Genomic DNA, 144,179 nt, shown 5'->3' with positions numbered 1-144,179 from the left:
TTATTCCTTGCTCCATTTTCCAGTGTCTTTTTTTTCCTAGCCATAAAAATGGTTAAATTCAATCATTTGGATTGAATATGTACCCTGAAGCTTGGGTGGTAGAAAGTCTTATGATAGCAAAAGGCAGGATAAGAATCATTTATTTTGAACTGGGAAAAGTTTGAACCAAATGACAGTGAGGTGAGAAAAGTTTACAAAATGTGATCCAGCCAGACTCGTAAATCTTAAATGCTACCAAAAATTTGCTCAATGCTATTCCAAAATCCTTAGTCAAATGAGAACATTTCTAAGAGAATTTAAAAGTTCATGTTTTGTTATGGATCAGTAATACTCATATTAGTGTCCCCAGTCTTTCTTCCTCTTTGACATCCAGACTAGGTTCAAATTTGCCTCTTTTGTTTCTTATCCTTCCCCCCACCCCACTCCCACCTGGAAGTTTTCTATCATTGCTATACTATGTCTTTTATCTTCTTTTTAAATGGAGGGGAACATAACTTTGAGAAAATAAGGAAAAGAAAATAAAACTACAGTAGAGTAGCAAGAAAAAAAAAGGAGCAATAGAAAGACAAGAAGTACACGGTCTAGGGTTAGTTAGGGATTTTTGGAGTGGGGGAAGGAAGTCCTGAAGAAAGTGGCACCAGGAACAAAGGAGATAAATGCAAAAAGAATGTGATTTTTAAATGAGGGCTATATAGCCCCTTCACTGTTTGAGAAATATGTGCAAAGAACTATTTATTTTTCCAACTTATGTTTTAATTACTGAACTATTTTGTTTCAACCAAAGTACTTTGAGTCTGAACTATATGAGTCCTGATTTCAATAGAACTGAATGTTTATTTTCTTTCCCCAGATGTTCCATATGGAATATATGGCCTCACTCGGGCAACATACTATTGTAAACTAAAACTGAGAGACTTGCGAATAGGTCTCTAAAAAGAGAATGGGACAACTGGTAATAGTTTTATGTACTGGACAACTTAATTATTGACACTTAAGAAGTGTAGAATCCTTGCTAACTTAAAGTATGGCATTAGAGAGCATATTCAGTGGTCAAAATATTTATGATTGATTTAACAAAATGTATAAACACTATGTATTATGCATTCCTAGAAGAGGTGAATGGAAAGAGAACTAATAGGAGGTATATGTTATTCTATCTACTTGTAAGGCCACCATATGCAAACAAAAGTTAATTTAAATAGCCAAATATGGCATAAAAATTTTATATATATTTATGATTATGTTCTTTAGTGTGTCTGTGGTCTATTGATTTTTTAAATTTATTGAAGTATAGTTAATTTACAATGTTGTGTTAATTTCTGCTGTACAACAAAGTGACTCAGTTATATATAGATACACTCTTTTTCATATTCTTCTCCATTATGGTTTGTCTCAGGATATTGAATATAGTTCCCTGTGCTATAGAGTAGGACCTTGTTGTTTATCCATCCTATATATAATAGTTTATCTCTGCTAATCTCAAACTCCCAATCCTTCCCTCCCTAACCCATCTCCCCCTTGGCAACCACAATTCTGTTCTCTAAATCTGTGAATCTGTTTCTGTTTCATAGATATGTTCATTTGTGTCATATTTTAGATTCTGTATATAAAGGATATCATATGGTATTTGTCTTTTTCTGATTTACTTCACTTAGTATGATAATCTCTATGTCCATCCATGTTGCTGCAAATGGCATTATTTCATTGTTTTTGATAGCTGAGTAATATTCCATTGTATATATGTGGCACATCTTCTTTATCTATTCATCTGTCGATGGACATTTAGGTTGTTTCCGTGCCTTGGCTATTGTAAATAGTGCTGCTATGAATATAGGGATGCATGTATCTTTTCAAACTATAGTTTTGTCTGGGCATATGCCCAGAAGTCAGATTGCTGGATCATGGTAACTTTATTTTTAGTTTTTTTGAGAAACCTCCATATGGTTTTTCACAGTGGCTGCACCAACTTACATTCCCACCAACAGTGTCAGAGGGTTCCATTTTCTCCACAACCTCTCCAGCATTTGTTATTTGTAGACTTTTTAATGATGGCTATTCTGACCTGTGTGAGGTGGTACTTCATCGTAGTTTTGATTTGCCTTTATCAAATAATTAGCAATGCTGAGAATGTTTTCATGTGCCTATTGGCCATCCGTATGTCTTCTTTGGAGAAATGTCTGTTTAGGTCTTCTGCCCATGTTTTGATTGTGTTTTTTTTTGTTGTTGTTTGTTTTTGTTGTTGTTGAGCTATTTGTATATTTTGGAAATTAAGCCATTGTCATAAATAGCTATTATTATGTCGAGATATGTTCCCTGTATACACACTTTCATAAGGGTTTTTATCATGAATGTTGAATTTTATCAAATGCTTTTTCTGCATTTATTGAGATGATCATGTGGTTTTTGTCCTTTCTTTTTTTGATGTGGTGTATCACATTGATTGATTTGAGTATGCTGAACCATCCTTGTGACCCTGGGATGAATCCAAAGGTATATGACCTCTTTTATGTGTTGTTGGATTCAGTTTGCTAATATTTTGTTGAGGATTTTGTGTTTGCATTCATCAAAGATATTGGCCTGTAACTTTTTTTTTTTTTTTTTTGGTAGCATCTTTGTCTGGTTTTGGTATAAGGGTGATGGTGGCTTCAGAGAATGTTTTTGGGAGTGTTCCTTACACTTCAGTCTTTTGGAAGAATTTGAGAAGGAGTGGTATAAGTTCTTTGTATGTTTGGTAGAATACCCAGCCATCTGGCCCTGGACTTTTGTTTGTAGGGAGGGTTTTTTTGTTGTTGTTGTTTTTGTTTGTTTGTTCGGGGTTTTTTTTAGAGATTCTATTTCATTTCTAGTGATTGGTCTGTTCAAGTTACCTGCTTCTTGATTCAGTTTTGGTGGGCTGTATGTTTCTAGAAAGTTGTCCATTTCCTCTAGATTGTCAAATTTGTTGGCATATAATTGTTCATAGTATTCTCTTATGGTTTTTTGTATTTCTGCTGTATCACTTGTGATTTCCCCTCTTGCATTTCTTAATTTGTTTATTTCTGTCTTCTCTCTTTTCTTCTTGGTGTGCCTGGCCAGAGGTTTTCAATTTTGTTTGCCCTTTCAAAGAACCAACTCTTGGTTATATTGATTTTTTTCTACTGATTTTTTAAACTCTATTTTATTTATTTCCTCTCTTATCTTTATTGTCTCATCCTTTGTGCTGACTTTAGATTTTGTTTGTTCTTCTTTTTCTAATTCTTTTAGGTGGTGGGTTAGGTTGTTTGAGATTTTTCTTGTTTCTGAAAGAAGACCTGTATCACTCTGTATTGGGTTGGCCAAAAAGTTCATTTGGTTAGTGAATACATTGTTCAATAAAGGTCATCTTGAAAATGAAAAATGTGTCTTTTGTTTTTACTTAAAAGCAAATGAACTTTTTGGCCGACCCAGTGCTTCTCTCTGAGAACTGTTGTTGCTGCATCCAATAGATTTTGTATGGTTGTGCTTTCACTGTCATTTGCCTCAAGGTATTTTGAAATTTCTTTTTTGATTTCATAGTTTACCCATTTGTTTTTTTAGTAGCATGTTGTTTAATCTCCATATAATTGTTTTTTTCTCATTGTTTTTTCTGTGGCTGATTTCTAGTTTCATGCTGTGTGGACAGAAAAGATACTTGAAATAATTTCTATACTATTAAATTTGTTGAGGCTTGTTCTGTGCCATAGTATGAGGTCAATCCTAGAGAATTCTTCATGTACACTTGAAAAGAATGTGCATTCTGCTCTTTTGGACCTAATGTCTTGAAAATATCAATTAAGTCTAACTATTCTGTTGTATCATTTAGGATCTCTGTTGCCTTATTGATTTTCTGTCTCATAGATCTGTCCATTGATGTGAGTGGGATGTTAAAGTCTCTGCTATTATTGTATTCCTGTTAATTTCTCCCTTTATGTCTGTTAGTATTTGTTTTATATATTTGGGCGCTCCTATATTGGGTGCGTATTTGTTGATAAGTGTAATATCCTCTCCTTGTATTAATCCTTTTACCATTATATAGTGTCCTTCTTTATCTTTCTTTATAGCCTTTGTTTTAAAGTCTATTTTGTCTGATATGAGTATTGCAATCTCTGCTTTCTTGTTATTTCCCATTTGCATGAAATATCTTTTCTCATCCTCTCACTTTCATTCTATGTATGTCCTTTGCCTTAAAGAGGGCTCTTGTAGGAAGCATATTGTAAACTCTTGTTTTTTTATCCAATCTACCACTCTGTGCCTTTTGATTGGAGAATTTAGTTCATTGACATTTAAGGTAATTATCGATAGACACATAGTTATTGTCGTTTTAAACCTTGTTTTCTGGTTGATTTTATATTTCTTCTTTGTCCCTTTCTTTTTCTTTTTTCTTCTGCTTTGTGGTTTGATTATTTTCTTTTGTATTATGCTATGTTCTCTTCTTTTTGGTTTTTGTTAATCTGTTGTATGTTTTTGATTTGTGGTTGCCCTGTTTTTCAAATATGTTAACCCCTTCCTATCTCTACTTGCTTTAGACTGGTAGTCAAATAGGCTAAAACACATTCTAGAAAAAAATTTACATTTTCTTACTCTCCTCCCCACATTTTATGATTTTGATGTCTTCTTTTGCATCTTCATGTTCATCTTTTTGTTGTTCATTGTGGTTATCATAGTTTTCACAGAAATTATTGTATTTTTTTTCATCTATGTCCTAGCTTATTTAAGTGGTTTACTTTCCAACTGTGATTTTCTCTTTCCTATAGATTCTTAATTTTTTCTATTTAGAGAAGTCCTTTCAATATTTCTTTTAGGATAGGTTTAGTATTACTGTATTCTTCTAGCTTTTGATTGTCTGAGAAATTCTTTATCTCTCCTTCTATTCTAAATGATAATCTTGTTAGGTAGAGTATCCTAGGTTGCAGATTTCTCCCTTTCAGGACTTTTAATATATCTAGCTAGTCCCTTCTGGCCTGCAACGTTTCTGTAGAGAAATCAGCTGATAGCCTTATGGGAGTTTCCTTGTAATTAATTCTATGTTTTTCTCTTGTTGCCTTTAGAATACTCTCTTTATCTTTAACTTTTGCCATTTTAATTATAATATGTCTTGGTGTAGGTCTGTTTGGGTTTATCTTGTTTGGGACCCTCTGTGCTTCCTGTATCTGGATATCTGTTTCCTTATTTAGATTTGGGAATTTTTCAGCCATAATTTGTTTAAATACATTTTCAATCTCCTTTTTTCTCTTTCTGAGATCCCTATTATGTGTAGATTGGCAAGCTTTATATTATCCCTTTGATCTCTTATAATGCTTTCTTTTTTTTTTTTTTTATTTGGGTTTCTGTCTGCTGTTCTAACTGGGAGATTTTCCATTATTTTATCTTCCAGATCACTTTTTCATTCTTCTGCATTATTCATTCTGCTATTCATAGCCTTTAGTTCACCTTTCATCTCTTCAAATGAATTCTCTAATTTTTCTTGACTCCTTCTTATAGTTTATAGTTCCTTTTTACATTAATCTGCATTTCTGTCAATAGCCTTTTTTAATTCCTTCAGCATTTTCCTTATCTCCTTTTTGAACTCAGTGTCTACGAGAGTGAAGCAGTCTGTTTCATTGTTTGTTCTTTCAGGGGAATTCTCTCAATCTTTTAATTGGGAGTGGTTCTTCTGCTTCTTCATTTTACTTATATTTCTCTTGCTCTATGAGTTTAAGAGAAACAATTTTCTACCATGGTCTTGGAGGGCTATTTTTATGTGGGAATATCCCTGGATAGTCTGCATGGGTTTAATATTTTTTGGTGTGAGGGCTGTTTTTAGTATGGATGCCTGTGACATTTTTCCTCAGTGTATGCTGGCCATTATCCCCTTGATATGAGGTGTGACTGATGTTGTGGTGATCACAGCCTGCACTGGATATTGAGTGGGTCCTCCTCTTTGTTTTGTGGTTGTTACTGCCATGTCAGGGACAGGTTCTTCTCCTTAGGTGTTGGAGTAGAAACCCCCAGATCTGTTTCTGAACTGCATTTCTGAGCTGTGGTGCATGGTAGACAGGATTGGAGCACTCCCACTGGGAGAGGAGCCACTGAGATTCCTCCACCAGAGTTGTTCACTGGTGAGTGTGCTCTGTTGTGTCACCTTTTACCTACTGTGTGGGCTTACAGAGCACACTGTTGTTGGCACTGCCTTTGGCCCTCCTCAACCATGGTTTATGCCAGCAATTGACCCCGATGTCTCTCAGGTGTTGTTTTCACAAGGCCACCAGTGCAGATCCACTTAAGTCAGGTCTGAGGACGACAGTAGTCATGCACGTGGACCCTCTGTGGGAGCTATGGAGGCAGCTCAGACCCTGGCCTGGCCCAACCCCCATGTGTACATGCCCATGAAACCCACAGTTGCTAAGGTCAGACTATCTCAGCCACATGAGCACCTGTTGTCCATTCAGATGTTCTGCAGGCACCAAATTTACAAAGCTGATGGTGAAGGTGTAAATCCACAGTTCACACAGCCACAGGGGGAGATTTCAGCTTTGCTTCCTAAGTCATACGGCCCCTGGGGTGATTTCAGCCCCACCTCTGCATGTGGGCAACCCACTGGCATCTGCTCCCAGGATCCGCTGAGGTGGCAGCCAGAGTGTGTGAGCCTTCCCAGGCAGAAGCCTCCCCTGGAGCCCACAGATGCAGGGGCCATCACATGGAGAAAGAGGCTGCAATGGTAGCCCCACCTTTCCCTTCACATACCACTTTAACAATGTCACTTCCCTTCTATGGCAGCCCAGGCTTCTTCCAAAAACACTCTTGGTTATGACACCTCACACTCCAGTCACTTCTGACTGTCTCCATGCAGTCAGCAACAGTCTTCTCTCCTGGTCTGTCCTCTAAACACTGTGTTCCAGCACCCAGATCCCACCCATACCAGAGGACATATGTTTCAGGTTGGGGTGCACATGACGGTGGCACAGATTATCTGTGTAGGTCTTTCTCTATCCTGCCTGCCACAAACCAGTTTTTGCACTCTCCTCTCAGCCTCTGAAGCACCTTTTATGACCCAGCTTATCTCCCTGCCATTGAGGGGGCTTCTCAGGGTGTGGAAACCCCTCCTGTCCTTCAGCTCCCTCCCAGGGGCACAGGTCCAATCTCACTTCCTCTATTTTTTTTTCTTGTTGTCCTACCCGGTTACATAGAGATCTTTCCTGTCCTTTCAGGTGTATGATGTCTTCTGATAGTGTTCATGATGTGTTCTGTGAGAATTGTTGCATTTGCAGATGTATTTTTTGTGCGTGTGTGTGTGTGTTAGTTTCTGCTTTATAACAAAGTGAATCATCTATACATAAACATATAACCCCATATCTCTTCCCTCTTGCATCTCCCTCCCTCCCACCCTCTCTATCCCAAAACTCTAGGTGGTCACAAAGCACCGAGCTGATCTCCCTGTGCTATGCGGCTGCTTCCCACTAGCTATCTATTTTACATTTGGTAGTGTATATATGTCCATGCCACTCTCTCACTTTGTCCCAGCTTACCCTTCTCCCTCCCCATATCCTCAAGTCCATTCTCTAGTAGGTCTGCATCTTTATTCCCATCTTGTCCCTAGGTTCTTCATGATCTTTTTTTTTTTTTTAGATTCCATATATATGTGTTAGCATACAGTATTTGTTTTTCTCTTTCTAACTTACTTCACTCTGTATGACAGACTCTAGGTCCATCCACCTCACTACAAATAATTCAATTTCGTTTCCTTTTATGGCTGAGTAATATTCCATTGTATATATGTGCCACATCTTCTTTATCCATTCATCTGTCGATGGACACTTAGGTTGCTTCCTTGTCCTGGTTATTGTAAATAGAGCTGAAATGAACATTGTGGGAAAAGACAACCCTCGGAATGGGAGAAAATATTTGCAAATGAAACAACTGACAAAGGATTAATCTCCAAAATTTACAAGCAGCTCATGCAGTTCAATATCAAATAAACAAAAAACCCACTCCAAAAATGGGAAGAAGACCTAAATAGAGATTTCTCCAAAGAAGATATATAGATTGCCAACAAACACATGAAAGAATGCTCAACATCATTAATCATTAGAGAAATGCAAATCAAAACTACAATGAGATATCATCTCATACCAGTCAGAATGGCCATCATCAAAAAATCTACAGACAATAAATGCTGGAGAGGGTGTGGAGAAAAAGGAACCCTCTTGCACTGTTGGTGGGAACATAAAGTGATACAGCCACTATGGAGAACAGTATGGAGGTTCCTTACAAAACTAAAAATAGAACTACCATATGACCCAGCAATCCCCCTACTGGGCATATACCCTGAGAAAACTGTAATTCAAAAAGAGTCATGCAGATGTATTCTTGATGTATTTGTGGGAAGAGATGAGTTTCATTCCTACTACTCTTCCATCTTGATTGGACCCCATTGGTCTCTTGATTTTTAAACAATAATAAAGTATTAAAAATTAAAAGTCATGTTTAGTTTGACCTCTAGATATATATGAATCATGCATGCTAAAGCTTTCACTTCATAGTCAGGGATGTTGTTTTGTCTACCTTTGTATCCCCAATGCATATTTCCATGCCTGACATTGAAAATATTTGGGAAGATATTTGGTTTATAAGTGAATGGATTAGTAAATAAATGCTACCTCACTATATTTTTCTAAATAAAGTTCATGGTAGTATCTGAGTAGATTTATAAGTGGCCCTTATTCAGATTACAACCTCTTGTACACAGACAGCCTAAAGAGCTGTGTGGCAGTGAAATAAATACTTGTCTATTTGGTGTTGTTGCAAGATTTTAGAAGTTATCTTGTCCAACAATATTTGCTCAGATGCTATATGTCTGATGCTTGAAATTATGTCTATGTTGCAACAAATGTAATTCTCTAAATTGCCTTTGGTAACTCACATGGGGATCCTAGGAAATGAGGTGTCAGGGATTTGAACATCCTCACCCGTTTGGCTATAGGGAGCCATACCTGTATGGGATTTCTCATAGGACCAATCATTTGCTCTGGATGAAGGAGCTTCAATATTCCCCAGGCCCAAAGGTCTCCTGAATTTGAAACATTGGCATTACTATAAAGTTCTTGCAAAAAACTGATATCTGATGTCCAAATAGCCAGTTTTTTTCTTTTCTTCATTGACAAAGTTGCCTTAACACTTGTTCCATGAGAAGAGAGAGCTCCATAGAAACAGAGTTTATCCCCTTCCTGAGACAATTAACCCACAGTGTGAACAACAGAATACTCTGGTTCTAGAATTTATCTCCCCAGCTATACTGGGATACAAGGAATGATTTGTCTTTTCTTTTTGTTAATGCTGGCTTTATAATTGTTCCCATCAAACTTGTTCTCTAAACTATATCTTGTGACATTGTGAACTATGTCCCAATGTTTCAAGTACTTTTGCAAGATAGATGGTGACATCAAACCCTCTTTCATGACAAAGTCATCTCTTAGATGTAAGTGTTGCCATTGTGCTTTTCACTGGACAGGACTGACCGGGGGTGGGGGCATAGTTAGAGAGTTACCTTTTAAAATAAAACTCTCTGGAAGAAGTTACTTTACTCTGATCGAATCTTTCAAATCACTATTTTCTTCCAGGAGAGGACAAGTCAGTCCACATGAGGATACTCAGAAAGTGCTATATGATCACTGTTATCTAATTGGGTCTTTAGAATAAAACTGAATGATGGGTAGCCCCCAATTCAGAGGAGTTAAATAAATTGATCAATGCCATTAAGTTAGGATTTGAATCTATCTGACTCTGACTTTGACCTTTCTACTTCCTGGTAATGGGCAGCACTTAAGGTTCTACAGACAATCATTATACAAATAATCATAATTGGTTTCTGAAAGGTCAAGGGTATTTTCCCCATAAGAACAAGATTTGTCTTTTCTCTTTATTGGGATAAGCAATGGAACATATGGTAGGTGCCCATTAACATATGTAAAGTCTTTAAATACATATATAAAATTATGGATGAAATTGCAGGCATATACTACTTTAACTCTAGTGAAAATGTCAGTGATTTAAAAATTGTTTTGTTTTGTTTTGCTTTTTAGATATTGATCATGGAGGTAATTTGGTACCGCAGCTAGAATGCATCCTCTGAATTATAAAGATGGCTTCAAGTTCTGTCTCAAACCCTTACCAGTTAGGTCCCTTTCAGCAAGTTTTTAAATTTCTGATGCTCACTTTCCTAATAATGTTACTGTCTTTATGGTGTTTGCATTACTTTTGCCAGGTTGGACCATTGTGTATCAAACTTCAATGTGCACAGACATTCATCTGGGGGGGTCTTGTTAAAATGCAGATTCTGAGTCAGGACGTCTTGGAAAGGAGCTTGAGATTTTCCATTTTTAACATATTTTAGCTGACACTGATGTTGCCAGATTTGGGACCACATTCTCTAGCAAGGAGTAGGGTCTCATCCTCAGTAATATTGACATTTTGGTGCAGATAATTTTTTGTATGGACTGTTTTCCTGTGCACTGCAGGATGACTAGTAGCATCCCTGGCATAGTTCTTAACACATAATAGAAATCAGATGTGGGAATTCCCTGGTGATCCAGTAGTTAGGACTCCACACTTTCACTGCCAAGTGTGCAGGTTCAATCCCTGGTCGGGGAGCCAAGATCCCACAAGCCGCCTGGTACGGCCAAAGGAAAAAAAAAAAAAAAAAAGTCAGATGAGTATTTGTTCATTTCTTTTCACATATTCTGTATGATATGGTAGTGGTCAAGAAGTTTAGATGGATGGTCATCTCTAGGATGATAGTATCCTCTAGAACAGGAGTCAGAAAACTACCATTCAGATCAAATCTAGACTACCACAAAGTTTTGTAAATAAAGTTGTATTGGAACACATCCACAGCCATTAGTTTACGAATTTTCTATAGGTGCTTTTGCACTAAAACAACAGAGTCGAGTACTTCCAGCAGAATCTGTGCAGCCCACAAAATCTAAAATATTTATTACCTGGTTTTTAACAGAGAAACATTTGCCAAGTCCTTTTCTTGATCTATGAAAATCCTGGACTTTTAACTCTTCTAAGCTGTAGAAGCAGAGTTTCATAGCAGTCCTCTGGATATAATTCAATATATTCTAAGTCAGGAACATTTCCTTTGGGTTGGTCTCACAGAAAGTGGTTAGATTCTTTCCATTTTTCAATGAGCCGTTGGCTTCCACAACACAAGTGTTATGCAAACCTTTCAGAAACAGTGGAAAAAAGAACACATCCCAGGTGCCAGAGAGCATTAGATAGGTTTCCTTTAAAACAATAATTTTCCAAGCACAGACAATTTACATGCCTAATTACAATTGACAAGAGTCAGTCACAGGAGAAAAATGTATCTCCTATGGCTGCCAAATTTACTTAACCTAGTATGTTTGTGCTAGTGACTGGTAATTTGCATTTGTTCAAAGTCTTATAAGAGCCTGACTATTTTTAAAAACAGACTCAGAAAATTTTGAGTGGAACGCACATAAGCAGAATTTTTTCTGAGTAGAGATGAAGAATGCTTTGTTTATAACGTAAAGTTTATAATTATATGGAATTATATAGGTAAGCTGCACTTGGTTGCCACTTATAGAAGGAAAATGCCATGTGTAGCTTAAAGTACAGTTTCATCCTAGTGTGACTGATCATCACAGGTGAGTTTTACTATAACTGTTTCACACACTCTCATGCTTACTTTGAAGTAATAGCATGTATTATAATAGGCTATATCAAGGTTTCTCAAGCTCAGCACTATTTGGACCAGATAATTCTTAGTTGTGGAGTCTGTACTGTGCAATGTAGAATGCTTGGCAACATCACTGACCTTTACGCGTTACGTGCCAGTTTTAATCCTCTCCCCAGTTGTGGCAATTAAAACTATCTCTAGACACTGTCAGATATTCCCTGGGGGTCAAAATCACTCCTGGTTGAGAATTACTAGGCTGTATTATGCCTCAAGAAAAAATAACTCCACAATCTCAATGGCTTAATACCCCAAATGTTTATATCTTGCTCACATAATTTCTACTCGGTAACTTTCCAGGGCACTTGTACTCTATGCTGTGGCTCAGTATTCTGAGCTACTTTGATTTTATGGTACTTCCAATCAACACATGCTTCCTAGATCATCATGGAAAATAAAGGGAGAGTGTAAAATTGAACACAAGCTCTTAAATATTTATGACCAGAAGTGACATTTTTCACTTCTGTTCACATTTCATTGATCAGAGCAATTCGCATGGCCATATCTACCTTTAAGTGGGTGAGAAGTAAGATCTCCCCCCAAGAAGATTAATGAACATACTGTCGTCTAGCACAAGTATTATCTGTTAAACTCCACCTTCTTCAATGAACCATGCTACCATAAAGAACTATAGTACTGTCAATGGTGGAGAGGCAGGATAGTATGAGATTGTGTATTCTGGAACAAAAATATTTGGCACTGAACTCCAGATTTATAGCTGTCAGTGTAGACACAATGTGTCTAATACTCACTGTTCCTGAGTTTCCTCATCTGTAAAATAAGAGATAAAAAAAGTATCTAACTCACAGGGAGCTACAAGAGTGAAATGTGTTAGCATTTTTAAAGCCCTTAGAAAAGTTTCTAAAACATAATAAGCACTTTTAAATGTGTTTAAATAAAAAGAAATAGTATACAGAGAGAATAAGTGTATACATTTTTTATAAAGAGGGTGAAAACAGTACAAAAAGTGATGTGTATTCAGAGGAATTTATAGACTCTTAATATGACAACTCCACAAATAAAAATGTCCAGAAAGGCATGTTTCCAGTATAACTTGGAGCTGCTTACCAAGTTCAGGAAAAAAAATCAATAAATGTTGAAAACTGTTTGAAAGTATATTTTTAAAGTTTAACCTAGACAAAATGAGATAGCAATATACTTGCTGTCTGTTCATCAAAGTCCTGTTACAACTGTTAAATATTAACTATAGATGAAAATATGTCTTTCCTTGTTTATTATTAGAACTTTACTATAATATTTCCCTTAAAAAAGTACTCAATACTAGTTAAAATATCCACCCATTTAAAGTATCATGAAAATACTAATACCTAATTGTTTAGTCTATAGTAGTGTTTGTTCAGCATTTCCTTTCATGAAAACTCATTAATGTTCTATTCAGATAACATCACCCCTCACTATCATTTACCACTGGGGTAAGGTTGCAGGGTCAGCACGACTGATACAAAATAACTGAGTTACAACACACTTTTTTTTTCTCTTTTGGCTGTTGGATTTCTTTTAGAAGACATTTAAGGAATTGTTTTCATTCTGACTCTATAAAAATGAATGTTCTTCCATTTGCACTGTATTTGTGACTTGGTTTCCTAAATTTCTCAGATTCACCTGCTTTACAACTTTTAGAGCATTAAACATACTTAGACACTGGCTTCCATCTTATTTATAATTTTATCTGTATGTCACCCCTTCAGCAGAATTCTGATATAGTCTTTCTGATCTTGGCTTCTTTTGTCCCTCTTTGATTGTTATAACCACATAAAGCTTCAGATGGACAAATTTCCTATTTGCACCCAACTTCCAAGTATCTTATTGGTCTGCTTGAGATCAGAAGAGAGGATTCAGAAAGATTAAAAAATTTATCTCATTAGGTCATATATTTAAAGTGTCATAACCATGTGATGAGATTGTTAAAAATGTATGTTCCTAAGGTTCACCTCAGACCTGGTGAATCAGAATCTCTGGGTATGAATCATTGGAAATCCATACTGTTAAGAAACTCTCCAGCTGATTTATACACATACCACATCACTGTAACCAGATTCCTTTAAGAATCTATCTTATAATAGGATTCTACTATATATCTAAAATTCATTTATAGAAAAAATTAAAATGAGCAAAATGAATTATATGAAATATTTGTCATCAAGTATATAAAATCATTTTCATATTCGCTTTACAAAAATTACATACATATGTCTTTAACAATAAGTCAAAGTGTAGGTCATGATTTGACCTGCTCAATTATTTTACTAGGTTTAGAAATATTATCAGTAGAAAAATACCAGATTAATATACTTAGAGAAAAGGATAGCAAAAATGTGTCTCTGATTGTATGCATGGAGTTTTTAGTATGTATTCCCTTCTCTGTGGCTTTATCTTCAAAAATATTTTGAAAGCATTTCTAAATAATAGATTATAGGCTCTTGGAGAGCAAAGGCAGTGCTTCCTTTCATTTCTAAAATGTCCTACTGTGATGAAATGTCCTGAATACTCTTTAAACATTAGTGATAATAAACTATTCTAAACAGTTCTACTCCAGACCATTGTTAACAGAATTTCCTCTTGAAATGATCATCTATAATCTATTTATACACTAGGATAATTGACAAGGAAAAAAAGAGCTCTAATGTCAAACTCTGTATTTTAAGATGTGACTGAGTCTCACTTCTCTTTTAATAGTTAAGGTGCCTGGTTTTGATATAGTTATCAAGATGAATGCTTTAGAGTAAGGATAATCAATAGTTGCAAGTTCAGATTAATAAAGTACATTTTTTCAAAGGTATAACTTTATAACCTTTCCCTATATTACAACATTTTCCACAGTCAACTTTCCTTTATGTCAGCATAACAATCACAGCCCATAAGGAGAAGGGGCAACATTGTTAGAAGTACAAAAACAAGACTCTAAATGAAACTCCTCACAAATTGAAGACATATATCCTTGGCCATCTCATATTTTTTTCTTTTTTTATTTTATTTTATTTTTTTAAACATCTTTATTGGAGTATAATTGCTTTACAATGGTGTGTTAGTTTATGCTTTATAACAAAGTGAATCAGTTATACATATACATGTATCCCCATATCTCTCCCTCTTGCATCACCCTCCCTCCCACTCTCCCTATCCCACACCTCTAGGTGGTCACACAGCACCGAGCTGATCTCCCTGTGCTATGTGGCTGCTTCCCACTAGCTTTCTATTTTACATTTGGTAGTGTATATATGTTCATGCCAATCTCTCACTTTGTCCCAGCTTACCCTTCCCCCTCACCATATACTCAAGTCCATTCTCTAGTAGATCTGTGTCTTTATTCCTGTCTTTCCCCTAGGTTCTTCATGACCTTTTTTTTTTTCTCAGATTCCATATAAATGTGTTAGCATACTGTATTTGTTTTTCTCTTTCTGACTTATTTCACTCTGTATGACAGACTCTAGGACCATCCACCTCACTACAAATAACTCAATTTCATTTCTTTTTATGGTTGAGAAATACGTCATTGTATATATGTGCCACGTCTTCTTTATCCATTCCTCCAATGATGGACACTTAGGTTGCTTCCATGTCCTGGCTATTGTAAATAGAGCTGCAATGAACATTTTGGTACATGACTCTTTTTGAATTATGTTCTTCTCAGGGTATATGCCCAGTAGTGGGATCGCTGGGTCGTATGGTAGTTCTAATTTTAGTAGTTTAAGGAACCTCCATACTGTTCTCCAGGGTCGCTGTATAAATTTACATTCCCACCAACAGGGCAAGAGGGTTCCTTTTTCTCCACACCCTCTCCAGCATTTATTGTTCGTAGATTTTTTTGATGATGTCCATTCTGACCAGTATGAGATGATATCTCATTGTAGTTTTGATTTGCATTTCTCTAATGGTTAATCATGTTGAGCATTCTTTCATGTGTTTGTTGGCAATCTGTATATCTTCTTTTGAGAAATGGCAATTTAGGTCTTCTGCCCATTTTTGGATTGGGTTGTTTGATTTTTTGATATTGAGCTACATGAGCTGCATGTAAATTTTGGAGATTAATCCTTTGTCAGTTGCTTCATTTGCAAATATTTTCTCCCATTCTGAGGGTTGTCTTTTCATCTTATGGTTTCCTTTGCTGTGCAAAAGCTTTTAAGTTTCATTAGGTCCCATTTGTTTATTTTTGTTTTTATTTCCATTTCTTTAGGAGGTGGATCAAAAAGGATCTTTCTGGGATTTATGTCATAGAGTGTTCTGCCTATGTTTTCCTCTAAGAGTTTAACAGTGTCTGACCTTATAATTAGGTCTTTAATCCATGTTGAGTTTATTTGTGTGTATGGTGTTAGGGAGTGTTCTAATTTCATTCTTTTACATGTAGCTCTCCAGTTTTGCTGGCACTACTTATTTAAGAGGCTCTCTTTTCTCCACAGTATATTCTTGCCTCCTTTATCAAAGATAAGGTGACCATATGTGCAAGGATTTATCTCTGGGCTTTCTATCCTGTTCCATTGATCTATATTTCTGTTTTTGTGCAAGTACCATACTGTCTTGATTACTGTAGCTTTGTAGTATAGTCTGAAGTCCATGAGCCTGATTCCTCCAGCTCCATTTTTTTTTCTCAAGATTGCTTTGGCTAGTCGGGGTCTTTTGTGTTTCCATGCAAATTGTGAAATTTTTTGTTCTAGTTCTGTGAAAAATACCAGTGGTAGTTTGATAGGGATTGCATTGAATCTGTAGATTGCCTTGGGTAGTAGAGTCATTTTCACAATGTTGATTCTTCCAATCTAAAAACATGGTATATCTCTCCATCTATTTGAATCACCTTTAATTTCTTTCATCAGTGTCATAATTTTCTACATACAGGTCTTTTGTCTCCTTCGGTAGGTTTATTCCTAGGTATTTTATTCTTTTTGTTGCAATGGTAAATGGGAGTGTTTTCTTAGATTCAATTTCAGATTTTTCATCATTAATGTATAGGAATTCAAGAGATTTCTGTGCATTAATTTTGTATCCTGCTACTTTACCAAATTCATTGATTAGCTCTAGGGGTTTTCTGGTAGCATCTTTAGGATTCTCTATGTATAGTATCATGTCATCTGCAAACAGTGACAGCTTTACTTCTTCTTTTCCGATTTGGATTCCTTTTATTTCTTTTTCTTCTCTGATTGCTATGGCTAGAACTTCCAAAACTAGGTTGAATAATAGTGGTGAGAGTGGGCAACCTTGTCTTTTTCCTCATCTTTGTGGAAATGGTTTCAGTTTTTCAGCATTGAGGACGATGTTGGCTGTTGGTTTGTCATACATGGCCTTTATTATATTGAGGTAAGTTCCCTCTATGCCTAGTTTCTGGAGGGTTTTTATCATAAATGGGTGTTGAATTTTGTGAAAAGCTTTATCTGCATCTATTGAGATGCTCACATGGGTTTTCTCCTTCAATCTGATAATATGGTGTATCACATTGATCGATTTGCATATAGTGAAGAATGCTTGGATTCTTGGGATAAACCCCACTTGATTATGGTGTATGATCATTTAAATTTGCTGTTGGATTCTGTTTGCCAATAGTTTGCTGAGGATTTTGCATCTATGTTCATCAGTGATATTGGTCTGTAGTTTTATTTCTTTGTGACATCTTTGTCTGGTTTTGGTATCAGGGTGATGGTGGCCTCATACAATAAGTTTGGGAGTGTTCCTCCTTCTGCTATATTTTGGAAGAGTGAGAAGGATAGGTGTTAGCTCTTCCCTAAATGTTTGATAAAATTTGCCTGTGAAGCCATCTGGCTCTGAGCTTTTGTTTGTTGGAAGATTTTTAATCACAGTTTCAATTTAAGTGCTTGTGATTTGTCTGTTCATATTTTCTATTTCTTCCTGGTTTAGTCTTGGAAGGCTGTGCGTTTCTAAGAATTTGTCCATTTCTTCCAAGTTGTCCATTATATTGGCATAGAGTTGCTTGTAGTAATCTCTCATGACCCTTCGTATTTCTGCAGTGTGTCATTAGTTCTCCTTTTTCATTTCTAATTCTATTAATTTGAGTCTTCTCCCTTTTTCTCTTGATGAGTCTGGCTAATGGTTTATCAATTTTGTTTATCTTCTCAAAGAACCAGCTTTTAGCTTTATTGATCTTTGTTCTAGCTTCCTCCATTTCTTTTTCATTTATTTCTGATCTGAGCTTCACGATTTCTTTCTTTCTGCTAACTTTGGGATTTTTTTTTCTTCTTCTTTCTCTAATTACTTTAGGTGTAAGGTTAGGTTGTTTATTTCAATGTTTCTTCTCTCTTAAGGTAGGATTCTATTGTTATAAACTTCTATCGTAGAACTGCTTTTGCTGCACCCCATAGGTATTGGGTCATCTTGTTTTCATTGTCATTTGTTTCTAGGTATTTTTTGATTTCCTCTTTGATTTCTTCAGTGATCTCTTGGTTATTAAGTAGTGTATTGTTTAGCCTCCATGTGTTTCTATATTTTACAGATTTTTTTTCCTGTAATTGATATCTAGTCTCATAGCATTGTGGTTGTAAAAGATACTTGATATGATTTCAAATTTTTTAAAAATTTACCAAGGATTGATTTGTGACCCAAGGTATGATCTATCCTGAAGAATGTTCTATAAGCACTTGAGAAGAAAGTGTATTCTGTTGTTTTTGGATGGAATGTCCTATAAATATTAATTAAGTCCATCTTTTTTAATGTATTATTTAAAGCTTGTGTTTCCTTATTTATTTTCATTTTAGATGATCTGTCCCTTGGTGAAAGTGGGGTGTCAAAGTCCCCTAAGATGTTTTTGTTACTGTCAATTTCCCCTTTTATGGCTGTTAGTATTTGTCTTATGTACTGAGGAGCTCCTATGTTGGGTGCATAAATATTTACAATTGTTATATCTCCTTCTTGGATTGATCTCTTGATGATTATGTAGTGTCCTTCTTTGTCTCTTTTAATAGTTTTTGTTTTAAACTTTATTTGCTCCAATATGAGAATTGGTACTCCAGCTTTCTTTTGATTTCCATTTGCATGGAATATATTCTTCCACCCCCTCACTTTCAGTCTGCATGTGGCCCTAGGTCTGAAGTGGGTCTCTTGTAGACAGCATATATACAGTCTTGTTTTTGTATCCATTCAGCTAGTCTATGCCTTTTGGTTGGAGCATTTAATCCCTTTACATTTAAGGTAATTATCGATATGTAGGTTCCTATTACCATTTTCTTAATTGTTTTGGGTTTGTTATTGTAGGTCTTTTCCTTCTGTTGTGGTTCCTGCCCAGAGAAGTTCCTTTAGCATTTGTGATAAGGCTGGTTTGGTGGTGCTGAATTCTCTTAGATTTTGCTTGTCTGTAAATATTTTAATTTCTCCATCAAATCTGAATGAGATCCTTGCTGGGTAGAGTAATCTTGGTTGTAGGTTTTTCCCTTTCATCACTTTAATATGTCCTTCCACTCCCTTCTGGCTTGGAGTGTTTCTGCTGAAATATCAGCTGTTAACCTTATTGGGATTCACTTGTATGTTATTTTTTGTTTTTCCCTTGCTGCTTTTAATATATTTTCTTTCTATTTAATTTTTGATAGTTTGATTAATATATGGCTTGGTGTGTTTCTCCTTGGATATATCCTGTATGGGACTCTCTGTGCTTCCTGGACATGATTAACTATTTCCTTTCCCATTTTAGGGAAGTTTTCAATTATAATCTCTTCAAATATTTTCTCAGTCCTTTTCTTTTTCTCTTCTGCTTCTGGGACCCCTATAATTCGAAAGTTGTTGTGTTTAATGTTGTCCCAGATGTTTCTGAGACTGTCCTCAATTCTTTTCTTTTTTTTTTTTTTCTTTATTCTGTTCTGCAGTAGTTATTTCCACTATTTTATCTTCCAGGTCACTTATCTGTTCTTCTGCCTCAGTTATTCTGCTATTGATCCCTTCTAGAGAATTTTTATTTCATTTATTGTGTTGTTCATCACTGTTTGTTTGCTCTTTAGTACTTCTAGGTCCTTGTTAAACGTTTCTTGTATTTTCTCCCTTCTATTTCCAAGTTTATGGATCATCTTTATTATCATTATTCTGAATTCCTTTTCAGGTAGACTGCCTATTTCCTCTTCATTTGTTTGGTCTGGTGGGTTTTTACCTTGCTCCTTCATCTGCTGTGTGTTTCTCTGTCTTCTCATTTTGCTTAACTTGCTGTGTTTGGGGTCTCCTTTTTGCAGGCTGTAGGTTCGTAGTTCCCATTGTTTTTGGTGTCTGCCCCCAGTGGCTAAGGTTGGTTCAGTGGGTTGTGTAGGCTTTCTGGTGGAGGGGTCTAGTGCCTGTGTTCCGGTGCATGAGGCTGGATCTTGTCTATCTGCTGGGCAGGTTTGCTTCTAGTGGTGTGTAGTGAGGCGTCTGTGGCCTTATTATGATTTTAGGCAGCCTCCCTGCTAATGGGTGGGGTTATGTTCCTGTCTTGCTAGTAGTTTGGCATAGGGTGTCCAGCACTGGAGCTTGTTGGTCATTGAATGGAAATGGGTTTTGGTGTTGAGATGGAGATCTCTGGGAGATATTTGCCATTTGATATTACATGGAGCTGGGAAGTCTCTTGTGGAGCAGTGTCCTGAACTTGGCTCTCCCACCTCAGAGGTACAGCCCTGACGCCTGGCTGGAGCACCAAGAGCCTCTCATCCACACTGCTCAGAATAAAAGAGAGGAAGGAAAGAAAGAAAGAAAGACGAAAATAAAATAAAATAAAGTTATTAAAATAAAAAATTATTTAAAAAATATGTAAAAGTAATAAAACAAAAAAGAAAGAAAGAAAGAAGAGAGCAACCAAACCAGAAAACAAATACACCAATGATAACAGGCACTAAAAACTATACTAAAAAAAAAAAAGAAAAAACAGACAGACAGAATCCTAGGACAAAGGGTAAAAGCAAAGCTATACAGACAAAATCACACACAGAAGCATACACATACACACTCAGAAATAAAGAAACAGAGAAAAAAATAGATATATTGTTGCTCCCAAAGTCCACCTCCTCAATTTGGGATGATTCATTGCCTATTCAGGTATTCCACAGATATAGGGTACATCAGGTTGATTGTGGAGATTTAATCCACTGCTCCTGAGGCTGCTGGGAGAGATTTCCCTTTCTCTTCTTTGTTCCCACAGCTCCTGGGGTTCAGCTTTAGATTTGACCCCACCCCTGCATGTAGGTCGCCTGAGGGCATCTGTTCTTCGCTCAGACAGGACGGGGTTAAAGGAGCAGTTGATTCTGGGGTTCTGGCTCACTGAGGCCAGGTGGAAGGAGGGGTACAGAGTTCAGGGCGAGCCTGCAGTGGCGGCGGCCAGCTTGACATTGCACCAGCCTGAGGCGCACCAGTGTTCTCCCGGGGAAGTTGTCCCTGGATCATGGGACCCGGGTAGTGGCACACTGCACAGGCTTCCGGGAGGGGATGTGTGGATAGTGACCTGTGCTTGCACCCAGCTTTCTTGGTGGCTGCAGCAGCAAACTTAGCATCTCATGCCTGTCTCTGGGGTCCGTGCTGATAGCCGTGGCTCGCACCCATCTCTGGATCTCATTTAAGTGGCACTCTTAATCCCCTCTCCTCACGCACCAGGAACCAAATAGGTAAGAAAATGTCTCTTGACTCTTTGGCAGCTCCAGACTCTTTCCCGGACTCCCTCCCCACTAGCTGTGGTGTACTAGCCCCCTTCAGGCTGTGTTCATGCAGCCAACCCCAGTCCTCTCCCTGGGATCTGAACTCCAAAGCCCAAGCCTCAGCTCCCAGCCCCCATTCACCATGGCGGGTGAGCAGACAAGCCTCTCGGTGTGGGGAGTGTTGGTCAGCACTGATCCTCTGTGTGGAAATCTCTCCACCTTGCCCTCCACGCCCCTGTTGCTGTGCTCTCCTCCGTGGCTCCAAAGCTTCCCCCCTTGGCCACCCCCAGTCTCTGCCCATGAAGGGGCTTCCTAGTGTGTGGAAATCTTTCCTCCTTCACAGCTCCATCCCACTGGTGCAGGTCCCATCCCTACTCTTTGTCTCTGTTTTTTCTTTTTTCTTTTGCTCTACCCAGGTAAGTGGGGAGTTTCTTGCCTTTTGAGAAGTCTGAGGTCTTCTGCCAGTGTTCAGTAGGTGTTCTGTAGGAGTTGTTCCACATGTAAATGTATTTGTGATGTATTTGTGGGGAGGAAGGTGATCTCCATGTCTTACTCTTCTGCCGTCTTGAATCTTCTCCCGGCCATCTCATTTAAATTTTATCTTCTTAAGAATTCTGTACTGGGGAGGAGCTTCAAGATGGTGGAAGAGCAAGACGTGGAGATCACCTTCCTCCCCACAAATACATCAGAAATACATCTACATGTGGAACAACCCCTACTCAACACATACTGAATGCTGGCAGAACTCAGACGTCCCAAAAGGCAAGAAACTCCCCACGTACCTGGGTAGGGCAAAAGAAAAAACAGAGACAAAAGAATAGGGATGAGACCTGCACCAGTGGGAGGGAGCTGTGGAGGAGGAAAGGTTTCCACACACTAGGAAGCCCCTTCATGGGAGGAGACTGCAGGTGGTGGAGAGGGGAAGCTTCGGAGCCACGGAGGAGAGCACAGCAACAGGGGCGAGGAGGGCAAAGTGGAGACATTTCCACACAGAGGATCAGTGCCAACCAGCACTCACCAGCCCGAGAGGCTTGTCTGCTCACCTGCTGGGGATGGTGGGGGCTGGGAGATGAGGCTAGGGCTTTGGAGGTCAGATCCCAGGGAGAGGACTGGGGTTGGCTGTGTGAACACAGCCTGAAGGGGGCTAGTGTGCCACAGCTAGCCAGGAGTGTGTCTGGGAAAAAGTCTGGAGCTGCCGAAGAGGCAAGAGACTTTTTCTTGCCTCTTTGTTTTGTGGTGTGTGAGGAGAGGTGATTAAGAGAGCTGCCTAAATGAGCTCCAGAAATGAGCATGAGTCACAGCTATCAGGGCGGACCCCAGAGACGGGCATGAGATGCTAAGGCTGCTGCTGCAGCCGCCAAGAAGCCTGTGTGCAAGCACAGGTCAGTATCCACACTTCCTCTCCTGGGAGCCTGTGCAGCCAGCCATTGCCAGGGTCATGTGATCCAGGGACAATCTCCCCAGGAGAATACATGGCGCGCCTCAGGCTGTTGCAACTTCATGCCAGCATCTGCCTCCTGCAGCCTTGTCCTGCCCCACATTCCATACCTCTCCCTCTTCCCGCCCTGAGTGAGACAGAGCCCCCTAATCAGCTGCTACTTTAACCCCATCCTGTCTGAGTGGGGAACAGACGCCCTCAGGTGACCTACACGAAAAGGCAGCGCCAAATCCAAAGCTGAACCACAGGAGCTGTGCGAACAGAGAAGAGAATGGGAAATCTCTCCCAGCAGCCTGAGGAACAGTGGATTAGATCTCCACGATCAACTTGATGTACCCTGCATCTGTGGAATACCTGAATAGGCAATGAATCATCCGAAATTGAGGAGGTGGACTTTGGGAACAAAGATATATATATTTTTTTCCTTTTTCACTTTTTTGACTCTGTATGTGTATGATTCTGTGTTTGATTTTGTCTGTATAGCTTTACTTTTACCATTTGTCCTAGGGCTCTGTCTGCCTATTTTTTTTTTTTTCATAAAGGTTTTAGCGTTTGTTATCATTGGTGGATGTGTCTTTTGTTTTGGTTGCTCTCTTCTTTCTTTTTTGCTTTTGATTACTTTTTAAATTTTTTAAATTTTTAATAATTATTTTTTATTTCAATAACTTTATTCTATTTTATTTTATTATTTTTTCTTTCTTTATTTTTTTCTCCCTTTTATTCTGAGCCATGTGTATGACAGGGTCTTGGTGCTATGGCCGGGTATCAGGCCTGTGTCTCTGAAGTGGGAGAGCCAAGTTCAGGACATTGGTCCACAAAAGACCTCCCAACTCCATGTAATATAACATGGCAAAAATCTCCCATAGATCTCCATCTCAACGTCAAGGCCAAACTCCATTCAATGACCAGAAAGCTACAGTGCCGGACACTCTATGCCTAACAACTAGCAAGGCAGGAGCACAACCCTACCCAGTAGCAGAGAGGTTGCCTAAAATCATAATAAGGTCACAGACACCCCAAAACACACCACCAGATGCAGACCTGCCCACCAGAAAGAGAAGATCCAGCCTCATCCACCAGAACACAGGCCCTAGTCCCCTCCACCAGGAAGCCTACAAAACCCACTGAGACAGCCTTAGCTACTGGGGGCAGACACCAAAAACAATGGGAACTACAAACCTGCAGCTTGCGAAGAGGAGACCCCAAACACAGTAAGTTAAGCAAAATGAGAAGACAGAGAAACACACAGCAGATAAAGGAACAAGATAAAACTCCACCAGACTAAACAAATGAAGAGGAAATAGGCAGTCTACCTGAAAAAGAATTCAGAATAATGATAGTAAAGATGGTTCAAAATCTTGGAAATAGAAGGGAGAAAATGCAAGAAACGTTTATCAAGGACTTAGAAGAACTAAAGAACACGCAAACAATGATGAACAACAAAATAAATGAAATTAAAAATTCTCTAGAAGGAATCAAAAGCGGAATACCTGAGGCAGAAGAACAGTTAAGTGACCTAGAAGATAAAATACTGGAAATAACTACTTCAGAGCATAATAAAAAAAAAAGAATGAAAAGAATTGAGAACAGTTGCAGAGACCTCTGGGACAACATTAAACACACCAACATTCGAATTATAGGGGTCCCAGAAGCAGAAGAGAAAAATAAAGAGACTGAGAAAATATTTGAAGAGATTATAGTTGAAACCTCCCTAATATGGTAAAGGAAATAGTTAATCATGTCCAGGAAGCACAGAGAGTCCCATACAGGATATATCCAAGGAGAAACACTCCAAGGCACATATTAATCAACTATCAAAAATTAAATACAAAGAAAAAATATTAAAAGCAGCAAGGGAAAAACAACAAATAACATACAAGGGAATCCCCAATAAGTTAACAGCTGATCTTTCAGCAGAAACTCTGCAAACCAGAAGTGAGTGGCAGGACATATTTAAACTTATGAAAGGGAAAATCCTACAACCAAGATTACTCTACCCAGCAAGGATCTCATTCAGATTTGATGGAGAAATTAAAACCTTTACAGACAAGCAAAATCTAAGAGAATTCAGCACCACCATACCAGCTTTACAACAAATGCTAAAGGAGCTTCTCAGTCAGGAAACACAAGAGAAGGAAAAGATCTACAATAATAAACACAAAACAATTTAAAAAATGGTAATAGGAACATACATAGTGATAATTACCTTAAATGTAAATGGATTAATTGCTCCAACGAAAAGACATAGAATGGCTGAATGGATACAAAAACAAGATCTGTATATATGCTGTCTGCAAGAGACCCACTTCAGACCTAAGGACACATACAGACTGAAAGTGAGGGGATGGAAAAAGATATTCCATGCAAATGGAAATCAAAAGAGAGCTGGAGTAACATTTCTCATATCACATAAAACAGACTTTAAAACAAAGATTATTACAAGAGACAAAGAAGGACAATACATAATGATCAAGGGATCAATCCAAAAAAATATAACAATTGTAAATATTTATGCACCCAACATAGGAGCACCACAATGTATAAGGCAAATACCAACAGCCATTAAAGGGGAAATTGACAGTAACACAATCATTGTAAGGGAATTTAACACCCCACTTTTACCAGTGGACAGATCATCCAAAATGAAAATAAATAAGGAAACACAAGCTTTAAATAATACATTAAACAAGATGGACTTAATTGATATTTATAGGACATTCCATCCAAAAGCAGCAGAATACACTTTCTTCTCAAGTGCTCATGGAACATTCTCCAGGATAGATCATATCTTGGGTCACAAACCAAGCCTTGGTAAATTTAAGAAAATTGAAATTGTATCAAGTATCTTTTCAAACCACAACACTATGAGACTAGATATCAATGACAGGAAAAAAATCTGTAAAATATACAAACACATGGATGCTAAAAAATACACTACTTAATAACCAACAGATAACTGAAGAAATCAGAAAGGAAATCACAAAATACCTAGGAACAAATAACAATGAAAACACCATGACCCAAAACCTATGGGATACAGCAAAAGCAGTTCTAAGAAGGAAGTTTATAGCAATACAATCCTACCTTCATAAACAAGAAACATCTCAAATAAACTACCTAATCTTACAAATAAAGCAAATAGAGAAAAAAGAACAAAAAACCCAAAAGTTAGCAGAAGAAAATAAATCATAAAGATTAGATCAGAAATCAATAAAGAGGAAATGAAGGAAACAATAGCAAAGATCAATAAAACTAAAAGCTTGTTCTTTAAGAAGATAAACAAAATTGATAAACCATTAGCCATACTCATCAAGAAAAAAAGAGAGAGGACTCAAATCAATAGATTTCAAAATGAAAAAGGAGAACTAACAACTGACACTGCAGAAATACAAAGGATCATGAGAGATTACTACAAGCAACTATATGTGAAATAAATGGACAACTTGGAAGTAATGCACAAATTCTTAGAAAAGCACAACCTTCCAAGACTGCACCAGAAAGAAATAGAAAATAAAAAGACACCAATCAAGCACTGAAATGGAAACTGTGATTAAAAATCTTCCAGCAAACAAAAGCCCAGAGCCAGATGGCTTCACAGGCAAATTCTATCAAACATTTAGGGAAGAGCTAACACCTATCCTTCTCAAACTCTTCCAAAGTATAGCAGAGGGAGGAACACTCCAAACCCATTCTATGAGACCACCATCACTCTGATACCAAAACCAGACAAAGATGTCACAAAGAAATAAAACTACAGGGCAATATCACTGATGAACATAGATGCCAAAATCCTCAACAAAACACTAGCAAACAGAATCCAACAGCACATTAAAAGGATCATACACCCTGAACTAGTTGGTTTTATCCCAGGAATGCAAGGATTCTTCAATATACGCAAATCAATCAATGTGATACACCATATTACAAAATAGAAGAATAAAACCCATATGATCATCTCAATAGATGCAGAAAAAGCTTTTGACAAAATTCAACACCCATTTATGACAAAACCTCTCCAGAAAGTAGGCATAGAGGGAACTTACCTCAATATAATAAAGGCCATATATGACAAACTCACAGCCAACATCGTCCTCAATAGTGAAATACTGAAACCATTTCCACTAATATCAGGAACAAGACAAGGTTGCACAATCTCACCACTATTATTCCTCATTGTTTTGGAAGTTTTAGTCACAGCAATCAGAGAAGAAAAAGAAATAAAAGGAATCCAAATCAGAAAAGAAGAAGTAAAGCTGTCACTGTTTGCAGATGACATGATACTATACATAGAGAAACCTAAAGATGCTACCAGAAAACTACTAGATCTGATCAATGAATTTGGAATACAAATTCAGAATACAAAATTAATGCACAGAAATCTCTTACGTTCCTATACACTAATGATTAAATTTCTGAAAGTGAAATTAAGGAAACACTCCCATTTACCACTGCAACAAAAAGAATAAAATACCTAGGAATAAACCTCCCTAAGGGGACAAAACACCAGTGTGCAGAAAACTATAAGACACTGATGAAAGAAATTAAAGATGATACAAACAGATGGAGAGATACACTGTGTTCTTGAATTGGAAGAATCAACATTGTGAAAATGACTCTACTACCCAAAGCAATCTACAGATTCAATGCAATCCCTATCAAACTACCAATGGCATTTTTCACAGAACTAGAACAAAAAAATTCATGATTTGTATGGAAACACAGAAGACCCCGAATAGCCAAAGCAATCCTGATAAAGAAAACCGGAGCTGGAGGAATCAGGATCATGGATTTCAGACTATACTACAAAGCTACAGTAATCAAGACAGTATGGTACTGGCACAAAAACAGAAACATAGATTAATGGAACAGGATAGAAAGTCCAGAGATATACCCACGCTCATATGGTCACTTTATCTTTGATAAAGGAGGCAAGAATATACAATGCAGAAAAGACAGCCTCTTCAATAAGTGGTGCTGGGAAAACTGGACAGATACATGTAAAAGAATGGAATTAGAACTCTCCCTAACACCATACACGAAAATAAACTCAAAATGGATTAAAGACCTAAATGTAAGGCCAGATACTATCAAACTCTTAGAGGAAAACATAGGCAGAACACTCTATGACATAAATCACAGCAAGAACCTTTTTGACCCACCTCCTAGAGAAATGGAAATAAAAACAAAAATAAACAAATGGGACCTAATGAAACTTCAAATCTTTTGTACAGCAAAGGAAACTATAAACAAGATGAAAAGACAAACCTTAGAATGGGAGAAAATATTTGCAAAAGAATCAACAGACAAAGGATTAATCTCCAAAACATATAAACAGCTCATACAGCTCCATATTAAAAAAACAAACAACCCAATGCAAAAATGAGCAGAAGACCTAAATAGACATTTCTCCAAAGAAGATATACAGATTGCCAACAACACAGGAAATAATGCTCAACATCATTAATCATTAGAGAAATGCAAATCAAAACTGCACTGAGATATCATCTTACACCAGTCAGAATGGCCATCATCAAAAAATCTACAAACAATAAATCCTGGAGAGGGTGTGGAGAAAAGGGAACCCTCTTGCACTGTTGTTGGGAATGTAAATTGATACAGCCACTATGGAGAACAGTATGGAGTTCCTTAAAAAACCAAAAATAGAACTACCATACGACCCAGCCATCCCACTACTGGGCAGATACTCTGAGATAACCATAATTCAAAAAAATGTTTAATGCATAAATTCAAAATTATTGCATAATACAAAAAGAAGTTTGTTTCATTGCAACTCTATTTACAATAGCCAGGACATGGTAGCAACCTAAATGTCCATTGACAGATGACTGGATAAAGAAGATGTGGCACATACATACAATGGAATATTACTCAGCCATAAAAAGAAATGAAATTGAGTTATTTGTAGTGAGGTGGATGGATGTAGAGTCTGTCATATAGAGTGAAGTAAGTCAGAAAGAGAAAAACTAAAACCGTGGGCTAACACTTATGTATGGAATCTAAAAGAAAAAAAATGGTCATGGAGAACCTAAGGGCAGGACAGGAATAAAGACACAGACCTACTAGAGAATGGACTTGAGGACACAGGGAGGGGAAAGGGTAATCTGGGACGAAGTGAGAGAGTGGCATTGACATATATACACTACCAAATGTACAACCAATAGCTTGTGGGAAGCAGCCACAAAGAAGAGGGAGATCAGCTCGGTGCTATGTGACCACCTAGAGTGGTGGGGTAGGGAGGGTGGGAGGGAGGGAGACGCAAGAGGGAAGAGATATGGGGATATATGTATATGTATAGCTGTTTCACCTTGTTGTAAAGCAGAAACTAACACACCATTGTAAAGCAATTATACTCCAATGAAGATATTAAGAAAAATAAAAGAGTATTGGGAACATCCAGCCCAAAGTATTGAAGACACGAGTTAAAAGGACCGTCTGCAATGACAAGCAGGATCCTCTTTTCAGAAGTGTTAAAATGGGAGATTATTGAGGTGATACCATTTGCAGGGCACCAGGCAGGGGCAGCCCATTTACGTCATCTCCCTCCTTTGTATTAGCAGCACCTTCTCCTGGGCTTCTCCTCAGAGGACCGAAGCCCCTCCAGACCATCTGAGCAGGATGAGCCCTGCACAGAGACCCCAAGGCAGCAGGGAGGATTTCTCCATCTCAGGAAAGGAAAGAGGGAACAAGGAAGAGACATGCAGGGAAGAGGCTTTAAGGGAGAAACGTACTTGCTCCCTGAAATGGACTCTAAATAATTAGTGGGAGTTCGTCATAAGAGAAGATTACCATGGACAGATAGAATCTCACCAGCCAAGGCACAGACACACTAATATTTGAGGCTAGAATACAAGTTCAAAGGAGAGATGCAAGTTTTCGACAATGGTGTTGCATACAAGTCTGGAGAACAAGATTATGGAATCCCCCAACTTTTAGTGGGTACAGGGTCATATGTACAAGAAAGAGAAAGAATAGTTTTGCAGAGGGTTGAGAAAGGTTGTGGCTTATCTCACAACTGACCCAATATTTTTCACTATGGAAATTGAAAATATGTCAGATTATTGTACATCCTATGTTAAGGTTTCCTGATTTCTGAATAAGAATTATGGATTTGAAAACTCCTGGTCACTACATGTTTTTAGGAACATGTGTACACTGAAGGAAAATAATTTTAATCGTATGCTCTCCAGTTTTACATGGACGATTCCTTCTCAGCCTTTAGATCCATCTTGAATGTCATCTCCTCCTCAGGAGATCCTCCTCATCACCTGCATCACTCACCCACGGCTTATCCCATCACCCAGCTGACGTTGTTACAGAATTGCACACGGTCTTTAATTGTCACAAAATTGTACACGGTCTGTAATTGTCACAGAATTGCACACGGTCTGTAATTGTCTTATTAAGTTACTGTGCCTTTGCCAACTGTCTCCATGTTTGCCTGTTCTTTACTTGTAGGAATTTTTACTATGTTGCTGTCTGTTCCATCTTCAGCACCTTCTGCATGTAAGGTACTCAATAAATATTTGTGGAATAAATGAAAATAAAATTAATTCTGGCTATAGGAAGACTCACAGAGAAGAGATCTCTATTTTAAAATAATTATTATACCATGTCCTAGGGCAGCAGGCTATAACTACTGTATCCAAATTGAATACTGTGGTTTACCCAAAACATGAAAAATTGATTGCCAAAATTGGCAGAAACTGCGGTTGTTCTTGTTTTCCAGAAAACTGTGGATAATGATATAACATATTACTCTTGTTCTGTACTTGGTATTATTTTTAGCCTAAACTCTTATAATGTCAACTTTATCTGCATGTTATATCAATAAAGAGAATTGTATCCCCTTCCAAAAAAACAAAAACAAAAACAAAAAGAATTCTATCCCCTTTTGGTATACAGTATCAATGCATTAGGTCTCTGAAAATCCCCTAAGAGATTTAGGTACAATGAACATCTTGACACCAAAGTTCTTATACTATCATGGGTCTTTCACCAATATCCAGTATTAATAAATGAGATGTACCCTAATAACACATTAATCATAGAAATCAAATAGGAGGAGGTGAAGGGTAAAACAAAAGAAAATATGCAAATGTTCCAAGACAGAATTAAAGTAGTTACAACAGACTTTTCTGTTATCTATGCAGAAGAAAAATGTAGGGAATCAGGGGTATCTTTTCTGAATCCCAAATCTTGATCTGAATATTTCTTTAATAAGCAGGGCTAGATTATCCCTCCTCCACCAAATTGATCACTTCTTCTTTGGTAGCAGCTACTAAAACATGCAAGCATCATTTATAATTGTGACTGGTACATAATAAAAACCCAAGAAACATTAGTTTCCTAACACTATTCCTATTGTTATCAAAGACTCTACCTTCCAAAAATAAAAAAAGCCAGGGCAGTTTTGAAATGGAATTAACATCAATTATACACCTTTAAATCTAGCATATAACAAGACCATATAATCTAAGCATATAACAAAATTTACCCAATTTCTAATTGATTATTTGTAATATCTATAGACACACACATACACAGACACACACAAATTTGGGTCAGCCCACTAATAAGTAGAATAAATAATTGTCTATGGGATGTGCTTGATCCAACAATAAAATACATTTTTGTGTCTGTGTATATCATTTGGCTAAGGGTAAGCTTAAATTTTCCACCATTATTTTTATTAAAAATTATATCCCAATGTCCCTTTTAAAATCCAAGTACACTAGGTGGAATTCATCATGCATTCTCAACAGTTGACCCTATTAAAGGAAGATGAAATCTTAAGCAATGTAATTTACTATCATGTTTTCCCTCTCTCTCTCTCTCGTATATATATATGTATATATTATATATATATAATATATATATACATATATCACTATATATATATATCACTACCTTGGTTGGGTTCTTCATTTCTTCTTATCTTCTTATTAAGATCTCTATAAGTATCTCCAGTCTTTTATTTTACATGTCTTTCCTCTACATTGTTGCTATGTGATCTCACTGCTTAAAATATTTTTTATTTTCCTGAAGTTTTTAGTGAGAAGTTCCAGCTTCTTATGTTAAATAATCTGATCATGCCCAACTATGTAGCCACATTGCTCAGTCCCTCCCAACCCACCAGCCATACAACCCACATGCATACAAACACATGACACAGGACATTCTGTGTCCTGGTCAGTCATACCAAGCTTTTTGCTAAAATACTGTGCTTTTTCATGTCTCTATTCTATTTTTCATGTATTTTTATATGCCTGGAAACTTCTATTTTTCTTTCATCTGTTTGGTGTATGTGAACTGTCATTTGCCACTCAACATGCACCATTTGAAAACTAGTTCTGACTTAAGCAGGATGAAATAGGTATCCTTCATCAGTAATCCTTTAGGGCCCAGCATAGCATTTAACATATTATATTTAAAGGTCTGGCAGCCTTGTCTCTCTCCTACTAGATTGTGTGTTTTAGGAAGATGGGGTAATGAATGCTGCTGTGTTGAAGTCTCCAATGGTGAGCACAATGCCTTCAAAATAATAAAAATTGAATGAATGCTTACCAAATGAGAGAACATGAAAATGTTTGATTCTTAGGGTAAAGAACATGAGGGAGGGAAACAGATGTTATGATGACACTGCTAAATTTGCAAAGGCAGTGTCCTTTATTTCTCACCAGAGCAATTTAGGTAGCATGATAAATGTTTCCTGGTGCTTGTGGAGTAACTAGCCTCACATTTTTGGTGACTGTCAGATCAAGGCTCTTGAATCACACATCAATTTGCAATCTAACTAACTCTCAAACTTCCTTTTCTTTTTAAATGGTATGATAGATCCTAAAACACTTAAGAGTTGCCATGTGTCCCTTTGCTTCATAATAATTATAAATAGATCAGAATAATGAATATTATATGATTATCTTGTTAAGCTTGCATTTCTGAAATTGTTTCTGTGGAACATTATCTATGATGTTATAATTATTAAATTTAGAAAAGGGAAAAAGTGAGGGAGTCTATGATCACAATTATTTGAATGCTGTTGAGTTAAACATGTTATATTAATGCAGGATTTGTCGGTTATTGCTATGCTGCTGTGCATCATGAATCTACAAGAGAGTAAGAACGATGATAAACACTGATGTCTGAATCTATTTGACCATGAACTTTTTTGTTTGCTTTTCTCCCAGAGAGAATCTGGCAACAATAGCTTCTGTGGACATATTTTAGAATATTGTAGGAGAGTGCTCACAATGAATAGGAGAGAAATTAAAGAACCCAGTTCAACCATACATGTTCTTTTCTAACAAAATATAGCTTGATTAAAGCAAGTATATGTACTGATTAAATTATAATAAATTATGCTTACATACACTCAGAAGAGAAAATGCCATTGAGCAAGAGAAAAATAAATATTTTACAATGGAAATCTCAAAGTGGTGCTTTATGTCAATTTTTGCTTTTTAATTAATCCAGTCTAGCTTGAATTACCTACTTTTTATGATTACTTATTGATTTTTTGTTGTTTTTAATTTCTGCAAAGAAAACCTATTTAAAAAAAAATTTATTGGGATATAGTTGGTTTACAATGTGTTAGTTTCAGGTGTATGGCAAAGTGAATCTGTTATACATATACACATATCCACTCTTTTTTAGATTATTTTCCCATATAGGCCATTATAGAGTATTGACTAGAGTTCCCTGTGCTATACAGTACATCCTTATTAGTTATCTATTTTATATATAATGCTGTGTATGTGTCAATCCCAATCTTCCAATTTATCCCTCCCTCCCCTTACCCCCTAGTAACCATAAGTTTATTTTCTACATCTACAACTCTATTTCTGTTTTGTAGATAAGTTCATTTGTAGCCTCTTTTTAGATTCCACATATAAGCAATAGCATATGATATTTGTCTTTCTCTGTCTGACTTACTTCACTCAGTATGACAATCTCTAAATCCATCTAAGTTGCTGCAAATGGCAGTATTTTATCCTTTTTTATGGCTGAGTAATAGTTCATTGTATATATGCACCACATCTTCTTTATCCATTCCTCTGTTGATGGACATTTAGGTTGCCTCCATGTCCTGGCTATTGTAAATAGTGCTGCAATGAACATTGGGGTATCTTTTTGAATTATGGTAGCTTATGTCTGAACTCATCACTCTTGCTTTGCTATCTTGGTGAAGAGAGAAGTAATCTAGAGTGGAAGTCAGAATACATAGTTGCATCTCAGTTCTATTTATTTCTAATTTTGTGATATAGGCAACATGTAAGCCCTTTCTAAGCTTCAGGTTTTTTAAGAATTAATCAGAGCCTAACTCATTGGGTTTCAGTGGGCAGAACCTGAGGCAAGATATGAGGATGGGGCAATGTATCTAGTCAGTGCCTTGAATATTTTAGGCACTTAGACACTTAATTGTCATTTAGTCCATCAGTTAGTCAATTACCCATCCATTCAACAACCTGCAAATATAGTTCTCCCCAATTGTTTCCCCCACTCCTACTCATTTGCACTATGAAGGAGCCAAAGACATCCTGCTATCTTCACACATGTATTTCTCCAATGATAATCAAAAGCCATCTTAACTATGCTTCTGCAAGCATTGACTTCTTACTGCTTCTTTCTTTCACAACTTCATTTCTAATAAATTCTTCTTTTTCTTCAAATGGATTTGATGGTCAAACTCAATTTTATAATTTGGCTTTCTACTAAGTTTTACCATTCTAGAGACATTGTGTACTTGAGTATTTTCAAAGTAAAAATGAAAATAAGCCTACATTTTAAAGGAATTCCTTCTTAACTGTTCACTAGATTTTGAATAGAAGAGAGCTGAACAATGTAACTGTTGTTTATGAAAGGTGTTTTTAACAACAGAAAGGATGCTGTAAGTGGTCAGGTAATAGCTATTCTTTGAACGTAGTTTGGCATTGTGTAAGACATTTTACATGCAACGTCTCCTTTGAATCCTTCCAATAGCACTTTGTAATTAGTATCATCATCCTATTTACCAACAAGGAAGCTCAGTATTTGAGGTTCTGAGAGTTCAAATAATTTGCCAATATCACACAGCTAGTAAACCACAGGGATGGCTAAACACAGGTCCCTCTGATTCAAAATTAACCCACCATTGCAATCTACCATACTGTACCAAGGGGCTAACTCTAGTCAGAATTCAGTCTTTGCTAACTCTAACTGCAAATGATACATTTGGCTAGAAGACACAATTGAAATTTTTCTAAAATAGTCTTCCACTGAAGTTGAAATACACAGTCAAGAAGGGAGTGAATTGGGAAAATTGAGGGTAAAATGAGGGATTAAAGGAAAGAAAAGAACCCTATTGAGAAGCATAAAAGGACAAGTGAATTATAATATTTCAGAGAACAAATTTGTTTGATTGATTGGCTTTACTGAAAATGCATCATTTCAAGCCTCTGTGCTTTTTCATATTTGTTATGTTTAGTGCTAGATTCTTTGATCATTCTGTAAGTCAGATTGCATCATATACAGATTTCAAATTTATGCATTTTCTGTATAGTTAATCAAGTATTTAATACTTTGGCTTTAGTATAATTATTTTAATAGGTGTATGGAAATATCGACTTATCAAAGATAAGCTGGTTAATAAATTGATATTGTGTCATATTGAATTTGGAGAATTTTTAACTGGAAAAAATCACTCAACTTTTTATATTTGAATGAATATACTGGCTAACTGAGTTTGGAACTACTATCGCCTATTATGGCTTATTGCCTCAGGGGTTACCTCAAGCACATGCAAAATGAAATGATTCTTTATAAAATAAATCATATATTCATTACCAAATGTAAAATAGATAGCTAGTGGGAAACCGCTGCATAGCACAAGGAGGTCATCTAGGTGTTTTGTGACCACTTAGAGGGGTGGGATAGCGAGTGTGGGAGGGAGGCTTAGAGGGAGGGGATATGGGGATATATGTATACATATAGTTGATTCACTTTGTTATACAGCAGAAACCAACACAACATTGTAAAGCAATTATACTCCAATAAAGACGTAAAAAACAGAAAAATAAATTATAATTTAAAAACAAACAAAAAATAAAATAAATCACAGAACACTTCATGTTAAAAAACAGCTTAAATTAAGTATCAGCTGGAAGAAATTTAGAATGATATAAAATTTATGTGACTTTGATTGTTATAACATATTCTAAACTGTCCACCAAGTCTTATATCCCTATCAACTAGAATTATTGCCAAAAGTGCAAGCCTCTCTTGTCATCTGTTATATCTTAAATTCTCACAGTTCTAATCTTCATACTACTCCTTATATTCACTTTATTAACCAAACCTTCACTTGCCTCCCTCCACTGAGATCTTTGTAACCAATAATCATTAACTCCTTTGTATCCTCATCCTCTTCTTCAAAGGTTCCCTCTATCTTTTTAACATAACTTATACCCAGAATATCCTGAAGACACCATTTTCCTTCTATGGAGTTAAGTTGGAATTTTTTCCTTACAATCCATTCACCTATAGGTCTAGAAGTAAAGTCAGGGTCCTCCAAGTTTCCTATTGCTGTGTCCAGATAGTTAAGTGTTTTCACTTGCTCTGAGTTTATGATTTTTTTTTTTTCCTTCAACTGCCTTGTATTCTCCTTGTTCTTCTTTTTTCTAGTTCCTTTAAGTGTAAGGTTAGGTTGTTTATTTGAGATTTTTCTTGTTTCCTGTGGTAGGCTTCTATGCTACAAACTTTGCTCTTAGAAGTGCTTGCTGGATCCCATAAATTTTGGATAGCTGTGTTTCCATTTTCATTTGTCTCCAGACATTTTTTTTTTTTTTTTTTTTTTGTCTCCAGACTCTTTGATTTTGTTAGTGACTCATTGGTTGCTTAGTAGCCCATTATTTACCTTCCTCATGTTTTGGCAGGATTTTTTTCCCTTGTAGTTGATGTCTAGTTTCATAGTGTTGTGGTTGAAAAAGTTGCTTGATATGATTTCCATCTTAAAAAATTTACTGAGACTTGTCATACAACCTAGCATGTGATCTAACACAGAGAATTTTCCATGTACACTTGAAAAGAATGTGTATGCTGCTGCTTTTGGATGGAATGTGCTGTGTCTATTTATTAAGTTAATTTGATCTAAAGCAGCATCATTTAAAGATGCTGTTTTCTTATTGGTATTCTGTTTGTATAATATATCCATTGATTGAAGTGGGTGTGAAAATTCCTTACTATCATTGTGTTACTATCAATTTCTCCCTTTATGTTTGTTCATATGTGCTTTATAAATTTAGCTGCTCCTGTGTTGTGTGCATATATATTTATACTTATTATATCTTCTTATTGGATTGATTCTTCATCATTGTGTAATGTGCTTCCTTTCTCTTGTTATAGTCTTTGTTTTAAAGTCAATTTTGTCTAAGTATTACTTCCCTGGCTTTCTTTTCATTTCTATTTGAATAGAATACTTTTTTCCATTCTCTCAATTTCAGTCTGTGTGTGTCTTTAGATATGAAGTGGTTCTCTTTAGGCAGTATATATATAATATATATAATATATTTCATAAAATTTTATATATTATGAAATATGTTTTATAATATTTTATATTATATAATATTTTAGTTATTATATTATATATAATTACATATAACTTAGAATTTTAGTTATATATATATATATATATATATATATATATATATAAATAATTTTTTAACCATTCAGCCAATTTATGTCTACTGATGGGAGAATTTAGTTGATTTACATTATTTATTGATAGGTATGTACTTACTGCCATTTTGTTATTTGTTTTGGGGTTGTTTTTGTGGTTCTTTTTTCTTCCTTTCATCTTGTTTTCTTCTCTCCTCTTGTGATTTCTTCTTTAATGTTTTGTTCGGCTTAGTCTCTCTTTTTTGCATGTGTATTTTTATAGATTTTTTGGTTTTGGTTGCCATGAGGGTTATATATAGCAATATCTAGATAGATACATACATAGATATAGATAGATATGTGATTATTTTAAGTTGATGATCTCTTATGTTCAAACAAATTATAATAAACCTGCATGTTACAACCCACCCAACATTTAATCTTTTTTTTTTAAATGTTTATTTATTTATATTTATTTTTGGTTGTGTTGGGTCTTTGTTTCTGTGCGAGGGCTTTCTCTAGTTGCGGCGAGTGGGGGCCACTCTTCATCACAGTGTGTGGGCCTCTCACTGTCGTGTCCTCTCTTGTTGTGGAGCACAAGCTCCAGACGCGCAGGCTCAGTAGTTGTGGCTCATGGGCCCAGTTGCTCCACAGCATGTGGGATCTTCCCAGACCAGGGCTCAAACCCGTGTCCCCTGCATTGGCAGGCAGATTCTCAACCACTGTGCCACCAGGGAAGCCTCCAACATTTAATCTTTTGACATCATAGTTTACATATTTTGTTTTGTGCATCCCTTAACTACTTATTGTGGATATAGATGATTTTACTACTTTGTTCTTTTAATCTTCATATTAGCTTTATACATTGTTGATCTACAGTGGTTACTGTATATTTGCCTGTACTAAAGTGATTTCTCTTTGAATTTTTATATTTCTATCTGTGTTCTTGTCTTTTCTCCTTAGAAAACTCGCTTAATGTATCTTATAAGGCTGGTGTAATGCTGCTGAACTTCATTAGCTTTTGCTTTTCTGTAAAACTTTCCATCTCTCCTTCAAATCTGAATGATAGCCTTGCTGGGTAGAGTATTCTTGGTTATACTTTTTATTTTCTGTCATCATTTTAAATGCATTATTCCACTCTCTTCTGGCCTTCAAATTTTCTGTTGCAAAGTCAAGTAACAGTCTTATGGGATTTCCATTTTATATAATTAGTTGCTTTTCACTTCTGGCTTTTAAATTTTTCTTATCTTTACATTTTGCCATTTTAATTACGATGTGTCTTGGTGTAAACTTCTTTAGGTTGATCTTGTTTGAGACTCCATGTTACTCCTGTACCTGGATGTCTATCCTTTCCTATGTTAGAGAAATTTTCAGCTATTATCACCTCAAATAAGTTCTCTGTCAATTTATCTCTCTCTCCTCTCCTTCTGGGACCCCTATATTTTAGTATGCTTGATGTTGTCCCATAAGTCTCTTAAACTGTCCTCATTTTTAAATTCTTTTTTGTGTGTTTGTTTCAGCTTGAGTGATTTCCATTACTCTGTCTTCCAGTTCACTGATCTGTCCCTCGGTATTATCTAATCCACTATTGATTTCTTCCTTTGTATTTTTTTATTTCAGTTATTGTATTCTTCAGCTCTGCTTGATTTTTAAAATATCTTCTAACTCTTTGTTAAACTTCTCACTGTGTTCATCCATACTTCTCCTGAGTTCACTGAGCATTTTTATGATCAATACCTTGAACTCTTTTTCAGGCAGATGGCTTATCTTCACTTTTCCTATTTGTTCTTCTGGGGTTTTATCTTGTTCCTTCATTTAAACGTATCCCAATTTCACCTTATTTTACACAATTCTCTGTGTTTATTTGTATGTATTATGTAGGTCAGTTATGTTTCCCCATCATGGAGAAGTGGTCTTTTGTGAGGCCCAACAGCACACTCCTCTCTGGTTACCAGAGCTATATGATCTAGGAGTGTCCCCTGTGGGGGCTAAGTGGGCTCTTCTATGGTGAAACAAATTATTGTGGCACACTGATAAATGGGGCTGGCCCTCAGGCAAGTTGGTTGCCAGGCCCTATCCTGTGCAGAGACTACGAGTTGCTTGTGAGTGGGGCTGGATCATGACTGAGGGAGTTCCAGGGCTGATGCTGGCCCACTTGTGGTTTGGGCCAAGTAATGGCATTTCTTGCTGTGAGGGTTGTTTTTCCCAAGACCGGTACTGATCAGCTGTTGCATGGGTAATACCCTGTTGTGTGCTAATAAGCTAGAGTGGGGACTCCAAAATGGCTGTTACCAGCACAAATGACCTTATGGTAGAACAAGCTCCCCAAAATGCTGTCACAAGCATCTATGTCCCTAAGGGAAGTCCCAGTTCCTCCAGTCTCTCTGAAGTCTTTCCAAGATCAGCAAGTGGTCTGACCCAGGTTCTTTTCTAATTCTTGTCTCTGAAATAGAGACACAGACATAGAGAACAAACAAATGGACACCAAGGGGGGAAAGGGGGAGTGGGATGGATTGGGAGATTGTGATTGGCATATACAAACTACTATGTATAAAATAGATAATTAATGAGAACAGATTGTATAGCACAGGGAACTCTACTCAATGCTCTGTGGTGACCTAAATGGGAAGGAAATCCAAGGAAGAGGGGATATATGTATATGTGTGGCTGATTCACTTTTCTGTACAGCAGAAAATAACACACATTGGAAAACAACTATACTACAAAAAAATTATTGTCTCTGAGCTGGGTTTTGGACACTGCTTTATTTTGCATGTGCCCTTTAAGAGCAAAATCTCTGTTTACTACAGCCCTCTGATTCTCCTATAGGAAAGTCCTACAGGCCTTCAAAGCAGATGTTAAATGTGCTCTTCTTTCTGGTGTAGAATCCTCAAGCTGGGGGGCCCAATATGGGGCCCAAACTCCTTGCTTCTTGCGGAGAAAATTTACAGTTGTGTTTTTGAAATTTAGTTTTTATTTTATATTGGAGTACAGTTGATTTACAATATTTTGTTAATTTCAGGTGCACAGTGAAGAGATTCAGTTACACATATACATATATCAATTCTTTTCGCATATAGATTATTACAGAACGTTGAGTAGAGTTCACTGTGTTTTACAGTAGGTCTTTTTTTTTTCTATTTTGTATATAGTAGTGTGTATATGTTAATTCCAAAATCCTAATTTATCCCTTAACCCCACCTTTCTCCTTTGGTAACTTTAAGTTTATTTATGAAGTCTGTGCGTCTGTATCTGTTTTGTAAATATGTTCACTTGCATCATTTTTTTAGATTAAATACATAAGTAACATCATAAGATATTTGTCTTCCTCTGTCTTACTTCATTTAGTATGATAATCTTTAGGTCCATCCATATTGCTGCAAAAGGCATTATTTCATACTTTTTCATGTGTGAGTAATATTTTGTTGTATAGGTATACCACACTTCTTATCCATTTCTCTATCAACGGACATTTAAGTTGTTTCCATGTCTTGGCAATTATTTTAAAATGCTGCAAAGAACATTGGGGTGCATTTATCTTTTCAAATTTTGGTTTTCTCTGGATATATGCCCAGGAGTAGGGTTGCTGGATCATATGGTAGCTCTATTTTTAGTTTTTTAAAGAACCTCCATACTGTTCTCCACAGTGGTTGTACCAATTTACATTCCTACCAACAGTGTAGGAGGATGCCCTTTTCTTCACACCTTCTCCAGCATTTATTGTTTGTAGACTTTTAATTATGGCCACTCTGACCAGGCTGAGGTGATACTCCATTGTAGTTTTGGTTTGCATTTCTCTAATAATTAACAATGTTGAGCATCTTTCATGTGCTTTTTGGCCATCTGTATGTCTTCCTTGGAGAAATGTCTCTTTATGTCTTCTGCCCATTTTTGGATTGTGTTGTTTGGTTTTTTTTTTTTTTTTGACATTGAGCAGCATGAGCTGTTTGTATATTCTGGAGATTAATCTCTTGTCAGTTGCTTCATTTGAAAATATTTTCTCCCATTCTGTTGGTTGTCTTTTCATTTTGTTTATGGTTTCCTTTGCTGTGCAAAAGCTTTTGGGTTTAATTAGGTCAAATTTGTTTATTTTTGTTTTTATTTTCATTACTCTGGGAGGTGGATGCAAAAGATATTGTGGAAATTTATGCCAACTAGTATTCTGCCTAGGTTTTTCTCTAAGAGTTTGATAGTATCTGGCCTTCCATGTAGGTCTTTACTCCATTTTGAGTTCATTTTTGAGTATGGTGTTAGAGAATATTCTACATTCATTATTGTACATGTAGCTGTCCAGTTTTCCCAGCACCACTTTTTGAAGTGAATGTCTTTTCTGCATTGCATATTCTTGCCTCCTTTGTCATAGATTAATTGACCATAGGCATGTTTGTTTATTTCTGGGCTGTCTATCCCAGAAATAATAATGCTCTATAATTTATAATAAATAAATAATAATGCTCTATAATTTGAGCTATATTTCTGTTTTAGTGCCAGTACCATACTGTTTTGATGACTGTAGCTTTGTAGTATAGTCTGAAGTCAGGGACACTGATTCCTCCAGAATGCTTTTCCTTTCTCAGGATTGTTTTGGCTATTTGGGGTATTTTATGTTTCCATACAAATTAAAAACAATTTTTTTCTTCATATTCCATGGAAAATGTCATTGTCAATTTGGTAGGAATTGCATGGAATCAGTAGATTGATTGGGTAGTATAGTCATTTTGACAATATTGATTCTTCCATTCCAATAACATGTTATATATTTCCATCTGTTTGTGTCATCTTTGATTTCTTTCTTCAATGTCTTAGTTTAGAAGTACAGGTTTTTTACATCCTTAGGTAGGTTTATTCCTAGGTATTTTATTATTTTTTTATACGATGGTAAATGAGATTGTTTCCTAACTTCTTTTTCTAATTTTCATCGTTAGTGTATAGAAATGAAAAAGATTTCTGTATATTAATTTTATATCTTGCAATGTTATCAAATTCATTGATGAGCTCTAGTAGTTTTCTGGTAGCATCTTTAGGATTTTCTATGTATAGTAAAATGTCATCTGCAAAGAGTGACAGTTTTACTTCTTCTTTTCCAATTTGTAATCCTTTTATTTCTTTTTCTTCTTTGATTGCCATGGCTACGACTTCTAAAACTATACTGAATAATAGTGGCAAGAGTAGACATCCTTGTCTTATTCCTGATCTTAGAGGAAATGCTTTCAGCTTTTCATTGTTGATGATAGTGGTGAGTTGTCATATATGGCCTTTATTATGTTGAGGTATGTTCCCTCTATGCCCACTTCCTGGGGAGTTTTTAATCAAACATGAGTGCTGAATTTTGCCAAAAGCTTTTTCTGCATTTATTGAGATGATTATATGGTGTTTATTCTTCAATATTTAATGTGGTGTATCACACTGATTGATTTGCCAATACTGAAAAATCCTTGCATCCCTGAGATAAATCCCAATCGATCATGGTATAGGATCCTTTTAATGTATCATTGGATTTGGTTTGCTAGCATTTTGTTGAGGATTTTTCTGTCTATGTTCGTCAGGGATATGGGCCTGTAATTTGTGTGTGTGTGTGTGGTATCTTTGTCTGTTTTTCTTAAACATGATGATGGTGGTGTCATACAATGAGCTTGGAAGTGTTTCTTGCTCTGTAATTTTTTGGAATAGTTTCAGATGGATATGTGTTAACTCTTCTCTAAATGTTTGGTAGAATTCTCCTGTGAAGCCAGCTGGTCATGGACATGGTTTATTGGAAGCTTTTAAATCACAGTTTCAATTTCAATACTTGTTATTGATCTGTTCATATTTTCTCTTGCTTCCTGGTTCAGTCTTCGATGGTTGTATTTTTCTAAGAATTTCTTTATTTCTTCTAGGTTGCCCATTATATTGGCATATAGTTGCTTGCAGTAGTCTCTTATGATCCTTTGTATTTCTGTGGTGTCAGTGTAACTTCTCCTTTTTCATTTCTAATTTTATTGATTTGGGTTCTCTCCCTTTTTTTTTTTGATGTGTCTGGGTAAAGCTTTATCAATTATGTTTATCTTTTCAAACAATTTGTTTCATTGATCTTTGCTATTGTTTTCTTCATCTCTATTTCATTTATTTCTGTTGTTATCTTTATGATTTACTTTCTTCTACCAAATTTGAGTTTTGTTTGTTCTGCTTTCTTTAGTTGCTATAGGTGTAAGTTTAGGTTGTTTATTTTAGATTTTTCTTGTTTCCTGAGGTAAGATTGTATCACTATATTCTTCTTTCTTAGAAGTGGTTTTGCTCTGTCCCATAAGTTTTGGATTGTCGTGTTTTCCTTGTCATTTATCTCTAGGTATTTTTTTTTTCCTCTTTGATTTCTTCAGTGATCCATTTGTTGTTTCACAGCATATTGTTTAGCCTCCACGTGCTTGTGGTTTTTGTATTTTTTTTCTTGTGGTTGATTTCTAATCTCATAGTGTTGTGGTCAGAAAAGATGCTTGATATAATTTCAATTTTCTTAAATTTATCAAGGCTTCCTTTGTGGCCCAGCATGTGCTCTATACTGGAGAATGTTCCATGTGCACTTGAGAAGAATGTTTATTCTGCTGTTTTGGATGAAATGTTCTATAAATATCATTAAGTCCCTCTGGTCTAATGTGGCATTTAAGGCCTGTGTTTCCTTATTAATTTTCTGTCTGGATGATCTGTCCATTGGTATAAGTGGGGTGTTAAAGTCCCACACTATTATTGTGTTACTGTTAATTTCCCCTTTTATGGCTGTTAGCATTTGCCTTATATATTGAAGTGTCTCTATGTTAGGTGCATATATATTCATAAGTGTTATATTTTCTTCTTGGATTGTTCCCTTGATCATTATGTTGTGCCCTTCTTTGTCTCTTGTAACAGGCTTTATTTGGAAATCTCTTTTGTCTAATATGAGCATTGCTACTCCAGCTTCCTTTTGATTTCCATTTTCATGGAATATCTTTTTCCATCCCCTCACTTTCAGTCTATATGTGCCCTTAGATTTGTAGTGGGTCTCTTGTAGATAGTATATATATGGGTCTTTTTTTATCCCATCGGTCCATCTATGTGCTTTGGAGCATTAACCCATTTACATTTAATGTAATTATAGATTTGTATGTTCTTATTGTCATTTTGTTAGTTGTTTTGAATTTGTTTTTGTAGGTCTTTTTCCTTCCCTTCCTCTTTTCTTCCATTCTATTGTGATTTGATTACTATATTTAGTGTTTGAATTGTTTTTTCTTTTTGTGTTTTGTCTATTGTAGGTTTTCGGTTTGTGGTTTTTATGAGGTTTTGATATAGCGGTCTATATCTCTACAAGATTTTTTTAAGCTGCTAATCTCTTAATCTCCAATGCATCCCCAATATCCTGCATTTTTACTCTCCCCTTCTCATGATTGCTGGCTTTGATATTATATGTGTTTGTGTATGATTTCCTACCTTTATTTTATGTTTTCCTTTACCTGTGAGCTTTCTCATTCACATTTTTCTTGTTTCTAGTTGTGTCCTTTTCTTTTTCACCTAGAGAAGTTCCTTTAGCATTTGTTGTAAAGCTAGTCTGGTGGTGCTGAATTCTCTTAGTTTTGCTTGTCTGTAAGTCTTTTGATTTCTCTGTTGAATCTGAATGACAGCCTTGAAGCGTAGAGTATTCTCGGTTGTAAGTTTTTCCCTTTAAGTATATCATGCCACTCCCTTCTGGACTGCAGAGTTTCTTCTGAAAAATAAGCTGATAACCTTATGGGGATTCCCATGTATACTATTTGTTCCTTTTCCCTTGTTGCTTTTAATAATTTCTCTTTATCTTTAATTTTTGTCAGTTTGAATACTATATGTCTTGGTGTGTTCCTCCTTGGGTTTATCTTGTATGGGACTCTCTGCACTTCCTGGACTTGAGTGAGTGTTTACTTTCCCATGTTGGAGAAGTTTTCAGCTATTATGTATTCAAAGATTTTTTCAGGTCCTTTCTCTTTCTCTTCTCCTTCTGGGACCCCTATAATGTGAATGTTGTTGTGTTTAATGTTTTCCCAAGATATTCCTGAGACTGTCCTCATTTCTTTTCATTCTTTTTTCTTTGTTTTGTTCCATGGCAGTGATCTCCACCAGTCTGTCTTCCAGCTCACCTATTCATTCTTCTCCCTCAGTTATTTTGCTCTTGATTCTTTCTAGTGTATTTTTCATTGAAGTTATTGTGTTTCTCATCTCTTTTGTTTGTTCTTTACATCTTCTTGCTCTTTGTTAAACATTTCTTGTATCTCTCATTCTGTGCCTCCATTCTATTTCTGAGATCTTGGATCACCTTTACTATCATTACTCTGAATTCTTTATCGTGTAGATTGCCTATCTCCACTTCACTTATTTGTTCTTCTGAGGTTTTATTACGTTCTTTTGTCTGAAGCATATTTCTCTCCCATCTTATTTTGTCTAACTTTCTGTGTGTGTGGTCTTCAATCTGCAGGCTGCAGAATTGTAGTTCTTCTTGCTTCTGCTGTCTGCTCCCTGTCAGGTGATTTTGGTCCAGGGGCTTGTGCAGACTTCCTGGTGAGAGGCACTGGTGCCTGCCCACTGGTGGGTGGGCTGGGTTTTGCCCCTCTGGTGGGCAGAGCTGTGTCAAGAGCTGTGTTTAGAGGTGTCTGTGTGTTCAGGAAGACTTTAGGCAGCCTGTCTGCTGATGGGTGGGGCTATGTTCTCACCCTGTTGGTTGTTTGGTGTGAAGCATCCCAGCACTGGGAGCTGCAGGCTCTTGAGTGGGGCTAGGTATGAATGCCAAAATGGCAAACTTTCGGTTGGCTCATGTGAATAAATTTTCCCTGGGGCCTCTGTCACCAGTGCCCTTACTTCCACAGATAGCTACAGGCAACACTTGTCTCCCAATAGTCTTCAAGGTCTGCAAGTAGTTCTGACCCAAACTCCTATGGAGTCACTGCTTTGCCCTGGGTCTCAGTGAATGTGAAACCTTTTGCACACTCTCCAAGAGTGGAGTCTCATTTTCCTTCAGTCCTGTGGATCTTCTGCACTCAAGTGCCACTGGTCTTCAAATCCAAATGCTCTGGGGTTTCCTCCTCCCAGTGCCAGACCCTCAGGCTGGGGAGCCTGACATGGGTCTCAGAGTTCTCACTCTTGTGGGAGAACCTCTGCAATATAATTATTTTCCAGTTTGTGGGTCGCCCTCCTGCAGGTATGGGATTTGATTATATCATGAAAGTGCCCCTCCTAAGATCTCATTGTGGCTTCCTTTTTGCCTTTGCATGTAGAATATCTTTTTTGGTATATTCCATTCTTTTTGTCAATGGTTGTTTAGCAGTTAGTTGTGATTTAGGTGTTTTCATGAGAGGAGATGTGCTCAAGTTTTTCTACTCCGCCATCTTGTCTCCAAGCAAGTTCAATGCAGGAATATTCCAAAGACTAAACTTAATGAGATTCATCCAGTGCCAGCAGAAGACAGAGGATGGCTGAGGCCAAGGTGTCACCCTCTCATCTCATGTCAAAGACCACCTTCTTCGCTCAGTGCACACTGGAGATTGTCATGATTTCCTGATGTCATGAGAACTTTTCGGCATCCCTGTGTGTGCATGTATCAGAATCAGAGGACAGGTGTGCAACCTGCAATAGTGATTATCATTGTCTTTGTAGGTCACCTACCCAAGGGTGTGGGTCTTGACTATAACCTATCTTCACCCCTCCTACCCATCTCAATGTTGTCCCTTACTTGTATTTTCAGTTATACAAAAAACTTTCCTGCTAGTCTTCAGGTCATTCTCATAAATAGTTGTTCTGTTAATACTTGTAATTTTGGTGTGTCCATAGGAGGAGATGAGCTCAGGGTCTTCCTACTCTTCTGTCTTGGCCACTCACCTTTAGAACCATTTTCTTGTTTTGAAAATAATGCATACCTATTTAAAATTATTTGCTTTTGTATCTTACATACATTTTAGCTAACAATTCCTGCTTTGTATCTATGTTGTCAATTTATTTAATTATATATTTATATTATATTTTGAATGTTGTGATAAAATTACTTCATACAGAAACTAAATAAAATCAAAGATGTATCCTTTTGTGGATTGGAAAATTCAATATCATAAAGATATTTTTTCACCTCAAATTAATCTATGAATATAAAGCAATTGAGATAACAATCATAAGGAGTTGTGTTTAAACTTGAAGTTAATCCTAAAATATATATAGAATTGTATAGAGCCAAAATGTCACTAGGACTCTCTTGAAGAAGAATATGGAGAGGCTTAGATTAGTGGGCATTAACAGTTTGAAAAGGATAAGTTAATAAATATATATGTTCTCAGTACATAGAAAAGAACATAATAAGAAATAAAAAAGAGTAGCTAATAAGATTGATAACAGACTACACTGATATGGGAATGAGTGCTGGATAACTGATAAGGTTTTGATATATGATGAAAAGTATAAAAAACTTAAATGAAAGTTTTTATAAGTGATTACATTTAAAATTAATATTTTTATATGATAAAAACACAATAAATATAATGAAGGCAGACAATACTAACAAAACATGCAATTATGAATGATTTGTAAACAGAATATATAAAGGAAAGCAAAACATAAATGATGCAGTAGAAAGAAAATAGTCACATAAATAATGGGTAACCCACCTAGAAAGAATTTTGAATTTCTGAGAAAGAAATGGAAGTTATTCACTGATTTTCTTAATCAAAAGAGTGCAAACTAAAATGATCTTCTACCATTTTATCTCCATGACGTTGTTAAAAATTAGTATATATTATTATAAGCATTAGCAATAACAAGTGGAAATTGAGACTGTTATATATTGCTGATGGTAATATAAAGTGCTGCTACCACTTTGGAGAACATCTCTACTAAAGGAATACATGTGTATTCTATGATCAAACAATTTTTTTTCTTTCTGCTTTCCCTAAAAACATTTTTGAGCATGTGTCCAGGGATATTTATTGCAGTACTATTTAAAGGCAAGTCATTGTTAATATAACTTTTTCAGCAATGGAGTGAATAAGTATATTATTATGTTTTTATAAAAGAACACTTCTGCAATTAAAAAAATGTTAACCCTATGTAAAAAATGTGGCAAAATTAGAAATATAATTCTAGCAATAAAGCAAATTACAAAATGCCAGCAATGGTATGATATTGTTTATGTAAAGTTTTAAAATACACTACGTGTGTATGTACTATTGATGCATACATACATATGCAATAAAAGTATAAATATATAAATGGGATGTTGTATACCAATAAGAGTAGTGGTTACCTGTAAAGGATAAAGGCTAGAAAATGGATTGGAGAAAAAAGGCTTTGGCGTTTTCTATAAAAGAGTGTTCCTTTAAATAAAAAGTTAGATTATAGATTAATAACATAAAATGATAATTATTATCAGTAGTGGGTAAATTTGTATGTTATATTATTTTATATGTTCATGAATTGTTTGATAATTAACAAAAAACCTGGCACAATCAGAACCCTGAAATTACAGTAAATATGCATCCCTCACCCACGCTAATGCAGATATGGCATATCTAAAGTAAAAGAATAAATAGCATCCCACCCCAATGTTTCACAATAGTACTATTAGTTCTGAAATACTTCTCCACACACCAGGGTGAGAGAGGTCAGGGCAGACAGCAAAATTGCATTGGTTAAGGTTCTGTTGGGAGTGTACTTCATTCACCTCAAGTTGTGAACTCAGAGTTAGTATGATGATTAAATGAATGAATACCTACAAATAACTTAAAACAGTGCCTGGTAAAGTAAACACTCAATAAATGCTGGTTATTCTTGCTGTCATAACACAAGAGAGAAATTGTAGAACTAACAAGCTCTCAAAATAACTAACAAGTCAACAATAACGTAATGCAGTTAAGAACTGAGGTTAGGGCACCACTCAGGTAAAAATATTCCAACTTACATATCATTTAGTATACATATCTCAGGCACAGAATTTTGATAAACAGAGCCATGCCTTTATTATCTTACAAATAACTGAAAGGAATAGGTACAGAGTACTGGCATCAGCAATGATTTAGAATCAGCATTGTTGTGGATTTCACTTTTCCAATTACTATGTGTATTAGCCCTCCCAGCCCTGGCAAATGCAAGTATCAATAGCCTTGAAAAATGAAAAAAATTGTGGACTTTGGAGCTGAACATTTCAGGGTTCAACTCAGGGCATATCTTTCTTTACCAGGAAAATAATATTGAAAAAAATTTTAAATCATCTTTGCTTCAAAAAAATCATCTTATAAAAAAGAATGCCATGACTGATTTCCCAGGGTTGTTGTAAGGTTTATATTTGTAAAAATATAAAATCACAAGACAGGAGCCTGGCACTAATGTAGGTAACGTTAGTTCCCAGTGTTAAAGTATGATCAGCCTTCACAATATTTAGTGCCCTATTATTTAACATTTCCCATTATCACAACTCAGTCATTTCTGTAAGAATCACTTATCAATCCCGGTCAACCTAAGATATACCGATATATCCTTGTAAATCAGTTTAGCTACACACTCCCCTGACACTGTCTAGTAACTCCATCAAACATTTATTATTTACTATGATTTCCTTTTCTAATTCAGTCATTCAATACAAATACATGCACACATGCAGCAGTTAGGATATTTTTTTTAAATGAAAATTTACCGATGTAACTACCACCCATGTAAATCTCTCAGTGTTTCAGAGATAACATGGAATCCACCTAAATGTATTTTTCCTTTACCATGTATGGCAGCAAAGAAAACCAGTTCTGGCTGTTGTTTTCTCTTAACATTCCCTTATATGCTTCTCATCTGCACTTCTTCACCAGAGGCCAGTAAATGATAAATAAGAAGATCCATGCCAGTGATTGCCATCAATTTACAGTTAAAGTTTCATTGTTTCTCTAACATATCAATAGATCATTAATTGAGAATATGGGTATATAGCTTCCTAATGCAATTCTCAGGGAAAAAAGTAATAAAGCTGGTTAAGCAGAATGATCAGTACATCACCAAGATGACAAAGTAGGAGACCCCATCATCCCTCCATCTCCCCACAAAGATCACCAATATTTGATCCCCCAAAACTCTCTGCTTTTGGAGATCTCAGGAGTCCACTTTAAAAACTTAAGCAACACAAAATTAACTTTAAATAGATTATAACTTAAACATAAGGCCTGAATTTATAAAACTCCTAGAAGAAAACAGGAGGAAATCTTGATATTGGTCTTAGAAATGATTTATCGGTTGTGACACCAAAATTTCAAGCAACAAAAGCAAAAGTAAGTAAGTAGGGCTACATCTAACTAAAAAGCTTCTACACAGCAAATGAAACAATCAACAAAATGAAAAGGCAAACTATGGAATGGGAGATAATATTTGCAAACCATATATCAGGTAAAGTGCTAATATCCAAAATATATATGGAACTCATACATTTCAATGGCAAAATAACAATTTGATTAAAAATGGGCAAATGAACTGAATAGACTCTTTTCCAAAGAAAACATACAAATGGCCAAGAAGTATTTGAAGCAGGGTTTAACATCACTAATCATCAGGGAAATGTAAATCAAAACAACAATTAGATAATACCTCACACCTGGTAGAATGTGGTTTATCAAAAAGATTAGAAATAACAAACTTTGACAAAGATGTGAAGATAAGGGTACCTTTGTGCACTTTTGGTAGGAATGTAAATTAATTCAACCATTATGGAAAACAGTATGGAGTTCCTCAAAAAATTAAGAGTAAAACTAGCATATGATCTAGCAATCCCACTTCTGGATATATATCCAAAGGAAACAAAATCACTATCATGAAGAGATATCTACACTTCCATGTTTATTCAGCATTATTCACAATAGCCAAGACATGGAAACAACCTAAATGTTGGTCTATGGATGAATTAAAGGGAGATGTGAAAATGTAATATTATTCAGCAATAAAAAAAAAAGAAATCCTGCCATTGGTGATACCATGAATGGATCTTGAGAGCATTATGCTAAGTGAAATAAGTCAGACAAAGAAAGACATATACTGTATAATATCACTTACATGTGGAATCTTAAAAAAAAGCCAAACTCATAGAAACAGAGAGTAGAATTGTGACTATCAGAGGCTTGAGAGGTGAGGGAAATAGAAAGATACTGTTCAAAGGGTACAAACTTTCAGGTGTAGGATGAATAAGTTCTGGGGATGTACAGCATGGTAACTATAGTTGACAATGCTCAACAGTTGCTATGGGAATGGAGCTTTAATGTTCTTACCATAACAACAATAACAATAAAATGACAATTATGTGAGGTGAAGGATGTTTTAAATAATCTTATTGTGGTATATACATTTTGTATTGTATACATGTGTCAAATCACACACACCTTATTATATGCCACATATCTCATAAAGCTGGAATGAAAAAAGGAGTGATGATGTATTAGTAGCTTATCAAGGTTGCCTTCCTCCTAGCCCTATAATTTCCTCTTTGGCTCCTCTATATCATTGTAGGGTTGTAAACTAGCAGAAAGTGTCTTTAAAGTTGTGACCTTTAATAAGAATTTCAAACATATGAGTTAAGTTTTAGAACTTTAAAATAAGTCACTATAAATGTGTTTTATTAAAAAATAAAATAGAAAAATCATGAGGAAACAGTGAAGAACTAGAAAACAATGTAGCAATCTAATCACACTTTTGTTTCCCTTTAACTTGAGGTTTTGAACCATTAATTAACCTTAAAAAGAAATGTGTACTGTATATAAATGTGTACACAGTGCAGTGTTCTCAAGTTAACCAGTATTCTGACAGTAATAATTAATGAGTTAATAGCTGTGGCTATTTTAGGACAGTTTTAAAATATAATTTTGTGTAGAACATACAGGTTTACTGGTAAGTAGAAACTCATAAAATCTTAAATGCAGAAGGAAATTTAAAGGGCATATAATCCTTGGCAATACAAAAGGCTACCCTCAGTAAAATGGCAGTGCCTATCATGGTACTTGGCACCTACTTGGTGTTCAGTAGTTACTTGCCTAATAATATGTCCTTGCTGTGCTAGTAACATTGGATTATTACTACAATGATCTCATAGAACTTTCAAAAAAACCTGAAGAGAGTCAGACCTGTTTTTGGTGAACTTTTGCCAGTTGGGGGAGATTGCTGCTTCCCTTACTATGAATTTTCACCCAGATATTTTATAATTATTTCTAAAATTTATTCAGCCCTAGTCATCAAAACAAACCAAGAAGTCTTTACGTTGTCTGCCAATTTCCCCTCTTTCACATGTCAATTAAAATTAGTTCAAAGTATTTAAAACCCTCCCTTGACACGTCTTCCACCAGTCACTTTTCTAAAATTTCTTGAACAAGTGGTTCATTCTCAGTCTCCAATTTTTCATTTTCTCTCATGCCTTGTGCTCACAAATAACATCCTCAACATAGCCAGTTATGGAAGTGATCTCTCTGAAATAAGCAGATTTTACCTTTTTTTCTCTCTTTTAAAGTGTCCTCTTTTGAAGCCTCATTACTTTGTAATGTTTACTTTAATAAACCCTCTTAAAAACCACCTTCCTTGTATTATAAAGAATTTTCAAAAATAAGTATGCCTTATGATTTCAGCATTGTTTCTCCCTTACATTTTATGCTGTCTTGCACATCACATAGCCTCTTTCAGAGCTCTCAAACACCCACACACTCGCACTACCTTTTTCCTGGAAAAGGGCCAGATTTTTAGTTATAAGTAATTATGAGGACTTTTCTTCAGCAAAGATTCCCTGGGGCTGACAAATAGTCTTACTGCTCTAATTAAATTATTTTATGATAAATCTAATAACTATTCTTGTTTAGGTAAAAAGCATTTGGGATTTTTGCTTTTAAGAAACTTCAAAATAGGAGGAGAGTTCAGCCAACCACAAGGGCACATATATAGAGTGTGATCTCATTCCTTAACAACTAGGTAGGATTTTAAAAAATTTTTTGTCTTAATATCTAATTTAATATAGCAGACAGTTAAATAATACATTTATCACTCATTAATAATATTGCTTTGAAATATAACAGAAGAAATACACAAATGAAATAAATCCACAACTCTGCTGTAAATTCAGAATCCACAACTCTGCTGTAAATTCTTCAGTAGAGAACTTCTTGAACATGGAATGAAAATAAGGCCAAATGCATACCTGAGCTCCTTGAAATTCTATTTGAGTTAAAGAAGAGACAGTCAAAAAGGAGTGAATTGTTTTGCATAAGAATTCCAGAATAATCTAAAAATGAGAGGTAATGGGGCAGAAGAGAATCAACCATAGTGTAGTCAGGAAAGAAACTAATTAGAGAGATGGAAACAGTTGTATGAATCTTTTATTATCAGATGTAACTTCTGTCGCCACTATTTGCCCTCAGAATAAATCACAAATATAGCCAAACCAAATGAAAAACAAACTGAAAAAGTAGCCTGAGATTCCTAAGGATACCAAAAATTATGAAAGCCCACACATGGAGAAGACAATCTACCCACGTTTGTATACATTCAGTTGACCAACTACTTGTTGATCTCACTTCTGAGGTTTGAATTTAGCTCTTTCATGGATGCTGTGAGAAATCTTTTTAGTGTGTGTTTCAGAGTAGTTTTCTGTCGCTTGGATCTTAAGAACAGATGCTCAGGGATATATATATGTATATGGAATTTTCTACTGGGTTGACATGATGCAGAAGTGGTGAGACAATTTCTCCTGACCACCCAGATTCCCAGATGGGAAATTATCAGCAGAGACAATAAATGATTTAACTGATCATGTAATTAGATAGATCCATGTGCACACTGTGGATGAAGTGTGGGGAACAAATTACAATGGATTCTATGAAATGCTGAACTTTCATTTTATTTTACATCACAACTAAGTCTGCTATGTTGCCTAAATTCATTTGAATATTTTAAGATCTTTATCAGGAAAGAGTAATACCCCAACTATTGGAAGAAGACTGTCTGGAAGGATCCACAGAATTTAGCAAACCACTGAATAGCCCAATGACACTGAAATATCACTCAGACTTAGTAAAGTTAACAATTGTCCCCATTCACTATCACTCATTGTTTCTCAAAAGATAATTGTAATTAAACACAACATGATCTGAAGGATTGAATGAAGACATGAGTGAAGAAGAAAAAAGTTGTATTAAGAATAAATGAGAGGAATGTATCAATATATTCTATAATAATTTGGGTTAAATATGCAGGCTTAGATTTTATGGGCACAAATCTAAGACAGAATGAAATAATTTGGGGTTGGGCTGAATTGATGTATGTGCAGTCACCAGAGGTTCTGCATTTCACGTGCTTGTTGGAACCTCCTTAGTCATTAAAACACATTCCGAATTTACAACACAATCAGAACTGAACAGTGACCAGAAAGCCTTTGAGTGACTGAGGGTGAAGGATCCAATAACTGTAAGCAATAAAAAAGCTGGATGAGATCTTTAAGGATACTTAACATCTCACCATGTCTCATGGTCAGTTTCAGACCCTTTCCTCTTGATCAAGTGAAACAATTGACCAAAATCTTTTAAATAGAGTTCTCCTGTTTGTCCTCTGTAGGCCTGGAACATCTATGAGACATTTGTAATTTCTGATCTCAGGTTGAGTGGAGTGAATCTTAGGGTTTTGTTCCCAAGTGCTAACTGTTAAATGCCATTAACGAAGTGAGTACAGTCATTGTAAAGACAGCACTGTGGCATAAAAATCAGGGTTCAGTGAATAGTCTGACATCAAGAGATCTCTCTTGATAACCAATCAAGGATTTACCAGGAACAAAATCAACAATTCACAAGTCCCATAAACAAAGGGCTCACTTGAGTTACCAGGCTGTGTAAGGAGCTTTTTGCTGGAAACTGCCCCCAACATGAAACCCCTTTTTTTGTCACTTTAGCAAAGCTACATTGTAACTAACTTTTAAACCAGGCACCCTCATGCTCTACTCATCTCCAGCCCAAGCACACCTTTTAAATCTTTTAATCACACAATACCTTGCTTAACTTGTTGGTTCGTTCCACAGATCAAAGAAGTGGAAATGAAGAATAAGTAATTAACAGATGACAAGGTTCTTCTTTAACTTCCCCTTCAGTAATCTGAACAAAGTGTGTGACCAAACTGTGTGAAGAAGCTAACATCTAGAGGAAGATCACAAAGAGTCAACAAGCCTGCACACAAACCTGCACACAGTGAGAAATGGTGACAACTCTGACCTCCTATCTCAATGATTAACTAAGATTACTTTCCTGTTTCTCTTTAAAAGTTTCATTACTGGGCAGAATTTTCAGAAGTGGTTTTGGGAAGATGCTGAGTCCACTATCTCCCCAGATTGCCAGAATTCTAAATTAAAGGCATCTTTCCTTTCTACCATTTCTGAGTACTGATTTTGTAAGTGGCAAGCAGTGGGACTCCTGTTCAATAACAGCTGCAGACTCAGATCATTCCTCTTAATTTCTAGTTGTGAGTTAATTTTAGTTCTCTGTATCTCAGAGCCTTTCAAATTTCTCCATGGCCACTGATCTGGGTAACTCTTCACTGAGAAAGGAAAATGCCCCACCTTTTGAATCCTAGAAATGGTAAAGTACTTATCAAAGTCTCAATTTATCAGTCAGAATGAAGGTTTAGAGGGACTGGGTGATAAAGTTCTTACTTGGATTCACCTTATGATAGGCCCAGAGGGACCCAAGCCATCACTTCAGGTCTCGTCCCCAGTTACTGTGTTATGCTAACAATAAAGAACATCAACAACCAGCAGAAACCTAGTTCCATGAAGTTAGCATAGGGGCTAATACCAAATTGAAGTCATTGAATGTTCTTCTTTACGGACAGAAACAGTAAATCCAAAAAATATTTCAACCTTGTTAGAAATGCAAAGGTATCTTGGTAGACTTGAATGACACAGGTGACAATTCCAAATAAATCCCCACTTATTTCCTGAGTTTTTCCAGTACACATGATAGACGTTCTTCAGAACAATGGGATTATGAACACCATCATGGAGCAAATTAATAAAACCCCTACAACTTATTTTGAAATTTTTGATGTGGCAAATAAATTTTTCTCCACATTTTAAAGTTAATTTTCACCCTGGTAGAACAACAGGATACTATTTAAATCATGACTCAAGGATTTATCAATTATTTTCTTTTTCTATCACAATCTAGACAACAGGCATCCTGACTATCTCATCATCTTTAGGAAGGCCTTCTCTCTGCTATATCAAAAGTATTATGTTATGAACTAGAGACCTGGATTAGCAGATACTCTAGATGTAAGATACATACACTATATAATTAGAATATTCATCCTTGGAAAACCTGCCACCCTGTGAATTTTCTGACAAATCTAGTGTTCTTAAACATGTTAGGATATATTCCCCAGGAAATATATTCTTAGTGACTTGTAAATATTGACATTTCAAAAATAAAAATGCTATATGCTTCTTTTTAAATGTAGCCCACGGAATCAAAATACCATAATAACTTGATACCCACCATCAAAGATTTATAAAAATACATGGGAAAGGTTTCCATTAGCAGTCACAAATGTTGCATTTCTCTTTATTCTTCTTGAACTTGTATTTGTATTCTGCTTCCCTTACAGAATTGAATCCTAATATATCTTTTATGCATGAATAAGTTTATTGAGTACTATTACGGTTTTCTGCTACAAAATATTTTAGTATATTTAAAAAACTGTGATTATAAGACGTTAAGCATTAGACGATCCCTTCTATATCAAGTCATCATAACAAGTATAATTAGTTGCCTCCTTAGCAAATGTAGACAACACATGTCTCATCATGATGATTATAATTAACACACAACTGACCAAAATGACACAAACATATTAGGGACTTCAATAAACTACCAAACATATATAATTTTATTAAAAAGTAATCCCTTAATGACATAAAGATGCCATTTTTTTCTAATAAGTTTAGGTGTCTGTGGAAGAAAAACACTTGCTGCAAAATTGAGACAAGGCTCAACATTACTTTTGTGCCTCTTTTTGTTTATTTTTTGAGATTTTTGTGCAGAGAAAGATTACTCATATGGACAAGGTGGAATAAAAGGAATTTATTCTTTGTAATGTCAATGAGTTTTTTAAAACACTTCTGAAATATCAGTTTCTAAAACCAAAAAGACCAAATGTTATCAAAAACTCTTCTTAATTATACATCAGCAGGCAACTCAATTATGCCCTCCTTCAATGTTGTTAACAGCAAATAATTAGAAACCTCATTGTTTACAAAAGAATATTAAAAAAAAACAGTCATTATAATAACTCATTTTCTGAATTTTGGAGAGAAATATAAAGAATTAAAAATAGTTAAAATGACTACTGATTATAGCTTTGTTTCATTCACCTAGGTGCACCATAGTTCAACCTGATATAGACAGAAAAAGTTAAGAAAATTGCAAAAGTTGTTCATTTCAAAACAGTCTTTTAAAAATATTTTTGATAATTTTTTATATCATCAAGTGCATTAAATATATTTTCTTCAAAACTTTAGAAATACATTCTTAGTTTATTCAATATATGGGGAAAAGACCACATGAAGCAGAAATTTGATTGTTTCTCACATGTTCTGGCTATAGGCTGGCATCGTTCTATTTAGTTGAGTAATTTTTCTGACTAATTGGTGCCTATAGAGTCCTAAATACTTACTCTCATTTGACCTAATTACCAAACTAGTGCACACTATCAGTCACTTTCAAACTAATATGTTATTAGGTAATACCATGTCACTTCAGAATTCTAAATCTGAGGGCAGGAGGAGGAGAGAGAGAAGAAGGGGGAGGAGAAGGAGAAGAAAGGGAAGATGGTAGAAGGGGAGAAGGGGAAGAAGAGAAGACAGAGAAAAGGAAGAAAGCAGAAGGCAAGGGAAGGGAAGAAGTAAAAGAAGGGACTTCGGGGATTGTTTGACAGTAGGTTTGTCATCCAGGTGAAATAAGCTATCTTTAATATTTCTTACTAATGCTTTCTTTGTTTTGATTTCACAGTATACACCCCTGGAAAAGATTCAATTTTTTGACTTTGGACTGGGGAAGGAAGACTTGAGGTTGCTAAGTAAAACTATCATTCTTCTTACCACTCCTCACTATATGTGAATTCAGGTAATACTAATCCATGCAAAAAGATCACATTTATGATGTTCCTCTTGGATTTTAGCCAAAACGTATACAGAGAAACCTTCTACAGGTTTCTGGTTCTGTGATTTAAAAAAAAAAAAATCTCAGATATCTATATTTGAAATTGTCTCATTTTTTAGAGTCCTCCAAATAATAAAACATAGTAAGATTTAGGATTAGTGACAGGTGTGGGTTTTTTTAAATATGTAAAAAGGGCTTTCATAAATAGAAAGCTGGGAAAGGGGGAAAATGAGAATCTTCTTGATGCCTCAACAAGTTTAATTTTTTAGAGTCATATGAACTGTTCTCCATAGTGGCTGTACGAATTTACTTTCCCACCAACAGCATAGGAGGGTTCCCTTTTCTCCACACGCTCTCCAGAATTTATTATTTGTAGATGCTTTGATGATGGCCATTTTGACTGGTGTGAGGTGATACCTCATTGTAGTATTGATTTGCATTTATCTAATAATTACTGATGTTGAGCATCTTTTCATATATTTTTTTTTCCATCTGTATGTCTTCTTTGGAGAAATGTCTATTTAGATCTTCTGCCCATATTTTGATTGGGTTGTTTGTTTTGTTTGTTTGTTTAATATTGAGCTGCATGAGCTCTTTGTATATTTTGGAGATTAATCTCTTGTTGGTTGTTCTGTTTGCAAATATTTTCTCCCATTGTGAAGGTTTTCTTTTCATTTTGTTCATGGATTAATTTGCTGTGAAAAATTATCTTACCACAATTTATGTCAGAGAGTGTTCTCCTTGTGTTTTCTTCTTAAAGTTTTATAGTATCTGGCCTTACATTTAGGTCTTTAATCTATTTTGAGTTTATTTTTGTGAATGGTGTTAGAGTGTGTTCTAATTTCATTCTTTTACATGTAGCTGTCCAGTTTTCACAGCACCACTTATTGAAGAGACTGTCTTTTCTCCATTGTATATTCTTGCCTCCTTTGTCATAGATTAGGTGACCATAAGTGTGTGGGTTTATCTATGGCTTTCTTTCATGTTCCATTGATCTATATTTCTGTTTTTGTGCCAGTACTATACTGTTTTGATAACTGTAGCTTTGTAGTATAGTCTGAAGACAGGGAGCCTGATTCCTCCAGTTCTGTTTTTCTTTCTCAGGATTGCTTTTGCTCTTTGGGGTCTTTTATGTTTCCATAAAAATTGTAAAATATTTTCTTCTAATTCTGTGAAAGATGCCATTCTTTGATGCTATTTTTTAAAATGCCACAGTTTGATAGGGATTGCATAGAATTTGTAAATTGCTTTGGGTAGTATAGTCATTTTCACAATATTGATTCTTCCAATCCAAGAACATTGTATATCTCTCCATCTGTTTGTATCATCTTTTATTTCTTTCATCAGTATCTTATAGTTTTCTGAGTACAGTTCTTTTGCCTCCTTAGGTAGGTGCAGTCCTAGGTATTTTACTCTTTTTGATGCAATGGTGAATGGGATTGTTTCCTTTATTTCTCTTTCTGATCTTTCATTGTTAGTGTATAGGAATGCAAACGATTTCTGTGTATTAATTTTGTATCCTGCAACTTTACCAAATTCATTGATGAGCTCTGGTGGTTTTCTGGTAGCATATTTAGGATTTTCTTTGAATAGTATCATGACATCATGGTCATCTGCAAACAGTGACAGTTTTACTGCTTTTCTAATCTGGATTCATTTTATTTCTTTTTCTTTTCTGATGGCCAACTTCCAAAACAATTTTGAACAAAAGTGATGAGAGGACGTCCTCATCTGATCTTTCTGCATTTATCGAGATGATCATATGTTTTTTATTCTTCAATTTGTTAATGTGGTGTATTACATTGATTGATTTACATACATTGAAGAACCTTGCATCCCTGTGATAAATCTCACTGATCAGGGTGTATGACCCTTTTAATGTGTTGTTGGATTTTTTTTTCTAGTATTATGTTGAGGATTTTTGTGTCTACATTCATCATTGATACTGGCCTGTAATTTTCTTTTCTTGTGATATCCTTGTCTGGTTTTGGTATCAGGGTGATGGTGGCCTCGTAGAGTGAGTTTTGGAGTGTTCCTTCCTCTGCAATTTTTTGGAAGCATTTCAAGAGGTTAGGTGTTAACTTTTCTCTAAATGCTTAATAGAATTTGACTGTGAAGCTATCTGGTCCTGGGCTTTTGTTTGTTGGGGGATTTTTCATCAGTTTCAATTTCAGTACCTGTGATTGGTCTGTTCATATTTTCTCTTTCTCCCTGGTTCAGTCTTGGAAGGCTGTATCTTTCTTAGAATTTGTCCATTTCTTCTACGTTGTCCATTTTATTGGCATATAGTTGCTTGTAGTAGTCTCTTATGATCCATTGTATTTTTGCAGTGTCAGTTGTAACTTCTCCTTTTTCATTTTTAATTTTATTGATTTGAATCCTCTCCCTTTTTTTCTTGATGAGTCTAACTAAAGGTTTATCAATTTTGTTTATCTTCTAAAAGAACCAGTTTTTAGTTTCATTAATCTTTGCTATTGTTTTCTTTGTCTGTATTTCTGCTCTGATATTTATTATTTCTTTCCTTCTACTAACTTTTGGCTTTGTTTGTTCTTCTTTCCCTAGTTGCTTTATGTGTAAGAATGGGTTGTTTATTTGAGATATTTCTTGTTCCTTGAGGTAAGATTGTATTGCTATAAACTGTCCTCTTAGAACTGCTTTTGCTGTGTCCATAGGTTTTGGATTGTTGTGTTTTCATTGTCTTTTTTCTCTAGATATTTTTTGATTTCCTCTTTGATTATCTTCAGTGATCCATTGATTATTTAGTAACATTTTTTTTTAGCCTCCATGTGTTTGTGTTTCTTACAGTGTTTTTTTCCTGTAATTGATTTCTAATCTCATAGTGTTGTCATCAGAAAAGATGCTTAATATGATTTCAATTTTCTTAAGTTTACCAAGACTTGATTTGTGATCCAAGATGTGATCCTGAAGAATATTCCATGTACACTTGAAAAGACAGTGTATTCTGGTGCTTTTGGATGGAATATCCTATAAATATCAATTAAGTCTCCTGTTCTAATGTGTTATTTAAGGCTTATGTTCCTTATTTATTTTCTGTCTGGATCATCTATCCTTTGGTGTAAGTTGGGTGTTGAAGTCACCCACTATTATTGTATTACTCTTGATTTCCCTTTTTATGGCTGATAGCATTTGCATTATGTGTTGAGCTTCTCCTATGTTGGGTACATATATATTTACCATAGTTATGTCTTCCTCTTGGATTGGTCGCTTGATCATTATGTAGTGTCCTTCCTTTTCACTTGTAACAGTCTTTATTTTTAAGTCTATTTCATTTAATATGAGTGTTGCTACTCCAGCTTTCTTTTGATTTCCATTTGCATGGAATATCTTTTTCCATCCCTTCATTTTCAGTCTGTATGTGTCCCTAGATCTGAAGTGGGTCTCTTGTAGACTGCATACATAGAGTTTTTGTTTTTGTATCCATTCAGCCAGTCTATGTCTTTTGGTTGGAGCATTTAATCCATTTACATTTAAGGTAATTATCAACAAGTATGTTCCTATTGCCATTTTCTTAATTGTTTTGGGTTTGTTTTGTAGGTCTTTTTCTTGTTCTTCTCTTGTGTTTCCTGCCTAGAGATTTTCCTTTAGTATTTGTTGTAAAGCTGGTTTGCTGGTGCTGAATTCTCTTAGGTTTTGCTTGTCTGTAAAGCTTTTGATTTGTCTGTCAAATCTGAATGAGAGCCTTGCTGGGTAGAGTATTCTTGGTTGTAGGTTTTTCCCTTTCATCACATTAAATATGGCAGGCCATTCCCTTCTGGCCTGCAGAGATTCTGCTCAAAAATCAGCTGACAACCTTATGGGGATTCCCTTGTATGTTATTTGTTGCTTTCTCTTTCTGCTTTTAATATTTTTTCTTTGTATTTAATTTTCTTTAGTTTGATTAATACATGTCTTGTCATGTTTCTCCTTGGGTTTATCTTGTATGGGACTCTCTGCACTTCCTGGACTTGGGTGACTATTTCCTTTCCCATGTTAGGGAATTTTTCAACTATAATATCTTCAAATATTTTCTCTGACACTTTCTCTTTCTCTTCTTCTTCTGGGACCCTTATAATTCAAATATAGGTGCATTAAATGTTGTCTCAGAAGTCCCTGAAACTGTCCCCATTTCTTTTCATTCTTTTCTCTTTATTCTGTTCTGTGACAGTGATTTCCACCATTCTGTCTTCCAGCTCACTTATCTGTTCTTTTGCCTCTGTTATTCTGCTATTGATTCCTTCTAGTGTATTTTTCATTTCATTTATTTTATTGTTCATCTGTTTATTCTTTAATTCTTCTAGGGCCTTGTTAAACCCTTCTTGTATCTTGATCTGTGCCTCCATTCTATTTCCAAGATCTTGCATCATCTTTACTATCACTATTCTGAATTCTTTTTCAGGTAGATTGCCTATCTCTTCTTCATTTAGTTGGTCTTGTAGGTTTTTACTTTGCTCCTTCATCTGCAGCATATTCCTCTGTTGTCTCATTTTGTCTAACTTACTGTGTTTGTGGTCTCCTTCCTGCAGGCTGCAGGGTCATAGTTCCTCTTACTTCTGGTGTCTGCCTCCTAGTGGGTGAGGTTGGTCCAGGGGTTTCTGTCAACTTCCTGGTGAGAGGGACTCGTGCCTGTGCTCTGGTAGGTGAAGCTGGGTCTTTTTCCTCTGGTGAACAGGGCCATTTCAAAGGGTGTGTTTTAGGGTGTCTGTAAGCTTAGTATGACTTTAGGCAGCCTGTCTGCTGATGGGTGAGGCTGTGTTCCTGTATTGCTGGTTGTTTGGACTGAGGCTTCCAGCACTGGAGCTTGCAGGCTGTTGGATTGAGCCAGGTCTTGGTGCCAAGATGGGGACTTCTGGAAGACCTCATGCCAATTGATATTCCTTGGACCAGGAATTCTGTGGTGGTCTAGTGGCCAGGACTCAGCACTCCCACCATGAGGGCTCAGGTTTGACCGCCATCTGGTGAACCAAGACTTCAGAAGCCACGTGATGCAGCCAAGAAAAAAAAAAAGGAAAAGAAAACAAACAGACAATGAAAACCAAGACAAACAATAAAAACAAAACCAATGAAACAAAAACAAACAAAACATAAAGAAGCCAAAAAAGAAAACAACCAACGAAAGAAAAAATTGCAAAACTAAAACAAACAATAAAAACAAAACTAACAAGGCTTCCCTGGTGGCGCAGTGGTTAAGAATCTGCCTGCCAATGCAGGGGACACGGGTTCGAGCCCTGGTCTGGGAAGATCCCACATGCCACAGAGCAACTAAGCCCGTGAGCCACAATTACTGAGCCTGCACGTCTGGAGCTTGTGCTCCACAACAGGAGAGGCCGCAACAGTGAGAGGCCCGCGCACCACGATGAAGAGTGGCGCCCACTCGCCACAACTGGAGAAAGCCCTTGCACAGAAACGAAGACCCAACACAGCCAAAAATAAATATAAAATAAATAAATAAATTAGAGAAACGTTTTAAAAAAAAAAAAAACTAAATATTAAAAAACCCAAAACTAACAAATACAAAAAACAAGAAAAGCAAAGAAAACAAAAAATAGACACACAAAATGACAACAAAGCAAGAAAAGGGAAACAAACAAAAAACAAGACATACAATAAAAACAAAACCAAACAAAAATAAAAAACAGAAACAAAAAAAAACACAAAGAAAACAACCAAACAAAAATACCAAAATACCAAAAAAGCAATAAAAACAAAGCTAACATAAACAAAAAAGAAAACAAAAAGAACGAAAAAGCAAGAAAACAAAAAATAAACACAAATAAATGACAACAACAAATAAAACAAAACAAAAAAACCTAAAAAACAAAAAAACGAAAGAAGAAAAGAAAAATTTTTTAAAAAACAAAAAAGACAACAAACCCAAACAAAAATAAACCAAAAAACTAAAAATAGACAAAAAATATATTTAAAAATTTAAAAATAAATATATAATTAAAATTAAAACAATAGCAACAAAACAATTCTCTGGGGCCTCCACCATCAGTATCTTTACCCCAAGGTGAGCCACAGTCATCCCCCTCCTCTCCAGGAGACACTCCAATACCTCTAGGTAGGTCTCTGGACACACTGTGGGCACCATGGTGGCAGCTCAGACTCTGACCTGGCCCAAGTCCCACGTGTACATGTCCTCAAATGCCACAGCTGCTAAAGCTACAGTAGTCTCACTTGTGAGAGCACTCATTGTTCACTCAGATGTTCTGCAGCTGTTGGATATATCAGGCCGATTGCAATGGTTTAATCTGTGACTTTTGCAGCTGCACAGAGAGATTTCTGTCCCTCTTCCTTAATCACACAGCCCCTGTGGCTCAGCTTTAGTTTTGGCCCCACCTCTGCATGTGGGCCACTCTCAAGAGTCTGCTCCCTGCCCAGATGAGAGGGGACGAAGGCAGCAGCTGACTGGGGGACAGTTACTTGCTTAGGTGGGAGAGTCTAGAGGTGGCAACTGATTGGGACACACATGCTTGCTCAGGCAGGAGGGGGATAGGCAGTTAAGACTGGGTTCTGACGAACCTAGGGACAGTACAGGAATAAAGACACAGATGTAGAGAATGGACTTGATGACACAGGGAGGGGGAAGTGTAAGCTTGGATGAAGTGAGAGAGTGGCATGGACATATATACACTACCAAATGTAAAATAGATAGCTAGTGGGAAGCAGCCACATAGCACAGGGAGATCAGTTTGGTGCTTTGTGTCCACCTAGAGGGGTGGGATAGGGAGGGTGGGAGGGAGATGCAAGAGAGAGGAGATAACAGGATATATGTTTATGTATAGTTGATTCACTTTGTTATACAGCAGAAACTAACACACCATTGTAAAACAATTATACTCCAATAAAGATGTTAAAAAAAAAAAAAAAAAAAACTGGGGCATGTGCAATCACTCTGTTGGGAATCCCTCCCAATGCCCACAGCATCAGGGGCCAGTGTGTGGGGAGAAAGTCCATGATGGTGGCCCCACCCCTTGAGCACCACTTAACAATGACAACTCGCTTCCAAGGCAGTCTGTGCTTCCTCCAGGATCATTCCCAGCTCTGGAGCTCCTCACTCCTATCCCCACAGGCTGTCTCCACACAGCTGAGCTCCTCACTCCCACCCCTTCAGGCCATGTCCATGCAGCCAACAGCAGTCCTCTTCCCAGGCCCACTCTCGTAACCCCACACTTTAGCACCCAGCCCCCACCTATAATGGTGGACACCAGTCTCAGACTGGGGCACGCAGGGCTATGATACAGACCATCTGTGCAAGTCTTGCTCTATCCTGCCTGCCACAGAGCAGTCACTGCACTTTCTTCTAATAGCTCCCAAAGCTTCCCCTCTATTTCAGGGTATTTTCCACCGGTGAGGGGATGCAGTAACCTCTCCTCTCCTTCATCCCCACTCTAGGGGTGTGGGTCCCATCCCGTTTCCTCTTTTCTTTGTCTTCCCTTTCTCTTCTTCATCCTACCCAGTTATTCAAGAATCTTTTCTTGTCCTTTTATGTGTCTGAGGTCCTTTGTTAGTATTCAGCTGGTGCTCTGTGTGAATTTTTCCACTTGTAGATGCATTCTTGATGTACTTGTGGGGAGAAGTGAACCCCAGGCCCTCCTATTCCACCATCTTGACCACTCTCTAATTTTTAAATGTTGCTTATTTTTCATTCTCACATTCATCTTCAGTGTCAATGTCATTGACCTCACTATTGCTACTCTTGGAGTCATTGAACAGATCTCTGGAGCTCATATTCAACTTTATGTAGTTTGAGATATGGCATTGTTTTAATCCATGTATAGGGCTATCACTGGAAAATTCATCCAAATCCATAAAAACACATTTAAATTTTATTAGGAGTTTTGTGGTTTTCATTTTTCTAGTAAGTTTATGTTTATGATCACCACAATATAGCCCTTTGCTAAATTTCTTTTAAAGCAATCTTTTTAAAGTCTGTTTTAAAATATTGAATAGAGTACTTCTAGTAACTAGTTTAGTCCTGGAAAACAAAATAAGGCATCCCCAAGGAGGTGGTGTGTGAATTGAGCACCTAAATTGATTTAGTGGAAGATGGTGGCAATCTGAGGTATATTAATGACAGGGATACCAGCCAAGGGTTACTGCAGTAATCTAGGAGTGGACTGTAGGAAGCAGTGAACTAGGAATTGAGTGGAAAAATCAAATCAAATACTCACTTCAAAGATTAAAGCACATAGATTTAATCAAAGAGAAAGAAAACCCAGTGGCTAATTGCATATAAGAGATGGAGAAGTCATAACAGGTGCTCAAAAATTATTTGTGAAGTGAATGAGGAAAGGATCAAAAACAAGGTCATGGTTTCAAGCCAGAAATGATACAGGTGGCTAAAGAAGTTTGTTAAGTGCTCAAAAAAGTAAGAAATCTAGTTGGGCACAGGAAATATGTTATTGAAGAATAGGAATAAGTGAAGTACTATGGATGGAGTGTTAGATATAAGAATCTTCCTTATATGGGGACAGGTGCAAAGAAAACATAGTACAACTGAGATTAAAAGCTGTCAGTGATAAATTAAAGCTGAATGGTTTGGGTTTAGCATCCAATTCTTGGTTGATCATGCTTGAGTGGTGAATATATTACACCTGTATAATAGTGGGAAGAGCATTGGTCTTGAAATCAAGGATTGAATTCACATCTTACATTAACTATTTATTGGCTGTGTAATCTTTGGCAAGTTGTTTAATCTCTCAGCTGGTTTATTTTTCATAAATTGTGAAAAATATCATCTCTCTCACTGAGAGTGAGACTTTGATGAGGTAATCTACAAATATGCCTGCCACATAGTAGGTATTCAGTTAATGTCCTTTAAATTTTAATCTAGAAAGAAAAAATATTGAGAAATATCTAGCTTTCCCCTGAAAGTACCTGTTCAACTGTAGAACCCAAGTTTAGCCAATGTAAGTGAGACAAGAAAATGGAAGCATAAAGGATAGGAGGAGGATTCAGTCTAACCAGAGAATCTTCTGTGAGTCTTATCAGAAATCATCATGATGGCATCTAAGATTATTCCCTCATAATGATATCTCTACTAGCACTCTTTGCCTGTTTAAAAATAGTTCTCCCTCTTCCCATAAGTGAGCACATTATTCACGTTTGCCTAATTCTAGACTTTCTCCCAAGATTTTTGAAATGGAGCTAGATAAAAGCCTCACTTTCTTTTCTGATTGCTGAACTGGAAAGTGTAAGCCACTAAAGAAACAAAGTATTTTCTTATATGTAAGGATGCTTTACATTGGGAAATAATAGCACTTTCGCAGTCTCAGAAATGGAAAGAGGAAAATGGAAAAACTTTGGCAACATCTTGGTCACAGCAGAAAAATCATTACCAGATGTAACTATAAAGTGCTGTGAGTTGAGTCTAGATCAGAAAGAGGATAGTAAGTGGCCTAAGAAACCTGACACCCATAGTCCAGAACAACGTCTGTGTTATCAACACAAGGTCACTGAGCAGGCTTGTTTGTCAAATCAGCCAGTGCACTAGCACCAGGAATTGTATCCTGAGGGTCTGTCTTGCATATTATTATTCCAAAAATAATCTTAAGAATCAGAGATACTCAGTGAAAGATTTGCACATGCCTAAGCTAGTGCTCCAGCAGTTCTTCCAGGTAATTGGGAGTATATGGTGGACAGAGGCCAGAATGGGTGGGATATGGACAGCAACTCCCTTGGAGGCCACTGAAAAGAAATAAAAGAGGGAGGAAAAGGTAGAAAAGTTGGTCCCTTTAGCCTCAGCCTTTCTGCAGGATTCATCAATGACAATAAAATCTGTGTGGTGTCTGCTAAAATGGGGTCCCCACCCTGGCCTAGAAATCTGCATTTTAACAAGCTCCACAGGTAAATCTTAGGCACCTGAAGTTTTGTAACTCTTGCTCTATTGATTTTGATAAAGAGAAAAACCTGAGAGATAACTGGTGGAATATGTATTGAATCTCTTCTATTTTCTTCAGAAAAGAGTGGCATTTGACATTCTCATTAGAACCTTATTTAGAGACTGACTCTAAAAAGTATTTACCTGAGCATTGTGTTCTCTGTACATACATAAACCACCTGAGAGGTCTGACCTCTACCTCTTTCTTCTGTGAAATAAAAAGAAAACAAACAGAAACTACTTTAGCTAAATTTAACAGGAGGATAATGTATTGAGGAGATATCAGGAAACTCCCAGAAGCCATAAGAAGGTAGAGAAAAAGTGAGTAGGGACCAAAGAATGCCAGGTGCAGCCATGATCCTACCACATTAAATTTTTTATGGAGTGGTGGATGGGATTTTATTATAGATTCTCTGCCACAGTCATTGCAAACAGTCCCTGAACCTTTGAGTAACTCAAGATTCAATTTTCTAGGCAAGTGGACTTTCTTAGGTACTGTGGCTGTGCTTTAGTTTTAAGGAGCAAAGGTAAGGCCTGACACCCAACACCTAGACTCTGATAGTAAGAGGTGAACTCTGCTTCCCTTCAATTTTTGCAGGCCCCAAACTAAGGAGAGTATCCAGATTCTGGGAGGATTACTACATATTACAGATTTCCATTATACTACATCATAGATTATTTAAAAGAAAGTAGTATTAAAAATTTTAGTAAATGTACCTGATACCTGGCACATGTTCAATAAACAGCATTTGCATGGTTCTTTTTCTTGGTTTCCCATTCACATTTTCACATATAAAATGGGGGTTGCTATCTGAAAGTTACCTATGACAAAATGGAAATAAATGTAGCTTTTGATCTAGGTTACATGGTTAATTGATGACAGAGCTATGCAAGAGCTCCAGCTTCTGAGAAGTGCATAAGATATTTTTATGGCAAGAAGAGGGAGAAAGATAAACAAACAAACAAATAAACATACATTTATGTGTTTTTCTCATTCAGGGTCAATAGGGAAGGAATGATTCAGATTCACATTGAATTCTTTAATTTCAATCTTTGTCCGCAATGTTTATTCAGTTGGGTCTCATTTCTTGTAATGAATAGTATAGCAGGACAGCAGGAAGTGAGAGTTAATATTCAGACATGTGTTATTAGCTGTTGAGTGAGTCACAGTTTTAGTTCATAGGTGTACTTGTAAATCCCCAAATTCCAACTTTTTCCTTGATTCCCTTAGGTGTCTGGATTTAATTGATAAAGCTTACCTCAACCTACCAATGTTGAAGAATACTTTATTATTTACTGATAGTAAATAGTGCCCAGATAGCTTAAAAACAAATGATGAAAAAAAAGAAAGAGAAGGGGGAAATTGTTTATTTAACAGTTACTCATCCTCATCAGTGCTTTGTTGTACAAAAATACATATAAATATGTACATTGTACTCCCTGCAATTTAATGTAATGTTACCCTAAATTAATATACTAGATTATTATAGCCATTTCAACCCCACCAAGAACCATGTATTCAAATATTAATGCAAGTATTAAACCATGTTACTTCTCTGATAAACTAAAATGTATCATCTTATTTTTTATACTGATAAGCACTGAGAAGTGGACAACAATTCTTTGTAAGGCATCTCTTAACTTCTACTCTTTGCCATTAGGTTACCTCTCTCCATCCTAGATGCATCTCCTGCTCTTTGTGTTCCCTGAGAGGCTCTGATGATACTGCACCAGGTCCTTTCAGGGGATGTTATTGATGTCCCAAGGCTGTCAGTCCTCTCAGGTCACCTATTGTTCCAAGAGACACTGTATTACCTCACTAGATGTCATTGTTTCCAATGGTCTCTTGTAGATATAGTCTCCATCTGCCCAGGTGCCAAAAGGACATTGGGAAGGAATATCTGCTTCCTTTAGTTTTATTTTCTTCTAAGTATCCCAGAGGTATGTACCTTGTGCCTCAGTGTTTTATAAACTCTAGCTAAACATGTCTTCCATTTATAATGAATAATTATCTCCCCTAGGAGCTTGCATCTGGAGATCTCAACCAATAAATTTAAATTTCACTTATAACAGGGTATACCAATTTTTTCCCTCCCCTCTACCTTCTTCTATACATGCTAAACACACTCTCAATAATAAGCCTTTCTTACTGGCCCTTTCGTATTTGAATCCTTGATCCCTCATGCAAATAACCACATGGAAGGCCGTTGGATTTCCAGTGATGAACATTCTTACACTCAAACCAGAACCCTGTTATAGACCATAACCAGTAGTCCAATAAATGAGTATTTAATGAACCTGTGTCATCATAAAGACACTTAGGGTTTGTGGGGGAGGGTTTGGATGTTTCTTTTGGTAACTCTTCATTACAACTCTGTGAAGAAGCAGTTGCTTCATCATTTGGAAGGAGCCCTTGAAGCACTTCTGTCTAATAGACCTTTCTGCAATGATGATAGAAATGTTCTTTACCTCTGCTGTTCAGAATAGTAACCACTAGCCACAGGTTACCATAGAGAGAGAACTTGATACATGGTCAATATTACCAACAAACTTATATTTTAATTTTGCTTAATTTTAATAAAATTAAATTATTTAAATAACTACATGTGGGCAGTGGCTACCATATTGAAAAAAATACAGCCAAAGGAAAAATTAAGAGCAAAAAATTCTTATTCTTGATTCCATTAGATGTAGCTTGTAAATATTGAAAATATATATCAATTGAAGTAACTCTAAAGAATAAAACAAACTTTAATTTAGGTAAGGCCCTGCCACCATCAAATTACAAATGGAAGCAGGAAAGAAAAGAAATAGTAAAAAGTACAGTTTCCAAAAAGACCATCAACAACATAATTCAAACCATACATTGTCGATAAAACCAAAGAAGTGACTATTTGGGTTTAATATGACTCTGCAAAGCATGAAACAATTAAGAAAAACTGTTTCAAGAAGTAAAATAATTTGGTCTTGATGTGTAATGGGTAGAAGTAATTAATTCCCATGGCTGTCAGGAATCTATCTAATTTCCTGATTTGTATGTCTTAAATACAACGCATGCAAACACTAAAGCCAATTTTAAATAAAACCAGACTTTTTTTCCTTTGGGTATCAAGCACATTCAGAATCGAGAGAAGGAAAAGTGGTAAGCAAAGCTGACATGGACGACCCTGTGACTTGAAGAGAAAACCAGAGCACAATTAGGAAGTATATAAACTCATAAAAGGAAAAATTGTTTATTCTCATGCACAGAATTTTCAGTTATTCCCCAATAAATCTGATTTGTTGGAGTTATGCTTAAATTCAAAGCTCCAGATGACACCACTTTGAAATCTTAAGGTGAAGAGCTACAAGTAATTTAAAATTTGAAAATGAGGTCTCTGATGTGTGCCTCGGACATGTGCTTTGTTTCTGATAACTGGCACAGAGCTTTGCTAATTTTCCTTTTTATAAATTATGTCATTGTCACCATAATGGCTCTGGAATGGTGTGAGGATTAGAGGTTTTTGTGCCTGAAGTTTATTATGTTCATACTAATTTTTATATGGCAGGGTATTATAGATGCAGTGCATTGTAAAGCATTGTATGGAGAAGGAGTTGGCAGTGGGAATGAAGAACAGATCAATCAAGACAGGGACCTTTGTTTGCCCATCACTGTTCTTGTTGTGTTGTTGCATTGTTTTTGAATCCCAAGGAAAAGTGAGAGTGTGAAGGTAGGAGGAGTCTTATTCACAGCCCCTGTGCAAGTCTTCAGAGGGTAATTGATGTAACACCTCAGTTCTTGAATTCAAAATGGGAAGGAAGAAAAATACTTTAATCTTTGAAGAATAACTATAACCAATCCTTCATTTGGGGGTTAGACACAATGCTTAAAATATCGTAAGTCACAAAAAGAAAAACAAATACCATATGCTAACATATACGTAATCTAAAAAAAGAAAAAAATGGTTCTGGAGAACCTAGGGACAGGACAGGAATAAAGACGCAGACGTTGAGAATGGACTTGAGGACACGGGGAGGGGGAAGGGTAAGCTGGGACTAAGTGAGAGAGTGGCATGGACACGTATACACTACCAAATGTAAAATAGCTAGTAGGAAGCAGCCGCATAGCACAGGGAGACCAGCTTGATGCTTTGTGACCACCTAGAGGGGTGGGATAGGGAGGGTGGGAGGGAGACACAAGAGGGAGGGGATATGGGGATATATGTATATGTATAGCTGATTCACTTTGTTATACAGCAGAAACTAACACAGCAATGCAAAGCAATTATACTCCAATAAAGATGTTAAAGAAAATATAGAAATCTTTCTATCTCTGTATACTATATTTCAATTTTAAACTGAATGAAAATTTAAAACCACAGGTACATAATGTACAAAATAGTAGGCAGCATGACAGAGTGAAAATAGTTTCTTCAGACAAGCAGACATGAATTTTAATACCAGCTCAATAATTATGTTTTGGAAATCCCTGAGAGAGTCACTTAAACTCTTTTAATGTCAGTTTAGTCTTCTGTAAAGCAGAACCAAAACACCTCTCTTAAAGGCTTATTATGGGTTTTAAAAAGTAAACTACCCAAAGCATATCTCTGGCCCATAGTAAGTACTGAACCATGGTTACTTTTTGTTTGATTGTTTGGTTGGTTGGTTTTGTTTTGTTTTCTCTCTATCCTCTGCCTGCTAGGCCCTAGTCCTAAGGAGATCAAGTTGTTTGAGACAAATGCATAATTTGTTTTCCTAGTTGGAGCTGCTACACTGAAGTCCTGTCTTCTATCTAATGTGGTAAATCAAACTATGACAATTTTGAAGGAAAGCTGAAGGTCTCATTTATCAATTTTTTCTTAAGATGAGAAGCTGAGAGTATCCCTAAGCAGCCAGCTCACACAAGCTTTCCCCTGGTCCCTTCAGCTCAAAAGTGAAAAGCTACACAAAAGGCATTGCCAGACCCAGAAAACAATTACTCAAATCTCCCCAAATGTAAGGTATTCAAAGGATTTCTCTTCAAGCTATTATAAAAATTCTCAGTGTTCCCCACAAAGGGCATCCATTTTATTCTTGGGATGGAGACTACCTCTATCTCCCCAAAGAAAAGATAATGATATATGCCTCACTCTCTGCCAAAGGTTCTGTGTAATAGCACCCCCTGGATTCCTGATATCTTCCTTCTGCTATCTGTGCTATCTGCATATCTGTGGATGCCTTTGCAATAGTGGTGATAGTGCCAGCATTTATTGTGCGTGATTTCAGGGCACTGGGATAGGTAATTTATATTCTTCCAAATCTCTAATATATGGAATATTAGTTTCATGTACATTTTACAGGGGAGTAAAGCTGAGCCTTAGAGTTTAGTTTTCCTTTTCATATATTTAGTAAATTGTAGACGTAAATCTCAATCTGAAACCCACGTTTACTTTCTTATTACACTGTCATTTTCAGTCATTTCCACTATCATTTTGGCTTCTAAAAATCAGATTTCACACTTGATGAGGTTGGAGTAAACAGTGAAGACAAGTATGACTTCCTCAAAAAAGATAAAGATATATTATGGGAGAGTGGAAGCAGAAAGAATTAATAACTTTTCATTGTCAGTGCAATCTTGAAATGTCTCCTTTTCTTCTTCCCTGAGCCACCCTGTCCTCATCTATAAATGTAGTTAATAATCTCTGTCCTACCTACCACAGAATATTGTTGATAGGATCTAATAAGATGTTTTATGTGAAAACTCTCTGAAAAGCATACAACCTTATGTAATACTGCTGTTACTATTAAAATTAGACATTATTATATGTTAATACCCCCTGGTGGGAGGGGGAACAGTGCTCTCTACCATCTTCCACAGATCATCTTGAATAGAAGTGAACTGTTTTGTTTTGTTTTTTCCTTGATCCATTTCATTCATAAGAACTATTTTGGCCATGAAATTGGAGGCCATTATAAAAAGATTATGAGCTTGCAGTTTGACAAACTTGGATTTGTATGTCAGCTCCAACTCTTGTCTTGCACTTTACTGCTGCAATTTATTTATGTAATCTGTGCCTCATTTCCATTGGTTCTATAAGGAGATTAACACTACTTCCTCTTTCATAGAATTTCTATGAGGATTAACGAGATAACCTAGCAAAACACATAGCATTGACTATGTACATAATAAAGGGTGAGTATCTGTAGAGTCTTTTTCCAGCCTTACTCGGGTGACTCTTTAGATACATGACTACCATGTGGAAATCCATGCAATGCTGGTTGCACCAGATAAACATGGGGATTTTATTTAAAGCACAGATATGTCCCAGTTGGGGGTTCTGACACTTTAAATCTTGGGTAGAGCCCAGTAATATGAGTTTCTAACAGGTGCTCAAAGCAATTCTTATAGGAAACCAGCTTGAGAACCATGGTCTTCAATGATAAAAGTAACAATCTTTTCACACTGATGTGTTTGCTGTATTAATATAGCTCATACTGATCAAACTTTAGAGAATAAATTAAATTAGCATCACTGTTGGATTTAGAAATGACCCAAGGAATATTTTGAACCTATTATGCACATGCTAGGCTTTGAGAATCAGTGTGAATCATCATAAAACTCATATTAACTCATCTTGTTCCTTGAAGTCTTGGAGCCCAATTCAGTGGTTAACTCTCCTCCCACCTATCTGTCATTGTTGGGAAACCAGAATTCCTTGAGACACACAGATTCTTATTACTCCTTCCACTAATTCCTCACTTTTTGGGACAGTGAAGGTTATTATGGAGACCATAACTGCTGTTTCTTTTTAGTGGATTGACAGTTTCCATTTACGTAGCTCCTTTGCTGTTGTGCGATAAAGCAATGAAAACCAGAGTAAAACAGTACTAAGGTTTTCCAAGTCTTGCAATGAAATATGTCTCAAGTAGACATATTTAGTAGTTGAAGAGAATGAAAGATTCACTTCAATTCCTCCTTCCTTCCTCTACTTTCACACCTTGCCTTCACTTTTTCTTTTAAAAATAGCAGAATTTAATCAAAGACATGAGTTTGCATCTCTTCCATTGAAGTATTTGTGGGTTTCTGACTATCTTATAGCATTGAGGGTCTAAACGATTAGCATGGCAGAAGAATTCTCTCAATGTAATTTTGTGTTAACCAAAATCTTTTTGTAAGTTAACAGAGAAACTTTCCTAGGTTCTCAGGAAGTTGGTAAAATGACAAGGTAGGTGTATTCTTTTCCTAGAGTTTTCTTAACAAAATTCTACAAATGGGTGGCTTAAAAATAACAGAAATGTATTATTTCACAGTGTTGGAATTTAGACCTACCAATTTTTATGTTGTGCATCTTCTACCCAGAAAATGTACTAAGCTCTATCATTAGCTCTGTTAATTTGTACAATTTTTATATTGAGAATAATGTTATATGCACACAGGAGCATTTTTTCTCTTGCAATCTTTATAATTTTTATTTTTTACTTGTTTCATTTCATTGGTTAGGACTTTCAATACAGTATTAAATATCAGGGATAGCAAGCATTCTTGTCTTCTTCCTGACTTTAATCAGAATTCTTGTAAAGTTTTACAATTAGGTAAATGTTTACTATAGAGTTTTTGCAGAAATATTGTTCCAAGTCATATGTATTATTTAAGGTGATGCTTGTTGCTGTAACAGATAAGCTCTAAAATATCATTGACAGCCCAGTATAAGGTTTATTTATAGTTCACAGAAAGTGAACAGGAATAAGACTCTGTCTGTCTCATGGAGTTATATGGTGACCTAAGCCAATGGAGGATGTGTCAGTTTTAATCATTAGTTTCCAAGGTCACTCTGGGCAGTGATATTGAGGTGACAGGTGAAGAAAGAGAGTGAATCAGGAGTGCAAGGATTTTATGGACTGGACCTGGAAGTGGAGTACATTTGGCAGAACTCAGCCACATGACCACATGTAATTGCAATGGAGGCTGGGAAATACCATCCAATGGAAAGCACTGGTAGAATAAAAAAATGGGTTTGCTAGGCACAGTTCAATCTAAATATGTTAAATTCATACATAGAGATTAAACAGATAGAAAAGCTATTAATTGTTGTGTGCTTTTTTTTGTTTTACATAAAAGATATCTTTTAAAAATGTGAACACAACATCAACTAGACTAGAATGGCCCCAAATATTTTTTTAATTAAATATAATTTTGAAACCCAATGTTTTGAACAGCTGGAAGCAAAACTGCTTTCATTGAACTAAAGACCAGACACAGAATATAGCCCAAGCAGGCCTGTGGTTGCTCCTAAAGCACCTTTGAAGAATTCAAATGCATCACACAAAATAATGTTGAAAAATATTCATGGAGTTCGAGACTCATTTATGAATTACTTCTTTGAATTAACTAAATTTCTCTTTAGTGTTTCCTGTTTACCTGTTCCTAAGATAAATAATCCAATTAGAAATGTATTAAGCTTCAACATGTTTATTATATAATTATTGTCATCTCACCTTTTTTTAACTTAGTCAAACCTGATTATTTACAAAGGCTCTATATAGATAATTCACATGTTATATTTTTATTTTATTGAAATATAGTTGATTTACAATGTTATGTTAGTTTTAGGTGTACAGCAAAGTGATTCAGTTACACATATACATATGTCCATTCTTTTTCAGATTATTTTCCCATATAGGTTATTACAGGATATCGAGTATATTTCCCTGTGCTATATGGTAGGTCCTTGTTGGTTATCTATTTTATATATAGTAGTGTGTATATGTCAATCCCAATTTATTAATTTATTCCTCGTCCCTCTCCCCCCTTTAGGAACCACAAGTTTGTTTTCTGTCTGTGAGTCTGTTTCTGTTTTGTAAATAAGTTGATTTGTTTTTTTTTTTTAGATTCCAATATGTATCATATGATATCATATGATATTTATCTTTCTCTGTCTGACTTACCTCACTTAGTATGATAATCTCTAGGTCTATCCATGTTGTTGCAAATGGCATTGTTTCATTCTTTTTTATGGCTGAGTAATATTATATATTATTGGTAATATTATATATTACATATTACATGGCATATATATATATATATATATATATATATATATATATATATATATATAAAACTTCTTCTTTATCTGTTCATACATGGACCTTTAGGTTGCTTCCATGTCTTGGCAATTGTAAATAATGTTACAATGAATATTCGGTTGCATATATATTTTCAAAATATAGTTTTCTCTGGATATATGCCCAGAAGTGGGATTGCTGGATCACAAGGGAACTCTTTTTAGTTCTTTAAGGAACCTCCAGACTTTTTTCCATAGTGGCTGCACCAATTCACATTCCCACCTACAGTATAGGAGGGTTCCCTTTTCTCCACACCCTCTCCAGCATTTACTGTTTGTAGACTTTTTGATGATGGCCATTCTGACTGGAGTGAGGTGATACTGCACTGTAGTTTGATTTGCATTTCTGTAATAATTAACGATGTTGAGCATCTTTTCATGTGCCTCTTGGCCATCTATATGTCTTCTTTGGAGAAGTGTCTATTTAGATCTTCTGCCGATTTTTTGATTGGGTTGAGTCGGTTTTTTGATATTGAGTTGTATGGTCTGTTTGTATATTTTGGAGATTATTCCCTTGTTGGTTATATCATTTGCAAATGTTTTCTTCCATTCTGTAGGTTGTCTTTTCATTTTGTTTATGGCTTCCTTTGCTGTGCAAAAGCTTTTAAATTTAATTAGAGCCCATTTGTTTATTTTTATTTTTATTTCCATTACTTTAGGAGACGAATCCAAAAAGATATTGCTGTGATTTATGTCAAAGAGTGTTCTGCCTATGTTTTCCTCTAAGAATTTTATAATAGCCAGTCTTATATTTATGTCTTTGATCCAGTTTGAGTTTATTTTTGTATAGTAGGTTAGAGAATTTTCTAGTTCCATTCTTTTACATGTAGTATCCAGTTTTCCAAGCACCACTTATTAAAGAGACTGTCTTTTCTCCATTATATATTCTTGCCTCTTTTGTCATGGATTAATTGACCATAGGTGTGTGGGTTTATTTCTGGATTTTCTATCCTATTCCATTGATTTATCTGTCTATTTTTTGTGCCAATATCATACTGTTTTGATTACTGTAGCTCTGTAGTATAGTCTGAAGTCAGGGAGTCTGATTCCTCCCAGTCTGGTTTTCTTTCTCAAAATTACCCTGATATTTGGGGGTTTTTGTGTTTCCATACAAATTAAAAATTTTTTTGTTCTAGTTCTGTGAAAAACGTCATTGATGATTTGATAGGGATTTCATTGAATCTGTAGATTGCCTTGGGTAGTATAGTCATTTTCACAATATTGCTTCTTCCAATTAAAGAACAAGGTATAGCTTTCATCAGCATCTTATAGTTTTTGGAGTACATGTCTTTTGCCTCCTTAGGTAGATTTATTCCAATAATTCACATTTTAGAATGAATTTAATTCAGTACATTCCTCTTCCAGTGATAGTAGCATTCCAAACATTTCTTTCTCTCAGTGTGGTTTCAAAGGATCTTTCTCTTGTAATAGGAAAGTGAAGCCTTAACAAATGGTTAATGGATACAGTTAGCAAAATGGAAGGTGGAAGCAGAACCTGATGTTCCTGAAGTCATGAACCCTGATCTATATGTCTTTATGCCCAATCTGTACAATACAAATTCTTTGTTGCTCCCATTTGTTGGAGCAAGGGACAGAAACCTTAGGAATAATGTAAAAACTATAGCTAAGCCTTCTATAGGTGGCTGTTTCCATGGATCTCTTAAATTCTAGTACCATGCTTCAGGAGTTTCTTGAACTTTTGGTACAGATTTCATTTAACTGGTATGTGTTTAATATTTTATACACTGTGATTAACTATTGTAGTAAAATCTAGCATGTATACTTATATGGTTAACATTTTTTAACATATACAAGAATAGTAAAATATTAAGCATGATGCCAAAACACTTTAGAATAGAGCTTTGAATGTGAGTTCTTCAACTATCTTTGTACTTATATTACAATTTCCTTTAAGTGAAATATTGAAAGGGATTGCTGTGAGTCTGCATTTTGTTAAATTTAAGATTTATAAATCCAGGAGAAAAAGAAAATTTTGCTCCTCATTGTTTTTAGTTTTGTTTTTTTTTTTAACCTATCCATTTATTGTTTTATTCATCCAAGTTGGAAAAGAAAAGGCTATTTCTTAAAACATCCTGAAATTCTCAGCTTCTTGCACATTTGTCTTCTAACTTGAGACATTTTATCAAATGATTCTCTGTATCCATTATATCCTTTGTTGTTCCCTAAGAAAAGTGATGGCTATCCCAATAAAACAGGGGAAAAATACAGTACTCAAGGAGGTCTTTATCTCTTTATTACATTTCAAAAGATCAACTTGAAGGGTCAGTCAAGGGGGATATGTCTTTCATATAGTACATTTGAAAAGAAAAGTTGTGTATCCCACACAACTTTGTCTTGGTTATAATACTTTCTTACAGCAGAGGAAAAGAAAGCTCTCTAAACAAACAAGTCAAAGCCAGGGAGGCAACTCATGAAAGAATAGTAGAAAGAGCTCATCAAAAGTTTAATATTAGTGGGTTTTCAACTCTGTTGGAATTTTTTTAATGCATGTCAATGATATGTTAGCAATTGGCACACATTATTACTCAACTGCCAGCCTTCCACTTTGCACATAACATACTGACTCTGACTTCCATCTGATTTAGGTACTACCTTGGATGACTAAAGATGTAGGAGAGGAAAGAATGTCCACTAAGTCCTTTCCTTCTCTCTTATGTTCCAACACTGAAAAACCAGCAGCTAAGAAAAGTTCCTTTAGCCCACAATTTCCATGCAAACTATAATAACTTACTTGGTCTTTCATATGAGAAAGAAACAAAAACACATCCATTAGTATTTTCTCTTGTGTAAGAAAAACATGATCAAAATAGAAAGATGAATTTGGATAGCAACATTTAAAAATTGCTGATCCTTTGAAAATTACCACCCTTACAAACATGATGACTTTCAAGACCAGTGAGGTCACTGGTAATAATGAAGGAAGAAGGAATTCCATGATTTATCAAATGTATACCAAGAATATATGCAGGAAAGAAAAAATTCTGATAAGACATCTTGTAGCTTCAGCATCAACATTTTCTTATATGTTGTTATTTCCATGAAACATTGATATATTAATGTCTAATGCAAAATTTAAAATATTAAATTAAAGCAAACATCTTAATAACATAAGCTAATTTAACTTCAAATCATAGTTTTCAAAGTGGTTTGTGTTTAATTACAAACTTGACCTCAGTGGCCACTCTGATTTAGTTGTAACAGAGAACTTGGCACCGCAGTTTGTGATACCAACATTTTCTTCCTTTTCAACTCCCTTTTATACACCACTCTTCCCTTTCTCCCTTGCAATGCTATTTATAAGTATTGCTGATATGATTGTTTTAATGGTGAAAAGTGTATGAAACTTACTTTTTCCAGGAAATGTGCAAAAGTGTCTGTCATTATGTGCTAAAGGTGTCAGCAATTACTCCAAAACCAAATGAATCCAGATCTGAATTAGAAAGATATATTCATACTGTGTTGTGTTGTGTAGCATTAGCTCAATTGCCTGTTATCATCAATCCTTGGAAGAGAAGTTTTGTGTTTCTTTCTTTAAAGGTTCTGGAGCTTCTTGGTAGCCAGGTGATTATTGCAAAGCAGGGAAATACTAAGTACAGATGGAAAGCCATCCCCAGTGGTGGCTCAAACAGATGGTCTTTGGAATTTTATTCAGGGAGCTGTGAAACGTGAAAGCGCATTGCATGGTTAGCAGTTGCTCTTACGGATGCAAAACTGTTCATCAATACAACAGTCACACTGGGATGTTTCTGATTGACTTCTCTCTTCTTCAGTTTTTTTTTCTTTTTGTTATTTGTTTTTGTTTTTGTTTTTTTTTTAGGATTAGAGTATATCTAATATGGCCTGGAGGATCACTGGTAGAAAATAGTTTTGTCTGTAGAATGAAGAATTCTTAGAAAAAGCCACCTTCATACTGGAAGTATGGTCTATGGACCAGGTGTTTTGGTATCACCTAGGAACCTTCAAGAAACACAGAACCTCAGGTCCTACCCCAGACCTAGTGAATAAGAATTACATTTTAACAAGATCCCAAGGTGATCTCTATTCCTGTAAAATTTGAGAAGCAGTGCCTTCAAAATCATCTAATCATCTTCCTTCTTTTTATAGAAAAACAGGAAGAGAAGTTCTTTCACATGTTCAGACTTAGATAATTGAGTGATTGACAGCAGAATGCAGACTAGAACTCTGAGTTAGTAATATAAGCATTGGCTTTGTAAACAAACAGGACCAACTCAAATCATCTACCATATATATGCCTTATAATTCATGTACTGTGACCTCACCAGGATCAACTTACTAATTCTGAAGTGAGAAGAATTTTAGATAGCATACTGAAAGCAAACAACCTGACCAGTCACAGAATAAAATTTCACAAATGAGAAAATAAGAGAAAGGTGAATATGTGGGATTACAATTTCACATGTGTGTGGAAGGTTGTTGTGAAGATCTCATGAAATGACATATACAAAAGCTACAGCACAATCCAGATGCTTCCTGATTCTCAGTCCAATGTACTTCCTTACACTTAGAACTTCTTATCAACAAAGTGTAAATATATTATGTGGCTCTTTGGGGTCATAGTTGGCAATGGACACCCAAGAATGAAGGCATGAGAAGTGGATGGAAGCCTCCCAATGATACTTTGACTTCCTAGAGAGAAAGAAGGGAATCTAGAGTTTAGATTGTGTTTTGTGACTCCTTTCATTTTGGGAACTTGTGTTTCCCAAAATGTTACAGCAATCCCCAATATCCAAATGTAAGAGGAGATAGAAGATCCCACAGGAATGAAAGGGAGCTCCTTTGCAATAGGGAATGCTTCTGAGCCTGATGGCTTGTGGCATTCACTCTGATGTTCAATTCATTTTACACAGTTACCCAGCACCTGCTATATGACAGACACTGTACTACATGGTATTCATATAGTCATGATCAAAGCACAATTACTGCCCCCAAAATCTCATCATATTGGGGGAAAGAATAAGCAACAAGAACAAAACAAGATTCTATGTCATTGTGAAAAAACTAAAGATTTGTACAAAGTGATATTGGAGTAGGGGAGGGCTTGGAATAGGTGATTAAGGAAAGTGTCACAGAGCAAAGAGAATAGTTTTGAAGAAAATCTGCTCTGAATGAAAGCTGGTAGAGGGCAGCACAAAGAAAGATGGCTGAAATAGCTAGTTATTCTCTTCCTTCTCTTGTTCTTCTTCTAACTAATATACTTAGATATTTTATCCTAAAGAATTTTATGAAACTGTTTAATCTATTGTGTCTTTTAGTTGTGCTCTAAGATGGGGCTGAATTCAGAAATTATAAGACCCAGCAAAATAAGAGCAGTTAATTTCTACCTTTAGGGGTTAAAAGATGAAATTAAATAATTACCTAGTTTCAACCAAATCTCAGATTTTAACTCAACTTATGTCCCATTGTTTGAGCTACACCAGTGGGTGTGGGGCTTTTTTTCTCCTCTGCAGCATGTAGACATTCACTTTCCCCCTTTCCACAAAGTACACTTCAAAAATGCAAATTATATACCAAACCTAAAAATCATTTTTAAAAGATAGCCCAGAGACTTCAATTCAGAGCAAAAGAGGTTTATACAGCTGCAAGTGTCAATTAATGAATTTTAAGTCTTTTTTTCTTTGGAAGCGGGAGAGATGAAAAATGAGGCATCCTTCCATCATTACACAATCAAAAAACTTTCCAGTTTCCACCAGGAGAATTCTCTTATGGTTCAACTAGAAACACTTTGGCTTATATTTGTTTTAATCTGTGTGCAGTGATGCTCTCTTCTTTATATTCTAACAATTTATAGAAATTAACATTACTCATGATCTTTTTAAATTTTTGCTTATATATTTTAATATCTGTATGCATCATTTATTACTTATACTATTTGATACACATTGAATATTTGGTTAAAAGCAACTAAAATACTCTACACAATTCAGTCTTTATTACCAATAATCTGGAATTCAAAGAAAATGTACACATTTAATTATTTTTTATTTTACTGATGAGAAAAGTCTTCTGGTTGATTTTGTCTTTCTAATATGGAAATACACACTATATTAATATACAAACTTTGTTTTCTATATCCATAATTTTATGTATAAATGCAGATAATATATATATAAGTATTGCTCAGGTAATTAATACTATTTGAACCATTAGACAGTATTAGTTGATCTTGCAAGCTAAGTTCTAAATACTGTTTTTCATATTCTTTCAGACTATACATTCTTAAAAAGAATATCATAAGGAATTTAAAATAAACACACAGCTATACCTTAAATGTCTCCTGTCTTTGACTTAACCTGATGTATTGCTCTATATTTCAAATACTCTATATTAATATATTCTTTTTGGTCAGTTGGTGAAGGTAAAGTTTCACATTTCTACTTATTTTGCAATTTCAGATAAATATGATAGAGTAGTTGACAATTTTAAAAGGCATATTTCATTATACAAAGAACCTTTGCAGTTTCTACTCTTGCTGATCTTGGAGTTCAGGAACCATCAAACGAATCGAGTCAGGGCTGACAACCTGCTGGAGGTTGACAGACTGCACAAAGAAAGATCCCAGCCATTCAAGCTGCAATGATTAAGGTCATCATAAACCAGGCACCCTGATCACCAGTTGATAACAGATGCACAAACAAGCCCAACCAAGATCAGCCAGGCCAAGCCAGACCAAAAGAAATGCCAAACTAAGCCCAACCCTAATTGTTGACCAGTAAAATCTTGTGCTACATAAATGGTTGTTGTTTTAAGTTACTAAGCTCTTGGATTTGTTATACAACAAAAGTTGTTGCATATAAATTCTATATAGTTCATTTTCCAACTTTTAATTTTTATTTTACTTAGACAAGTGTATCTTTATGATTTTTTTTTTTAATTTTTGGGTTGAATGTGAACATTGATGTTGGACATTTGAGCAATATATTTTTAATTGATCTTCTGTAAAAAGACCAAAAAAAAATTAGAATTTCCTCCAAAGCTATTTACTGTGTGTGTTGTAATTGTGGATCAAATGCTACTTCACTGTAAAATTTCTTCAGAGTTCTAGGCACATACTGTTCAGTAAACAATTCCATTTTTTGTCTTTGCAAATCATCCTCTCAGGTTAGTTACTCCTAACCTTGAAGCAGAAGCATCTTTACTAAGCTCTTATTTTCTCCCACAAATATGCTTAGAGAGCCTTACTTCAGTAAAGAAAATTACTCAAGTTGCATCCATGTTGCTGAAAATTCCATTATTTTGTTCTTTTTTATGGCTGAGTAATATTTCATTGTGATAAACCATAATGGAAAAGAATATTTAAAAAATAATGTCTATATGTGTATAACTGAGTCACTTTGCTGTATAAGAGAGATTGGCACAACATTGTAAATCAACTATACTTTCAATACAAAATAAAATTCACTTAAAAAGAGAAAAGAAAATTACTCAATACCTTGTGACCTTTTTTTCCATATTTTTCATTTTTCATCAGTTTTCAAAGTTTTAGCCTGTAAAACACCTGATCCAGAGTATTTGCTTGTCCTAAGATTGTCAGTTCCATCATATGATTTACTGCTTCTGAACTTTCCTGAAATGGAGGACATCTTCCAAAAAACTGTTTTTTATTTTTATTTGTTCATCTAAGTTCTCCCCCCACATCAGAATATATAGCCCTGGTTATGAATATGTCTCAAACTAGCAATTTCAATGTCACACTTGGTCTAAAAACTTTTATCCCCCCATCACCTGCCTACCACATTTACCATCACAATGCTCACCTCATAGCTTAATCTTCCAGTGACCTAACTACTTTTACATTTTCTTTGCTGTTTATTTAACCATCACACTATGAAATTATTGCCTGAAAATTCTAGATTTTGTCTTATTGTTTTCTATAACTAAAACATCCCATATTTAATCTCTCTTTGCATTTTATGATCTTAATGTTTTAATGTTCCTGGAACACATATTGAGCTTCTGATTGGTTAGAGTGCTTTGACTATAAGTAACTAAACACCTGAGAATCAGTCACTTATTCAATGAAGATAGTCAATGATTGTATCTAAAATAAAAACAGTTGTTGGCAGTTCCAAAGTTAATTCAATGACACAATGATACATCAAGGATTTAAGATCTTTTTAGTCTTCTCTCCCATTGTTTTGTTCTCAATACATTGACTTTTATCCTCAGACTTATTACCTCATGTTCACAGAAGGTTTGCCCTTGTTGCTTGTCCAAAGCTTGAAGGAGAAAAAAGGCTTTCTATGGTAAGCTCTCTCTCTCTTTTTTTTTTAATCAAGAAAAATATCTTTCTAGAAGACCCTCAAACAGATTTCAGCTTATATGTCATTGGTCAAAAGTGTGTCATATGCAAACTCTTTACCACCAGTCAGTAAACTTTAGTGCTTAGGTCAAGTCTGTTCCCACCTGTTTTTTCAGATAAAGTATCATTGGAATACAGACATGCTTATTCGTTTATGTATAATCTATGGCTGTTTTCCCACTACAATAGCAAAGTTGAGTAGTTGTGATAGAGACTGTATGGTCTTCAAAGCCAAAAATTATTTATTCTCTGGTCCTTTAGAGAAAAAGTTTGCTGAACCCTGCTCATGGAAATTACCATGAAAAATCTATGGGATTACCATAATGGGTATAGAAAATTCATGATTCATCTCTTAGCCTTGGGTATATTGCTTACTGAACAGATTTGAGATTCTATAAATTAAAGAAAAAGGCCATTGTTTAAGCAACCAAAAGTCTTTGCCATAGCATCTATTAAGTGGAAAATCTCTGTGCTTAAAGGACGCAAAAATGAAGTACTTAACCCTTGTTCTCAAGTTAGTTTATGGCCTGTAAAAGAATAATATAAAAGGTAATTTCTAAAAAGTGTGATAAATGCTTTCTATGACATAGGAATGTACCCAGTGTTTTGGGAGGGGTTTCTTTTATCACTCAAATTCTTTTTAATCTTCTTAATTCCTTTTTTCTCCGTGAGGTCACATTTATATTTCCTTGTCTTAATGCTGTCCCATAACCTTTCTGTGTTTCTTGCCTTTCTTGACAAGAGTTGATTTTTTTTTTTTTTTGATTTTTTTATCCTCCTCAAGGTTCTAATACCATGAACTTCATCCACTGTTTCAGGATGTCCTGGCTTTAACTGCAAATAAAATAAGAGTCAACAGAAAATCTCTCAACGTCCAAACCACACACATAAAAATATCTTATCTGTATCAATTCTTCCTCCTATTTTAGAGGCTACTTCTTTATGATTGTCTTTCATTCTAAAACTCAGCTTCTTGGAAGATCAAAGCACACTCATTCTCTGGATTTTCTAACCTCTCATTGACTGATCCATTCACAATAATTTGTTTTAACCCCTAAAAGTTCACAAATAAAGGTCAACAATGAGGCTTCTTAATCATCAAATCCACTGGAAATTTTTCAATTCCTCTCATAACTTCTTTCCTTCATTTTCACTAGATATGTGATCATCCTTAAATTTAATCTCCTGTTCCTAATTCCTCAATCATATACTCCTCTTCCATCTCCTACCTCTTAAATGTTAATATCCCAAAATAGGTATTATTTGATCATTTTTCTTCTCATTTTGTATACATGTTCTGACTGATCCCATCTACCTGTAATTCTACCTCTTTAATCCAATGACTTACAAATGTATTACTTAACAAGAGATTTCTGAGTTCAGGACTCTATGTTCAGTTTTCTACTGGACATCTCCACTTGGAGGGACTCAGTGGACTATCAAACACAATATGATCAAACAGAAAATATTGTCATCCTCCACCTCAAATTGTCTATTTCCCCCTTTTCAATAAATAGTCATCATCATGTTTCAGTTAGTAGGAACAAATCTCCCCCTTCATCTGCCCCCAACATTGAATTGTTCACTGAGTATAATTGAATACTCTTTGAATATTCATTGAGCTTATGAATCTATCAATTTCTTTATGTAATTATTTCTACTTCTTTAAAACAAGACCTTATCCTCTTCCTTTTCTTGGACTATTTAACAGTCTCTAGAATGGTCTCCTTATCCCCAATCACATTCCACTGTGATGCTCCCTCTATATATCTGTCAGAGTGATATTTCTAAACTCTAAAGCATACAATATGATACTCTTTCAAATCTCGAGGACTCCTGATAACTTCAGGAGGAATTCCAAAATTCTTAGCACATATTGCAAACTTCATCCTAGTTTGATCCTCTGCCAGCTTTCCAGTCATAAGATTCTGCCATAATCTTACATGCAAGCATCCCTTAGACCTATCCTCATGGAATTATCTGTGATTCTTGGAGAATAGCATAATTATTCATGCTCCTGTGACTTATCAGTTATTTCCTGCCTGCTTGGAAAACCATCTCCACTTGGTCTGCCTGAGTACCTTATTCTCTTTGGAAAAAAATAAGTTAAAAATTAAAGCTTGAATAGAATTTAGGGACTTCCTTAGCAGTCCAGTGGTTAAGACACCCCATTCCCAATGCAGGAGCAGGGATTCCATCCCAGGTCATGAAACTAAGATCCTGCATGCCATACAGCATGGCCAAAAGAAAAAAAACATAGAATTTAGTATTAATTGCACAGTGGTATTTATTCTAATCGTCTAAATATTATTTGCATGTTACAGATTATATAAACCACAAATTCCTCTGTGTTCTATAAATTTGTGATGCTAAATGATTTATTATTTGAAGGCAATCACAGTTAAAGCTTTGGGGGCTGAAAAACTTGGTATAAGTCTGTTTTCTGCCTTTTCCTTGTTTTGTGAAACTAAGAAAGTCATTTAACATTTTAAGCTTGTTTTCTCAGTTATTAATTATATGAATAATATAGTGTTTTTTGGGAATGTAGCCATTTATTTCTCTCTTCTCATAATTCCACTGAGGGAAGGAAACATGACCTTTACTTTCAATGGGGGGAGGGAGGAAGGAAATCACAGGAGAAACACATGCAGCTACTCTCTGCCTCTTCGCTTATTCTTCCTCACAGAGGAGAGTCTATCTGATTAGAAAATTTGAAGAAGTAAATGTCTGTCCAGTTCAGTTCCTTCTTTTCTCTTCAGAGTCATCTTTTCTCCAGGAAACACACGATCTAGTCTGCTGTCTGCTATGTTGTAAACATAATGGCGAAAGCATTGCTACTTTGGGGAGAGTGTTTGTGTTGTCCAGCTCATCCAGTACCTGGCAGAGAAGTTTGTTTACAATGAAGTGAAGCATTCACTATTCCTTTTGGCTGCAAATCTAAAGCACTGTTATTCAATAATCTTTATCAGTATTAAAAATGATAGTTTTTTTCCATCTGCCCTAGTCCTGTATACTATATCATTTGATTCTGAGCTTGAGAAGAACATTGTGATATTGTTGATTAATTACCCCAGTAGTGCCGACTACGGTTCTTATTACCTGGGAAGAAGTGGTTAAATGCCTTGAATGAGGTGTAGAACATCCTAAATGCTCAATTAATGTTAGTTATTATTATTGAATATAAATGGGCCACATTCACAAATGGGTTACATTTTTTTAACAGTGGAACACACTTTTGATATGATCATGGAAGCATTATATTTATTTTAGCAATAATAACACCTTCTCAAGAAGAAATTAATTTCATTTTGTGATGACAATCTATATTTTGAACTAGCCAAATCCCAGATGATTGATGTCTTATGGATAAAATATTAAGACAGTGGACTCAAGGACGTATTGTTATGTGGATAATTTGACATCATGAAAGAGGCACAATCCTGAGTCTCCACCTTTGTGATACGATATAATTAGGTTCATTTATTCCTGAAATAAATATTTCAGTATTTCTTCATTGGGATCTGCTTTTTGGAGACGCGTTTGCATTTTAGTAGCTCTTCATCTTATTCTTTGATTTTTTTTTTCTGTTGCCCCAAACTTGGACATATTTTTATCATTCAATACCATGAACATCAAGTGCCTCTGGCAGTTATTGCTTTTAAGCAGCTTTTCCTATAATCACCATCACAAGCAGTAAACTCATAAAAGTTGTCAAAATGATGGATGACTCTCCCCAATGACCCTTGATGCCTCCAACATACTGAGCTGTGTGGAGATGCAAAATGAGAAATCACACGTAAAACAATCTGGAGCAAGAGCACAATCATTCTGACCAAAAACTTAAAAGCTCTTTCGTTTAAGAAAACAAACTTGAAAGAAAGAAAGAAAGAAAGGGAAGATAATACATGTTATTTCTAAGTAAACACCATTCGGATGGTCCTTTATATAAAGAGGCACTATACTCTGAGGTCAAGGTAACACAAGAGAAGGAAAAGAAGGATGGAAATGAGCATTGTCATTGCTCTCTACTATTTGAAGGACACATACTCATCACAGTCACCCTAGAACATATGTATTATCCCTCCCTTTTCTTTTTAATATATGATGATACAGAGCACAAAAAAATTAAGCAACTTTCCAAAAGTCATCAGCAAATAGATATCAGGAACAGAACTTAAAACCAAAGTATCTAATTTCCAAGCTGGTTATCAGGATTGAATTAGTTAACATTTGTAAACACCCAAAACACAAATTTTCTGGCACATACTCTGTGTTCACAGAATTGTAGTATTATCATTGTTATTATACCATTCATTGACTGCAACATTTGAGAATGCCTCAAATTTTGGACCTGTTACCATGATGCTTAGCAAGCATTTAAGGAACTTGTACTCTGTGACAGAAAATTAGTGTCTAAAATAAGTTCCTTGCCCCTCATGTAGTTTACAATACAGCGGGCAACATGAACACTTTACAAGAAAACAAACAAATTTATAGTAACAAATCAGGACCAATCTTTGTCTCAGGTCTTCATTACTATGTAAACAAACTCATTTTAACATTGAATATATATTCTCCCTGCTCACACAGGATTTTAATCCCCTATCTCTCCCTGACATGTCTGAGAATATCAAAGGGTTATTCACTAATATTCTTGAACAATATGAATTTGCTTGTTGTTGCCAATTCCCTACCAGGTTTCCATTATTGCTCCACCATATCCCCCAGACATTGTCTAAACCACTGATGCTCCTGTTCTCATAGATCACCAGCCTCATGGGGGTATAGTTTCCAATGGGCCTTCAAAGCTGCAGACCACCTTTTGACTGTAATGACAATATGTTACTTTGGTCTTAACTGAGCCAGAGACAAAGTTCTGTTCTCATCAGATTTGGTAAACATACACCTTTCTTCATGGAACTGGTCAGGACCCAGAGCCATATCCTCCCTCTTTTGTCCTTGTTTATCCATCATTCTTGGCACTTGGATCTCTAGTATCCACATATTGCATAAGACTGACCTAGAGTAGACTTCACAGTAAATATTTAGTGAACAAATGATCTGTGTTTAGGGAAAAAATAGAAAATGAGAAATATAGACATGTTTGGAACAGTTACAGTGGTGGATATGAATAGTCTCTTCAAATTCTTTTAGAAGTCCAATTGCTGACTCACTGTAGAGAAAAAGGTTGATTACCTGTGGGTCTTTTGGAGATTTCCACTGTGTAAAGATTAGTTTGTACCATAAAGATGGAAATGTATATCTTCTTTAAGTATCTTAAAGCTATAGGATTATGTGAGAGGTTATGACCTGCAATTGTAATTATGGTTGTCATCATCCTGGAAAAAGGAGGCCAGCAACTATAAATACTTCATGGGATGTAATGGTTTTAAAATGACTTTTAGAAGACTTATTCAAAAGAAAGGAAGTAGAATGCTAATTTTAAGAAGTGATTTAAAATAAAAGGATATAGAAATGCCCATTATTAACCTGGTTGATTAATCTCAAAAATTATACCATAATTATCTGGCTATTCCTAATGTTTTCAACTCTAAAAATACCACACCATTCCAATGAACTCAGCTTGGGTTTGAACCAGTGGGGGCTAAAACTAATGATAAATGCTAAGCTATAAGTCAAGTCCCTTTCCTGTCCTCCAAAGATTATAGGGTGAAATGTAAAACTGTAAAACTTTCACATTTCTTTATCAGTATTCCTATTTTGGCAGTTAACATTTTGTATTTTATATATTATGTTTACTTCTTCTCTCCTCTTTAACTGTAAGCAACACAATATAGCACACAAGGGAAAAAGAAAGAGTTTTAGGAGTTAGTTCTGACTCCATGTCTACCAAACGTAAAAACTCATATGAGTTATTCAGTTTGTTCACTTGTCAAATAAGAAAAATGTTTCCTCATCACAGTGTTGTGAGAATAAAATGAATAAGCAATATATGTGAAAACACAAAATATCATATCTGGTTAAAATAGGTATTTTTAAAATCTGTCCCCTTTCTCTATATTGGCACCTAGAGGAAAATATGTGTATCTGATTCATATTACAGCTATCATTAACAGCAGCCCTGTGACTTGGAAGTGTCTGGCATCAGTAATATTTATAGAATGAAAAAAAAAATGAGGAAATAAACAAACTACTTCCTGAAATTCAAGGAAGGTTAAGGGCATTGTTATCTTCAGAATTATCTGATTTAGAGGTGAAGTTTAAATTCATGGAATTTGAGTCATTTTACCACACGTAAAAACTTTACATGAGAGCATTATTTTATGAACTTCAGATAAAAAGGTGCACAACTCTGTTAAAAAAATAAATTAATTGTTTTTCCAGGTTCTATGGGTGTCTTGGGTGGTCTATTTCCATTGATTTAATATAAAGAAAAAAATCATCAGAAGGTGACAACATTTTTTTCAAAACTCTTTGAACTAAGTATGGTAACTTATCCCATAGCAAAATAACTTTAACATTTGAATAATGTAATTGGCCCAAACTATTCACCTATATACATCAAAACAGCAGAGTTTTCTGGAAATACCATATTTATATACACAAGGGATGTTGGTCAATTATATAGGTGAAATAGTCATTCAAGTCAATTTCTAATATACACAGTTGAAATGTTACTTTATCTGGAGACATTATGCAATATGAATTATTCAGTAGAAGCTATATACATATTTTAACATTTTCTATAAGCATTTTTACTGTCATTTTAAATTATTTTTTGGTCACAATTTTACTAGTACGAGAAATCTCATAAAACAAACTATTAAAAAGGTGACTACACCTGCTTATAACATGTTTATATACTAAAAAGACCATTACATTCTAGTGTTACTTATTTCAATTAGTAATAACAGCATATAGTAACAGTGAAGATCCTTATTCTTCCTTTTGTAGATGACTCCTTATTTTTATGTATTTGTGTAATGTATACTGTAGAAGATAAGACTACTACTCTGATATTCAAGTTAGTCCTAAAAAGTTACCTTTTAATTAGCTTATCAGAAATACCAACTTCCATATAGGTACTTTTGATGATATAACCACAATCAAGACAATTTTCACACTCCAAATTAATCTTATTCAGAACAACAACAATGACCTATTCTGAATTCCATGCTAAATGCTAGGAAAGTGAAGATGAATATAATATAAACTCTGCTCTCAAGTATCTCACAGAATTTATAATATATCAGATATACATTACAACCAGCAAACCTAATTATTGATTCTATATGAAAGAATAAAATCATTGAAAAATTGTAATGTAATTTAGCACAATATGTTTTTTAAATCCTAAAAATTTGTAAAGGGTAGTTATTCCTCTACAAAACAGGATCTTCCATAAGTAGTAAGTTAAAATAATTTAATAGACATCTATGTTGGTTGAGGGGAAAAAGATGGGGAATTTGGGGTTTTCTCCTTCACAGCATACTGTTTTAAGAAAACATAGAATCTAGTTTACTGTTTTGTGCTCCAAAGGTAGTTACAACTACCTGAAGTAAGGGATCTGTACTGGAAATAATTTCCAGGTGCAAATGCTGATTAACAAAAAGGACAGAAAGTTTAAAATGAGGTTCCTCTCCTGATGCTATGCCCATTCTCTTCTGAGAGTTCTTGAAATGCTTGGTTCCTACAACCACATGCCTTATAGAAGTCCTCTTTGGGCTTTGAAAATTGAGGACAGAGAAGTATATTGAAAGATATATTGTTCTCTCTTTTCCTCCCCTCCCTCAAGCCCATTCCACTTAATACTCATATGACTTTAAAAAAAAATATTAGATCTGGATGTGGGTTTTGTTATTAATTAATTTTATTTATTTATTTTTGGCTGTGTTAGGTCTTCGTTTCTGTGCGAGGGCTTTCTCTAGTTGCGGCGAGCGGGGGCCACTCTTCATCGCGGTGCGCGGGCCTCTCACTGTCGCGGCCTCTCCCGTTGCGGAGCACAGGCTCCAGACGCGCAGGCTCAGTAGTTGTGGCTCACGGGCTTAGTTGCTCCACGGCATGTGGGATACTCCCAGGCCAGGGCACGAACCCGTGCCCCCTGCATTGGCAGGCAGATTCTTAACCACTGCGCCACCAGGGAAGCCCTCATATGACTTTTACTAGCCCTATGGAGGAAACCTTTCTCTGGGAGCACACAGTCACAGGGAGGCAAAAGATAACTCTGCTCCCTCTCTAAGAAACATGGGAATCAGGGATTGGTCACTGTGACTGAGAATCATTCAAAAGGTTAAAAAAAAAAATGGCTCACAGTACACAGGTCATTGAAAATACCAGGAAAATGAACAACTGACTTTGGCTGAAAAAGGAACATGATAAAATAGAAAAGACCTTTGAAAGTCAGACCCTCATTTTGCTAGACCTTCATTTTTGCAGACATTTCAAGGATAGAAAGGAAACTCTCCAAAACAGAGAAATGGAGGCAAAAAAAAGGCAAAAGGAAACTCAATCAGTATCTACCTTTGACAGTGAACCCAGGTTTAAGGATGTCAGAATGGTAATGGAAGCTGCTGCATTACATGCTGGAAGAGAAGCTGGTGTGAACATGTGGAAGTTCCTTCTACAGGACGTTTTAGAAATAATTTTCAGCAAAGACCACATCAAAAAGAGTAGCTTGCTCAAGCTAAATACTGTGTTTGGAGTTGTTATGGTTATATTTGTGAAAAATAATCATAGACAATCTATTGTATATGAAAATGAGGCAGTTTTGTCAGTAATCTGTTTGAAGCATGGAAAACAGGCAGCTTTTAGCAATAATTACGGTATTCTGGGAAGTGCTCTGTGCAAATCAAGAGGCATATGTTCCTGAAATCTTCCTGAACAGACACATATACATATACAACTAAATTGTAAATCACTGACATTTGTTGGGTACTTACTATGTACCAGCGACTATTCTGATTTTTCATGAATTAAACCATTTCAATCTCAATACAGCCATATGAGATAAGTTGTTACTATCTTCACCTAGTAAATGATGACAGCAGAAGTTTTATCTAGATGAACTTGCTTTAGAATATATATATATGTACACATAGGTACAGAATTTAACTAAAAATACACACACACACACACACACACACACACACACACACACACACACACACATATTGTTGAAGACTGAATTCTCCTAAAGGAGGTAGTGATAGAGTATAACATTGTAGATATTTATGAGGAATCAATAACTTTGAAGAGAAAGGAGGGTCAGTGAGAACAAGCAGAGAAAAAGGAATTGCAATTCAGACCCAACAAAACCTCTGCCAATTTGGCAAGGGGCTTTGGAGTGTAACAGTGTCCTGTATCTGGTCAAAATAACTGGGACTTTATACCCCCACCTTGCTCGGTTACTGGTTCTGGCCTGCTCCTGGTAGGGCATGATTTTGGGTGGAGCGAATCTCTGCAACTGAAGTAAACCCAGGACAACTGGAGACTGCTGATGCATTGCTCATGACTGGGCTACAAATTCTTCCTTGAAGAGGAATCTGGGAGACACATCTATATGTCTACATGTCTACACCTCACCACATGCATGCACACACACACACACACACACACACACACACTGTGAATGTCTATGTAAATGTATGGATATACATATATATGTATATGTATATATGTATATACACACACACATATATATATATGATGATTTATAAACATACAAAACATTTGGTAGAATTATATATACTTTTTGAAAGTCTGCCTAGCATTTTGTTCTTGGAAAACCACCTCTCCCCAAATTCATAAAGTTTTTAAGAAGCTGACAATCAATTACATGAGACAGAAAGTTATATTACAATAAACATTGATCAGTGTACAAACTGATCACAAACAGTGCACAAACTTCTGAATCAAACTTATGTAAAATCCAATACAGATATTCATGGTTGGTGAGTGGCCTACTGGGCCACTTAATTCAGGAATTAAGGCTTCCTTCTAGTTTCTCAAAATTGTCTCTAGTCAGCTGGTGGATAAAAAAAGAGAGTAGAGTAGTGTTTGGTAAGTTTATGTGAATGAGGCTTGGAAGAGAGGGACTTTGCTTCTGTCCCAAATTCCATTGATCAAAACTCAGTCACTTGTCCACACATAAATGGAAGGGAAGCTTGGATATATAATTTAGCTCTGCACCCCTCACCAAAGGAAAAAGGGTTTGTTGAAAATAGTAATTTCTGCCAAAGCAGGGTCAATATTGGTGTCCTATCATCTCCTGAATTACAGTGATTGGTCCAAGAAGTGAGGCTATAACACAATCAGTCAAGCAGCTGATTGCTAATAATCTATCAAATGTAGGAACAAAGACTATTAATTTCCCCTCAATTGTTAAGTTGCATATATATGAAATTACACAACCAAGTGTCTATCTTCCCCAGACACATGGAGGAATTCTATCTACAGTCAGAGAGCAAAAGCCCAACATACAGGAGAAATTTGAATAGAGAGGTACAAAGAGAAATTGGCAAATTGATAATTGCCCCAATGAAGTTTATTGAGCCCCTGAATCCAGCCATTTTTAAGACACCATAGTATCTCAGTTACATAAGTCAATAAGTTGCCTTATCTCCTGAAGCAAGTTTGATTTGGGTTTCTGTCATTTGGCAACATAAAGAAACTTCATACATGTTTCTACCAAGGTTGTAATTTCAAGATAGTAGAAAAATATTGGTAGTACATTGGTAACTTTCTACAATCTTGAAAAGTTCTAAAACAGAGAAAATCTTCTGCTAAATTTGCCCCCTCTACTCAGGTTCAGAGAAGCCAGTGCTTTGTGAAATAGAGTCTACTGTTGTTCTTCCCTTTCTTTAAGGTGGTAAAAGCAAAACGGGACAAAACATAGTGAGATATAAAATTGAGACCCAGGAAAAGTCATGAAAAGTTTGGAAGACTGAATGAACCACGACTTTCTCAAATATGCTATACACTGAAAAAGAAAAGTATCAATCTCCCCTATTTTAGTGCCATTCATTAGGAAGCAGACTCTGTTGGAAATCAGAGTCCATTTGCTATTCTATTCCAGTCTATTGTTCAATTTTCCTGAAGACAGAGACTAACATAAAAGGGTTTCAACAGAAAGCTGGGCAGAATACCAGGTTGAACACTAAGACCTATTGTTAAGATAGATATCCTTAATATGGAGTCCAGATTAAAAAGACTAACAATAATTTTACTCTTTGTTACTAGCTCATAGTATTCTCATTAAGCAATCTAACTGGTGTTTACTGGAGTTGTGAGTGGCTCCTATTGTGAGAGAAATCCCGGGACTGTTCAGCAGTCTATGACAATTTCCAAACTATATAACCATGACATCAGAAAGTAGTGAAGCTACCCAAAAAGTAATCCTCATATACTTCCTGTTAACCATGATGATGACCAACAAGAAATATGGAAGTTCCTTCTAGCATATGGGATCTTTGACTGCCAGATTGGCTGACCAAGGAACTTACTCTAATGGTAAGGCAGACTAAGTAGACTAACAATCTATGTGTGATTGTTTTATATCTTCCATTTTCTGTAAGGGAGTCTGCATTGTATTTGTCTTGACTTACTGCACTTTGGGTATGTTAGAGAAAGTTAAACTTATGATTTGGGCATAGGTTGAATAATATGACGGTCTACAGTTGAATCTGACCAAGAGAAATTTACCATAGATTCAGAGATTCTAAACATGGGACTAGAGACAAAAATATGACTTTGAATTGTCCACTTTAAGGAAGAGGTGAGTACATTTGGGTTAATTTCATAGTAAGTATAGGTATTTTTAAATTATGTGAAAAGGAAGAGGATGTCTATATTTTTATGGCCAAATGGTGGTATATAGTGGAGATGCAGTATTTATTTCCTTTCCAGCATTCCTTTGGGGAACTCTGTACATTCTCGACAGTTTTCTTAGTATAGCCAGTTATGGTGATCAGGCCCTGAACCCTTATGGTACATGGTATAAACCTGCTCAATGTTAATATACCATTTCCCTGGTAACAATGACTGATCTAAGATATAGGAAAATTAATCAAGTGGAACCATTAAAGAGAGAATGAGGCCAAGACACAGGGGTAATCATAACCAAGAGATAAAGAATACAATGGTGCAAAATCCACTGCTTTTAAATACTGTGCTTCTAAACACTATGATTCTTGAGGCCAATATATTACTGGATTTTCCTGTTTCGTTTAGCAGTCACATTTCTTTTTTCCTCAGCTAATTGGAGTTGGGTTTCTTTCAATTGCAATTGAAAGAACTCTAATTAATATAGAGATATACATATATCCATACATATAAACATACATTTAGCACATGCATATGCTAATATAGCATAGTGGTTTAGAGTATGTACTTTGGAGTCAGACTATCCTGAATTCTAGTGCCAGTTCTGTTCTTAACCATAGTGCTTACAATGTAGAAGGTAATTAATACATCATTATCATTTTATTCACATAAATTCTAATATGCATACTCATATATATTCCCATCTCTTGTTTGAGTAACGCTTAATTCATTTTCAAAGAATATTAAAATTACTCCTCTTTTCAAAATGTGTCTCTGAAAGTTGGTATTGTGGGATTCTAAGTTTTAAGCCTCTTCATCTCCTCACCACTCAAAAAGTCTAGGACATTGTGATAAATGAGCTGAGTGGATGGTGGATTCCATTTTCCTGGGACACAAAAAGGAGATACTTGCAAAGTAACGCACAAAAACAAATATCCATATTTCCTCGGACAATTTTGGGATGATTTACAACTGAGCAGAACAAAGTTTTGTTTTGTTTTTAAATTAATAAATTTAATTTTGTTTTAAACAAAATTGATAATAGAGAGTCCCCCAGGCTCAGATTCAAAAGGTCTAGACTCATCTCTATCAAGCCTAAGGTATGTTATAGAACCTCTCTTAAATGTTGCTCAATCATTTATAAAGTGGGAATAATATCTGACTTGCAGATTGTCAAAATTACCAAAACTAAAATGGAACGGGGAGAGTGGAGATCAAGATGATGGAATACACGAATATGAAACTCACCTCTTCCCACAAATAATCAAAATACATCTATACATAGAACCATTCTCACAGAATCAGGACACAGAATCAAGATAGGACCTGAACCCCCAGGAGGGAACTGTGAAAGAAGAAAGATTCCCTCACCTTGGGAACAACTGGGACAGATAAGGGGTTTCAGAGGATCAGAGGAGAGTGCAGAAGCTGGCTTGTGGCAGGCAGGACAGAGAGAGGCCAGCTCAGATGGTCTTGGCCTTCTTGCTGCACGCCCCAACCAAAGACATACACCTGAAATTCATAGTAGGTAGGTGCTGAAACTCAGGCTTCAGTGGACAGACCTTGAGAGAGGACTCAATTTGGTTGCATGGAGACAACCTGAAGGGCCTGGAATGTCACTGGGCTGCAACTGGGAGTATGTGCCTGATGGATTCTGGGTCCACCATAGGACCCCATTGTCCACATTTGCTTGAAAGGGGACATGACTCTGCCATAGCAGCCTCATTCTGAGCATGCTCAGAGCAGGCACAACTCTGCCTCCAGGAGCTCTGGAGTGCACAAGTGCTGATAGGTTTCCTACATGTAGAATCAGGGCTGAAATCTGAGCCAATTCCAGGTGACTGCAGGAATTCTGCAGATTTACAGACAGCTTTGTGAGTGAAGAGCCTGCAGGACATCTGAGCAGATTACTGGTGCTCCTGTAGCTGGGGCAAGTCTGGCATCAACAGCAGTGGGCTTTGCATGTGTGTGCATGCAGAGGTGGGGCTGGGGGCTGGGCTATTTCCAGAGGGCCCAGGTGCATACTACATTGGGTGCTGGTGGATTTGCACCAGCAGATTTGCACTGGTGGCTTTGTAAGTGCAATGCCTAGCTGATTGCCTGTGTTCCTACAACAGAGGCAGGACTGAGGGCAGTGCCAACAGTGTACTTTGTGAGTACACACAATGGGTGATGTGTGACATCACAGAGCTTACATCCCCCCAGTGGACAGCTCCTGCAGAGGAATACTCAGTGTCACCTTTCCCAGCAGGAACGTTCCAGTCCTGCCTACCTCATGCTGTATCTTAAAACTGGATCTAAGGGCTTTACTCAAACAATTGGGAAGGAGAACCTGCCCCTGACATGGTTGTTACAACCACAGAGCAAAGAGGAGGCCCTGCCCAAAATCCACTGCAGGCTCTGGGCACCAAGACACAAATCACACCCCCTATCAAGGGGATAACAACAAGCACACACTGAGGAAAGACGTGACAGGCATCCATACCAAAAACAGCCCTTGCATTAGACTCACACAGATTACACAGGGAAGCTTCCACATAAAAACAACCCCTTGAGACCACAGTAGATAACTCATTCTCCTAAATTCATAGTCAGAAAATTTTAAGTAAAATGAATAAGCAGAGGAATCACTCTCAATTAAAAGAGCAAGAGAATTCCCCTGAAAAAACAAACAACAAAAAAGACCTCTCCAGTCTACTAGACCTGGAATTCAAAAAGGAGGTAATAAAAATACTCAAGGAAATAAGAAAAGCTATCAATAGAAATGCAGATCACTGTAACAAGGAATTAGAAACTAAAAAGAGGGACCAAACAAAATTAGAAAACTCAATTGCTGAGATGGATACCAAGATGAAGGCAATAAATAACAAACTCAATAATGCAGAAGAATGATAAGTGATCTGAAAGACAGAATAATAGAAATCACCCAATCAGGACAGCATACAGAAAGACAAATAAAAAAATAATAAAAGCAATATATTAGAACTATGGGATAATATAAGTGTGCCAATTTGTGCATAATTCCAAAAGAAGAGAAGAGGGGGTCAAAAATGTGTTTGAGGAAATTATAGCCAAAAACTTCCCAAAGCTGAAGATGGAAACATATATCAAGATACAAGAACACAGAGGGCCCAAACAAGATGAACCCAAACAGACCCAAACCAAGGCACATTATAATTAAAATGGCAAAAGTTAAAGAGAGGATTTTAAAGGCAGCAAGAGAAAAACAGAGCTAGTAAGAAGGGGTCCCCCATAAGGCTATCAACTGGTTTCTCTACAGAAATGATGCAGGCCAGAAGGGAGTGACAAGATATATTCAAAGTCCTGAAAGGGGAAAATCCTGCAACCTAGGACATTCTACCCAGCAAGACTAACATTTAGAATAGAAAGAGAGATAAAAATTTTCTGAGACAAGCAAAAACTAAAAGAATACAACAATACTAAACCTATCTTGAAAGAAATACTGAAAGGTCTTCTCTAAATAGAAAAAAAAAAAAAAAAGCAAGAATCTATAGGAAAGAGAAAAACACAATAGGAAAAGCAAATATATAAATGGGTTATAGATGACTTAAAGAAGTTAGTACATAGATTAAAAAAAAAAATCAACCAACAAAAAATTTTGTGAAAGTGATTATAGCTACAACGAGGAGCAAATGGATAAACATTAAGATGTAAAAAGGACATCAAAATTATAAAATGTGGGAGAGAAGAGTAAGAAAATGTATTTTTTTTAGAATGTATTTGATCTTATATGACTACCAGTCTAAAGGAAGTATATATAGTAATGGGTTAACCTACTTGACAAAAGGGTAACCACAAATCAAAAACGTGCAATAGATTTACAAAAACCAAAAAGAAGATAGCTTAAAAGAAATATAATTCATTTGTTATATAAAAGAAAACTAACAAACCACAAATCAAAAAAAGAAAGAAAAAAAGAAGAAATACAAAATCAACTGGAAAACAAGGTTTAAAATGGCAATAAATACACACCTATCAATAATTACCTTAAATGTCAATGGACTAAATGCTCCAATCAAAAGACACAGAGTAGAAGATTGGATAATAAAACAAAAGCCTACAATATGCTGCCTATAAGAAACCCACTTTAGGGTGAAGAACACACATAGATTGAAAGTGAGGGGAGGGAAAAAGATATTTCATGCAAACAGAAATGACAAGAAAGCAGGGTAAAAATACTCATATCAGACAATATAGACTTTAAAACGAAGGCCATAAAGAAAGATAAAGAAGGACACTATATAATGATAAAAGGATAAGTAGAAGAAAAGGATATTACACTCATTAACATATATGCACCCAATATAGGAGCACCTAAATACATAAAACAAATACTAACAGACATAAAGGGATAAATTAACAGGAATACAATAATAGTAGGAGACATTATCACCCCACTGACATCAATGAACAGACCTTCCAGAGAGAAAATCAATAAAGCAAGAGAGATCCTAAATGACACAATAGAAAAATTAGACTTAATTGATATTTTCAGGACATTACAACCCCAGAAAACCAGAATACACATTCTTCTCAAGTGCACATAGAACATTCTCCAGGATAGACCACATATGAAGACACACAAAAAAAGCCTCAACAAATTAAAGAGCATAGAAATTATTTCAAGCAGCTTTTCTGCCACAATGACATGAAAATAGAAATCAACCACAGAAATAGAAATGAAAAAAAATGATTACATGGATACTAAACAACATACTACTAAAAAAACCAATGGATCAACAATGAAATCAATGAGGAAATTTAAAAATACCTTTAGTCAAATTACAGTGAAAACAGAACCATACAAAATCCACGGGTTGCAACAAAACCAGTCCTAAGAGGGAAGTTCATTGTGATACAGGACTTTCTCAAAAAACAAGAAAAATCTCAAAAAACCTAACCTCTACCTAAAAGAATTAGAAAAAAGAGGAAAAAATGTAAAGACAGCAAAGAAAAAAAGGAAATATTAAAGATCAGAGAGAAAATAAATAGAGATTTAAAAACAACAATAGAAAAAAATCAATAAAACCAAAAGCTGGTGTTTTGAAAGGATAAACAAAATTGACAAACCTCTGGCTTTCTATATATAGAAAACTATAAAGACTCCACACAAAAACTACTAGAACTGATAAATTCAGCAAAGTAGCAGGATACAAGATTAACATACAGAAATCTGTTGCATTTCTTTACACCAACAATGAATGTGAGAAAGAAAAAGTAAAAAAAAAAAAAGATGATCTACAGAGTGGGAGAAAATATTTGCAAACAATGCAATAAGGGATTAATTTCCAAAATATACACACAGCTCCTACAGCCCAATATCAAAAAAAACAGACAACCCAATGAAAACATGGGCAGAAGACCTAAACAGACAGCACTCCAAAGAAGACATACAGGTAGGCAACAGGCACATGAAAAGATGTTTAACATCACTAATTATTGGAGAACTGTAAATCAATACTACAATGAGGTATCACCTCACTCTGGTCAGAATGCCATCATTAAAAAGTCTACAAATAATAAATGCTGGAGTGGGTGTGGAGAAAAAGGAACATTTCTACACTGTTGTTGGGAATTGGTGCAGCCACTGTGGAGAACAGTATGGAAGTTCCTTAAATAACTAAAAATAGAGTTGCCATGTGATCCAGCAACCCCACTCCTGGGCATATATCCAGAGAAAACTCTAATTTGAAAAGATACATGTACCCCAGTGTTCATAGCAGCACTATCTACAATACCCAAAACATGGAAGCAACCTAAGTGTCCATTGACAGATGAATGGATAAAGAAGTTATGGTATATATACACCATATATATATAGAGAGAGAGAGAGAGAGAGAGAGAGTGAAATATTAACCATAAAAAAGTGAAATAATGCCATTTGCAGCAACATGGATGGATCTAAAGATTATCATAATAAGTGAAGTAAGTCAGAGAAAGACAAATATCATATGATATCACTTATATAGGGAATCTTAAAAAATGACACAAATGAACTTATTTTCAAAACAGAAATAGACTCAGACATAGAAAACAAACTTATGGTTACCAAAGGGGAAAGGGGTGGGGGGATAAATTAGGAGTTTGGGATTAACAGATACGCATGACTATATATGAAGTAGATAAAAAACAAGATCCTGCAGGATAGCACAGGGAACTATATTCAATATCTTGTAATAAGCTAGAATGGAAAATAATCTGAAAATATACGTATATATATGTATAACTGATTCACTTTGTTGTACATCAGAAACTAACACAATATTGTAAATCAACTATGCTTCAATAATTTTTTAATGGAATGGGAGTGATTTATAAACTGTAAAAGATTAAATAAATGTAAAGCATTGGGGATTCTTGAAAATACCGGTTGCAGTTTTAAACCCAAAAATGCAGTTTCAGGTCTTTCTTATGTCCTGATCACTTTGAATATGTCAGATTAACTTGCTTCCTTGACTTATATCCCCTTCCTTTTTTCCTTCTTTTTTTCCACTGAAATGTCATTCTCTCTCCAACCCCTGTTAAAGACTTCCACAAGCTGCCTGGGTTGCTGAAGGTCTAAATAAGGCAGGATATAAACACCATTTAAACCCCTTTTACCAGATGCACCTTCCATTATACAAGATAAAGTGAAGACAAAGACAACAACACTGTCACTTATTTTCCAGGTTCCCTTGAACCAGGGCTGATTATGTAGCTCTGTTCTGACTAAGGTGAAATAAGATGATGTTTTCTTAGAAACTTCTGGAATTTATTTTCTCTGTGATAAAAGGACTTGACAGATGCATGTGAGGAAATCCCCTTTTCTGTCCACCTTATTTCTTAATACTTGGAATATCGTCCATTAAGGTTGTTTGGGTTGACACAGTCATTTAGTTATTGTGAGGAAAGACAAGCCTTGTCACTGTTGAGCTGTTCAACAAATCTCCTGAAACTGTCTAGATTCTGACTTCTTGCCTTTGGGATAATTCTTACGTTATAAAAATAGATGTATTGACCTCTCAGCTACCACACTGTTGGCCACGCAGCTTCCAGTTGTCTGCTCCTCTGGTAAGATGGGGCCAGGAGATGCTATCCTCAGCTCCTTGCCTGGGTGGGAAAGTCACGCTATAGGGCCAGCAGAAATCCTCATTTGAGTGTCCCACTGAGTTCCCTGATAGAGTGCTGCAGCTGAGCGGAGCGGCTGCTTGGGACTACTGCTCAGGTGCTGTGGAAAGCCTTCTTGGAATCTGACATGTTATCACTTTGGGACCATTGGCCAGCTGCTCCTGACTTGGCCACATGAAGGTTCAGACTATCCCAGTCTCTGAACTGAAGACAACCAACACTATTACCATATCTCTCACCACCATGAATACAAGGTATTTCAATGAAGAGTATGAGGAGGACATCTAAAAATCCCAGACTGGAATGTGTAAGGTCTGAAGAATGGTGGAATAACCCAATGTATCTGGGTGACCTTTGGAGATAGCTGAGACAGAGCTACAATAGGGCAGTGGCTGACAACCAACTTATAGCCCATCTTCTCCAGCCGTGTGGCTGACAGGGTCTTGGTACTCCAGCCAGCTGCCAGGACTGAGCCTCTGAGGTGAGAGAGCCAAATTCAGGGAATTGGTCCACCAGAAACCTCCCAGCCCCACATAATATCAATCAGCAAGAGCTCTCCCAGAGATCTTCATCTCAACGCTAAGACACAGCTCCATTCAAAGACCAGTAAGCTCCAGTGTTGGACACCCAATGCCAAACAACTAGCAAGAAAGGAACACATCCCACCCATTAGCAGAGAGGCTGCCTAAAATGATACTAAGTCTAAAAACACCCCAAAACACACCAGCAGATGCGGTCCTGCCCAGAAAGACAAGATCCAGACTCATCCACCAGAACACAGGCACCAGTCCCCTCCACTAGGAAGCCTACACAATCCACTGAGCCAAACTTACTCACTGGGGGCAGACACCAAAAACAACGGGAACTATGAACCTGCAGCCTGTGAAAAGAAGACTCCAAACACAGTAAGTTAGGCAAAATTGGAAGACAGAGAAAAACGCAGTAGATAGAGGAGCAAGGTAAAAACCGACCAGACCAAATAAATGCAGAGGGAATAGGCAGCCAACCTGAAAAAGAATTCAGAATAATAGTAGAGATGATAAAAAATCTTGGAAATAGAATGGAGGAAATACAAGAAACGTTTAGCAATGATCTAGAAGAACTAAAGAGCAAACAAACAAGACTGAACAGCACAATAAATGAAATTAAAAATTCTCTAGAAGGAATCAATAGCAGAACAACTAGGCAGAAGAACGGATAAGTGACCTGGAAGATAAAATAGTGGAAATAACTACTGCAGAGCAAAATAAAGAAAAAAGAATGAAAAGAATTGAGGAGAGTCTCAGAGACCACTGGGACAATATTAAATGCCCAACATTCGAATTATAGGGGTTCCAGAAGAAGAAGAATAAAAGAAATGGAATATGAACATATTTGAAGAGATTATAGTTGAAAACTTAATATAGGAAAGGAAAAGGTCAATAAAGTCTAGAAAGCACAGAGAGTCCCATAGAGGATAAATCCAAAGAGAAACATGTTAATCAAATTATCAAAAATTAAATACAAAGAAAAAATATTAAAAGCAGAAAGGGAAAAGGAACAAATAACATACAAGGGAATCCCCATAAGGTTAACAGCTGAATTTTCAGCAGAAACTCTGCAAAATAGAAGGGATTGGCAGGACATATTTAAAGTGATGAAAGGGAAGAACCTACAGCCAAGATTACTCTACCCAGCAAGGATCTTATTCAGATTTGATGGAGAAATTAAAACCTTTACAAACAAGCGAAAGCTAAGAGAATTCAACACCATCAAACCAGCTTTACAACAAATGCTAAAGGAACTTCTCTTTGCAGGAAACACAAGGAAAAGACCTACAATAACAAACCCAAAACAATTAAGAAAATGGTCATACGAACATACATATAGAAAATTACCTTAAATGTAAATGGATTAAGTGCTCCAACCAAAAGACATAGACTGGTGGAATGCATACAAAAACAAGACCCATATATATGTTGTCTACAAGAGACCCACGTCAGACCTAGGGACACATAAAGACTGAAAGTGAGGGGATGGAAAAAGATATTCCATGTAAATGGAAATTAAAAAAAGCTGGAGTAGCAATTCTCATATCAGACAAAATACTTTAAAGACTATTACGAGACAAAGAAGGACACTACATAATGAACAAGGGATCAATCCAAGAAGAAGATATAATGATTTTAAATATTTATGCACCCAACATAGGAACACCTAAATGCATAAGGCAAATGCTAACAGCCATAAAAGGGGAAATCAACAGTAACACAATCATAGTAGGGGACTTTAACACCCCACTTTCACCAATGGACAGATCATCCAAAATGAAAATAAATAAGGAAACACAAGCTTTAAATGATACATTAAACAAGATGGACTTAATTGATATTTATAGGGCATTCCATCCAAAAACAACAGAATACACTTTCTTCTCAGGTGCTCATGCAATATTCCCCAGGATAGATCATATCTTGGGTCACATTCCAGCATTTGTAAATTTAAGAAAATTGAATCATATCAAGTATTTTTTCTGACCCCAAGGCTATAAAACTAGATATCAAATACAGGGAAAAAACCCTAAAAACTACAAACACATGGAGGGTAAACAATACACTACTAAATAACCAAGAGATCACTGAAGAAATCAAAGAGGAAATTTAAAAATACCTAGAAACAAATGACAATGAAAACACGATGACCCAAAACCGATGGAATACAGCAAGAGCAGTTCTAACAGGGAAGCTTATAACAATACAATCCTACCTCAAGAAACAAGAAAAATCTCAAATAAACAACCCAACCTTACACCTAAAGCAATTAGAGAAAGAAGAACCAAAAAAAAACCCCAAAGTTAGCAGAAGGAAAGAAATCATAAAGATCAGATCAGAAATAAATGAAAAAGAAATGAAGGAAACAATAGCAAAAATCAATAAAACTAAAAGCCGGTTCTTTGAGAAGATAAACAAAACTGAAAAACCATTAGCCAGACTCATCAAGAAAAAAAGGGAGAAGACTCAAATCAATAGAATTAGAAATGAAAAAGGAGAAGTAACAACTGACACTGCAGAAATACAAAGAATCATGAGAGATTACTACAAGCAACTCTATGCCAATAAAATGGACAACCTGGAAGAAATGGACAAATTCTTAGAAATGCACAACCTTCTGAGACTGAACCAGGGAGAAATAGAAAATATAAACAGCTCAATCACAAGCACTGAAATTGAAACTGTGATTAAAAATCTTCCAACAAACAAAAGCCCAGGACCAGATGGCTTCAAAGGCGAATTCTATCAAACATTTAGAGAACAGCTAATACCTATCCTTCTCAAAGCTTCCAAAAAACAGCAGAGGGAGGAACACTCCCAAACTCATTCTACAAGGCCACTATCATCCTGATATCAAAACCAGACAAAGATGTCACAAAGAAAGAAAACTACAGGCCAATATCATTGATGAACATAAATGCAAAAATCCTCAACAAAGTACTAGCAAACAGAATCCAACAGCACATTAAAAGGATCATACAGCATGATCAAGTGAGGTATATCCCAGTAATGCAAGGATTCTTCATTATATGCAAATCAATCAATGTGATACACAATGTTAACAAACTGAAGGGGAAAAACCATATGATCATCTCAATAGATGCAGAAAAAGCTTTCAGCAAAATTCAAAAGCCATTTTTGATTAAAAAAACCTGCCAGAAAGTAGGCATAAAGGGAACTTACCTCCACATAATATAGACCATATCTGACAAACGCACAGCCAACATCGTTCTCAATGGTGAAAAACTGAAACCATTTCCAGTAAGATCAGGAACAAGACAAGGTTGCCCACTCTCACCACTATTATTTAACATAGTTTTGGAAGTTTTAGCCACAGCAATCAGAGAAGAAAAAGAAATAAATGTAATACAAATCAGAAAAGAAGTAAAACTGTCACTGCAGATGATATGATACTCTACATACAGTATCCTAAAGATGCTACCAGAAAACTATTAGAGCTAATCAATGAATTTGGTAAAGTAGCAGGAAACAAAGTTAATGCACAGAAATCTCTTGCATTCCTATACACTCATGAGAAAATTCAGAAAGAGAAATTAAGGAAATACTCCCATTTACCACTGCAATAAAAAGAATAAAGTACCTAGGCATAAAGCTACCTAAGGAGACAAAAACCCTGTATGCAGAAAACTATCAGAAACTGATGAAAGATATTAAATATGATACAAACAGATGGAGATATATACCATGTTCTTGGATGGGAAGAATCAACATTGTGAAAATGAATATACTACCCAAAGCAATCTACAGATTCAGTGCAATCCCTATCAAACTACCACTGGCATTTTTCACAGAACTAGAACAAAAAATTTCACAGTTTGTATGGAAACACAAAAAACCCCGAATAGCCAAAGCAATCTTGAGAAAGAAAAACGGAGCTAGAGGAATCAGGCTCCCTGACTCCCGACCCTACTACAAAGCTACAGTTATCAAGACAGTATGGTACTGGCACAAAAACAGAAATATAGATCAATGGAACAGGATAGAAAGCCTAGAGATAAACCCATGCACATATGGTCACCTTATCTTTGATAAAAGAGGCAAGAATATACAATGGAGGAAAGACAGACTCTTCGATAAATGGTGCTGGGAAAACTGGACAGCTACATGTAAAAGAATGAAATTAGAACACACCCGAACACCATACACAAAAATAAACTCAAACTGGATTAAGGGCCTAAATGTAAGTCCAGACACTATAAAACTCTTAGTGGAAAACATAGGCAGAACAGTCTATGACATAAATCACAGCAAGATCCTTTTTCACCCACCTCCTAGAGAAATGCAAATAAAAACAAAAATAAACAAATGGGACCTAATGAAACTTCAAAGCTTTTGCACAGCAAAGGAAACCATAAACAAGATGAAAAGATAACTCTCAGAATGGGAGAAAATATTTGCAAACAAAGCAACTGACAAAGGATTAATCTCCAAAATATACAAGCAGCTCATACAGCTCAATATCAAAAAAACAAACAACCCAATCCAAAAATGGGCAGAAGACCTAAATAGACATTTCTCCAAAGAAGTATACAGATTACCAACAAACACATGAAAGGATTCTCAGCATCACTAATCATTAGAGAAATGCAAATCAAAACTACAGTGAGGTATCACATCACTCAAGTCAGAATGGTCATCATCAAAAATCTACAAACAATAAATGCTGGAGAGGGTGTGGAGAAAAGGGAACACTCTCACACTGTTGGTGGGAATGTAAATTGATACAGCCACTATGGAGAACAGTATGGAGTTATCTTTAAAAACTAAAAATAGAACTACCATATGACCCGGCAATCCCACTACTGGGTATATTCCTTGAGAAAGCCATAATTCAAAAAGAGTCATGTTCCACAATGTTCATTGCAGCATTATTTACAATAGCCAGGACATGGAATCAACCTAAGTGTCCATCGACTGATGAATGGATAAAGAAGATGTGGCACATACATACAATGGAATATTACTTAACCATAAAAAGAAATGAAATTGAGTTATTTGTAGTGGGGTGGATGGACCTAGCATCTGTCATACAGAGTGAAGTAAGTCAGAAAGGGAAAAACAAATATCATATGCTAACACATATATATGGAATCTAAAAAAAAAATGTTCTGAAGAACCTAGGGGCAGGACAGGAATAAAGACGCAGACGTGGCGAGTGGACTTGTGGACATGGGGAAGGGGAGGGGTGGGTTGGGACGATGTGAGAGAGTGGCTTTTGCAAATATACACTACCAAATGTAGAATGGATGGCTGGTGGGAAAGAGTTACATAGCACAGGGAGATCAGCTCAGTGCTTTGACACCACCTAGAGGGGTGGTATAGGGAGTGTGGGAGGGAGACGCAAGAGAGAGGGGATATGGGGATATGTGTATACTTATGGCTGATTGACTTTTTTATCCAGCAGAAGCTAAGGCACCATTGTAGAGTAATTATACTCTAATAAAGTTGTTGAAAAAAAAATAGATGTATTTATTGTTGATACCATTGTGTGGGGTATTATGTTTCTTACAGCCACTCACTTCCCAACTGATATTCAGGTTTTCCCACCAGAAGTCCCTCAAAATGAGGAAAACAGACACAACTAGAATCTAATATGTGAAGGAGATCAAGTGTCAGAGAGACCAGTTTCAAATGCCAAGACTAGTCAAGAGTGATTAGTAAAGAGAGTGGGCTAGAGCTAATAAACAGGACAAGATGAGAACTTGACTGAACATGGGTGAGAACAAAGCAGAAAGGTTTATAATACCACTAGGATTATTATTGACTATTCATTTCTTGCATTTATGGGTCAGTGGTTATGTAGTTGGCTCATAATTACAAATTATAAGTAGATGGCTCCCACCAAATTTGTCAGTTCTTTGGGTAAAAATAATTTAAATTGACATGTGTCTAGATTTTTAATAAAAAGTTTCTGGTGTACGCTGTGTAACACTTAAAACAAAATATGCCTTATTCCCTTTCATTCACACATGAGAAATATTTAATTTGAATTTGCTTGCTTTTACTGGACTTCCAGAGAATAGATTCCAGATGAATACCTAATAAAGCTTGCAACAAGAGTTGGAGGAAAATATAAATATAGACAAAAAGTTAAGGATAAGTAACAAACAACTTTCTAAGACAGAGGTTTTCAAACTTTAGTGTCTATTAGAAGGCTTGTTAAAACACAGATTATTGGACTTCACACCCAGAGTGTCTGTTTTTGGCCAAATGGGACTAAATAATTTACATTTCTAAAAAAATCCTTAGTTGCTGCTGCTGATGATGGTGGCCTTAGTATCACATTTGGAGAACCACTACTGTAAGAGGCAGTACAAGGCAATGATCATGGAGTAACAAATGATTGGTAAAGTTGCCATGTGGAGAATACTGAGCTCCACATAGTCTGGTGACGTCACTGATTCTCTGCAAACAATGAAACAGCAATATTGAGAGCCAAATTCTTGCCCAGAATATGAGATAGCTCAGGAATTTGTTGGCAGCTAATATCTAACTAGAAGCATGCAGTGCAGCTAAGTGAGATGATATATGCCCAAGAAAAGCTATCCCTTAAGATAATGCATATGTTCTCGAAGCAAAGAACTGTTTCCAGCTGAAGTTTCTTAAAAACAATTGTTTTTGTTACAATTAATCAGTAGGCCTATATACTGCAATACACTTGAGCTACAGTTTTCATGGCTTTTACAAGCAACTCTCTAGTTCCTTCCCAGGTTAAAAGTCAGCCTAAAGGGCTGTATTGAGTTGTTTCAACATCTGTATTCTCACCAACTGGAAGCACTCTTCTCTCTTTCTGATTTAGTGTCATACTCTCTCTACCTTCTGTGATAATATTTCTACTGCCCTTCACTGCCACAAGTCTTGGTTAGAAACATTCTATCTAATAGTTTCCCATGAACTCTAAATATTAGGAAGGACAGGTTGGTGGTATCAACAACTTCTCTCCCCAGAGTACTCATGTAATTGGTCCAGCCCTTCCCACTGACCTCTTTTGATTCACAATGAGTTACTCTTTTGGCCCGGAATAGAGTTTATCTAAAGTAAAAAAACAAAAAACAAATGGGGCTTCCCTGATGGTGCAGTGGTTGGGAATATGCTTCCTAATGCAGGGGACGCAGGTTCGAGCCCTGGTCCAGGAATATTCCACATGCCGTGGAACAACTAAGCCCATGCACCACAGCTATTGAGCCTGCATTCTAGAGCCCGCGAGTCACAACTACTGAAGCCCATGCACCTAGAGCCCGTGCTCTGCAACAAGAATAGCCACCACAATGAGAAGCCCACGCACCGCAACGAGGAGTAACCCCTGCTTGCTGCTTGCCACAACTAGAGAAAGCCCGCGTGCAACAATGAAGATGCAACACAACCAAAAATAAAATAAATAATATAAATAAATTTATTTTTAAAAATGAAGGGGAAGTAAATCTCTGGTTATATTCCCTTCTGTCAATGCACATCACTAACCTATCTCTTACTGGTATCTCTTTCCCTATGTCCACACTGTCACCTAGAAATTGGTTGATGAAATTGTAAGATATTTTCCCTTCTTTGGTATGATGAATGTGTTATCTCTGCAATATTTATTAATGAGACAGAAATCTATCAGGCAAAGAATCCATCTGAACATAATTAAAGGTGACCATTTATTGTGGGTTATTCATATCATTTCAGACTCATTTATCAAAGATAATTTTCAATGGATAATCATGCATGCTATGAACTGAGGAAAAGATGAACTATGTGCTGGCATCCTTACTCATTAACACTAACTTAAAATGCCTCAATTTTTTGCAGTTATTTAAAGTGATAGAGAAATGCCTTTCCCCTTAATTTTGTTATAGTAACCTATATGGTTTCTCCATTATTATTTTATTCCTTTCCTGAATAGCACACCAACAAAATACTTGTAGTATTCTCACAAAGCTATTTGTGGTGTATTTTAGGAAGTTGGTTAACATCTCACACTTTTTCTATTTAAGAATATATTGCTCAGAGTTCTGCTTTAGATGGTCCAATTTAGGGTTGATTGAATCTTTAATGTGGAATCCTCACTACTCCTATCATTTTACCTGTAAGAAGCCAGGCAGAAAAGAATTCTGATTACCCCCTACATGACGTCTTTTTGTTTAAGAAAAGGAGCTAATAAAAGAGGATATTTACTCCTCAGATCACACCCATTATGCTGCCAGGGCAGACTTAGAGTTATTTCTATTAGTTAGGGTACTTTCAGCTATAGGTAGTAGAAACCTAAGTGGATTAGCTTAAATAATGAGATTTAATTATCTTATATGCATACAAGAACAGAGTGGAATGGACTTCAGGCATGATTTGAGCAAAACTCTTCCAGATTTCTCTGGAAATCTTTTTTTTTTTTTTTTTTTTTGGCCACACCGTACAGCATGTGGGATCTTAGTTCCCCAACCAGGGATTGAACCTGCACCCCCTGCATTGGTAGCACAGAGTTTTAACCACCAGGGAAGTCCTCTTTGCAAATCTTATGGCTCTGCCCTTAATTTCTCTCATAGTCTCAGTATCCCTTGGTCCAATAACTTTCATCAGGAATTGAATTTATGCTGATTAATTTAAACCTGGGTTCCTAAAACAAACACGAACAAAAGTAAAGGAAATAAAGAAATTGAACTAATTGGCTTAGAATAATCAGAGCACTTGCCTGGGTATAGGGTCAAGTCTTAAGACCACATTCTTCTTAAGACCTCTCCTAATGAGAGAGGAGTAGAATACATATTGGGATCCAAATGACAGTGTTCATTTGAAAGAATAATATCTTTTCTATGCCTCAGTATCTGAAAGCCCAAGCCCTACCTGAATATTCATTCTCATGAGGCTCATCTCCCCACAAGGGGAAGTTCACTGATCTTATGTTTAGTTTACTTAAATATCCTTATTTCTTCAATTTTTATAAAAGGATACTAATTATAACCACAGATCAGCTAATCACTAAAGTTTGTATTAACAAAATAACTTTAACTAAATGTTAAATTTCTTTCTTTTATCATTTTATGACAGTTTTGCTACTGTTTGGCACAGTGGATTTTCCCCCCTCTCTTCTCTTTGCCATCTCTAATCTTCCCATTCATATCCTCTAATTTTCTTCTCTGATATTACCAGTTGGAAATTGCTTGGTGGTTGCTCATTGCTGACAGCATAATATTTACATACCATCCTTCATTCCTTCATAAGAACCAAGGGCCCCTCATTATTCTGCTGAAAAATTCAGGTTACAATATAAGGTGTTTCCACAAATAAATTTGTCTATAACAATGTCACCTGCCAAGCAGTTGTCAATAGATTATCACAGAAGCATGCTGAAGCAAACACAATCATTCTTCTTTTCTTTGGGGTAGACTTTGCAGGTCCCCCTATTCCAACCATGTTGAGTTATGCAAAGTGACTTTAATATCTCATACTCATTTATCTTTGCACATATTCAGTTATACTCTTTAAACCTGACTGACAGAATCCCTTAAGATTAGCTCAAGAATCTGCTCTCTATGAATTCTTCTTTGATCCTCCCAAGCATGGTATATAACTACTTTCTTTGTTTTAATTATTTTTCTAAATGTACTTATTACTGGCCCCACACACTCACATTATTAGGAGTCCTAAGAGGGTACTAATCCTAACTTTTTTTTTTGTATCATAGAACCTAGTACAAAGAATGACATATAATAAATGTCAAATTGTGTGGGATTGAATGGAGGTTAAAGGAAAAAAAGGGTAAGAACTTTTAAGTGACCATTATACAAATTTTCAATAAAAAATATCTTGTGATTTTATGAAAAAGGAAGAAGTAATAATAATAGCAAGTTAGTATCTGCCTTTCTTTTGTCAGAAATTATTCAATTGTTTAACTATAACTTTTTAGTTTGGGAATATTGTTACAGAACCACACTTGGGTCCAGTCACCTGTGCACAGTAGAGCCAATCTACTGGCACTGGGTTGTGGTGAAGGAAATTGCAGCATTTACTGCAGGTGCTAAACAAGGAATGCAGGCAGCTAATGCTTAAAAAATCTTAACTTCCCAATGGATTTCAGGGAAAGGTTTTTTAAAGACAGTGTGAGGGAGAGGGTTGTGAGTTTTGTGATCAATTCGTGAGCATTCTTCTGATTGATTGGTACTGAGGTAACCAGAAATCAACATCATCCACCTTCTGGTTCCAACTTGTTTGGGGTCTATGTGCTTGTGGTCAATATAGAATTAACTTCTTCCACCTGGTGGAGGTTTCAGTATCTGCAAAACAGTCCCAAAGATATGGCTCAGAATATTACCTATAGCTCTTGAGAAGGAACAAAATGTCTATAAATGTGTTTAATGGTTAAACTATTATTATTTTGTCTTGCTTGACTGTTTCCTGTTTCTGGGTTTTCTCATTTCTGATTAAATTTATTCCTTGGAACTCAGGGAAGTCCTAGAAATCTAGTTTTTCTACAAACAAGAGGCATGAAGAGGACATGAGGGCATCTGTTCTGGGAGGGTCTCATAGGGTCCTACTCAGTTACTATATCATTCTTATAGGTATATGAATATTCATGCTCCTAGTTGGATGTGTTGCTTAAATACCTGGATAAAAATTTAAATTAAGCTTTTCACGACCAGAATCAATCAACTAAATCAAACAATTGTATCAATAGAATCACTACTAAAGATGATTAATTGTAGAACACTTTTTATCTTAGAAAATTATACATTTGGATATAATATACAGCTCATCCTTGTTATTCGTGATTGTTATGTATTATAAAGTTGCTGCAAATACTGAATTAGAAAATACTGAACCATTACTCCTAGGGGAAATACTGATTTTGGTTTCTCTGTGGCCTCTGGTCACAATATTTTTATTAAATTACCAATATATACATTTTTCTTCAGTGTGTGCTTCTGTTTAAAGACATGTTATTTAATATATATTGTTGATTCATACATTGAACTCATGACCAATAGTAGTATAACTCGTGCCTGAATGAAGCTGATCAACACATGTATTTTCTCCATCAGACACATCATAGCCTTCTTGTGCTTAGAAGCATTACAAAGCACTTCAGCACTATGCTTGAAAGCCATTTTAAACAGAAAAAATACTAAAAAGAAAAAAAAAAGAGAAAAATATTGCACTAAATAGACCACAGAAAGGAAACTTGTTTATAATATGAGAGTTGAAACAAGGAGGCAGAGCATTACCTTATTTGACCTCAGGGGGAAACATGCCTGTTGGATGATTCAAATTTTCAACACTCTGCCTGCCTATATCCTCAAATGACTATGAAAATGATACAAGTATTGCTTTAAGGGTAACAAATAAATTTTAGCAAGTAGGCCAATTCACATATATGGAATCTAGGAAGAATGAGGATTGACTCTAATCCTTGTAAGGATAATGTTCATAGAATCGATCTATAAGCAGAGTTCTTCTCCTTTAGAAGACAATAGATTTATCATTCATAACAAATGACTTAATAGCTGTATAGTACAAAGATGGATTAAATTGGTGGGAACAGCAACAGTGGAAAGTGAAAAAATATACCAAGTGTCTATTCATAAGTCTTGGCTTCTCAAGCTATGTAGTCCTCTCTAACATAGTTGTTGCTGGGAATATTTTCTTTCCACATCTCTCTCTGTATAGCTCTGTGCTCTTGTACTTACACAGAAAAACCTCAGTAAATGGACATACTTTGGATTGTAGGCCCACTCAGAAATATACTAAGCTCAAATTTACACCTGCACAATCTAAGATAGTTTAAAACAAATGATATTGTAATTTTTTTTGTGTTACAGCAATAGTTAACATCTTAAAAAGAAAAAAAAAAGTTTTCTAGCATGTATTTACTAGCAAAACTACTTCTAGAAAGCAAAAACTTGGCTATCAGTGTGTTACTCCAATTACAAATAATAATTTGTATAAGATTTCCACATGGAAAACCTTTGTTACCATATCTGAAGTCTTACATTTACCTAGGTGAGCATATTTATACCAATGTTCTTAGTACCCTTTTATGCAAATACATGAGAGAAAAATGTGTCTCAGATTTGCTTTGCACCCCACTGAAAAATATTACACTTTTCTTAGGCATTGTGTTGTATAACTAATAGTTTTCCTACTTGATTTGGGTACTAGAAAGCTCTAAACGATTCTAAAGCATTTCACAAATGTAAAAGATATTCTATTAAATACCTGTTTGTCTTTATTTTCCCCACAATTATTTTCCAATTCCATCACTATTTTCTACTGCCTTGAATGCTTTCCAATTTGTATTCTATTCTGTGATAAGTATTTGTGTCCACAGGCACAAATCCTTTCTGGAATGAAAATTGGGTTGTTTAATTACTTTGATAATATGAAAAGTGATAAAGTAGTGTTTATATTAAAATAATAAATATAGTTTAGTAATGTGTGCCTATCATCCTTATTAAAATAGTAATATTTTATTCTATATACAATTTGAAGTCATAGAGTTACATAATACATTAGAATTGGACTCTAAGTTAGTATGTAAAAAATTGAATACAGTGACCCTTGAACAACATTTGTTTGAACTGCACAAATCCACTTATACTTGGATTTTTTTCCACTATATATGTATTACAGTACTACATGATCCATGGTTGGTGGATATGGAACCACATATACAGATACAGAAAAAGTTATACTCTAATATTTTACTGCATGGGGAATCAGCACCCCTAACCCTCACATTTTTCAAGGGTCAACTGTATAATGAAAATATATCAGTGAAAAATCCTAAGAAAGTTGACCAACCAAAGTCCTTACCTAGCATTAAAGAACCATTACACAGGGAAAATATGGCTTTTAATCTTGGACTTATGTTATTTCAGGAGATGCTTGCATCAGCAGAATCATGTGGAAACTAAGATTTATAGAAGAAATAACTGATTCACAGCTCCCATCTCAAGAGGACTTAAGGGTATAGGCTCATCAAGTGGAACAATAAATTGTTATTTCACTTTCCTTTGAATCAGTGATTAAATATATATATATATATAAGGTATATGATTTGAATCATATATCACATTATGTTCTATATGATAAATGATGTAGATCATATATTATATATTATTTTTCACTAAAAGGTTTTCCATGGAGGGAAGGATTTTTCTTTTAGTTTAATCACTAATGTCCTCCACAATGCCTGTCACATAATGGGTACCCAAATATTTATAAATTCATGAGTACAACTCTACACTATATGTATATAATATTTTGTCCATGTAAACAATAAATTAATTTCCAGTCTCATTGCATGAATAGAATTGAATATCCTTATTTAATTTTTTTTCTTTAGTGACTTAGACGCATTCGGAAAAAAAGTAAACCAGGATATATTAACCTAATTATATTCAGAGGTGCCATCTTTCAACTACTTTTATCTATAAAATATACAGTCAGAGAAATCACCTAAATGATTTCATCCTCATAAGGCTAGTTTTGCACTTTTAGGCACATTTAGAAAAAATAATCTTTAGGACCTTAAGCTAGACAAAAAGTTCTTAAATATGACACCAAAAGCATGACTAGAAAAGAAAAAAAAATGTATATGATAAATTGTACCAGAGGAAAATATTTGCAAATCACATATCTGGGAAAAGACTTGTATCAAAAATATTTTAAAACTCTCAAAACTGAACAGAAAGAAAACAAACAAACTAAATTGAAATACGTGGGCCAACACAATACTGATGGAGAAGAACAAAGTTGGAGAACTGATGCTACTCGATATCAAGACTTACTATAAAGCTAAAGTAATAAAGACAGTGTAATATTGGTAAAGGAACAGACAAATCAGTTGATAAAACAGAGTAGAGAGCCCAGAAATATACCCATTTAAATATAGTGAAATAATCTTTGACAAAGGAGCAAAGACAATACAATGGAGAAAAGATAGTCTCTTCAACAGATGGTGCTGGAAGAACTGAACATCCACGTGAAAAAAAAAAATGAAACTAGACACAGACCTTACACACTCATAAAAATTAACTCAAAATGAATCATGGTCCTAAATGTAAATTGCAAAATTGTAAAACACTTAGAAGATAATACAGGAGAAAATCTAGATGGCCTTAAGTGTGTAAAAAACTTTTTAGATACAACATCAAGAGTACAATCAATAAAAGAAATAATTGATAAACTTGACTTTATCAAAATTAAAACTTCTGCTTTGAGAAAAAAAGTATCAAGAGCAGATGTGTGGCCAAGAGGACAGAGTAGGAAGACCCTGAGTTTGCCTTCTCCCAGGGGCACAGCAAAATTAAATCTATTTATAGAGCAACTATCTTTGTAAACAACATGATGATAAGAAGAAAATATTTTCCACAATTAAAGATATAAACAAGAAATAACATGAGAGGTCGAGGCAAGGTATAGTCAAGACCCACACCCAAAAAAAGGCAACCCAAAATGGGAGAATAACCACAATTGCAGAGGTTCTCCACAGAGAGTTAGGAGCATGAGCCTTACATTGAGCTCCCCAGCCCAGGTGTCCCACATTGGGATGAGACCCTCCCCCCCGCCACGGCATCTGACTTTGAAGGCTAACAAAGCTTGTGTATGGGAGAGCTACAGGGTTGTGAAAAACAAAATTCTGATCTTCAAGAGCACACACACACAAAACTCACATGTTTCAAGACCAAGGGAAAAAGAAGTAAACTGAAAGGAGCCTGGGTCAGAATCACTTGTTGATCTTGAAGAACCTCCCAGAGAGGCAGGAGGCAACTGGACTCCCCCTAGAAACAGAGATACTGACAGTAGCCACTTTGGGAGGTCATGCTACTGAGAGGACACTGGTGCAGATAAATGCCATTTTGGAGTTCTACCTCTAGCCTATTAAAACCAGAGGCTCATCTGCTCACCAGTAGGCCAGCACAAGAACTGAGGACACATGGGCCACGCAGCAAGCCTGGACTACTAGTGTACCCACAATAGTTAGACCCACTACAACAAAAGGGATGACACGGTGCACATAGGGGGCACCCCTAGAATATATACCTCTGGAGACCAGAAGGGAACATGTGGCTGGGCCCCATTGGACGTCTCCTACATAAGGCTATTTCTATAAGATCAGGAAACATAACTGACCTACCTAATACATAGAAACAAACAAAGAATTGGGCAAAATTAGGAGACAGAGGAATACATTCTAAACAGAGAAACAGGGCAAAGCCTCAGGGGGGAAAACAAAAAAAAAAAACACAAAAACCTAAGCAAAGTAGAGACAAACAATCTACTTGATAAAGAGCTCAAGGTAATGATCATAAAGATGCTCAACAAACTTGGGATAAGAATGGACAAACACAGTGAAAAGTTTAACAAAGAGTTAGAAAACATAAAAAGTAGCAGAGAGAGCTGAGGATGCAATAACAAAAATTAAAAATACACTAGAAGCAATCAACAGGGATTAGACGATTCAGAGGAATGTATCAGCAAACTGGAAGACAGAGTAGTGGAAATCACGCAAGCTGAACAGGAAAAAAAAAAGGAATTAAAAAAATGAAGACAGGGACTTCCCTGGTGATCCAGTGGTAAAGAATCTGCCTTACAATGCAGGGGACACTGGTTTGATCCCTGGTCAGGGAACTAATATCCTACATGTCACAGGGCAACTAAGCCCATATGCCAAAACTACTGAGCTTGTGCACTTCAACTAGAGCTGTGTACCAGAAACTACAGAGCCTATGCACCCTGGATCCCGTACACCACAACTAGAGAGAGAAAATCTGCATGCCACAACTAGAGAGAAGCCTGCATCCCACAACAAAGAGCCTGCGTGCCACAACAAAAAGATCCCTCATGCCACAACTAAGACCCGACACAGCCAAAAATAAAATAAAAATGAAGATAGTTTAAGAGACATCCGGGACAACATCAAGTGCACTACCATTTGCATTATAGTGGCCCCAGAAGAAGAAGAAGAGAGAGAAAAGGACAGAGAACTTCTTTGAAGAAATAATAGCTGAAAACTTCCCTAACCTGGGAAAGGAAACCAACATTCAGGTCCAGGAAGCACAGAGTCCCAAACAAGATCAACCAAAAGAGGTCCACACCAAGACATGTTGTAATTAATATGGCAGAATTAAAGATAAACAGAGAATTTTAAAACACACACACACCAAAATAAACAAACAAACAAACTAGTTATATACAAGAGAACTCCCATAAGACTGTCAGCTGACTTTTCAGAGGGAACATTGCAGACCACAATTTACTCAAAATGATGAAAGGACAAAACCTATAACCAAGAATCCTGTACCTGATAAAGTTATCATTCAGATTAGAAAGAGAGAAAGATTTATAGATAAACAAGAGCTAAAAGAAATCACTCTACTGGCTTTACATGAAATGTTAAAGGTACTTCTCTAAGCAGAAAAGAAAAGAAAATAACTAGAAATATTTAAAAATTACAAGAGGAAAAATCTCATAGGAAAAGGTAAAAAATATAGTAAAGGCAATTGAACAACCACTTATAAAACTAGTAGGAGGTTAAAAGACAAAAGTAGAAAAATCATCTATATCCACATTAAGTAGTTAAGAGACACACAAAACAAGAGGTAAGATACTACCTCAAAAAAAAAAATTGATTAAACATTGTAGGATTGTAGGGAATGCAGGATTGTTAGAATGTATTGTTAGAATGTATTCTACTTAAGCAATCATCAACCTAAATAATTATAATTATATATATATATATATATATATATATATATATATATATATACCAAAAACCTATAATAAATGCACACACAACAAAGAGAAAGGAATCCAAACATAATACTAAAGATAACCATCCAATCACAAGGGAAGAGAGCAAAGGAAGAAGGAACAAAAAGAACTAAAAAGCAACCAGAAAATATTAACAAAATGGCAATAAGTACATACCAATAGGTAATAACTTTAAATGTAAATGGACTAAATGATCCAATCAAAAGACATGAGTGGTTGAATGGATAAAAAACAGGGCCCGTATACAGTTGACCCTTGAATAACATGGCTGCATGGATCAATGTATATGCAGATTTTTTTCAATGAGCACTACAATACTGTATGATTTGCAATTCTTAAAATCCACATATGTGAAACTGTGGGTGTGAGGGGCCAATAATAAAGTTGTATATTGATTTTTGACTATACAGGGTGTCAGTGTCCTTAACCCCTACATAGTCAAGGGTTAAAATATATGCTACCTACAAGAGACTCACATCAGATCTAAAGACACACAGAGACTGAAAGTGATGCAATGGAAAGAGTTATTCCATGAGAATGGAAAGGAAAATAAAGCTGGGTAACAATATTTATATCAGACAAAATAGACTTTAAAACAAAAACTGTAACAAGAGACAAAAATGGAGAGTACATAATGTTAAAGGAATCAATCTAACAAGAATATATAACCATTGTAATATATATGTACCCAACATAGGAACCCCTAAATACAGAAAGCAAATATGGAAAAACATAAAGAATAACATGGACCATAGCACAGTAATAGTAAGGGATACTAACACCCCAATTACATCAATATGCCCTAAAGATGTCACCAAAAAACTACTAGAAATTATCAATACATTCAGTAAAGTTGTAGGATACAAAATATACATAAAGAAAGTTGCATTTCTATACATTAACAACTAAACTGAAATTAATAAAACAATCCCATTTACAATTGCATCCCTTGTAAGATGCAAAGAATTACATAACTAGGAATAAATTTAACTAAGGAGATAAAAGACCTGTACTCAGGAATCTATAAGACACTGTTGAAAGAAATTGAAGATGACACAAACAAATGGAAAAATATACCATAATCAGGAATTAGAAGAATTAACATTGTTAAAAGGACCATACTACCCAAGGCAATCTACAGATTCAATGCAATCTCTATCAAAATACCAATGGCATTTTTCATAGAACTAGAACAAAGAATCTTAATATTTGTATGGAAACACACACACACACACAAACCCAATTAACCAAAATAATCTTGAGAAAGAACAAAGCTGGAGGTGTCACTCTTCCTGATATCAAACTATACTACAAAGTTACAATAATCAAACAATGCAGTACCAGCACAAAAACAGACACATAGATCAATGGAACAGAACTGAGAGCCCAGAAATGATCCCACACTTATACGGTTATATAATTTAACACAAAGGAAGCAAGAATATACAATGGGGGAAAAGACAGTCTCTTCAATAAATGGTGTTGAGAAAGCTGGACAGTCACTTGTAAAAGAATCAAAATAGACTACTTTCCCACACTACATACAAAAATAAATTCAAAATGGATTAGAGATTTAAATGTAAGACCTGAAACCAAAAAACTCCTAGAAGAAAACATAGGTGGTACACTCTTTGACATCATCAGTCTTAGCAATAAATTTTTGGATATGTCTCCCCAGGCAAGGGAAAAAAAGTGAAAAATAAACAAATGGGACTACATCAAACTAAAAGGCTTTTGCCAGAGAAGGAAACTATCAACAAAACAAAAAGTCTGTCTACTGAATGGGAGAAGATATTTGTAAACAATATATCTGATAAGGAGTTTATATCCAAAATATACGAAGAACTCATACAACTCAACATCAAAAACACAATAAACTCAATTAAAAAATGAGAAGAGGACCTGAATAGACATTTTTTTCCCAAGAAGACATACACGTGGCCAACAAGTATATGAAACGAGGCTCAACATCACTAATCGTCAGGGAAATCAAATCAAAACCACAATGAGATATCACCTCATACATTTCAGAATGGCTGTCTTCACAAAAAGCAAGAAATAATAAATGTTGTTGAGGATGTGGAGAAAAGGGAACTCTTGTGTACTGTTGATGGGAATGTAAAATCATGCAGCTACTATTGGAAAACAGTATGGAGATTACTCAAAAAAAATAAAAATAAATTAAAAATATGATCCAGCAATTCTACTTCTGGGTATTTATTTGAAGAAAGTGAGAAAAACTAATTGGAAAAGATATATGCACTCCTCTACTCATTGCAGCATTATTTACAATAGCCAGGATATGGAAGCAACCTAAGTGATGAATGGATAAAGAAGACATGATTATATATATATATATATATATATATATATATATATATATATATATAAAATGATATAGATATGTATATAATAAAATATTACTTAGCCATAAAAAGAATGAAATCTTGCCACTTGTCAAAACATGGATGGACATATACTGTATTATGCTGAGTGAAATAAATCAGAGAAAGACAAATACTATATGATTTCACTTATTTGTGGAATCTATAAAACCAAAGGAATGAATAAACATAACAAAACAGAAAGAGTCATATATCCAGAGGACAAACAAGTGGTTGTCAGATGGGACAGGGTTAGGGAAGGAGAGAAATATGTAAGGAAAATTAAGAGGTACAAACTTACAGTTACAAAATGAATGAGTCATGGGGATGAAATGTATAGAGTAGAAAGCATTGTCAATTCTAATGTAATATCTTTGTATAGTGACAGATCATAACTAGACTTATCATAGTGATCATATTGCAAAGTATAGAGCTATAGAATCACTGTGTTATGCAACAGGAACTAACATGGTGTTGTCAGTCAATTATACTTCAAAAACAAACTAAAACAAACTCATAAAAAAAGAGATCAGGTTTGTGGTAACCAGAAGTGGGGAGTTGGGGTGGGGGAATTTGATGAAGGTGGTATATTTAGTACAAACTTTTGAAACAAACTTCTAGTTATAAGATAAATAAACACTAGGGATGTAATGTGTAACATGATAAATATAATTAACACTGGTGTGTTATACATGGAATTTGTTAAGAGAGTAAATCTAATAGTTCTCATCACAAGGAATTTTTCCTTTTATTTTTAATCTGTGTGAGCTTATGGATGTTCACTAAAATTATATAGTAATCTTTAAATGATATATACATCAAAGCATTATGCTGTACACCTTAAACTTATACAGTGCTGTTTGTCAGTTATATCTCAATAAAACTAGAAGAAAAAACACAATAAATAAATTTACATTTAAAAAAAGAGAATATAACTCAGAAATAGCCAGATGGAAGAGATACATTGGGCAAGGAATGGGGAAATACTGCAGAGTTTCCATGCTCTGTCCAGGAACACAACTCTCCCAACACCTCCATAATTTCACCAACCTGGAAATTCTCTGAACTCCCTCCTTTGTGGTTTTTGGAGGCTTCATTACAAAGGCATGATTGACCAATAATTGGCCAGTAGTGGTTAAACTCAATCTCTGGCTCCTCCCCCTCCCTGGAAATCAGGGTGTGAAACTGGAAGTTCCAACCCTCCAATCACAAGATTGGCTGTCCTGGCAACCAGGCCCCCCACCTCCTTAGAGGCTTTCCAAAGTTTACGTCATTATCATAACAAAAAATATCTTTTTTGCCCTTATCAGTTAGGAAATTCCAAGGGCTTTAGGAGCTCTGTGCCATAAAAGAGTCAAAGACCAAATATATACTTTTTTATTATAAATCACAATATCACTACCAGTTTTGTCAGTTTACTATGAAGTTAAACATACACTTACCACATGATTTTTAGGTATTTATCCTAGAAAAATGAAAACTTTATTGTAACTAAACCTAGAGAAAGTTTCCCCCTTGAATTTGCTTTAAGAGAACACTGTGTGCTAAATTGAACAAAGTGCAAATACATTTTTATGTGACTGGGATGTCTCATTGTTCACCAACTCAGGCATACAATGCAATCAAATTTATGTTAATTTATCTTGGTAGCTCCAGGTCTTCTGATCCTATTGGAATATCTCTCTCTGCAAAGATTGTATTTTTTTCCTTAAGCATTTATAAACCTCCATATTTTCATTTAGAAAGCTGTTCTAGTAGTTGCTCCGAGTTAGTGGGAGGTATGGCAGGGTTCTATCATGGGTTACACAAAGATGAGGTGCATTCACTAGCCTAATTGCAATTGTCATTGGTGTTTTATTCAATGTCTTTCTATCAAGTAGCTGGATCATGGCAGAATCCATCAGCAGGCGAAGCCCCTGAAACACTGAAGTTTTGACTGACTCCTTCCTTCCTACAGTTATTCAGGGGACCTGTAATTCCCCTTCAGTATGGTTTCCATTGTCTTCTGCACCCTAATCATAATTCCACTAAATATGATTGCTTATGGGCAGACACCAATCCTGATCAAAGACCTCTTTCCTTTTTCTTCAAAGGCTCCTCAGGTACTGTGTACATCAATGGATATAAATCATTGCTTGAAATGAGGAATGTCAGCAATTCCACTACAAATACAATAGTAAGTTTTGTATAGTTGCTTTTAATAACAACCCTCACTGCAAAGAGAAAATGTACCTAACACTAAAACACAATGGCATTGGCAGTGGGTAATTTGAAATCATATGTTCTGGCGAGGATATGGAGTATAGATTGACTATAGTGCCAATTATAGAAGTAGCTGTGTGCTTTGGGAAATAAACCAAAACAAAACTGTAACAATTCCATCTCAAAAAGATGGATTAAAAAAAGATATGAAGGAGAGATTCATGATTCTTTTTAGAAAATTAACTGCTAAGATCCCAGAGTTTTGGTAGAATTAATAAAAATTTCCATAGAATATTAGAGATTGGTACAGCATAAGGATTAAGAAATCAAGCTGTTAATCCAGTCAGACCTGAGTTGGAACTCAGCCAGCATAATGCTTTGGATGAAATAAATGATAAATAAATATGAACAAATATCAGTAACATTTTAAAAAGTCTACAAATAATAAATGCTGGAGAGGGTGTGAGAAAAGGGAGCCCTCCTACACTGTTGGTGGGAATGTAAGTTGGTGCAGCCACTGTGGAAAATAGTATGGAGGTTCCTCAGAAAACTAATAATAGAATTATAATATGATCCAGCAATCCCACTCCTGGGCATATACCGGGACAAAACTATAATTCAAAAAGATACAAGCACCCCTATGTTCATAGCAGCACTATTCACAATAGCAAAGACATGGAAAGAACTTAAATGTCCATCGACAGATGGACAGATGGACAGATAAAGATGTGGTACATATATACAATGGAATACTACTCAGCCATAAGAGAGAACAGCAACATGGATGCAACTAGAGATTATCATACTAAGTGAAGTAAGTCAGAAAGAGAAAGACAAATACCATATGATATCACTTATATGTGGAATATAAAATATAACACAAACGAACCTATCTATGAAACAGAAACAGAATCATGAACACAGAGAACAGTTGGCAGTTGCCAAGGGAGAGGGTGTTAGGGGAGGGATGGAGTGGGAGGAGGTTGGGGTTAGCAAATGTAAGCTTTTATATATAAAATGGATAAGCAACAAGGTCCTACTGTATAACACAGAGAACTATATTCAAGATACTATGATAAGCCATAATGGAAAAGAATATTTACCAAAAAAATGTATATGTATGTATAACTGAATCATTTTGCCGTGCAGCAGTAATTAACACAACATTGTAAATCAACTATACTTCAATAAAAATAAGTAAAACCAAAAAGCAAAATAATAAATAAAAAATATATCAGTAACATTTTACAAATACCCATATTCAGAGCCCTGTGCTCAAAGTAGTTTTGGAAACACAGGTGTAAATTAATTTAAGTAGACTTCAAAAAATGTTTTTCATAACCTTCATTAGTGCACACTGAAGACTTGCAAGACAGTGGTAGTATGTAGTATTTCTCAAAATTATTTGAACATAGTCCCCTTATTTCTCAGAATATCCCAAAAGGACAAGTGTAGCTTAAGAACCTTCTTTAATACTTACTATTACATGTTATAGGAGTTTGCCGTAGATCTTTATGGGGATAGATATTTTGATTTAGCAGTTTTAATATAGTCATTTTTAAGAAAATTATATTTTAATATAATATATTGACATAATTACATCAAAATGGCTCTATTTTTTCTTAATTACCTGATAATATGCACAAAATATATCTCTGACCCTCACCCATTACAATGTCTCCTTTTTATTCTCTTCATTTCCATGTCATTTTAGAAATTTTTATGAGTCTGTGTTAAATTTATAAACCAGAAAAATATGTTGTCTATATTTGATTGGGTTCTGTGACCATAGATATTTATTTTAAAACCATTATTTTTAAGTTTATTTATAGCACTCTATTTTACTGAAACAACAGAAAAATATTTAATTGAGGATTGACTATAGAGTTGACAGTTGGGTTTAATGGATCTTTTTATGAATCCACATTTTTTTCTCCTTTCTACTTCAGTGCCTAATATAGATTCAATCAAACAAAATTACCACAATTAGGAAGCTTACAAAAAGGAGAGTAATATGCCATTTAGATTTTCAAAAAGAAAGCAAAATAAAATCCATTAGTATTCTGAAATTATTATTGGAAAGTAAATAAGTATGACCATCATAATGTTTATAAAGTAATTAGTGAATGTGATAGGCAAATCACTCAGGATATCAGGAATTGCTAGAAAATGAGCAAACATTATACTTAAAATGATTGAAGAGCTTTTCTGAATTAAGTTGCTGTAGTACACATATCTTCTGCTTATACATAATTTGACTTGGGCAGTGTCAAACTACTACGTCCTCCCTTAACCCAACTCTGACCAATCCTCCTCCTTGATCCCTACCCACTTCCCTGAAATTCATCCTTACACTTATTCCTAACCCACACTATTCTTTGTCCCTAACCATCTGTAACCCAACATCATCTTCAAGACTGTGTCAGGGTCAGGAGAGAGTTTCAACAATGGGCTGAGGCTAAGGGATTGGTTAAAATATCAGTTTTATGTTCTGGTTTCTGTGGCATCACATTTTGCTGTTGTTTTCTTATACTTCTTTGATAACTACTGTTCAGATTCCTTGGCCAGCTCATCCTCCTTGACCTAATTTTCAACTTTTGGTGTTTTAAAAAAAGCTAGTCCTAGTGCTAGGTTCAAGTATACAAGTATTCACAAGGCATAAAACAAGCAAGGATAAATTTAGACTGCCATGGCAAGCTCTCACATCCTTTCTCATCACATTAGAACATATGAGCCATATACATGCACATATAAAATCTCTGAGAAATCTTAGTGATGTGCATGTGTGTATTACTTACTCAAATAAGAATGACAAAACTTCCTTATTTTATACTCTAGTAGTGACATAGCTTATGGGACATTTTCCATGGAGCCATGCTCACAGAACCATAGATATCAGGTTTGTTTATCTTAAACCATCCCAGGAAGACCATTTACCGAGGAAGACCAGGTAAAGCCCCTAAAAGCATTACATAGATAAGGACTCTCCAGTTAGTAAACACTACTAGTGTGCTTGCCAGAAAGTCTATCATTAGCATATTTACAATGAAATTTGATCAGGTTACCTTTCTTTTTTTCTTGTGTTCCCCAGTAAAGGGAGGGAATAGATTGCAGGCCTGCTGTTAACCCCGTTCTCCATATCTACTTACTCTTGCTGTAATGGTGAGCAAGTTGATCCAGCTCTCCATGCCTCAGTTTCCTCTTCTGCAAAGTAGAGGTAATAATAATAATTTCCTGATAGTGTTGTTGTAATGATTAAATAATTAATACATGTAAGGTTTTAGAAGAATGCTTGGTATTTGGTGAATGCCTTGTAATAATAGATATCAGTATAGCTCCAGTTTAAATCTTTCTTCTTGGTTTCAGCCCCACACATTCAACTGCCTGCTTGACAATTTCACTTGGATATTTCATAAGGATTTCAAATTCAGGTATAAACTGAGTTTATAATTTCTTCCCTCAGCCCCCAAGTCCACCACAGATTCTGCCTTTAAAAAAATACTAGTTCTCAGAGCTTCCCTGGTGGCACAGTGGTTAAGAATCCGCCTGCCAGTGCAGGGAATACGGGTTCAAGCCCTGGTCCGGGAAGATCCCCCATGCCATGGAGCAACTAAGCCCGTGCACCACAACTACTGAGTCTGTGCTGTAGAGCCCGTGAGCCACAACTACTGAAGCCTGCACGCCTAGAGCTCGTGCTCTGCAACAAGAGAAGTCACTGCAGTGAGAAGCCTGTACACCACAATGAAGAGTAGCCCCTGCTCACCGCAACTAGAGGAAGCCTGCATGCAGCAACAAAGACCCAACACAGCCAAAAATAAATAAAAATTTAAAAAATAAATAAATTTATTTTTTAAAAGTACTAGTTCTATAGGAGAGTATATTACTTTCTTATCCATATAATAGCTCTTGAAAGAAACCTAGCAATCGTCCAAGACTTCTGCCTTTCTCATATACCCTGATACCTAATTTCTGTAGTTGGTTACTGCCCAAATATGTCACTTCTTTGATTCCTTTGCCAACACCATTACAGTCTCCTTTAGTCTCTGATCTGAATGATTGTTAAGGTGTTCCAATTAGCTTTCCCACATTCATTAATATGCTCTCTTCTTCCTCCACTGAAAGCACAAGTCAAATCATCTAACTATCCTGCTAAAGTGGTCAGTGGTTGCCTATCATTTCTAGGATAGAGACCAAAATCCTCAATGTAGATTCACACCCCTATATCATCCAGGCCTGCCCTCTTCATGAGACCCATTTGTCCCTGCTCTTGCCTCAATGTTTTATTTCAATCCATTAAATAATTTATTATTCTTCCTGCCTTAAGATCCTCACACATTCTGTTCCATATTTGGAAAGCTCTTGCCTACCCTTGACCCAGTTAAGTCCTCCTAATTCTTGTGAGCTCATAATGAGCATTAGTTCTTCAATAAACATTTCCTTGATTCCCAAGAGAGACCAGGTATTCCTATAATTTCCACACATAGCCTGCATCACAATGAAAATTAAATAATAAATTAAATAAAAATCAATAAATTGATCAAATTAATAAAATAAGTAAGAAAATTAAATAATAACTGTATTCCTAGGGTCTTCCTCAGTCTTTGACTCTTGCTTAAACAGTATTCTTTTCTTTTCCTCTTGTACAATGGCCAAAATGGAATGGCTTGCTCTTGATCGTAGTAAAAATGTTTGTATGTGGAAAATCACATCGAAGTGGCTGCATCAAAATGCCATTACTTTAATTGTTTCACACTAGAAAAATATCTCAATATTACATACAGAAAATATATAGTTGTTTTGCAATGCAAATTCCTGGTCAAATTTTTTTAACCTCTTAATTTCCCTCACTTATTTCTATCCTCCCCCAACTCCCTCCCTTCTGGCAACCACTTGTTTGTCCTCTGGATCTCTGAATCTGTTTTGTTATGTTTATTCATATCTTTTGTTTTTTAAATTCCACTTATCAGTGAAATCTTACAGCATTTATTTTCTCCACCTGACTTATTTCACTTAGCATAATACACTCTAGGCCCTTCCATGTTCTCACAAATGGCAAGGTTTAATTATTTTCTATTGTTTATATATATACCATTTTATATACATACCACACCCATCTGTTGATGGGCACTTAGGTTGCTTCCATAGTCCGATTATGGTAGATAATACTGCAGTGAACATAGGAGTGCATATATCTTTTCCAATTAGTGTTTTCATTTTCTTCAGATAAATACCCAGAAGTAGAATTGCTAGATCATATGATACTTCTTTATTCAATTTCTTGAGTAATCTCCATACTGTTTTCCATGGCGGCTACACCATGGAACAGTGCACAAGAGTTCCAACCAACAGTGCACAAGAGTTCCCTTTTCTCCACATCCTAAACAACATTTATTATTTCTTGCTTTTTGTGAAGATAGCCATTCTGAAACATGTGAGGTGATATTTATAGGATGATTATTTGTGGTGTCGATTTGATTTCCCTGATGATTAGTGATGTTGAGCACTGTTTCATATACTTGTTGGCCATTTGTATGTCTTCTTGGAAAAAATGTCTATTCAAGTCCTCTGCTCATTTTTTAATTGTATTTTGGATATTAACCCCTTATCAGATATATTGTATGCAAATATCTTCTCCCATTCAGTAGGCAGACTTTTCATTTTGTTGATAGTTTCCTTCTCTGGCAAAAGCCTTTCAGTTTGATGTAGTCCCATTTGTTTATTTTCTGCTTTTGTTTCCCTTGCCTGGGGAGATGTATCCAAAAATTTATTGCTAAGACTGATGATGTCAAAGAGTGTACCACCTATGTTTTCTTCTAGGAGTTTTTTGGTTTCAGGTCTTACATTTAAATCTCTAATCCATTTTGAATTTATTTTTGTATGTGGTGTGAGAAAGTAGTCTATTTTGATTCTTTTGCAAGTGACTGTCCAGCTTTCCCAACACAACTTATTGAAGAGACTGTCTTTTCTCCATTGTAAATTATTGCTTCCTTTGTGGAAGATTAATTGATCATATAAGTGTGGGTTCATTTCTAGATTCTCAATTCTGATTCATTGATCTATGTATCTGTTTTTGTGCCAGTATCATACTGTTTTAATTATTGTAGCTTTGTAGTATAGTTTGAAGTCAAGGAGTGCAATACCTCCAGCTTTGTTCTTCTTTCTCAAGATTGTTTTGTCTATTTGGGGTCTTTTGAATTTTCATAAAAACTGTAGAATTATTTGTTCTACCACTGTGAAGAAATGTCATTGGTATTTTGATAGATGTTGCACTCCTGGCAAATTTTACAGGAAACATTGATCTTAGTAACTAAATTAGTTGATAAGCTATATATATATATAGTAGAATTCAGCTTCCCCAAAAGTTGGTTTGTTTCAGAAGAGCTGGTCTGAGCCACTGTTTCTTAATTTTAGTAGATAGGATGATAAATCATCTATAATGGCTATTTATAATTTAAGGTAGTAAAATAATCATCACTTTGGAGGATAACACTTATTTTTCTGTCAATATATCAATAGGTCTTCAATCTTGATCCACCAAGTATGACTTCATGTCACTAGAATAAATGATTTTTTTTAAAGTGAAGTTGGGATAAAAATAAAACCTTTAAAAAACAGTGCCTTATAACAACCTCAGTTTTCAAACTGTCTATCACTAACAATTCTGGCCCTTATAGTTTTAGTAAAGTTTATATTTGGCATAAGAATCATTGCCCAATAGCTCATTTTGAGGTTATACTGCTTGTTTAATCATTGTTTGCTGTCCAGAGTCAAAAAAATCCAGCAGAAACACCAATTCAAGCTGGAAACAATATCATTTTGTTCCTAACAGATTCCTCCATGTGGCATTAACAATAGTCAATATTGGTCTATCTGCTTAAATTCTCCTTCCTTTTTAGTAGTGTACTGTCCTGAGAAACAGCTTAGTATTTTTTTTTGAAAAGGAAACCATAATACAATTTAGAAGATATGTCCAAATAACTGCTAAATCCATAATATAGGAGAAATAAGAAAGATGTTCCTTTTTAAAATTGTAGCCTCTTACCTGTTTTATCAATTAAGATAATTGGCAGTGTTTAAACCTTTTAACCTAAGTAGACACTGATCCATCTGGGTGACAAAAAAATCTTCACTGAACAATTTTTTAAAGTTAAGATTTACAATCAATTGTGGTATTATTACTCATATTAAGTCAAAAATAAACTTGGGTTCCAATAAAGTTCTGGGCACATTTTCTTGATTATAAATCTGAAATACATGTACTTACCACTTTCCACAATTCATTGAAAGCTAAGAAGCATACTTATTGTTTTCTTCAGTCCACTCTTTTTAGTCCACAAATCCCAGAGATTGGGTTATTCCACACATTAGTTCTCTTATTTCCTTACAATATTGTTTCTGAATTTTTCCAGATGACTTTCTGATAAGAAATAAATAACAAAGCAAACACTTGTTTATTTGTTAGGAAAGAGAAAATAACTGTAAGTACCATGTGTATAAAGCAGTTAATCTCCTCTTGGACAGTCTGTCTGTAAAATGAGGACACTCTAGTGTTTACTCTTAAACAGATAAAGCTATTTTGTTGTAGGCGGAGACAATGTGTTGGCAGTCAGTAACCTCCATGTACAAAACCAAATTTTTCAGAGTCCATGAATAACATTTTCAATGTTCTTGAACCAAAAATTTATCCATTTTTCAAAGTCTTCAATATCATCCCCAGATTCATTTTTCTTTGTTTCTCTAAGGAGTTTTCTGTTCCCTCTCCTTCTAAAGTGAATTCCCTAGCTGACCACTTTACAAAGGAGAATTTTACCTGCCACTGTGAATTAAATTCAAGAACTGTGAAATAAATTACCAATCATTTATCAGACTGATAAAGCCACAGAATCAGCTAACTCAGTTCTCAGAAGACCCCACATTTTTCATTAATACCAATGCTTGTGGGATAAGACACCAAAATGATTGATAAATTTTTCATCCACTTTGCTTATGTAGATATTCTCAAGATTTTATCGTCTCAGGATAGAATTTCTTTTCCTTTCTTATGTAACCACATTGTGTACCCCTTTATGAGTACCTGTTTTTGAAAAAATGTAACCCTGGTACACTCTTGGTGGGAATGTAAATTTGTACAGCCACTATGGAGAACAGTATAGAGGTTTCTTAAAACACTAAACAAGAGCTAGCATATGATCAAGGAATCTCACTGCTGGGCATATATCAAGAGAAAAAAATAAATCGAATAGATACATGCATGCCAATGTTCATTGCACCACTATTTAGAATAGCCAGAACATGGAAGCAACCTAAATGCCTATCACCAGAAGAATGGATTACTCAGCCATAAAAAAGAATGAAATAATGCCATTTGCAGCAACAACCTTTGTATATGCGGGGTGTCCATTTTAACTTCTCATTTTTCATTTCTAGTTTTGTTGACTTGAATCCTCTCCCTTTTTTTCTTGATTAGTCTGGCTAAAGGATTATCAATTACACTTATCTTCCCAAAGAACCAGTTTTTAGTTTCATTGATCTTTGCTATTGTTTTCTTTGTCTGTATTTCATTTATTTCTGCTCTAATGTTTGTGATTTCTTTCCTTCTACTAACTTTGGGTTTTGTTTGTTCTTCTTCCTCGAGTTGCTTTAGGTGTAATGTTAGGTTGTTTATTTGAGATTTTTTTCTTGTTTCCTGAGATAAGATTGTATTGCTATAAACTTCCCTCTTAGAACTGTTTTGCTGTGTCCCATAGGTTTTGGATCATCGTGTTTTTGCTGTCATTTGTCTCCAGGTATTTTCTGATTTCCTCTTTGATTTCTTCAGTGATCCATTTGTTATTTAGTAGCATACTGGTTAGCCTCCATGTATTTGTGTTTTCTTACAGTTTTTTTCCCCTGTAGTTTATTTCTAATCTCATGGCGTTGTGGTCAGAAAAGATGCTTGATATGATTTCAATTTTCTTAAATTTACCGAGGCTTGATTTGTGACCCAAGATGTGATGTATCCTGGAGAATGTTCCACTGCACTTGAGAAGTAAGTGTATTCTGTTGCTTTTGGATGGAATGTCCTATAAATATCAATTAAGTCTATCTGGTCTAATGCATCTTTTAAGGCTTGCATTTCCTTATTACTTTTCTGTCTGGATGATCTGTCCATTGGTGTAAGTGGGGGTGTTAAAATCTCCTACTATTATTGTGTTACTCTCTATTCCCCCTTTTATGGCTGTTAGCACTTGTTATGTATTGAGGTGCTCCTATGTTGGGTGCATACATATTTATAATTGTTATAGATTCTTCTAGCATTGATCCCTTGATCATTATGTAGTGTCCTTCCTTTTCTCTGATAACAGTCTTTATTTTAAAGTCTACTTTGTATGATATGAGTATTGCTTCTCCAGCTTTCTTTTGATTTCCATTTGCATGGATTATCTTTTTCCATCCCCTCACTTTCAGTCTGTATGTGGCCCTAGATCTGAAGTGGGTCTCCTATGGACAGCATATATACAGGTCTTGTTTTTGTATCCATTCAGTCAGTCTATGTCTTTTGGTTGGAGCATTTAATCCATTTACATTTAAGGTCATTATCAATATGTGTGCTCCTATTGCCGTTTTCCTAATTGTTTTGGGTTTGTTTTTGTAGGTCTTTTTTCTTCCCTTCCTCTTTTGTTCTCTTCTCTTGTGTTTCCCGCCTAGAAAAGTTCCTTTAGCACTTTTTGTAATGCTGGTTTGGTGGTGCTGAATTCTCTTACCTTTTGCTTGCCTGTAAAGCTTTTGATTTCTCCATAGAATCTGAATGAGAGCCTTGCTGAGTAGGGTTCTCTTGGTTGTAGGTTTTTCCCTTTCATCACTTTAAATATATCATGCCACTCCCTTCTGACCTGCAGAGTTTCTGCTGAAAAATCAGCTGATAACCTTATGGGGATTCCCTTGTTTGTTATTTGTTGCTATTCCCTTGTTGCTTTTAATATTTTCTTTGTATTTAAAATTTTTATTAGTTTGATTAATACGTGTCTTGGCGTGTTCCTCCTTGGGTTTATCCTGTATGGGACTCTCTGCACTTCCTGGACTTGGGTGACTATTTCCTTCCCATATTAAGGAAGTTTTTTACTATAATCTCTCAAATATTTTCTCAGGCCCTTTCTTTGTTTCTTCTTCTTCTGGGACCCCTATAATTTGAATGTTTTTGCACTTAATGTTGTCCCAGAGGTCTCTGAGACTGTACTCATTTCTTTTCACTCTTTTTTCTTTATTCTGTTCTTCATCAGAGATTTCCACCATCCTGTCTTCTAGGTCACTTATCCATTCTTCCACTTCAGTTATTCTGCTGTTGATTCCTTCTAGTGTATTTTTCATTTCAGTTATTGTATTGTTCATCTCTGTTTCTTTGTTCTTTAGTTTTTCTAGGTCTTTGTTAAACACTTCTTGTGTCTTCTAGATCTGTGCCTCCATTCTTATTCTGAGATTTTTGATCATCTTTACTATCATTACTCTGAATTATTTTTCAGGTATATTGCCTGTCTCCTCTTCATTTAGTTGTTCTTGTAGGTTTTTATCTTGCTCCTTCATCTACAACATATTTCTTTGTCTTCTCATTTTGTTGAACTTACCGTGTTTGTGATCTCCTTTCCACAGGCTACACAATCATTGTTCCTCTTGCTTCTGCTGTCTGCTCCCTCGTGGGTGAGATTGGTCCAGAGGCTTGTGCCATTATCCTCTTGATAAGGGGTTTGACTGGTGTTGTGGTGATCAGAACCTGCCCTGGATATTGAGTGGGGCCTCCCCTTTGTTCTGTCAGGGGTGGGGTCTGATCCCTAGTTGTTGGAGTAGAGGTCCCCAGATCTGTTTCTTAGCTGTGTTTCTGATCTATGGTGTGAGGTAGGTAGTATTGGAGCACTCCCACTGGGAGAGAAGCCACTGAGTATTCCTCCACTAGAGCTATTCACCTATAAATGTGCTCTGTTGTGTCATCTTTCACCTGTTGTGTGGGCTCACAAAATACACTGTTGTTGGCACTGCTCTTGGTCCCACCTTAACTATGAATATGCCAGCAATTGGCCCTGGCAACTCTCAGGCATTTTTTTTTTACCAGGTCACCAGTGCAGATCCTCTGAGGTCAGGTCCCAGGACTGCAGTAGTCGTGCATGTGGACCCACTGTGTGAGCTATGGAGGCAACTCAGATTCTGGCCTGGCCCGACCCCCACATGTGCATGCCCACAGAACCCAGAGCTGCTAAAGTCAGACCCGTCCCAGCTGCAGGAGCATGTGTTGTCCTTTCAGATGTTTCACAGGCACTGAATTAAGGAAGGTGTCAGTGGAGATGTAACTCTGTGGTTTGTGCAGCTGCAAGGAGAGATTTCAGCTCCTCTTCCTTAGTCACATGACCCCTGGTGCTCAGCTGTGGTTTCCACCTCCACCCTCTGCCTTTGTCCTTCCTGCCAGAGTCTGCTCCAGATGTTGCGGGAGCACATGAGCCCATCAGGCAGGAAGGAGCTGAGGCAGCATTCAGGGTGAACAGGCCAACCAGGCGGGAGGATGCTGGCCTAGAGATTGGAACGTGCAAGTCCTTCAGGAGGTGATTGGAGTCAGTGGGCCACCCAAGTGTGAGAGTGCTGGGGTAGGGATTGGAGTGTGCGAGCTCACCAGGTGGCTATCAGGGCAAGCGTATTGCCCAGGTTTGGGTGGGGCAGAGGAGGCGATGGCAGGGGCCCACTAGCTGGCTCTGGTGGGAGTCCTCCCTAGTTCCTGTGGAGGCAGGAGCTGGTGCGTTAGGAGAGAGGCTGAAATGGCGGCCCTGCCCTTTGCATGTCACTCAACAATGGTGCTTTGCTTCTGTGGTGGGGTCTGGGCTTGCCGCCTGAGCATTCCTGGTTGTGGAGCTCCTCACTCCTGTCCCCTCAGGCTGTCTCCTCACAGCCAACAGCTGTCCCCTCCCTGGGTCTGCTCTCCAAACTCCACATTCCAGCACCCAGACCCATGTGCACCAGTGGACACCAGCTTCAGGCTGGGTGCCCATTGCTGTGGCATGGACCATCTGTGTAGGTCTCATTCTGTCCTGACTGCCACAGACCAGTTTCTGGGCTGTCCTCTGAGCCCCTGAAGCTCCCCTTCTGTTGCAGCTGATCTCCCCATTGGTGTGGGGGTTTCCCAACATGTTGGAACCTCTCCTCACCTTCAGGTCCCTGTCAGGGGCATAGGTCCCATCCTGCTTCCTCTCCTCTTCCTTTTCCCTTTTTCTTTCTTTCATCTTACGCAGTTGTGTGGGGATCTTTCTTGTTCTTTTAGGTGTCTAAAGTCCTCTGCTAGTGGTCTGAGTATTGTTCCACTTGTAGATGTATTCTTGATTTGTCTGTGGGGAGAGATGGACTCCACATCCTCCTACTCCTCTGCCAACTTCGAAAGTCTCCTTCACTTTCTAATGCTCATTTGTGAAATTCATTAAAGAAGACTGTAAGTTCATCTGTCCAAGCCCACATAACACATGGGAGGTAAGATCTGGTTACCACAGAAATCATCATTTCTTTCACAATCAATAATCACCTAGTGTTCAATCTCTGTAGCTAAATATATAGTCAGAAATCATGTGTCAGGCAAAAGCTGAGGTTTTTAGTTGAAACACAGAACCCAGAAAAAAACATAAAAGTGTTGACTACATTCTCCTCCCAGTTGCCAAGCACTGATTTGTCAGTGACCTGAGAGTGGGAGGGAATCTTGGAGCTCAGCTTAAATAAGATTAAAACCCCTAATTGTAAATATTACATCTCGCAAACTGAAACATCTAATTTTAATTAGATTCTTTGTAGCTGTATGTCTTTGAGGTGATTTAGTTCAATAAATCACAACCTCCCAGTGTTTTTATTGTTGCTTTCTCATCTCCTGGTGCACAGGTTAAACTTATATATTATGTTTGGTTGATAGAAACATGGGTAGGCTTGCTGATTTGCTAGTCCTACCAGTGAGTTTAGGAAATGATATATTATTCATTCTGAGGCTCAGTTTCCTCTCTATTAAGCTGTTGTAAAACCAGATATCCATGTACCCACTTTTCAGCAAAAGGCTCAAAACCCTATTTCCTTCTCTATATTTGGGAAATAATGTCTTCATTGAGAAGCATAACATTAAAATTAATTAAGTTTCTAAAACTAGAAAAGTATGTTAATGACAAAATATCATTTTAGGATCATCGGATTTTCTTTAAAAAAAAAACCCTCTTCATTCATTCATTCATTAGTTTAGTTGATATGTCTTGAACATCTACTATATATGTAACACTGTTGCACCTGGAGTTCTCAGTCAAATTAATTGTGTTCTACTTTCATGGAGCTTATGATTCAACTGGAGGGACAAAAAGTTAAACAAGCAATGTTATGAAATGAGAGTTTAGAATGTCATAGAAGCACCTAAGCACCTAGTTAGGGGAAAGGGGGGTCTACAAGGCAATGAAGAAAAGAGAGATAAGGACATTTTTAAATTGCATGGAGTTAGCCATAAGTACCTATTGATAACATTAAAGAGAAAACCTCAATGGAATAATGAATGTTAAAATACAACTAGAATGGTTTAAAAATGATTTAATAGTTAGGAAATGAAAATAAAAATATTGACAAATATTTTAAGAGATTTAGGGGTAAATGGAAGAAAAATAAATGGTGTGCTAGCTAAAGTGAGAAATGAAGAATGTTTTGAGTTTGTGATCATTTACAAAATACTTTTCAGGATGGAGAACATGATTAGAAGTTTTCAAGTATTATAAAAGTCAGTATTACATAGGCAGTGAGTGGTTATGTTAAGAAATATAAATTGGCAAAAATAATTTTTTGTAATGGTCACCTATAATCCTACTTCTTAGATTTAAACACTAGTATCATTTTGGTGTCTTATCTTGTAGTTTAATATATATATATATACATAAGTAAACACACATATACACATGTGAGTAATTTTAATTAATATCAGTTCATTCCATACATATTGTTTTGTAACATTTTTTCCATTGAAAAATATATACTGAAAATCTTTCCAGGTCAATAAATGTACACACTTATTCTTTAAAACTACATATAATCTTTTCTAATATATTTAGTCACAATCTATTTTATCATTCTCCTGTTATTAAAGTTAAGATAGTTTAATTTTTCATAAATATAAACAATAGAGTTATGAAATGTACACTTGTGATTATTTCATTGAGATAATTACATATTTGTCCAATTTTTTCTTCAGGATAAATTTCTAAAGGTATGTTAGATTTTGCACTGAGTTTGAACACTTACTCTAGGGTTGCGACAAGGGATATACTCTGAGAAAAATAATAACAAAGTAACTAAACCCAGGTTCAGACTGACTTAGAGCCAACCACGCTTGGGAAGGATAGCAGGTCAATACTGTAAAACAGTACTCGAGCACTTGGGAAGTTACAGAAATCCTATCCATGGCTATAGAAGAGAAGAAATAGGTAAACAGCTAATTAACTAAGGTGCAGTAGAAAGAAGACAATACAAGGGAGAGATTAGAAGGTCAAGCTGGTGTTGACATTTGTGAAATGTGGAACCTGCAGAGTGTCCTGTGTGAGAAGGAGCTGATTTGACTGGATTGTAGTTAAAAAATTGTAATTCACCTGGAAGCCTGGTAGATTGGCTACTTTTTACCAGATCAGCTGGGGAAAAGCTAAGCAATTGACCATACTGGTTAAGCTGACACAAAGATGGGGGAAATACAGCAAAAATGAAACCTATATTTCTGAACTACCAGCATCACTTTCTAGTGTTTCAAGTTAGACAATGATCATGACTTTGCTTTCTCTCCCACAGAAGCTCATAACAAGCAAAGGATGTTGTCTAGCAGTCATTGTAGAATAACTAAAGTATATACTTAAAGTGAAAAACATAATCAGAACAACAGCAACAACAATAAACATTTAGGATAAAATTATTTTATATTTGATATATCCATTTATTTTAATTGTTAAAACTAATTAAAGTATGTTAAAAATAAAGATGTACTGCTATCTTCGAAATGCATTTCTGAAGTTACATTAGTTCAGAATGGATGCAGAGGTGGTGAAGTTATGGGACTGCAGGTGGTTGATGAGTTTTGACACTCTATCAAACTGCTTTACTCTGTGTTTAACAAATAAGACAAGCAGGGCAATATTTTGTGTTTGTTGAATGTTTTTAAACTTTACATGTCTTTAATTTTTCCCCACATAGTGGAATAGCATAATAGTGTGAATATTTGAGTTTTTGTAAATACCCAAGGGTGATCTTTATTTTAAAATAATCATAATATAAATACTAGGAAGGACCTTAGATTGGGGTCCTTAAATTTTTATTTGTGTAATATGTAAGGCTTAATAACTTGAGGAAGTTCTGTCAAAGAAACAGTATAACACGAGATTTAGTTTTATGTCTCTTATTATATTCCTGAGTTTTTCTGACTATGTCATCTTATAATTTAGAGTCACTGTCCAGTTTATTCAGATCCTTTCTACAAATGATTAAAATTTCTTCCTGTTAAATAATGTTCCTCTCTTTTTCATTAAATACATTTTAGAAGATAAGACCTGGAAATTTTTATATACTCTGTTTTCTTTTCTTTATAAATATGTCAAGTTAATTACAAAATAAACGAATAGAAATTTAGCTTTTAAACTTACTATGTACTTGATAATTGTGTAATTGGCTTTTTAAATTTTACTTTTGTTTTTAATTTTATTGTGGTAAGAACATCTAACATGAGATCTACCCTATTAACAAATATTTAAGTATACAATAAATTAATGTTCACTATAAGTACAATGTTGTACAGCAGATCTTTAGATCCTGCTTAACTGAAACTCTATGCCCATTGATTTGTAATTCCACAATTTCCCCTCCCCCAACCCCTAGCAATGATCATTACACTCTTTGATTCTATGAATTTGACTACTTTATATACCTCATATAATTGGAACCACACAGTATGTTTTTATCTCTGAAACTGGCTTATTTCACTTAGCATAACATCCTCAAGGTTCATCCATTTTGTCTAATATTGCAGAATTGGTTCTTTTTTAAAGCTGAATAGTGTTCCATTGTATGCATATACCACATTTTCTTTATCCATTCATCTGTTATTTACGTTGTGTCCGTATCTTGGCTTTTGTGAATTGTGCTGCAATAAATATAGGAGTGCTAATATCTCTCTGAGATCCTGATTTAGTTCTAGTTTTAATTTTCTGAAGAACCTCCATACTGTTTTCCATAGCAGCTGCATGATTTTGCATTCCCACCAGCAGTGAGGAAGTGGTCCAGTTTCTCCATATATTTGCCAGCACTTGTCTTTTGTTTCTTTAATAATTACCACCCTGATAGGTGTGAGGTGATATCTAACTGCGATTCTGATTTGCATTTTCCTGATGATTAGTGATGTTTAGCCTTTTTTTTTCATATATCTATTTGCCACTGCTATGTCTTCTATGGAGAAATGTGTTTTCAAGTCTTTAGCCAATTTTTAAATTGGTTTATTAGGTTTTTGTTTGCTTTTTGCTATTGAGTCATGGGAGTTCTTTATATATTTTAGAGATTAACCTCTTGTCAAATATATGGTTTGCAAATATTTTCTCCAATTTGGTAGATTGCCTTTTCATTCTGTTTTCTTTGCTGTACAGAAGAATTTTAGTTTGATGTAGTTATATTTATTTTTGTTTTTGATGTATATACCTTTGGTGTCATATTCATGAAATCATTGTCAAGACCAAAGCCATGAAGTTTCTCCCCTATGTTTACTTCTAAATAGTTTTATGGTTTCAAGACTTAAATTGAAGTCTTTAATCTATTTTGAATTAATTTTTATGTATGGTGTAAGATAATGGTCCAGTTTTATTCTTTTGCATGTGGGTACCCAAGTTTACCAACATCATTTGTTGAAGAGACTATTCATTTCCTTTTCTGCCTTATATTCTTGCCACACTTTTTTTTTGAACTGTAGAATTGTTTTTTAATTTTTTATTTATTTTTTAATTTTTATTTTATATTGGAGTATAGTTGATTTAGAATGTTGTGTTAGTTTCAGGTGTACAGCAAAGTGATTTAGTTATACATATACATATATCTATTCTTTTTCAGATTCTTTTCCCATGTAGATTATTACAGAATATTAAATAGAGTTCTCTGTGCTATAGAGTAGGTCCTTGTTTATCTATTTTATATATAGTAGTGTGTATATGTTAATGCCAACCTCCTAATTTATCCCTCTCCCCCTTCCACCTTTGGTAAGCATAAGTTTGTTTTTAAGTCTGTGAGTCTCTTTCTGTTTTGTAAATAAGTTCACTTGTATCATTTTTTAGATTCCACATATAAGTGATATCATATGATATTTGTCTTTCTCTGTCTGACTTACTTCACTTAGTATGATAATCCCTAGGTCCATCCGTGTTGTTGTAAATGGCATTTTTTGAAGATCATTTGAATATGTATATGTGATTTTATTTCTGGGTCCTCTATTCTGTTCCATTAGTT

This window comes from Balaenoptera musculus, chromosome 20 (genome assembly GCF_009873245.2).
Source record: "Balaenoptera musculus isolate JJ_BM4_2016_0621 chromosome 20, mBalMus1.pri.v3, whole genome shotgun sequence".
NCBI classification, from domain to species: Eukaryota; Metazoa; Chordata; class Mammalia; order Artiodactyla; family Balaenopteridae; genus Balaenoptera; species Balaenoptera musculus.
Note: the sequence above shows the minus strand (reverse complement) of the source record.